General features: G+C 41.1%; 2 protein-coding genes across 5 annotated transcripts; both read right to left on the minus strand.

Moving 5' to 3' along the window:
* Positions 1-48242: 48242 nt before the first annotated feature.
* LOC134145480 (syntaxin-3-like) lies at positions 48243-49136 on the minus strand. The gene has a single exon (XM_062585027.1). The coding sequence runs from the start codon at positions 49134-49136 to the stop codon at positions 48243-48245; it is 894 nt and encodes a 297-aa protein (XP_062441011.1).
* A 10652-nt stretch (positions 49137-59788) lies between these two features.
* BRWD3 (bromodomain and WD repeat domain containing 3) lies at positions 59789-119198 on the minus strand. 4 transcript variants are annotated; one of them, XM_062584992.1, is made up of 40 exons: positions 118990-119198; positions 118808-118866; positions 118600-118629; positions 118166-118225; positions 108918-109068; positions 106357-106455; positions 99361-99521; positions 97115-97336; positions 95554-95654; positions 94773-94843; positions 93255-93355; positions 91754-91794; positions 88662-88766; positions 86952-87105; positions 86284-86418; positions 85317-85445; positions 84660-84885; positions 83802-83972; positions 81658-81841; positions 81308-81401; positions 80515-80664; positions 79598-79674; positions 78528-78705; positions 77846-77962; positions 77318-77425; positions 75661-75785; positions 75318-75400; positions 74482-74593; positions 73997-74058; positions 73749-73904; positions 72891-73011; positions 72166-72291; positions 71993-72074; positions 69419-69475; positions 68762-68902; positions 68329-68481; positions 65665-65828; positions 65028-65125; positions 64306-64452; positions 59789-63201 (listed from the first exon to the last, which is right to left on the minus strand). In XM_062584992.1, exons 1-40 carry the CDS (start codon positions 119024-119026, stop codon positions 62417-62419), a joined length of 5373 nt encoding a protein of 1790 aa, XP_062440976.1. In that variant the 5' UTR covers positions 119027-119198; the 3' UTR covers positions 59789-62416. The 4 variants fall into 4 exon arrangements, with proteins under 4 accessions (XP_062440976.1, XP_062440975.1, XP_062440974.1 ...); XM_062584991.1 differs by having other exon boundaries at positions 64306-64458; XM_062584990.1 differs by having other exon boundaries at positions 64306-64464.
* Positions 119199-121896: the final 2698 nt, after the last annotated feature.

Consider the following 121896-nt stretch of genomic DNA (forward strand, 5'->3'; position numbering starts at 1 on the left):
GATTTGATACCATTGAAGCTGCTGGTTTTAACTGCTGTTTCAGTGTCAGAAAGATCAAAATTTAACAAATGTACAAGCCTCTACCCAAGCATCTGCATTTTCTAAGTCACTTGATACTTCTCATTTTAAATTACTTCAATAAATGTGGCTTGCTGGCCAATTTAGTAATATAAGTGCTTCTGATGAGCTCTCAGCGCAAGACAAATAAACAGGTTTCAGCAATATGACTCAATATTTCATAGAAATTATTAAAAAATCATAAGCGAGTGTTACTTCCCACTAATTGCCAGTTTACAGTCATGTTCGTAGTGTTTTCTTGAAAGAGTTTTACCATTCAGACCGTTAAAAAATATACAAGGAACTTAGAGAAGACTGATTGGATGTAGACATCTATAAAAAAGAATATGAGAAAACAGAAGCAATATCTCTGTTTCTTGCAGTTTTATGGGCAGTAGAAGACTGAGCTGCTATCATTACTGAAATACGCTGCCTGTAGGCAAAGGTTTCCATTACCAGAGTATCAGTCACATGAACAGAGAACAAGATAAAAAATTGTTCCTTTGTACAATGTTCAGCAGAGGTAATTAATTGGGGATCGATTCAAAAGTACTCTAACTCCTTTTAGGTTTACTGTGATAAAAGCATGATGGATGGTACGAAGAACGAGAAATTCCAGTCCACTAGGGCATGAAATGAATTCTGTATGTAGAAGAAGCCAGCCTGTCTTGAGACTTTCGCCCAGTATTTGCAAATGCTGGTATCACAGTAATTTTTGTTTAAATGTAGGTGGTGGCACCCCTATTTCCATTTAGGTTGTACAGCCCGCTTATGTATTGCTGTTCTCCCAGTAACCGTTGCAGCTAACAGCTGTGAAGGACTGAGGATAGAAAGTCCTATCTCTGCACCTCATTCTTCTGAGAAAAACAAGACTATTTAAAACATTTACCTCTGGCTGTTATTTATAAGCCGTATTTATAAGCTGCATCTTTTTTTCCATCTACAGTTTTAACTGTCACACAAGGACAATCCAGCTTCCTGCTCCGAGCTCGAGCAGCCGCTCTCCCAGCCGCTCTCCTAGACAGTCCTGTCCCTAACCCTGATCCTTACAGAAAAATCAGTGCCATCTACTGTTTTTTCTGAGGATCACAATCCTGACTGCGGGGACAGGGAGAATTATTTCTCTGTTTGCTTCCGAGCAGTTTTGGCTGCGGGGCGAGCCGAGGACGGCCCGCGGCACTTTTGGGGCCATGCCAGGGCTGAGCGCTCGACGCTTGGGCAGGGGCGGCTTTGCTCGCCCGTGGGGCATCCTCAGCTGCCGCTCAGTAGCGACCAAGAGGCTTCAATAGCAAGCTCCTAATTTTTGAGTGCTCGATTTCTGAATACATCTGTGACTGCAGGAGTGGTGGCATTTGCACATACAAAGCTTTGGCCAGAAGCAGTCATGGGTCAGCTAATATCCAGATCCTTGCAGGCTGTTCCGAATTTGCCTTGGAGGTGACAGGGGTGTATCTGCGTCCTACCCAGCACAGACTCATTCGCTCCCGCTTCTCGGGCTCAGTCTCTGGACAGTCTCCAATAATGTGACACTGATTTGGCCTTTCAACACAGCAGCTCAAGACCAACAAGTTACGTGGTGGCAGATCAGAACCACCAGAGCACACTGCTATTTAGTAACGCACTAAAAGACACAAAAGAAAAGGAGACTGATGAAGGTCTCAACAGTATTTCCTTTCATCTGAACACAAATCTTTTCCTTCTGAGACAGGTTTGATTAGCACCGTGCACAGTTATCCCCATGCTGGGGCTAAGCCCCAGCTCCGCAGTTTCACCACTCTCTGGTCTATGGTTTCAGCTGGTTTCTTCTCCTTCCTCTTTGCCAGGCGGCCTTCAGGCCACTCCACTTCCCTAACCCTGAGGTCTGTAATTGGCAATTCCTCAATTAACAGCCTCTTTGTTACTTCTCTCAAGCCGCTCTGATGCATGATTTTGCCATTCTAAAATGTTTCTTCTACCATCCCTTTTTAATCTAGTCCTACAGCAAGTAACGACAAACAGAGAAGCACCCACTATGACGGTAATAAATGGAGCAGATACTTTCCACTTCATTGCAGACATCAGCTGGATGTCTGCAGGTCAGATGCACGCTGTTTGTCTCCAGAAAAAAGACAAATGAGAAGATCTGCATGCAGTTTTTAAACTTGGGCATCGAAAGCAGATTAAAACCAGGCAATAAGCTCTTGTTTCAGAATTTCATATTCCAACTGTCAGTCTTTAAAGGCGTTACTACAAAACAATACTTTTTATTCTGTTATTCTGTAATAAAGAATGATCAAAAAAGACAAGGAATTCCATGAAGATCCACAACAGAATGACAGCTCTGCTCCCTGTAGCTGTTGTTATGCTATGAGCAGACTACAGAATATAGGGTTTCAAAATACAGTGGTTGCTCACTAGGCATTAGCATGTATATGCTTGGCTTCTGAAAGAAATATATTTCTTGTGCAGTAAAATAAAAAAATGAATTAAGTTTCTTGTCAACTCCTAGGGGAAACAGTGATGGAAATAATGCATTCGTGTATACTATTAGTGTGCTGTAAAATAGCAAAACAGCGAAGCAAAGGAAGTTGTCAATGCGATAACTCTGCAGCAACTCTTTTCTATGCTTTTATGTGAAAACTTCCTGACTCCCTGAACACTCTGGACACCAATAATTATATTAGAAAAAGTAATCTCAACTTTTATATTTTGTCCAATTGATTTTCCTTGTTTATGTTCTCACAAATGTTTGCTCTGTCTTGGTGCTATTCTTCTATAATGCATGATAAATCAAATTCTAATGGAGTAGTAAATGTAGCTTAAGTTTTAACAGGACAAAGAACCATGATGTACAGATAAAGCAAAATCCTTTTAAAATGCAGTCCTTGTCATGTCTTGAGAAAAACATATTAACTGAAAGCAGACATTCCTCATTTACAATGGCTACTGCACTGCAGCAACAGTTCAGGCACTATTTTTTTAACATAACTTTACATTGACGAGACCTTTTGCCCACCAGCTATAAAACGGAAAACCTCTGGATTCCAGCATATACGCAGGCCAGGTTGTGCAAGGGCCCAAGTCCTTCACTGACTTTAAAAGGATTCGTGGCTGCTTGATAAGAGATCAGCTCCTGCAGGACTGTTACATTGTCCCTGGTGAGGAAGTTTGCTTTTATGCTATGCAAGGAAATACAATCTTTTCTAGTTTTGAGGTGTATTTCTGCATTTCAAATTGTACAGGAAAACCTGTCTTGAAAATAATTGCAATACTCCACCATATGCTACTAAACTGTAGCTATTTTTGTGAGCATGCGAGTGTTTTGCAGCTATATGTAATAAAAATGCATCAGACAGAGCTAACTGCCTCTCTCCAGAGGCGATGAAGTCATTATAACCCTCTAAGTTTTTATACTCTTATTTTCATTAGATTTTATTTTATTTAAAGAGAGAATGAAATCCAAGTATTTTGGTGGTCTAGCTTGCTAACAGATACAGAAGCAAAACTCCAGGAAAGAAGAGTCATTTTAAGGATGAAGATAGTTTCATTTTGCAGAGTTACTGGTACAAAAGATTATTCCTCTGTCCTCTCCAGTCTTCCCCCCAATCTCTTCAGAATTATAAATTCTCATTGCTGCGATGGCAGAAGATAAATGCCAATATATTATATACATAATTCATTATAATTCATAATCCAAGATACACAGATTACCTGCCTAACAGGCACCTGGTTGAAGTATGTGTAATGTGAGCACACATGGTAGAATAAGGCAGTTTTCAGTCTATAAAGACTGTAATTGCTCTTACAATGCTCTCCTGCTTGCTAGATACTACTCTCTATAGCTATTGCTCTTGGTTTCCTTTATGTAGCAATGGACACGAAGGGACAGAGACTCAGCCCTTGTAAGTTATTCAGTGATTGAAACCACCTAGTGATTTCTGTGCTTCCTGGGGTGAGGTTTTGATCCATTTTAACTTACAGAAAGTTGTGCCATTGACCTCACCAAGTTCAGCGCATTGTTTCAGCTCCCGTATGCCAAATAACGATAGCTCTCTGCAGTTTGCCCACATTCTCCGGGAGTCCCTGGCACAGCTGGCTGATCCAGATGAGACCTTTGGTTCAATTCTTGGAATACAGCCCTGGCAGGTGTCATGTTTATTTTATATGCATCTCAGGTATTGCTAGAAGAATGACATCGGTTGGAAGGAAGAGCATCTGTAATCTGACAATGTCAGTGTACTGTAAGAGACCTCACGAATCATAGCTTGACCTTGGACCCTAGGACCTTGATTACTTGATAAGGGGTGAACAAAACTGATGAGTGTGGAGGAGTACCAAGGCTATTTGTAGCAAAAAGTATCATTTGTGCACCCTGAGTCTGCCTCTACTCTCGTTTAGTGGACGGCAAGAGTAATTCCACTGGAGCAATGGAGTTACATCAGTGTGAAGGGAAGGTGAGAGCAGAATCAAACCTATTGTCTTTCTCCCAGTGCTAGTAAGAGAAGATAAACATTTAATATATTTTCATACATGTTACTGCTCTATCAAATACAAAATACTTTCTAATTTAACAGGTTGGAGAGAATCCCTTCCGCTGTGATTCTAAAGAAGGAAGATAAAAAGATGTTTTTGAAGAAAGAATAAGCTTCATTTGATCTATTAATACAAACTGAATAATGAAGTTTTAACCTGTTGATTCAGAGAACAGCATAATGTGTTGGAATGATACATTTTACTGCACTCAGATTGTGTGCTGAATTAAAAAAAAATTATTGTTTTTGTACTGAGTATCTAATAACTGTACCTTTTCTTTCAAAGACAAGTTCTTTAGTTATTGTATGAATTGTTTCATTACTAGCAAACTGTCTGAATAAAATGATTTCCAACATGGAAGTTATTTGCCATTTTATGAATAACATTATTTTTTTGTATTCAGTTATGTATTTCAGAAAAAGTACATTTCCTCCAGTTTTCATGTTTCTCGGTTTTCCTATTTTCGGTACACTTTCAGGATGCTAGATCACATCTTGTCTTCTTAATAAACAAACAGGAATACATTGGACATGGTTTAAATTCCAATTCAACCCCTGCTCTAGATTTGTTTTGTTCAAAAGTGTAACCACAAGTCCTGGAGACCCCAGGCTGTCCAGAAACCAGGGCATGACACTAGACAGCTTTTTGTGGAAATTCTCCTATGGCTTTTTACAAGCCTATCACAAAGCTATTTTCCAAAGAAAGTATGTTCAGCTGGGAAATGCTTGCACAGTTTTACTTCTACCGTTGTGCATTGACGGTGTGGCATCTGTCTTGGGACCCATGCTTAGTTGGTCCCAAGGTTTGGCTATTAAATTTATTTGTCACAAGAAAGCACATATAAGATGGACATGTACCATGATAAAGCACGTATAACATGGATACCTCCCAACTCCACACTGTTGAGTTTTGCTTTCACTAATGCACCAAAGTGCCAGCATCACGATCTGCCAAATAGACTATAAACTCCCCAGAGTGAAATACAGGTCTCAGACCAAGCAGCTGAGATTAGGGACCGAGCCTGGGCAGTGCCAGCAATGTGGATTTTTCTCTCCTCACCTTGGGTAGCATATGGTCCCACTGATGGGCTGCCTCATGAACACTGGTGAGCTCTGGCCCCAGCCATCACTGAGCGGCTGGAACTCCCGTGCCACGGGCTGCGGCAAATGTCAAGGCGGGAAGCAAAACAGCCATGTGATAACAGCTGCCTGCTTTAATGGAATAATTAGACAATTAGTCCACTGTATCTACTATTGTCAGTGACCTGCTTCTTAAGAGCATGAAAGAGCATCTGACACCAAAGGGGAACTCTCTTTTCTTTTGCTTTCCTAAAGCTCAGTGATTCCTAAATCACTTTAACATAAAGTTCTGGAGGAAAAAAATATTCCAAAGCAAGAATTTAGAACATCACAATTCTGAATAAATTTTTATGAGTGAGTTATAAACTGCTTGTCATGGAAATGCTGACAATCCCTTAGCCACAGTGGTCCCAGCTGGCCACTCTGATAATAAATTACATGAACTGAAGAGTAAACAGAACTGTCTGATTCAACAAGGCTATGTGCAAGAGTGGTAAAAGCAAGTTGGTTTTCAAGCGCTGTCTGATTTTTTTCCCAGCTTCTATTTTGACCCAAAGGCTGGAATGTTTTAAATTAGTGTTGTGTGTGTGTGTGTGTGTGTGTGTGTTAAGATTTTATACAGTGAATATTTCAACATATATGAATCTTTAATATGCTGCTGCTCAGCTTAGCTCAGGAAATTTGAAAATTATCTGTGTAGTGACTATATAGCTTTCATAAAAACATTGTTATACGATGTACCAGCAAAATAACAAGCTTAAATTTGTCATAGTACTGACTGCATGCTATCAATCAATTTAGCTTTGTACAAATGCAAAAATGTTCCCCTTGGGAATGTGCTAGATGTCAGATTTTTCCAGTGCCTATGGAATGCTATAAAGGGATCAAAAGTGACTCAAAACAACATGCATATGTATGTTTTACAGTGCAGGCTATTAAAATGTTCCCAATTTAAAATACCTCTGGCCAAAAAAGTAAAAGTCCTTCAGTACCCTCAGCACAAACTGGTAAAAAATATGGGAGCTGTCTGGTCTCAGCTCACCTGCCTCCAGGGTTAGGGCTGGGTAAGCTGCAGGGAAGACAGCTGAAAAAGCCTTTCCAAAATCTACTAGCAGTACTTGTCTGCTGCAGACCCTACCATAAGCATATGAACCTCATTAACTTCACTGGGACTTGAATGGTTCAAATCCTGCAGAGAGGCTTGAAAATTGTGGCTCTTGCAAAAGTGCTCATAGATGAAAAAGAACAGAAAGAGTTTTGTTACCAAAAAAAAATGGTCTTTTCTCTCCTTGGAAGTGGCTTCTGCCTTTCCCTTCCACAGTGTTAACTTTCTTGCAACTTTGGCTTTCAGGCAAAACAGTCAACTTAGAATTTCTCAGTACATAGAAGTATTTATTGGCCTCCTCTCTCTGGAGTTTGTCCAGGCAACCCAAGCAGGTGGTGACATTACAGGGTGACATGCTGGAAGCATGAGCTTGGTCTTACTTCTGCACTCAGGGAAGGAGCACGAGCTTCCGCCTGATTTTTGAAGGAGGCAGGAATAGAGCCCTGGAGGGAATTTTTGTCAAAAAGATTTAGGGAAGTTTGGATTGGCCTAAAATTTTATTCCAAGCTGAAGAAAGTGCAATGAATAAGAATCGGGCTTCAGAAGTAAGAAGGAAGCTACTCAGCAGAAAATGAGAGTAACAGCGAAAGGAAGAAGTTTCAGGACTGCAAGGACACATCAACTCCACTTCCTATGAAGATACCAAGGAGGCTGTTGTTCAGCAGTGGCTTGGCCAACCCACTCTCAGCCCTGCCTTCCTCTCCTGGTCGGCTGAGGAAGGCACTGGAGGCTGCGGGATGGCACTGCCCTAGTCGGACCACCTGCCCCCTCACCTCTGCTACTTGCTCCCTCAGCACATATCCATGGAAGCCGGTCAAGATGCAGCTCTGACTAAATTGTTTAGCCGCATGGTTAGCTTTAATGGCACCAAGGGGGCTGACCTCCTGCATAGCGTTAAGGCTGTATTGAAGTACCTTGGTCTGCAGAAGCCATGTTCAGTATCTTGAAGGATGAAGCCTTTAAAAGTTATAAATTTGCAGGTTAGCAGGGTAGAGTACAGCACTGCCAGGGACAGACTTCATGGGTGCAAAACAAGCTGCAAGCATCTCAGCTGAACAGCATATGCTAATGAGTTTCATTATTTAATAATAAACAGCAACATTTAATTAGTGCAACCATTACTATGCATAAAATACTTTAATTATACTGAAGGCTTGTGGAAATAAGCCAGTTTGGGGTGAAGTTGATTGGGAGGCTCAGCTTTCATCTGTGCACTGAAACGTGGCCATTATCAGACAAACAGAGACTCAGGGTTTGTGCCTTTTGTACTCTAACTCGCGGGTTATTTATAAACTGAAATTGCTTTGGATTGTTTTTCTCAGGGTTTTAATGGTTGGAACGTGGTCGTTTCTCATTTCCTCTGAATAGCCTCCATGGCACAGGGAGCTCGTCACTGCTGTTTGACGAGGAAGCGTGGCAATCCTTGTCCTCCGCTGGCTCCAGCTGTGCTGGAGAAGTGGAAGCACCTTGGCTGGCTCCTAACTGTGCCCATCCCATGGCTGTTAGTGAGTGCTCCCTAATCCATCTCAATCACAAGAACTGAGCTAGCAAGAGCCTCTTAATTTGAATACTTAGACTAACCAGTCTCCTTTTGATGGTAACAAATCAGGGGGCTTTCAGATGAACGATTCAGATGGCAGACCTTGAGGATAGAAATCTCCATCTGAAAACAATATTGAGGGTGGGAAAAGGGCTGTGGTTTAGTGATAAATGGTTTCAAACAGCCCTGCTGCCTGTACCAACATGCCAGCTCTGCCTACCAGAAGTGAAGCTTTAAGGCATCCCTCTTCCCACAATGCACATCACTGAATGTAAGCAGCCCCTTTCTCTGTCTCTATCTGATATTGCTGGGACATCTGGGAAGAAGATGATGAAATATTCTCATATTCTATATAGTGAATTATTTGAAGATTTGTTTTATAAACTTATTCCTCAAGGCATTTGCAGATAGGATGAGTTTTGACAAAAGAAGAAGAATAAGAGGGGAAAAAAGGGGAAATATTTCTATCCACCCAACATGTTCAAAATTTAAAATGAAAGGTTTTTATTAATGCTAAACTAACTTCTTATTATACAAAAGTTGAGAATAGTATTTCACCTAAACTCAGAATAGGAAAACTTTCAAGATATCAAAAATTTCCCCTGAGGCTTCAGAAGGCTTCCTTTCCTACTCTAGATTAAATTGTCCAGGTAATTAGGAAGAGAGCATGCAAAAAAAAGTAGAAATAGTTCCCATTGTAATTGCTAACTGCCAGTAGATCCTAACTGTATAAAAATTACAGTTAAGAAAAGAAATGCAGCTTTCTGGAGAGTTGGGTAGTGTAGACTGACTTGCAATGTCAGTCATGAGGGCATTAAGTTCAATGAATCACTGCAGGAGGAGGTTATGCCTGATTGAAGGGAACCTGCTATAGAAGTTGATTCCAGACACTGCTATCTGCTTGAGATGGTAGGCGTGCAAAGTGATGGTGAAGGCAGAGCAGATTTTGGCCTTTGCTTTTTCATCTTGATTTCCTCTATATTTTTCCTCTTCCTTCCTGCTCAGTCTTGACTTCGTTCTTTTTTCTATTCCACATCTTCTTTTACAACCTCCGTAACTCTGTCATGACCTGGGTTTCTATCCCTTGCACACCAAGCTACCTTAGCTCTCCAGTCTTTGCTCTTTGCTGAAAACCTGGACACATCTAAGTCTACTGCAGAACTGTCAATGAATTTGTGAGTCAGAATTTCAACTCATTTAACCCCTCACTTGCTGCATGCTAGACCACACAGCCTCCCTACAAATTATCCACATTACCCTTGCTTCTTGGGACTACCTTCCTCTGTATTGGTGCCTTTTCTTTCCCAAATGCATCTTCAGACCTGCCCTTCAGACACATTTTCCTTGCCATCTGCTCTTGCTCCAAGTAACTCCAAAGATTCAGAAATAAACCAAATCTGTCCAAGCTGAGTATGCAGCTTGAAGAAACAAATCACCAAGTGCGAGTTCTTTTATTTGATCTTTGTCCATCTGCATTATTTCCTGTATTTTTTAGCTGAGACCCAACATCCTTGAATGCAGCTGAAGGAGGAGAGCTGTGCTGTATGCTTGCATGGGACTTGCTTAAGTCCCTAGGACCCCGGAGCCAGGAGGAGTCATGTCTCCAGACTTCTTCCTTTCACAAGCCACTGGCCCAAATAATCATCTCCATCCTCCCCAGGAAACCAAGCAGTAGCTTGGTTTTCCCGGTGTGCCAGGAAGGAGCTCATGTGCCACTCGGACACGTGTGCCCACTGCTGGAGTCTTTGCCATAAGCAATGGCTTCTTTTTGTTATGTAAATCACTGCAGATCTTAAGGGAATTGTATTAATAACAATCCACATCATCTCTTGCTACATAGATGTAGACAATGATTTTAATTTATTTTTGTAGCAATGTGACATTTATGATCTCTTCCCTCCCTAATTGATTCATTTGCTTCACTTAACATATCACTTGGGTACTTTGGGCTATTCATTCATCAGTTGCTGAGGTAATTACATCCAGGCATTACAAAGTGCCCAGGAGAATAAATATGGCACAAGATTTCCCAGGCTTAGTAGCTGCATCAGTGGAAGCAGCCCTTCCTCTCAGACGGTGCCTAAGTGAAGAATTTATAGTTTTCCCGAACGGTCCATCTGTTGTGGTTATTCCAGAAGGAACACGTGTGAATTCATACATAAATCTTACCTTACTACCTCACTGCTTGTGTAATTGCCAGGCAAGGTATTAATTCTTGGTTATCTGTATGGCAGATGGGCTGGAGAAGTCTGAAGTTGCCTAGTAGCTAAGTGGTTGCATGTGTTGTAACTACATAGGAGCATAATTTTGGTACACTGCATGTCGCTTGCTGAAAAAGCAATAAAACAATTGAATTCAAGTGAAATTACAACTAACATCTTATTCCAGACCAGATAAATTTAAACAGAATGTGCATCTTGCGAAGGAGCCCATTCCAGAAACCACCACTCAGGTTTTCCTTTGCTGTTAAGTCTATGCTTATATGTCTAGCCCCCAAACCAATGCCACCTCCAGAAAGCTTGTATAGACAAGAACGAAAAGTACCTTGAAATCCAGACACTTGATTTATCTTGCTGCAACTGTTCTTTGCCAATACTAGATTTGCTCAGGAATTTTTCAACCTTTTTTTTTATATAAATAATCAAAGCCACAATTTTTCACAGTACATTTGTTTTCATGACATTTGTTTTTTTTCAAAACAGCATTCTGAAATTGCTGGAACCCTTTATTTTAGCCTTTTCTAAATGAAAAGTAGCCATTTACAGTGGAAAAATAAACAAAAACACATTCACCAATAACAGATACCTGAAATATTAGATTATGATGAAACTATTTAAAACAAATTGGATTTTTTTTGTATTTCATGATGGGGGACAGGGACATTTCATAATCCTGAAAATGTCCCTAGAACAAGAAAACTAGCTAATCCCCTACTCCACTTACGTTGCCAATGTCACACAAAATTCATATCCAGTCTTCTGCCACTAACTTATTCACTCTCAAATTTCCAAGGCTGCTATGGGAGTCTGGAAGGGGAACCAAGAAGTGACGAGACTTCCATTGCTTTAAGCTAGAAATTTAGATTACAGATAGGAAATATTTTTTACAGCCCAGGCTCAAAGTATCAGATCTAACCAGAACATCTGGCTGAGCACTACAGAACAGCACTAATACTGAGGCCCATTGTGGCAATTTAGGGAGCTCTCTAGCATGTTTGGGAATCCATAGCTTTGTTGAGGTATAAGAGAAGCAGCTGGACCTGCTATTCTCATTTCCACCTGGATGCAGAGTAGGGATGAGAAAATACAGATCACTCATCATTGCTGCATAGCCATTAACTATTAAAAGCTTTCAGTGTTCAAGTTCCACTTCACATAATGCAAAGATGTTCTAGGCCAAACGATTTCATGAAGTCAGCCCGCTCTGCTGGAGTGGAGCGGTGGTGGGAGGCCATGCCGGAGACAGACCTGAGCTGTGGCAACACTCAGATTTACTTTTTACAGACAACGGAGTGGCAAGGAGGAGAGGGGAAAACTGCCGTTAAAACCATGCTGGTATTACAGAAATGGAAATTCTTTAGGGTTTTTTTTCTGTTGTTAATTAGATAAATGAATTAATTAGAATATTTTAACACCAAGATGATTTGAAGTGTTTCATGGTAACTTAGATTTATGGAAAAAATAATAAACACAAAAAAATATGGAGTCCCATATTTAGACTATCACCTCTTGCAAAGTTGTAATATTGCCGTTTTGGGAACATTTCAAAAGCCCGAGCCACGGACACTTGCCGCACCTGCCCTCGGGCTGACGCCTGCCCGAGCTGCACGCCGTGCTCGGCTGTTCTGTCAATCCCGTACCACGAGATTTACATGACGGACGAGAACTCCGAGCGGTTTCCAGATTCCAAACCAACTTTCTGTCAAACTCATGCTCGTGTCCCCTGGGGAGCTTGACTGCACAAAGCAAAAGGAGTAGAAATAGCTTTACCTTTCCTCAACCAAGCGTATCCTCTAAGGGCAAACAACAGGAGCTTGCACAGTTATTATCACAGAGGTGCCGGTGGGTCTCAGACATCAGGTCTTAGTGTAACATTTAGATAAGGAAATAATTTTTCCAGTAGTTTTTAGCTGATCAAGTCAATTGATAACTAGGTATAAATCGTACTGTAAGAATGATCTAGCCTTTCCCTATATTTTAATTGGTTGTTAATTGACACATAAGTTACAAGAATATTAGAATAAATTATAAATGTCTGAATTTAAAACAAATTCATATTTTGCAAGTTTGAAAACTTTAGTTTTGTATGGAAGTCATTTTCTTCCTGGAAATGTGTACTTCTGCCTTTATTCATCAAAAGTATTTTAGTCTTAATTTAACATTATTCTATTGATGCTTTATGGACCAGAAACATATTGCTCTTTCCCCTGCTTGCATCTGCCATGAAAACAAAAAGAGGATATTCTGCACCTGTCACTGCTTCACAACCAGCTGAAATGAAATTTGATTCAACAATCGCTGAACAACATGCAAGCAATGACTCAATATGGAAATAAGACTTATTTCTTTTTAACGCTATTATGTGATAGCACAAGAAAGCAAGACTGCTTTCTTGTATGACGGTATATATATGGTGTCCTTAATTCAAAAAGTCTTCCAGTATTTTTTCAACAAAAAAAAGAAAAACATACTGTGTGTATTTCTCTCTTGCACATTATATTGATGCAAATCTGCTGTATTTCCTATTTACATTTTTTAGACTTTAACTAAGCATGGTTAAAATATACTGGAACAAAAATAAAGTAAGTGTGTTGAGTCCCAGGCTACAGCTGGCCTTCTCTTGCATTTTCACAGTATCCACCAAACTTTTAATAGAAAAAAATAGATACGCTTCCTCTCAAAAGCCACCTCATAATGCTTCGATCACACTTCAGCAATTTATTATCTGTAAAATTAACAGAAGAAAAATACTAAGGGTATTTTTGCTGTCTGTTAAAGCAGTAATTGGAAACAGAGGGAGAGTTGTTCCTTCTTCCTGTGAATTTTAAGCACTGCTTTACAGGCCAAGAGTGGTTCAGAGCCCACCAAAAAAAAAAAAAAAAAAAAAAAAAAAAAAAAGACTTTCTAAAGAATTCAAGTCTATGTCCCATTTTACTTTTCAACTCAGGGAAAAAATGACATGAAAAGGAAAAGAAGACATATTTTGACCTCAGCAGAAACAATCTGGGCATTTTACTGGTGTCTGTGTGTGGCTAAAGAGCATGCTACAGCTGGCTCCCAGACCCAGCCCAGGAGTAAGCAAGCAGCTGTAGCCGGGAAGACACTGCTGTGCAGGGTATCGTCAAGGCACTCAAGCCAGCGAGGAGCTCCCCGAGATCGCCTTGTCCTTCCAGTTACTGGGACAGGTCACTTCAGCCCTGGGGCAGAAGGCGCTCTCTGCCCAGGCTTGCAGCGAGGCATGGTGCTGTGACGGACGTGATATAAAGGTGCAGCTGAGGATGTTCACACTGGACATTACAAAAATCTCCTCCGTAAAGAGAGTAGTGTACCGCTGAAGCAGGCTCCCCATCGAGGCTGCACAGTGTCTATCCTCGCAGGTTTTCGAGACTTGGTTAAAGAAAACCACAGCTGGCCTGATCTGGTGTTGGCAATAGCTGGGTGCCAAGAAGGACGCTGGACGAGATGATCCCCATAGCTCCCTTCCAATCAGCTTCTTCTACAATTTTGAGAGGTCGGAGAAAACCTTCCTATTATTGCCACTAATAATAAGTTTGAATCAAAACTTTTGCTAAAACTGTGAGTTATAAATACCATTCTTTGTAATCTGCTGATGGCTGTAATCCACTGTACTCCATCTGCATAGCAGATGTGGCACACTGAAGTGCCTATCTGTTTAATTATAGGCTAAAGCTTTAGGCTTTAGAAAACCAAGGTTAATTTACTTATGATGACCAGACGATGATGTTGCCTATTATTATCTGTGTTATAAGGATATGCCAATGGTCCATTCAAAATTGGGAGTCTGATGAGAAGGGTACTTTCCAGACACATGGTCTAAGCTTCTGCATAAGAACATTTACAGGAAAAAGAACCCTGAAACTATTCCTTCCCTTCAATAAAAGACAGATGAAGAGTGGAGGAAGTTGGCAAGCATGCAGGTCAAAGAAAGGCATGGTATAAGATGCATTCATGCTTCTGCATTTTCATTTGTCTCTGTTTTAAGGTTTCTTTTGTAATAACCCCCCCCCCAAATTTAGAAAAAAAATGTCAGTGAGGGAGATGTTATTGGAAAAGGAGTTGATTGTGAGTCAAGATAGAAAGAGATGCAGTCAGGGAAGGCAGTGAGGATTTTCAATGACCTAGAGGTGAAACACCACTCTGAACTTTCAGTCCTGTTCTGATTAACTTCAATCATATGTCAGGCCACTTTTAATATCTGCATCTTTGCCTTAGCGATTTATATCTTCTCCTTCATCTTAGTCGTTAGTCTCACAGGGGAATTTTCTCAGATGCAGTTTGGGAGGTCAAAGTGCTGTATTATGCATATTGAGTTCATATAATTATAGTAGGAAATTTATCTGTATGTAAAACACGTCCACTACCTGTGAAATGAAGCTACAGCCACTATTTGGAAACATACTTCTGGAAATATTTTGTCTTTGAAGATTCTGGGACAGGAATTACGGAAACTTTAACACAAATGAGAAGCATCTTGTGTTTAAAATTGTAAAACTCTTCTGTTTTGCCTAATCTAATAACTACTATCTATTATTAAGAATTGGAGACTCTATCACTTACGTAGAAAACTTCTTAGTATCTGCTGTGCATGTTAACCAACCTATTTTCACTCTTTGGTCAGGTGTTTATATTCACTAACATTCAACCAAAGTTTAGATTTAGCGTCTTTTATCTGTTCCCAGTCTTAAACAAAATCCATTTTGTTATAGTGAATAAACCTAATACATTTCCAACTGCAGTAAGCACAGCAATTTTTTTTGATTGCATAATATAGCTTTTTAAAAAGTGTTAATTGCTTCTTTTTGAGAATGTGCCTGAATGTTCCCATTTCAGCACAGAACAAGCAGCGTATGTACTGTGCTATCAAGAATGTTTATCTTCCCTGCCCCTCTATTCTTAATATTCTCCACTTCAGCTATTCTTCCTGGCAGGCTCCATATAAAAAAATGGGCAAATGATTTTAAAAGTGCCCCTTTTAGAGTTGAACTAAGCATAAAATAGCTAGCAAAACAGTCTTTTTGCTGTACGATTACTCCAGTCCACTGTGAAAGGTTACTGAAAGCCTTCCAGCTTGCTACCCTCACTAAAGGGGCGCACGGCCTCTCACTGCCAGCTTCAGCTAACACATCATCTTCATCCCTCAGAGAGACTGACACTATTATTTCTCTTCCTTTAACACTGCACCAGACTAAACACAGAAATACCCATCCTTTGAACAACATACACTGGAGGAAGAATGGCAATGGAGATCTAGGAAGCTGGTTGTGCTAAGTGCTAGCGTGCCACCGCCCAGCCCTCCCCTTCCGGCAACGTTGTGGTGATGCCACGGTGTGCATTGCGGTGCACATACTCCTTAGATGGCCAGGAGTGGGGCACTGAGGAAGGTTCGTGTTCATAACGCATCACCACATCTCTTTAACAACACATATTGCCTAACTTTACGTTAGGAGTGATACGGTGATGGTTAATCTGCTGTCCCCATTCTTGTCCCCTGATCACTGGCTGCTAGATGCTGCATAGAAGAGCAGCAGCCCTTAGGCTTGACATATCATCTTTAGTAAAATTACCTCACTTGACTCAGTAGAGTATTAGTTCATCCTGCAATTAAAAAGAATTTGTATAAGCTCTTCCTTACCAGGAAGATCACATAACACAAATCCCCAGTAAGGCCAACTAGTGCCCTAATTTTTAAACAGATCTTCTCATCGATATCCATGAGAACTGTTACTCAAGCTAAAGGTGTGACATCTCAGAATACATCATGCAAGCACACAAGAGAATAGAAATAAGAGTGCTTTTGGAATCCACTCTGAATTTTCCAACTTCATGTTTGATTCATACCTCATAAGCTCTTAACTGCCTGTTAAAAATTAAATACAAGTAAAAAGTGTTCTTTGCAGCACACAGTATGATATAATAATCATACTTTATTATATTTATTGTGGCCTTTTTTGTTAAATTTTGCCCACAATTTCATCTAAAGGCATTAACAAAAGCTCATTAGCCATTGTGCAGGGCCTCTGGAGCTTTTTACAGGTTACATGTTTACTGCTCTCCTAACACTTTGGAAATAGGATCCTTTATTAAGAACTATAGGGGAAATCATTGCACTTGTTTGCCTTACTTTTGTGAAGGATAAAAATGCCGGGACTTTTCCAGAGAATAGAGATGCTACTTCTTTTTTCTATAAAATGCAGATGCAGGTACTGTACCTTTCGGAGACAGACTGATCCAATTCAAACAGTACATTTCTGAGCTGTAAAATAATTATCACCTTGCCTCTCATTACAAATGGGTCTGCAGCATTACAAATGGGAGGTCAAAATCATTCTTAAATTCATTTGTTACAATATAATTCAATTTTAAGTGAAAATGAAGAAATCGGAATGGCGCTAGGATTTTCAATGGGGAGAACCAAGAAAAGCTCTTCAACACCTTTCAGCACAAACACACACGTACCGTGAAGCAGCTTTTTGAACAAACCAGGGAGTCGCAATGAGACATTCTCCTGGGATGTGCCTAACCCAGACACCAGTGAATCTGCAAGAGTGTGGATGAAGTTTTCACATGCTACAAAGAATGAAACTGCTAAAATGCAAAAACCCAGATTCATGATTTCCCAATCAGTGGTTTAAATCAGGAGCAATCACTCACACATAAACACACACACGTACAGTTACTGTGTTTCTGTGTACAGTGCAGGGTGCTTGCTGTTTCTGTGCTCACATTCAAGCAAGGCTGTTTTTAAGAGTGAGTTAAAAATAGGCAAAAATAGAAAAGAGAAAATGGACAAACTCTAGAGGTTACATCACAAAAGGTGAATTTTCTTTACCTTTTATGAAAACTAGTAAAAAGGAAATTCCAGCAGCTACAATAGCTGTCATTTCAGCTCCATGTTTAGAGCAAGAAAGTCTGTTTCAGAAGGATGTGAACACATCTGCTAGGCACATCTGAAGACCATTTGAAATGCGCATGTTGAGCTAAACTCTACCTGTCCCCTACCCACACAATGAAGTCAATGGAGCAATACATGAGATGAATTTGGTCTATTATGCTTAATAAAGGAAGTAGAGACTGTACCCACTTGAGGGAGCACATGCTGCCTCCATCACCGAGCATGTTACTATTGTATCACTCTCGCAAACAGGACATGCAGGTATGAGTCAGAATGAATCAACTTTTACTGGCAACAAGGGACAACTTGCACTGATTATAAACACACTGGGAACTGGCCAAAGGAAAGGCAGACTGACAGGCATGTTTCACTGGAGGTAGTGTTATCAAATCATATTAAATCAGCCATTACCTCCAATAAAGACAGCTTTGGGTAGAAATATTTTGAAAAATAAGAAGTGTTAATGTCATAAATGTCCCACTGGGAAACAGTTCTTTAAAAGTCAGTGTATTCCTTTTAAATTCTTTTCTTTGGGACCCCAAGAGGAATCACTTAAGAATGCTCCTGCCACGCATGTTTTGCTTTTTGCATCAGCAGAAAAATAAATCTCAGGAGAAACTCTTTCCATTTCCTGTCCTGGTCTCCCAGAGTATGAGCAGCAGCGCTGTGGCTGTCTCTTGCCCAGGGAGCCCAGACCGCAAGACAGAAGAAGATACTGAAGTCTTCTCCTCACGCAGGCATCCTGCCATCATGTAAACCCCTTTCACCCATTCCCTCCACACCTTGACACCTATTTGTGTGGTTTTTTACCCAGTTTTTCTCACGTCTCCTAGCATTGTGCTGTTGCTGAGCCCCAAATCCCACAGCAGGGCGTTCCTGAACTTTCCCACTGCTGTACAGATAGGCACTCGCCGTTGATGAAGTCCCATGTGACAGCAGCTTACAAATTTTTCTTTGATTTTTCCATTATCTTTTCTAAGTCTCTGTAATTGCCAAGCTCTGAAGAGATGCTGTTACCAATATGCTTTAGAGCAAGGGTCTGCATAAAGCTGTGTAGGATTGTGGTTGATTCACTAAGGCACGTTTAAAGTAATAATTTCCTCTGAGAAAGGCTTTTCATCTCCTCCTTCATGTTTAGCATTTGCGAATATTGGAGCTTAAGCCTCTACAAGGTACAGCACTCATTCATCGTGACACTTCCTACACAGTTTTCTGCCAGAGTAAGAACATACATATTTTTAAGATATGATCCTGATGGAGCCCTGGAAGAAATCCTGTGCCGACGCACGGCAAGCGCGGCTGCAGTCACACAGTTGTGCTTTGAAGTTGGGCTGTTTGTCAGGCCGCAGGCACCGCAACCAGGACTTCTGCTGCCGTTTGCTTGAGAAATATGAAGGCTGTCATGTGTGCCCCCATTCCCACTTTGAGAGTCATTTGCTTCTTTAGGTATTGCTAACATCTCACAAAATTAACACAAGGGTCTTTAGCTTTCCGTGAATCCGAAGAGATGCCGGGGGCACCACCGTGTTCCCTCCATATCAAAACAGTCCCAGACAAATTTATAAAATCTTCATGTGCCTTCACCTGGGAGTATTTCCCTCTGTGGCAGGAGAGCAATGCTACTGGGACCATGCCTCGAGGATAAGCAAAAGCAGTGCATGCACCTTGCTGCAATGCCTGCTCCCGCTTGGCTAAAGCCACTGTCTTCGCCCTGTCTTATACCACTGCCTGCCTCTGGCAGCTGCAGAGATATACACACACATATATAAATATAATAAGAAGTGCTCATTCCAATGGCAAATGTTGACGGATAAAATAGAACTGTCTGTTAAACTTCGAGCAAATTTGCACTTTTAGGTTACTAAAATAATAATTAAAATGACAACAAAGATAAAGGAAGAGAAACAAAAAGCCTGAGATTTCAAGATCTAGCAGGATCTTTTAACAGATGTGTTTTGACAATGAATGCTAATGTGAACATCTGCAAAAGCAAAAATACATCTCTAATAATATCTCTAATAATTAAAAAAAAAAAAAGAGGAGTAATTGTGAGGAAGAGCAGATTAATTTCCCTGTTGTTCCCAAGTACAAACTGCAATATCCTGGTCACTGTTTGATTGTTCCAGGGATAAACAAAATGTGTTACTCTAAATATAAATTTTCTGTCAAATTAATTTTGTATATTCTAATCAATTTTTAAAGGCCTGACCATTCTGCTTTCAAAAACGACACATGCAATCTTGCCTCTTTAGTGTATTTCTTAACATCAAGTACAAATAGCTTATATTTATTCTTATGTGTAATGAGTTTACCTGTGACTTAGGCTGAAACCTATACTGAAATGTTGCACGGATGCCCATATTCACACTCAGCGTGCTGTATGCAACGAATCTTTAGAAGATGTCATTTGATGAGCAGGGAGCCAGAAGCTGTGCGCCTACGGTAGTTTTAAGTAAGCGATAAAAAGGAAGAATTCTGTATGAACGTTAATGCAGTGTTATATCCTCTGCTTCTATTAACGTGCACTGTTCCTTCCAAAGTCTGACTTTTTCCTTTGCCGAGATGGAATGTCAATGTCCTTGTCCACAGCCTGAGCACTACCATTGGCATTAGCCATTTTCTCTAACTGCAGTTTTAGGGGGAAGGCTAAAATTAAAGAAAAAAAATCTTTGTCAGTGTAACTCAAGTCTTCTGGATCGTTCGACACCCATTTGCACTGGGTGCAATGAAGCTTAGCAATGCCTGCTCACCAGCATAAACCTTATGTCCCCCGTTTATAGCCTGATAACTTCCACCCAATAACTCTAAGAGTCCAAGCTGTTGTAACATGCTAAGCCAGAAAAGCAATGTACCAAAATATCTGCATGCATCAAGGTACCAAAAAAACTTGCTAATGCTCCAGCCATATTTTCTCATATATATTACACAGCTGTAGAGCTCAATGTATCTCGGAAGTAAGAACAAATCATTTACATGGGGCGCGAGTTAGAATTATGGAACAAGGCTCTTCCCTGCAAGATGGTTGGTTTTTGACATGTCAAAACTCCAAGGCCCCCTGGACTGACACAGCCTGCTCAGAGAGACTCACTCCGTAATAAAATGAGGGCTCATTTGGCAAAGACTCCTTTGCAATCACAGCTGCTAGAAGTGAGGGTATCAGCATGATTTATGTATGCTTGCTGGATCACTTTGCTCTAATTTAAGCTGAAGAACCAGGCAGTTTTCAGGACCAGAAGACCACAGAAGGACTACAAGCCGTGGGCTTCCAGCATCTGCCGACCACGCTACGGCTGTGTGCCAGAGCCACGTGCTACCTCAGCACACCTCAAAATATTTGTATTTTACATGCCAAGAGAACAAATATTGCATATTTGCACCATGACTCAGATGACATTTATAGTCTACATTTTCAGTGAGGAATTTTAAAAAATATTTGTGATAGTTCTGAAGTAATATACATAGTAAAGAAGGTAATAGAGCTGCGTTGTTTTACTTTCAGTGAAGATCTGAAAATATTATTGGAAAACTTTAAGTATATATGTATCAATTATCTTTCCAAAGAAATGCATATTTTTAAAAGCAGAGTAACTAAGTAAAGTGACAATAATTGAAAAAAAGATGGAAAATTTTCCAATATTTAGTAGAAATAGAAAATTTCCAATACCAGGTAGTTTTCACTATCACATAGGCTAATAACTGTTCTTCTCAAGCCCAATGGATGAAATGACTCATACACTAGCTTGACTCTATTTTAAGGCACTAGAATATTCAGTCTCTGTCTGAGATCAGAAACATTTGCTGTAATGTATATCATTTGTATCTGTCAGTTCCAGTTGGTTTCCTGTTTACTCCTACTTGTAAAACAATAACGTCATGAGGCATGTTGTTCTGGTACGGGTATTTCAATATATACACTCAATGAGGAGACACATTTGGAACTTTCTAATTCAGACTTTTGCCTGTTCTATTTCTGTTGTACCTTGTTAGTCTCTCCCTCTTAAATAAAATTTACTTTTAAAGCTTACTGGTGATCTTTTACAGTGAAAACTTCTATGTTACTTAATGTTGTCTTTCAGCATCTACCACCTTTATGTCTTCTAACCATACTATTATGTACCTGTTTTCCCATAAATTATATAAAAAGTATTTTTCATTATAAAATGATACAGAAATATACATATTAAATGTACAAAAGTCTTTAAAAATTAGTTTTAAGCCATTCATGGAACTTCAGTGCTTCAAAAAAAAAAAAAGTTTGAATAGAAAGCAGCTCTGATCCTTCAATTAAACTCAAAAAGTAGTTGATGCAATGTAGCTCAAAACCAAACATTCAGTGCTGTAGAAGCACAAGGAGTCATCCTCAACACCAAGCCCCTTTCTCCTCTTACCACCTCAGTAAACAGTAACCACTGCATACATAACACAAAACAGCCTCCTCACTCTTTCAGCTGGGTAAATGAACTGCAGTATATGGTGAATAAATAGTAATTGCATTCTGGAGCTCAAACAGTGGGATGAATACAACTCCAAGATTGCGGAGTGCCAGCTGCCAACTCATTCAAAACTCCTCTCCTGCTGCAACGGTTCCCGGGAACAGACTCACCCCCTAGCCGCATCCAAGTCTGGAAGATCCTAAAAACAAAGCTGCATTCGTAGTGTGTCTGTTTTCTATTCTGTTGAAAGATTTTTCTCTTTTCTTTTCAACAACATTTTGCAATGAGTTATAATGGCAAATCACTGGGGATTTAGCTAAGAACCATACCATTTACTCTGCTTTGTCTGCATTTAATTTAGCTGCATCAAAGACAAAAAACAAAATGTATACAAATAGTGACGAGCAAATCTGAGAAAGGTTTCAAGTAGAAATAAGCCAGAGCAAAGTACTGAATCTAAATCCCTTCAGTTTATGACAGACAAAGAACCCTGAGAGAAATGGTGAAATGTTTTATGAAGGACAATTTCCAGAAGCCTGAAAGCCAGTTGGGTTGCATGGATCCCACAGAAAGCAGCAGGAGTGAAAATCACTTCTAAAAGCCCTAATGTTTAGTTAGATAACAAAGTTGTCTGTGAAAACCTTAAAAAAAAAATAGAGAGAGAGAGAAAACAATGAAACAAACGTGAAACAAATGTCGTGAAATGAGGTCATTCCCAGAGGAACAGGAAAGTCCAGGTGATGAGCATTTGTCCCATCAAAAAGGGAGCTGTGAGATGACAATACGAAGTCCAAAAGCAGAAAACTGATTTGCTAACAAGCACAGGTGTGCGTGAGACATGCAGATCTTTGTCCAATTTACTTTTTCTCTCTGTTACTTTGTTCTGGTGAGCAGCAGGTGAACACGCACAGTATACATGGACTTAAAATTACCTTTTCAGAATGCTTATGCAATGAATCATCAAATGTCAGAGAACGGGAACACAATTTTCTAAAGCAAATTCATATTCAATTTTTTTTCTCTCTCTCTCACTATTAATCCAAACTGAAAAATATCCACACATATTCAGAGTGAATGAAAGGTTTTATTTAAAACTTCCATTATTACTGGAAATTTTGTAGACTGTATATTGATTGACAAAACTATTAAAGCAAAAACAATGTCCAGAGACAAATAATTAATCCAAATTATAAAGCGTGGAGGGTAGGGTTTTCTTCAATGAAAAACTGCGTGAAAATTACATGTAAAGTTAGGATTGCACCAAAACTTTAGTTCAGAAGTCATTTAAAACCCTATTTAATATTTCAGGTGCTCTCCATTGGCAAGAAAGGAACCTCTGCTTCCCACTTTAAGGGGAAGCCATAAGATGTCCCTGCCTGAGTGTCACGCTGCTGCAGCTGTCCAGCCTTCATGTGTGACTCAGCCGACAATCTAAGAGCGCTTTAATAATGCAGATTGTTGCTGACAATATCAAATTGTTCTCTAGATTGGTCTTAAAGTTTTAGAAATAGAATTTAAAAAGTAAATCATCCCTGGAGAAACTATTATCTACTCATCTCATAATTTGACGCTAATATGAGATTCTGACAGACTGCAAAGCAGATCAGTCATTTTCATTCAGAACTTGCAATGATATGATAAATGCTACTGTAATGAATTCATTTTCTGTCTTTCCCTTCTCCTATCACGAGTACTTTCTTCTCCACTATTCCTTTTTCTTACTAGCAGAGATCACAGACCATAAATCAGCCCTTCTAAAAACCTTAATTTGTCTCTGCTAAGCAAAACAAAGATTTATATAAATAAAAATTCACAAGGAAAGCCTCTTAAAACAGTAAATAGGCCAACAAGAATTTCCAGTCTGAGCTGTATACACTCTAACTCTGTCTGAATAACAGTTTGATGCATTTTAATCTAAGCAGGATGCCTCAAGACTATGCTATTATAAACTACTCTGAAGCGGACGCTACATGATTGAAAGAAGCCATAAAAGCCCTTTGGGGTTGGAGCTCCTCTAGCGTTACGAGTACTGCAATATCGCATTCCTGCCGACCCTTTGCCGTGGGCCTTCCCAGCTCTGCCTGCCCGTCTCTCTGCAGGTCTGTCTCCAGCAGTTTCACATCTGGTTAGGGTCAGTAAAACCCAACCCAGCCCCAGTAAAACCCAAAATGACATTTTAACAAGCAAAGCTACAGCAGCTGGATTTAGCTAGCTAGAGGTTTTTCTAAAGCTGCCGACAAAAACTTTTCATTCCTTCCTAGTTTTATATAGTGTCCCCATCATTGCATGGCCTGCTCTAAACTGTGGACTTGATTTGTTCCCCCGATTTTGCAAAGAAGCAGAAGGATGTGAACAGGCTGTTACAATGCAAATTTATGACTTGCATTATGACCTGTGTGATTGGCCTTTCTGTAACATATGCATGGCATTTTCTCAGATGAAGAAGAGCAGAACACAGAACTTTAAACTTATACGTTCTTACAAGAAGTATGGATTAAGTAATTTGAGCAGAAATTACTGCCCTCAGTATAAAAAAAAATCCAGTCAGTCTACTTATGATAAGTGCTTTTAATATGGGATTTGAGAGTTTCACCTTGCATAAAACTGGAAATAAGTCTTGCCATAAATTTAAGACTTGCTTTTCCTCTTAAAATCAATTGGAAACATGACTATTTTAAGACATTATAAGAAATTGAGCAAAAAACATGAGCTCATTAATGATCAGTTTGATGGAATTCAACTGATTGTACTTTGGTGAAATTATGGGGATATTTTTCCCTAAGAACTATAAAATAGGTATTCTTCCCATTATCTTCCTCAAGAAAATGATTTTTAAAGTGTGCTTTGCATGCCAAAATCAACACAAAAAATGAAGGGATATATTCAACAAAGTAGTAAACAAGAGTAAAGAAAAATAATCCTTACAATTTTGTAATAGGTAATAAATGGATTTCATTTGAGGACCTCATAAAGCAAGAAGCTTTTACCTTAGGAAAAACCTGTTTCAAGCCATGGACATTGGCACATTTAGACTACTAAAGCACAGGACCATGGAAAAACAGAGCTGGAAGGGAGAGACCTCAGGAAATCACCCGGTCCGCTGCTCTGGATCAAGGCAGGCTCAGCCCTTCTGAGTCATTCCTGACAGAGGTTGTTCTGACCTGCTATGAAAGATTTCCCACAGTGGAAAATCAACAACTTCTCCAGGCAATCTATCCTAATGCTTCATATTCTTTAAATTTTTAAAGACTTTTCATAGTCTCTAACCTGGACCTTGCCTGCTGCATATAAAAGCCATCAGTTTTTCCATCACCTCCATTATCTATTCCCTTACTCTCTCAGCATCTTGGTAGGTACCTGAAGACATGTGCTCCTCCTCTTCCTCCCTGATAAATAAGCCCAATTACTTCAGTCATTCTTCAGAGGCTTTTTTTCCCCCAACCAGTCTGTGTAGAATGCAATTACACCAGAGGTTTAATGCTAGGCAGACCACCAAAAATACTGCAGGTCATTACTGGGTTTTCAGAATTGCCCTACCACGTTTGCTGTCTAGCTTCCATACTTACTGAGCCAATTAAATGCTTGGACAGCTTTTCATATCTACATATAAGTGTCATGGCTAACGTACTTTACATTTCCTAGTAGATGCTTATTAAAACAAGCACTTAAACAAACAATTTGAATTCCCTTTCTCATCATTCTCTAAGGTATGGTGCTTCATTACTCTCCTTGCATTTTATGCATTCTCACTGTGACAAGCAGAGAAAAGATAGCCATTTACCAGTGAGGTCACAGTAAAATGTAACAGTTTCCAAAAACGATGTGAATATAGTGAACTGGCCCAAAATACTCTTATGCTTGTTCTGTTCCTGGCTCTAGAGAAAATTAAACCTGCACTGCACTATACAGCAGGATGCAGACACTAAACTCTTAGAGGTAGTAAGATAAAATTCTCCATTAGGGCTTGATGTAGCTTTGTCTGCACTTTGTATCACATCTCCAGATGACCCCAAAGAAAGAAGGACTTACCTGTTAGCTATTCATTGGAGCTCTTGGAAATAAATGCTTAAAACAGAAGGTGTTTTCTCATAGGTTAATTTTACCTCCGTGTACATAGCACAAAGGTAAAGTTAGATTTTGTTTGATGGAAGAGGTCTGCTAAGTATCATATTGCTTTGTCATTACCAAAGTTTAACTTTGTAGAAGTTTCATATGATGGTTAAAGCCCCAAAAGATTTCGGTAATCAAGTGGTATTTAGTGAGGTAACATGCCATGATCAGATCAGCTCCATACGCCTAAAAGACTGATTGCTGTAACACATCGCAGAGCTTCGCAGAGCTTCGCAGAGCGTGCTTACAAAGGCTTGGCAATTAGGCAGCGTAGCAAGATGTCATTCTGTTAAATAATCAGTAAGAATCAAAAGCACTGTCACATCTAATCAGATACCAGTTTCACAGCTAAAAGCTGCTATGAAGTCTAAAATGTATGTTCATTATTTATTGCTGGAATATAAGAGAATGTACGTTTCTATCAAGACAGTGTAATCCTCCCGAACTTAATGTGGTCTGTATTATAAGGGGTGAATATAGCTCTATGATTTATCCTAATATTAACCATTTTCTTAATTTTAATAGAAAAAAACAAGCAGGATGCATAAAGACATAATCTTCAGCTTCAGCTTCACATAGTTCTTGAAAACTCTGAATAGAAATCACCAAAGTAATCTTGATAAATCTAAAGAAGTAAAAAAGATAACTTAAGTTTTTCAACATAAAGCATGAAAACCACCAAATCCATAATAGCCTAAACTGTTGCAACATATCGGTGGAAACATAGTCAAATTTAAGGAACAAAGAAGCGTAAGACATTGCATGAATAATGAGGAATGTGATTAAATATGATAAAGAAAAATAATTACAATATGAATATTAGAAGTAACAGAAGAGAAATAAAGACTAAAAATAATCAGAAAGATGCGTGCTTTGGTGGAAAAGAAATAGCCAGCCCAGGCGGTGCCTCTTGGTGTTACCTCCATATTACACCAATTGAGTTCATCTGCTGTTTATTTCCCCAGCTATATTTAATGCAAACGGTTAGCTTTCCACACGTTTCAGAGTTTGTGTAGGTGCCTCATGCTCCTCTCAATCCTATAAAACTATTCGCTATTTGCTGTAGCACACAAAAGGGAAGCCAAACCAGCTATGGCTTTAACCCGTATTTGTAATTGATTTAATATGAATGGTAAATCAGATAGACTAGAGAAGCATTAAAAATTAGGCATCTCCAGCACTGGTGACAGTGCCTTCTTGCAAAGTGCTGTTTTCTCCTCAGTCAAAACGAACAGTGCGGCCAGCCTAACCCTGCGGCGGAGCGCTGCACTTCTGCAACTCACGAGTTCGGGTGGATCCGACAATGAATGGGCAGTGAATGCTAGGAATATAACAAGAGAAAAAGAAAACATACATTTACTGTGAATTATCAAGAGCTGTATGGTGCAAGACTTGATCCTCATTCCCAGAAAAATAAGGTAAAGCTACCATTTGTGCTAACAGTATCATGTCTTTGCGACATTTCCCATTCTTTAAACTTAGCTTTCTGCAAACAGCCAATAGCTTTGATAAAATTTCTGTGCAAATATCAACCTAGCAATGCAAATGAGGGATAAATTATACCAAAAATGGGAATGCTGAAGGGCAGAGATTTGCTTATATTGACATATAAATAAAAATCTTGCTATTCCACTGGATGTCTTTAGTGACAGGACAGATTTGAAAGGTTTCGAGGCACTTGGAGACTGACACATCCTGGGACATCAGAAATTCCTGGGTGCCAGTTTGTATGTAGCCACCTAGTGATACACTACTGAGTTTAATTTTTTTATTTTAGGGCCTTCCCACAGCATTTTATCCTACTGAACAACAACATTCTGTTTTGCACCAAGAGCAAGGAAGGAATCTAGATGTGTGGAACCAGAGTTACTAAAGGCTGGGCCTCCTTCTCTCTGAAGAGTGCGCTTCAGACATGGTTGAGTGAACAGAGAGGTGAGAAAGAAATAAGTATTTCAGTACAGAAATAAAATTCCAAAGTTTCCCTCAAATCCCCCAGATCTCAATAGAGATTTCTGTGCTCCCAGAGCATCCAGCACCTGATACGGTAGCCCAGGCTACACTGCTGACCCTGGTCACTGCTACATCCCTGCCACATTTAGTTCTAATAAAGACATTAAAAGTACAGGAAGAATAGTGCTCCTTGGAGCAGTGTTGATTTTTTAATAGATTTCAGTGATGAAATACATTCAGCTTCCAGATAATCATATCACAGGAAGCTTGTCCCCCACAGACATACAGGATCTCATTCCCAGCTCTCCGAAGTACGATGGGGCGTGAAGGCATGGCTTACTGCCATCTGTGCCGTGAGATAGATCACACACACACCGCTATATTTTCTCATGTAAAAGTGCAGAGATTAAAATTGTTGGAAACAAACTGCCAAATCTTGGCTGTCAACAAACAATACCACATAGAAAAGTTTCTCTGGTATATGCCATTGCCATTCAATACTTTTGTTATTTATGTGGAATGATTGAAACACTTCCCTGATGTTCGCTGCTACCACGGGAAAACCAAGTAGCTCAAAATGAACTTCAGCTAGCTGCGTTTCTGTATAACCACCACCATGACTTCCTACCTTTTTTTTCCCCCCTTCTCTTCTCTTGTCTTTTTTTTTTTTTTTTAATATATTTGAGAAGTACTTGCAGGGAGAAAGGAATGCTAATTCATTACTGACCCATGATTCCCACTGCAGCCCCCAGCAGACCTGTATGGCTGGCAGGACGTGGCTGCACGCCGCACACTGCCATGGGGCAGGTCCCTGCAAGCCACCAGCAGACTGCGACTTTCAGAAGTCTGGACACATCACTGGACTCCCTATCATCACTAATTAGCTCCCATTTTTAAAGGAAGAGTATTTTTTAGGTTGACCATAAGGTATAGGATTGACACCTGTGTTAATAGACTGCTTCCAGTCAGATCTTACTTTTGCCCTGTCCCTCCCTTTTAACTCATATGGTTACCACAGAAAGCATCCAGCACAAGGGGTATTTGCACCAGAAGTTCTTGAAAATAAAGCTCATTTGAAGGAAATGGAGAAAAGTACAAGCAGTCTTACCAGAATCTGTTTTGTCCTATTTGCTTTAGATCTTTTGCAGATGATTACATAAACTCATCAACTGGGCATAAAATCAGCTCCCAGAAAGCTAGAAATTATTTTAACCTCAAATTTCCTGGAAATAGTATGCCAATGCATCATTAAATAATCACTTACCTGCTCAGTAATCCCAAATTAAGATTTAAATATTACTTTTCCTAGTCTCAGTGTTATTAAAAATTATTATCAAAAGAATGTCTAATAAAATGTAGACTGGAATTAATTTCTTAAGGTTTTTAATTTCTTCTGAAATTAATTAGGACTATACATAGCCCTCAGATCTGAGTTTAGCACTCAGTACAGTTTGCTACTGTAATCAGGGACATGTAGTAAGTATCTGAGGGACAGAGAAGTTCGGTGTACTCTGTAGTAAAATCCATACTACATTTCAGTTTAACTAGTCTTAAAGTCAAAATTCCCTCCCCTCTGCTTCCAACCTTTTGAAAATGGCTTCAATTTATTGTATTTGTACAGAATCATTTTATTCAGATGCATAAACTTGAGTCCCTATCCAAAGGCCACTAAAATGGAGTTCTTGACAATGATTCAATGAGAGCAGCGTAAAACCTGTAAGACATACTCACTCACTTGCTAATATGAGTGTCTTCTGCATCCAGAAGACACTAGTGTTATAACTTCATGTTATTACTCCAGGCAATATTAGGCTTACATAATGTAAGCTTCGTGGGGCGTCCCAATATGTGCCAAAATTATTAATTCCTTCTTGAAAAATAATTTCACAGGATAACAGTGTTATTGGCAATTGCCTCCAGACATCCATTACGACAACCCCCAGGACAGTGCCCAGTCTTCTATCCACAGCTACTCCTTGTTTCTCAGAAGGGGTGAACATAACTCAGCGTGCTACCACGTGCTGCTCAGCTTGCAGACTTATATACTGAGTCACTATGCTGAATTTATGGGAGGGCATTAAGATAAACAATTATGAGAAAGGCTGTGACTTCTTCCTGAAGAACCTCTTCACATCCACCTAAGTGTCAGAGATATCAAGTTTGCCACGATCTTTGGGAATAAGCAATAGGAAAGAAAAATAATAGAGAAGTAATTAACTTGGTTGCAATAGGAGGACAGGCCTACCTGAGGCCAGCGCTGAACAGGTCCAGTTCGCGGTCTAAATCTGCACAAGACTGTCATTCAACCTGCTACATATGGTGATAACAAAGGCTGCTCTTACAAAGCAGGGTGAAAGCTATAGCAGGTTTAAAGGCTTAATTGCATTGTACCAAAGACATAGGAGGACTTACTTTCTCTCATGTGCCTGCTTTTTCTGACCTGATGCCTGAATTTGCCCGTCACTAAGAAATTATTATTACAGTATTGCTCTCTCAACAGCTCTTACTCATTGCATATCTTTTTGTGCAAAACTGTCCAGGCTTCTGACAGGACAATTTTAGCAAGTGAATGGGAAAAGATTCATTGCTAATAAAAATGCTGAAAAGGCACTGAATATGAAGAAAAAACACAAAAAAGATGATCTCTTTCGACAACAGACTCATCTTTTTTGACAAGAGACTCATCAGTGCAGAGCCAGAGGCATGCATACCTCACCCTCCTACAGTCACTATCATCATCACCATTAACTCTGCGACCCGTCAGGGAATGGCTGCGATCCCAGCAACACAGGATCTCGGTCTGGGTTAGTACAGTGGTCTGTCTTTTGCTTTATAACCAGGGCTTGGATGTGTCTGGGGCTGAGGAACAGCAGAGTTCCCCACTGTTCTACGGCATGGGCTGGGAGCAGATGGTGACAGCTCATTCTCTCCCCACAGCCACAGGCTGTGCCAGCAGCAGGACATCCCCATGAAGGCGTGAGCTGTGGTGCAGACTCCGTGGAGGATTCCTCAGTTTCTCACGCATGGAGGGATGGAGCGAGGCAGGCTGTTTCACCCCTCCTTTTCACTTGGGGGTTGCCTTCAGCCCTAAGAAGCTGGAATGGGATTGTGCAGAGAGCTCTGTTTGGAGTGGACTGCACAAGGAGACAAGCCTCATGGGGAGCGTTCATCCAGAACATGTGTCTGCACAGCATACTTCTGGAGCATCTTAGAACTATCTTTGATTTTGAGGACGCACTCCTATTCAAATACATTTTGCCTCCAGATAGAGCATCTGCTGCTCTTTTCTATTTTTGATGGAGTCAAAACAAGCATGTATGCAGAAACACAGAGATGCACACAGGAAAAAGTACCAAGTTTGTTTACTCAGGCACTCTTGGGGATATGACAGTAGTGTTTCAGCTGTCATCCTTTAGATTGCCTACAGCAAATGATTACAGTACTAAAAAAAACAAGGCTGCAGACATACTACTTACAAAACAAACTGCTAGCTAACATGCTCTTGGCATCCTCCTGGTATACAAGACACAACCATCAAAACAAACAGTTTGCCCAAATCCTTCTAAAGAAGCTACTAAGTAGACCAGTTTGTCACTGTCTCTTCTCTAGCAGAAAGCATCTAAGGCCCCAACCTTCCATATACTTGATGTAAAAAGCACATTATGGAGCACATATTTTTTAGGTTACTGAGGTACAGAGAAATACTTAATGGGCTTTTCAGAAGCAATTTGTGCTCCCTATTCCAAGGGATTTCACTCTGAGTTCAGCCCTCTGTAAGTCCAGGTAAGTTAATTGCTCTTGATGAGCAGATCCAGCTGCATTAAGATGGAAGGTGAGACAGTTTCACACATACCAAAGTCTGTATCTTTTTGTGAACATTAGGTGGCCTCATTGTGACTGTATTGCATCCAGAGCCTTTACCTTACTAACTGGTTAACAGGCATATTTTGAACACGAACATAACAAAGAATTCTCAGAACATAACAAATAATTAGGAAAAAACAGAGTGCAGCTACTTTGAGGGTCTGTTGAAATCCTAATCATTGCTGTCAATATGACACATAATGCTACTACTAGAAAGTTAAAGAAAAGCAGGATTCTCACAAATAGGTTTGTGTTTCATTTTATATATGTCTAGACACTGTCCAGCTCTAGCATTTAAGTAATAAAGTTGAGGCAGTTTTCTTAAATCCCTATAAAACCTCCCTAGCATCCATCTGAAGAATGAGCAAGGAGAATTTCTTGCATGCTCACTGTTACTACAATGGTTCAAAATGTTTCTGTGGTAATCTTGGCCATTACTACTAGATCAGAGGAAGTAAGATATTGATGTTGGCCTTTGCAAACATATATTGCAGATGGAGACAGCGGAGGAGGCTGCTGCAAGGGCACTGTTTGACTGCCAGAGCACCCAAGGTAAAAAGAAGCTGGCAGAGAGTTGGGGGAAGGAGGGAGGGAGGGAGGGAGGAAGAGATCCCTGCCTCGATCCGCGTTCCTGGTGGCGGGCCATCTGAACAAAAAAAAAAAAAAAAAAAAAAAAAAAAAAGTCACCTCAGCATCTCACCTGGATGGTCTGGATCCTCCCATTCCCAAGAAGAGGGAAGCTGGGCTACGGATCTCAGCTCTAAACTAGGGTCTCTTACCTCAGCTCTAAACCAGAGGCTTGACAGAGACCAATCCAGCCTGGCTTGACCTTCTTCTGGTCCAGCAGGCCTAAAATTTGCAGGTGACCCTCAGGCAAGCTTCAAAAACAGGATGTCCCTGAGTGTCTGGCCAGAACTACAGATCTGTGTCTGCGTGACACGCTGCTGAATTGAAATTTCAAAGGGCTTATATAAGCCTGCAATTAAAGAGTTGATGACTCAACATCTTCAGTGATGCAAGAACAAATCTGTCAAAACCCTGTTGAGTAAGAGGCAGTGATATAGTATTTGAAGCACACTTTGACTGAAACTTTCCATCTTCCTTGAATATTACCTAAAGGTTCTTTGATCTTGTTCAAACCTGAGACCAAGTTGCCTGTTGGGAGACAAAGGGATGTTCTTCCTGTCATCTCTTTTGCCTCCCTTACTTTGACCATCTGAAAGGTATTCTTGTGGAATACATCATGCACCATGCAGCTCTTACTCATATTTCAGAATACAGACAGGGCTTTTACCTCCAAATCGAAGCAAGAATAAACCACATTTTAATGAAAGAATAAACTAAACAGGAACTTACTGTTTCTGCAATAGGATGCTGATAGTTTATCCCTGAGGCTAGACAGTCATTCATTACAAAATTCAGATGCTGGAAGGGCTCCCTTCATTCCTTGACTGCAACAGAAACGTAATGAGAATCACAAATTAAACAATAAAACAGACGTTCTGCACACATCAGACAAAACCTGCTTCCTATTCCTCATTTATGCTCAGATTTTCATCCAAGCAAAGTGACAAGCGTATCAACTTAAATATATTGCATCATTTTCCATTTCAAGACAAAAACAACCCTTTTCCTGCATTTCATTTATAAACTTGAGTATAAATTATTCTCCTGGAGCCCTGGGACACAGGGCAGAGGAGAAGGGTACAAGAAGCCTTCCCCAAGCTACCATGCCTGCTCCAAAGCCAGCCACAACTACACACGAGACTGAATGCCACTGCAGCACCGTAGCATTGCTCCCTACGATCATGTCCTCAAGGCCGCACCAGGGTCCTGGCTGGCAACAGCAATTCCCCAGGGAACTTCATCCTGCCCCACACATCACTGTAACTCCCTGGCCCACAAGCAACGACTGCGGAACAGCTGCAATAACCTGAAAGGAGACATTTCCAGTGTTAATGCTTTCAGGGCACTCTCCAGGAGTTTTTTTCTACCTCGGTTTGTATCTTTAGAAGAAATGGGAATTGCACTTAATTTCAGCTGGGTTTCTCACTTTATGGTTGTCACAGGCATAGATGCAACACAGCACATATTGCCCTAGGTAAGATGATCTGTGTTCTATTTCCACCTGCAAAGTATTTATTATTCAAGGCTTTGCAGAATTCTCCATTTCCCCCACAAACCCCATTTAAAATTCCACCTTTTGTGCAAAATCCCACAGCTGGAATATCTTAACAAAAGTTACTGTCTGTTATTTATTTTTACTTCCCCTATTTCTCAGCAAGGATGTAGCTCTCAGTCAGACACTACCTAGGCAGGTATTTGGTATCTCCCTTCCCTTCTCTTTTTAAATTTGTTCTTAACTATGAGAAGCCTACTTGTTGTATTCGCTCTGTTAAACTCTGGCTCTTTGATGAATCAAAGCAACTTTGGGCAAGACCCGGCTTACTCCCCACAAAGCCTAGATCTGAAATGCTGGCACGCACAGTACTCCCCACACCAGCCTTTCTCTCCTATCAAAGACACTTCAGCAACAGTTCTATGGTGATTCACTAGAAAGCAGTGTAGGAAAAAATTTCCTATGCACATTTTATTCCAAAAGTCACCAGTAACAAGCCTAATTAATGGATTTTATAAGATAGAGACCCCTGTAATAAACAGGAATTGCTTCGTCGTACATATATATATATATATATATATATATATATGTATGTATGTATATTTTGATTTTCATTCATTCACCGTACAAAGAGATGTGGAGATCAAACTTTGTCATGATCAGGGAAATGTAACAGAAATGTTTTAACACTGGCAAATACAATTTATTTCATGCCTTTTGGAGAAAGGCCCTAAAAAGGATCCAAAATGGAGATGTCACAAGGTTACAAACTTACGAGTAGGCACAGCAGAGCATCCCGCAGCACAGAGTATTCCAACATCTGCATTCCCATCTCAGCTCTACTCGTTATATTTCAATCTGGAGGAGGGGACAAGGGGCTGTTTTCTGCAGAAAGTGCCAGCAGCCTCTCATGTTACTAAAGAAGCTTTTTTTAATTCCCTTTGCCATACTGAGTAAGTCCAGACTTTCAGAGTTGAATGATGCATTCATTTTGTTCAACTGGGACAAAGCACACCGCTCTGTCTCACTGCGATGATTAACACATCACTATTTCCTGAAAGTATTAAAGCAGCACTTCCACTTGTGGAATGAAAGTTTTGGGATGGCCACCTGCACACACGATATGTACACATGGGAAATAAGAGTAGGCATCATTTCTATAACCAGCATTTATGCTGGCATTCACAAATACAGCATTACTTAAGGAAAGGAAGGAACCAGAATGTCCTAAAATTAAGGTTTTTGGAATATCAATAATTAGCTATGCAGAACAGTCAGTCTAGATAGCCTGCACCAGTGTATGCCAGTACATTTGACCTGATAAAGTAAAAAATGAAAGCCAAATCAGGAGCTAAAGGAAAAGTTGAAGTGAAGAGCTAAAATGGAAAGCATTCTGCTGAAGAATTTGTGAAAACATGTGACAATTTTATTAATGATGATGCAAAAGCATGTCACCCTGATTTTGAACCACCAGAACAAACACAGATCCAGAATGAAGTCACAAAAGAACAAGGTAGGGTCTGCAGAGAAAAATACATTGATTAGAATAGCTGCTACAGTGAGGAGAATTGGTGAGCTTTGGACACTTCTTAAAGTCCTCTCAGCAAACTGAAACAGCAAACTTCTTCAAGACTGGATGGAAGTTGAAAACTATTGTTCCAAGTTCAACTAAGGACATTAATTTGTTAAAACAATCTGAGAGAAAATAAAATTGATACTTGTGGAGTAGAAAGAGGTGTTACTAAGGAGAGAGTGGACAAAAATACAATAAAAGAATATTTCCTCTGAGTTCAGGATTTTAAAAATACTGACAAATTATGAATTTTTGTTCCCAGGCCAGTCTGAAATCTGTTTCATAGCTTCCATTTAAATATCAATGCTCAGAGGCCATGGACAGAGCGGCTGTAAGAAGTATTTCCTCACTAGTAACTAGATGTATTTCTGCCTTTAGTAACACAGCTGATACGCTCTAGCCGATTACAGGCAGGGCAGTGCAAAAGCAGAATCTGGTGGTTCTGCATTGGGGTTCATAAAACAGCTGCTTAAATTGTGCGAAATGTACCCAAGGAGAGACGCCCACCAGCATGCTATGTAGTGCCACTCCGAGATGCCGAAGAACCGGAGCTGCCCACTACTAGTTCCAGATAGGGCTGGGAGGCAGCTGCAGTCTTTCTCCACCTTGTGCTCATTTAGTGCTTTTAAAAACACAAGTGTCAGAAAGGAAAAAAAGCAGCTTGTCACTGAGCAGTGGCGTTTACTAGGCAGACCAAATCCAACAGCCGCTGGAGTTTCCGCCCTGTGCTCGGAGGGAACATACGGACATGGCCAGGGCAAGGAGACAGAGCAGGAGCACGAGCTGGGCTGAGCTGTCATTTTTTTCTGGGCAGATGGAGCAAACGCTTTCTGCTGGAGGAAAAATGTCACTTTGTCAAACCACCCAGGCACAGCAGTGGGTGTCAGCCCAAGGGTTTCACACCCCTATTCTGCTCCAGGTACTGTGCAGAATAACCTGTTCCCATGCCTCCAACTTTCTTTCCAGTACTCACAGCAGCATCTACTGGCAGCACAATTTGATTGCCTCCTTCCTGACACGCTGATCCAGCATGGGCTAAAGTCTTCTGGAAATAACTCTCCTCTTCTAATATTTATTTGTAGAGGATTTTCTGCTTTATCAAACACAACTGAATTCACAGAGTGTATTTCTCTGAAGAGTGAAAACTGATTATTAAAATCAGTTTCCTAGTAGTAGGGGGAATTTTGGTGCTTCTGAAGTGCAAAGGAGAGAGCTGCCTGGAGCTAAACCCTGGGATCTCGCACCCTCCTTGGGCTCCCTCTTCTTTCCTCTGGTCACAGTTTCACTACGACAAAAATCAAGGGTTTCGCCCCCCGCTCCAATGGGAGCAAACACCAAAACAACCCTGGAGTTAGCTCAGTTTGGCAGTAGTCCTCGAAACAAGGATAGAGTTTTCAACCTATTAAAAAGGAAAAAAGTGATCCCTAATTTTTAAAGAAAGACTTGTAATTCCAAATTTCTCAAATAGGCAAAGATATTAGATGAGCTCTATAAATAAACTAAGCTTTTAGTTCCTGGATGGCAAAAATCAACAAATACAGAGAAAATCGGGAAAAAGAATCAAGCCAATTTAAACTGATGACAAACCTTTTTTTGTGTTCATGATCTAAAATATAAAATATGTTTTGAAGCATCACAGTAATATCTTAGGCCAAACAAAAGAATAAATTTATTACTTGATTTTAAATATATTCAGAATAAAAACAATACCAAGTGTAATTTGTTGATAAAAAGTCTCTTGGATAGAATTTTTTGTAAGATTTCTAGAAATTGAAATTTTGGGAGATGGTTTCAATGTAAACAGTTTGAGGAAAATGAAGATAAATTCATAAAATTTCTTATCTTGAATTAAAAGAAGTATGCATTTCGAATTGAAAATTTTGCCTTGCTGTAGCACCAGGATACAGTAGATAAAAGAGGGCTACTGCAGGTGAGCAAAGTGGAATTACAATTCTAAGTATTGATGCAAAATTCCCTTCCAATTTTGCCTAAAAGTGTGCATGTCTGGATATTTGACCAAACAGATACTGTAAACTGAAAAAAACCCTCAAGTAACTTAGTTTCTACGCACTGTTCAAGAGGCTTTTAGAAAGCTGCATTTTCAATAAATTATTCCGTTAAAGGGAGTCTGGATTTTTTCGTGTCATAACCAGTAATGTAGAAAGGATGAAAAATTCAGTATTTGAATTGGAACGCACCGATTTTCCTGGGGGTCTCCAAGAGGAACTAGAAACTGTTTAGCTGCAGTAACCTACTTTTCTTTTTTTAAAAAAATCCTATAGAGCAGTTAAATTGTGGAATTACTTACTTGTCTAAATGTCAGGAAAATATTTCATAATCTTCAAATAAATTGTTTTCTCCATGACAGTTCTCCAACTGAAAAGACTTCATAAACGAAGAACAGTTCATGCTGCCAGTGGAGTTTTTAAATTCGTACTTTTAACGTGATTTCCCAAAAGGTTCCCCTTCTAACGAGCTGCTTTTCGAGCCCCCGCTTGCAGCCGAGCAGCTTTGCAGCGAGCGCGCAGGCCCCTCCGCCGCGAGTCCCGCTCCGCTGCCGGCGCTGCGGGGGAGAAGAAGGATCGAGGCAGCGTTCCCCCTTCACGCAGAAAAAGACAAGATAAATGCCTGATTTCGGAGTACTAACAGAGCCTTTACGTACCAGGGTTTTGGAGCGTGGCACCAGCACGGCCACAAGCGTTTCCTGCTCCGTGAAGTGGCTGCATGCAGCCCCCATCATTAATTTAGGGGGAGAAAATATTAATCTGATGCTGCCAGCTCCAACAGCTCCGAAATGTAATTAAGAATATGCTCCAAACCTGAAAAATGAAGAAATAAAACCACCGCACAGCTGAAAGGCTCGCTGCCATTTTCCTCATAGCAGTGACAGGAACGCCGCGTTTCCTTACCGGCTCGTGGCAGAGAGACGCAGGGGTAAAATCCCCCGAAGCTCTCACAAAAGTTAGCAGCAGTGGAACATTTCTAGGCATTAGTCACCTGTGTGTTCAAAAACCGTATGTTGAAAGGCCGCGGATTCACAGGGTGTAACAACTTCCCTGCCGTTAGGAAATTCCCTTTTATACTATTCGAGCTTCTTTTCAGTTAAAAAAAAAAAAGGGATGAAACGTATCTTAAACACAAAAAGCTTTTACAGTACAGCTGGTTTAATATCCCTGAGAAAGGCAGTGCTGGCGAGACTATAAAACAGCGTCAACATCTAAAGCCTCGTGCACCCTGGCAGCATTTTGGAAGGGAAGCAGCTTTTCTTCCAAACACAGTTTTAAAATTATTCCTTTGGGAAAGGCCAGGCCTCGTGGGCAGCGACGCTGCCCGGGCAGTGGCTGGAGGAGATGTTTGCGCTGAGAAAGCTCCCGGCTGAGGGTGGTGGTTGGTGCGTGAATTCGGCTGAGTTTCATTAGAGGCGACGTGAGGCAACACGAGGTGACGCGAGGTGACGCGGCACGACGTGAGGCGATGTGAGGTGCGGGGAGGTGACGCCAGGTGACGTGACGCAAGACGATGCCGCACGAGGCGAGGTGACATGATGTGAGGCGATGCGAGGGGAGGCGACATGGCGCCAGGCGATGCCAGGTGAGACGAGGCGACGCGAGGTGATGCGAGGTGACGCGAGGCGACGTGGCGCCAGGCGATGCCAGGTGAGACGAGGCGACGCGAGGCGACGCGAGGTGATGCGAGGTGACGCGAGGTGACGTGGCGCCAGGCGATGCCAGGTGAGACACGGCGACGTGAGGCGACGCGAGGCGACGTGGCGCCAGGCGATGCCAGGTGAGACACGGCGACGTGAGGCGACGTGGCGCCAGGCGATGCCAGGTGAGACACGGCGACGCGAGGCGACATGGCGCCAGGCGATGCCAGGTGAGACACGGCGACGTGAGGCGAGGCGAGGCGACGTGGCGCCAGGCGATGCCAGGTGAGACACAGCGACATGAGGCGAGGCGAAGCCAGGTCTCCCCCTGCGCCGGGCTGCTCCCCTCATGGCAGGCCCAGCTCTCGCCCGCTGAAAGCTTGCCCGCCAGACGCCTCGTACCACGGCGTGGTTAGCGGCCCAGGGCACCATGCCTGCCCGTAGGGCAGTCCCCTTTCCCGCCTCAGACCTTTCCATAAATCCTCTTGCTTTGAAAGCTCCCCGCCAAACCGTTCGCTCGCTGCCCGGCCGCCGGCGAGCCCCCAGCCGCAGCTCGCGGGTGATCCCAGCCCCTTCGCGCCCGCTCGCACAGTAAATCCAGTTGCTCTGGCTCAGAGGGAAGCACCCGACCTGATCGCAAATCCCTGGCCCAGCCTGCGGAGCACCCCGGCGCCGGGGGCGGCCTCCCCGCCGGCGGGCGAGCCGCCTTATCCCGGAGGAAGCCCTCGCCGGGACGGTGTCCATCAGCTGCGCGGGCCGGGGAGCTGCCCACGGCGCCGTGCGGCGGCTCCGACACCTTTGCCTGTTGTCAGGGCCTCCACCCCGAGGAGATTTTTTTACAAGAGGTGATTTACAAAGTAAGAGCAGATGCGTGCACCTGGCACTGAAGCATTCATGGGAGCAACCTCACTTGTTAGACGTGAGAGGGATTTTTGTAATCAGGTTTCACAGCGGGAGCAAAACCCACCTGGCACTCGCTGGGCCAGCTCAGACCGCAAACCGAGGTGGCCACGATAAAGCAGCCTGAATTTTTCCGTACCAGAAAGGTCCCCAGGCAAATCTCCATATGAACAGTCTTTAAAATGCAAAGCGTGTGGTCTTTTCCCACTTGTAAAGCTGGGTTTATCTTTTGTAGCTTTTTATTGTTTAAAAAGCTAAAAGTGGAAAGTGAAACGCAAGGGTTTTTTTGCGCATCGCACTGCATTTTTGCCATGCTGCTGTCATTGCAAGGCTGCATTATGCACCGCTTCTGGAAAGATCTCCGTTCTTGCAATGCATATTCAATATAGAGCAGCACTGGTATTTGAACTTAACTCGAGACCCCCCCAAAAAGTCACATTTTTAATGACATCTCATCATAAATATTATTCGAACAAACTGTCTGCTCTTCTCTCTTATGATATTGCTGGTGACCCTGGTAGCACGGCAAGTAGGAACTCAAGGTAGGGCTCGGCATCCCCTTCCCAGATCTGCGCCTGACTTGCTCCCCATTGCCTCCCACCTTAGTTAATGATATCTAGACAGAAAGAACAGCAAAACCAGCATAATCTAATCTGCAGTGCAAAACATTAAAATGTCTCAAGCATAGCTGTAGTCTTTGCACGACATTATGACAGCATAGAGCTAAGGTTTTTGAGTAGCCTAATTTTAACTTAACATTTGGCTGTCTCTTAGTTTTCCCCTTAAATATGAATTCCTGAATTTATGATGCTCATCTGAGAAATAATTAAAACAGCTTTTTCATCTATATGCTCTGTATCATTAAAGTAGGTCCTCCACCTTAACTGCATCATGACTGAGAATATTCATAAAGTTAGCATATTCCAAATGAAATCGCAGCCTTCACTCAGAAGAGAAAGGGAACTTTTGTATCTTGTCAAATGTTCATACCTACATTACAATATTAGTAACTTCATTGCATAATTATTTTGCCATACAATAACCAGTCTCCATCTGAGGCCAATATTTAATGAATGGCAACCAAGCGTCAGAAAAACGTGATGAATGCACCCCTGTCTCCAAAACAGCTGAAGTGATCATCAGGAAGATCTATTGCGAGATGCAGTTTCTCATTTTTTTTTTTTCTACTTCTCTAATTTGTAACATATCATTGTAACATAAATCAGTGATGTTCTCTTGTTAATGCTGGCACTTTCCTATTTAGAAGAAATAGCAGATGGCCCGTCCCACTCTGCCTAGTGTGCAGGATGTCCTCCCTGGAGATCATTTCGCCCTTCAGATGCCTGACCCACAGGCAGTTTAGACTTCATGGCAGAGCACAGTCCCTCCAAGCTTTTCAGTTGCCAGCCTGCCTTTTGGAAAGGAAACTCTAGCTACACTTCGAGGAAGCTCTGCAATGCTTTTGTCTTCCAAATCGTATTACCAAACGGGAGCAGGCCCTTGCCTCCCTTCCAGGCACGTTTGTGCTTGTGAAGAGTGAAGCTTTTGCTCACCACTGAAGGTTTGATGTTTCCATAAGTTAAAGAGCTTAACAGCAACCAGTTGTCAGTCCAGATGGTTTTGCCTTAGCACTTCCGGTGTGACTAGAACTGTGACGTTGTTGTTAAGGTGCTTGTTGCTGTGGTGCCCAGCAGCAAGCACCCTCTGAGCATCTGCTTCGCCCTTATGATGGTTTTGCACCATATTCCCACTTTCTGCAAGCAGATGGCAGAGTCCCACTGTCTGAATATCTTTTCATGACACTTAGTTGGACAGAAATGGTATTGGGATGATCTTTTCAAGTTACATTTTAAGGTTGCTCGATATGTTGTTCCCTCCACTGCTGAATTTTTCTCCATTGTACTTACCTCCAAGCTGCAAATGTAGCTCAGCCCCAGCTGAAAGAAAGCATAAGAGCTCAGGGCGTCATTTACCAGTGGCTGTGAACAGATCAGGGATCTTTCCTCTAGAGAGTTAGTTCATGAAGGGCAGTATACACTGCCTTAGGCTCTAGAGGCTCAAAGGAAGTTGTGCTGAAAGAAAATTCTCACAGACATGCCCTAGTTGAAACCATCTGTGATAATACAGATTTCTTCCTGTGCCTTATGAATAATTATTTACTGAGCAGTTCAACCAGTTCTTTAGTGAGATTTGCCTACCTGTAATAGATAATGCCCAGCAACCTGTAACTAGAGTTCAGCCAGATCTTTTCTAAGGTCAATGCTATTTCTGTAGAGAGGTTACATGTTCTGTGTAACGCTGAAGTTATATAAAATGTTTCTGAGTTATGCTGCAGATAGATTAACCCCCATCCCCACTTCTGTGCCCCTCCTCCCCAAACTGGCTTGTGCATAATTCAGGACAGTTTTAATAGATGTAACACTAATGTAGCATAATTCCGTATCTGGGGTGAGAAGCAGGACCAGAGCTTACACTAATACCTTTCTATTTACATCATTCACCTAGTGACTGATAGTGAGAAGGAAATACTGGAAAATGGAAACTGATAAGCAATATTTGCAAAACCACAGATAACTATTGAAGCAATTTGTTTTTTTACGTTTGTTTAGCTGAGGAGAAGTAGGCTTAAAGTCCTGGGAAAATGCTTGCCAAATGAAGATGGGATCAGCCCGTGCATGGCCTTGCACAGCTGCTGAACAGAAAGACAGCCCCGACCCATGCTAAACAGTTTTGATCATCCACTTGATTTCTACTTCAGGAAAGTCCTCTGAGGAGATTGGACAAATAGAAGAGGCAATGAAAACAAAAGAAAGGCAATCTCTTCATAAAGTTTTATTGACAAAACCCAACTGTTATTCCCATCTTCATCCACTCAAGCAGACAGAACTGAAATGAAATGTGGTGCTTCATGTTAGCCAAACCTCATTGTGCTGTCAGGGAACAGCTTTAGACTGCAAACACAATTACAGCAAGGGGACAACACAATGCTGTTCAGAAAGAAAAAAACAGAAATCACCCTCCTCTGCTGGCTAGAGACCAGGAGGAATAGCACAGCAAATGCAATGGGGTATGTGAGACAACTCCAGGCTGTTATGGGGCCAAAATCCCTCTCACCTAACCCTCCACCTCTGGCTATAAGGCAGGAGAGGGCGGAGGCTCTGCTTTGGTGTGGCAGATTTGGGGAACTGACAGCAGGAGCCCTGAATGCCAGGCCTTTCTCTCCCCAGCATCTGCTCTGCATGCAACCCTGCCTCCTGGGCATCCTTTGCTCAGGGGACACATCTCAGTTGCAGGGGGAAGCAGCAGAGCTCACCTCGATTCATTAATACCAAAGCACAGCAGCAGACTCAAGGGGAAGGCAGTGCTAGGGCTGTAATAGCAAATACTTCAGTGTTAAGCAAAGGAAGAGCAAAGACAGTCACTGTACCAAGAGCACTGGGGGGATCTGTTTTGCATAGCATGCTGGCTGCAGCGGGAAGGGAATTTAGCCATGCACACAGGCACAGCCACCACTACCAAAGCTGCTTGGCAGACAAAGACAAAGACCAAGTTAAAGGCCCTATCCTACCAAGGTTTCTCCATACGATTAACTGTTCATGTGAGTAGACTTTTTATGGGATGGTTTTTGCCCGAGTGGCATGTGACAGACACCAGAGTAAGCAGGAAATGTGCTCTTTCTCACCAGCTGTGGGCTAAAGATTTAGCCTGTGCATATTGCACACAGAATAAAATTGACAGTACTCTTTGGGATGCCAGGTCAAAATTCAGTAGTTGCAAAGTGGCACAATTAAGGTTATCTGCAGATGTTTAGTTTGCTCCCCTTATGTGTGCACATTATTATTTCATCTTTAATTACATGATTTCATTTCATTTTTAGCAACAAACTCAATCTTGGGCCTCATTCAGACCATCCACACTTCATAAACAACTACTCAACATTTTGTTTTCTTCACTTAATGTGTGGTCTCATTTCTCACTTACCGCATGCTATTCAAAGCATGCTCAGAAGATAATGTCATTAGTTTCCCCATAGACTTTTCTAAAGTACTCATCACTGTATCGAGTGCTTCACAAGCAGTAGAGTAATTTATCTGAATACCTCTGTGAAATGGAGTGTGTATTTTTCGCTTATGCTGATGAGGAATAAAGGCAGTGAGATTAAGTAAAAGGATTGATCATCTGTGAGTGCCAAATTTTCAAAGTCTAGACCTTACCTTTTCCAGGGTTTTTGCCTCTGTTTAGCACTTTACAGGGTCAAAGCACAGTTCACAGTAACTTTAGCTTGTGGTTATGGTGCTGAGCTATTGAGCAAATCACATCTCCAGTCTAAAAAAACAAGAAAAGAAGAAACAGAGATTATTACTCAACCATAAAATGCTACTTTTAGCAGCCTTCTTGGCACTGCCTAGGAACAACACATCAGGGAAAGGAGGATAATCCAGCACTCCAGAGCAGCGTTCCACTGCCTGGCAAGCATGAGCATCTCTTCTTTCCTGCAGCCCTTGCCTCATGTGTTGAACATGCTCCAGATCTTGCAGCAAGTTGGAGCAATCCTGCAGCCAGTGCTGCACCCCCAGGACATCCTGACCACAGCCTAGATGATCTCTGGAGGGCCCTTCCAACCCCAGCTATTCTGTGAGGTCTTTGTGACATTTCCAACCACTTGTCCCTGCTCCTCAGACCCCTTCTAGCACCAGCTGCCTGACTAGACATCTCTATTACCCCTCAAGCCTTCCCATCTCTTTCCTTGCCTCCATATTTTCCTGCTAATACTGTACCAGCCCATAAAAAACACTATCAAAATGCTTTTATACAAAAGCAAGTGTGTGTCTCAGTGTTTTGAAACAATTAAAAATTTTGTCCCTCAGTATTGTGAGATGAATATTTGGCTCATTTTGACTCATAAATATTTTGGCCCAGATGGTTTTTGGTATAATTTCACATATCTTATATGTAAAAATAACCCCAATAGTGACTTCTATATCATTTGGTACATATATAGGATTCAACTGTGTCCATCTTGCTCACAGATTTGGTTATGTTCTTCTCTTTCTGTGATCTTTATGCAATAGTGTGCTCCACTGCACACATTTTGTCCTGGCTGGAGCCTTTTCTACAATAGATGTGTGTCTGGTTGTCCCACAGCCATTGCTTTTTAGTAAAGTCGACATATATCATTTTTCTTCCTGCTTATTATTGGTATCTGCTGAAATACCCTTTTATCTGAAAAACAAAGAGTTCTAGGAAGAAAAAAAAAAGGAACATGATGGATGTGGATCCCTTTGCTTAGTGCATGGTAGAAATGTGCTCAGATCCTACAGAGGAAGGAGAGTAAGCTCTTTATCCTGAGTTACAGAGGACTAGAGTGCACAGGTGTACTCAGGTACACCATAAAAAGAAACACATAAACTGTTCTAAAGTTTATTTTTAGACAACTGTGTGATAGGAACTGGATGGCCAGTCTGTGCAACTGAGACAAAATGGCAACATCCAAAACAGGAATCAGATTAGTTTTATTTTATATGACCTTTTGGCATTAACAATCAAAACACCATTGCTGCAGTGAAAAAACTAAAAACTCAGTGGTTCTACACAACCACAAAGGCAGATGCAACTGTAGGTTTGAGGCATGAGGAAGGAAGCTCTGAGCAGGGTGACTGTTTTGTCCAAAACAGCCTGTGAGCTCCAGCCAGCACAAAGGAGCTTTGGAAAGTGCATCCCTTCCAGGCCACTCTGCTGCCACCAGAAAAGGGAAGCAAGCGCTGAATTGTCACAAGTGACAGCCTTGCCACAAAGCCTTTCAGTACAGCACCTGAAATAGGAGGCCATCACCTCTTGCCACAGTGCAAGAACCCAAGAGAGCTCACCTGAAAAAGTCAAGAGCAAAAATCACATCTCTGAGGCCCAGAGTATGCGTATCACATCAGCTGCAAACAGAGGTATTCCCCTTCAAGTGACTCTGCAGCCAAAATCGCCTCACTCTTATCAGCACTGAGCCCAGACCAGCTGGACTCCAGCCAGGCATTTGTCTTGCCTCAATGCCAGGAAATCCAGGGAATGGGAATGCCAGCTGAAAGAAGTGGAGCGTGTAAAGCCACGCATTACCAGCACACAGGTGGCTCTGCCCAAATGCCGCCCAGCCCTGCAGGGACGTCAGTCAGGGAGCTGTGGCGTGCTTTTATACAGCCATGCTACCACTTTGCTGCCCCCCAAAGCCCCAAGTGACGAGTATAACGCAACTATGACCATCTTACTGCTTCGTCAGCAATCTCTTCAGAAAGAAAACCACCCAGCCAACTGGAAAGTCCGCTCTGGGCTGACTGCGCTTACTGGTAAAGTAGATGAACAGCTTTTAACAACAGAAAGTATTTGCATGTGACAGAGGGACAAGTCAGACATACAAAGTGACAGATGATGTCCAAACCAAGCGGATTTCACAGAAAAAGAAATCACAAAAAGGGCTTTCGGGGCACCAAGCGGTGCCTGCTGAGGGCACCACCCATCCTCTCCCGTCCTTCCCCATGCACAGCTCAGATGGGGACACTGAATCTATTTGTCAGAAATTGAGCAGGAGCAGAGGTCGTTCAATCTGGCCATCACAGCGCAGCCAGTTCTCTCAGAGGATGAACATTCCTGACGCTGGGAGTTTTAGATCAACATTAATTATCCGTATAGTGAAAAGAGGTACACTTACCTGCATGAAAATTAAATTTTCTAGGTTCATAAAAACATAACCCAACAAACACACTAAGAATTCAGTTTCTTTTCTTTAACTTTGAGCTAACTGCTTCCAAGGAAATAATTCACCCATCTACAGTCAGAAAGGTATTTAAAAAAAGTTTTATTAAGGCTAAGACAAAAGATAAAAAAAAAAAAACCCAAATGGTGGCCAAGATAGGCAGGATATAACACAAACTCCCCAACACATGAATAGACCTTCTAAGCATTCCTGAGAATCTGAACAAGGCCCCCATTTTCTTGCTCTCTCCCTAATTTGAGAGTCTTTAGGAAATTCAGATTGTAATATGGTATGGTGACTATAGAAAACAGTCATAAAGAGTTTCAACTATCTGTGTAGTTTTAGGAGATTTGACAATGAAGTAAGAGACCCATAATTCTGTTATCTCCTTGCAAACTTCATTGATTCCCACCTGATATTATAGCATTAGGTTCCCATGCCTAGGAAAATGGCCCTAGATTAGTTCTCAAAAGAGAGTCTGGAGAATTTGCTGACGCACTCAAAGTCACCTTTGCAGTGTGCCAGATGGCGGATAACAGTGTGGGCGTATAACATTTGCATTTGAACTCCCACACTCTGGCCATTCACTTGGTCAGAACTAAGTGTCCACTTGCAAAACTACTGGGGACAATAATAAGTTGGTTAATGAGTCTCAAAAAAGAAACAAACTTTGCTAAAAGAATGAGCCTGACGAGTTCAGTGAGGGTTACTCCCTTTGGCTGCAAAAAGAAATTGGAAGGGATTAAAAACACTGCATTTAATCCTGTCATCTAAAAAATACACAGAGCAGAAAGGCAAGCCCAGAACTCTAACCAGAGTCAGACAGCAACACTTGTGTAAACTCGAGCACAGGGCCCCATCCCACAAACTTCCAGCCCTGGGGACAGTGAAATCCACAGTGGAAATCTAACCACGAAGCCTAAAAGCTAAACACTTGTTTACAATCCAACAGCAATGAAAATGCTACATTAACCCACATAAAAATTATCCAGGAAGTAGAAACTGGACAAAGTGCCGAGAACGAAGAATCAGTCCTGCTGGAGGAGCTTTTGCACTGCTGTGCGGATCGACTGCACTGGCAGGCTTCCTCGCATGCTTTGCAGCAACAAAAAATGCACCAAGCACTTTAGCAAGCTTTAAAAAGCAGTACAAAAATGTCTAACTATTGAAGTTGTTGAAGCTTTGTTTCATAATCTCGAAGTGCTTTTCTGCTGGCTGCTGCAGCACTCTTGGGGGATGTCCTGCAGCTGTGAGCGTGGTCCCAGCGCTGCCGTGCAAGGCAGCAAGCTCCACAGCCCAGCAGCACCTCTCAGTTGCCACCTGGCATGAGCAGGCAATGAAAATCAGTCCAGCACGTAAGAGTCCTGCCTGGGAGTACCCACAGGGCTGATATCCACGATGTTGTCCCAGGCATCAAGCTGCAGCTGTGTGCCACATAAGGTGGCCATGTCCATCCCACAGCCAGGGCTGTGCTCAGCCAGGCTCACCGGACCGTCCCCGTCAGGCACGACAGGCACGTGCAGCAGGCGCAGAGGCTCAGCACGGCTGCCAGCGCGGCTGAGAGCCGCGACTGCCGCTTGTACTGCAGGGCTTTCTTCACCTCCTCGCTGGACTGAGAGATGTAGTCTAGCGTGTGCAGCATGTAGTGCTCCACATTGTTGATAACTTCGTGCTGCTCCGACACTAGCACCTCCAGCTGCAAGAAGAGTGAGTGTAGCTCCGTGATTTGAGCCTCCAGGTCCAGCAGCTGCTGGTGGCGCACCTGAGCCATGGCCAGATGCTGCTTGGCCTTCAGCACCTCCAGGTCCCGGCCTACGATGCGGGGAGCAACAGGGCTCTCTACCAGCTCATCAACGTCTTTCTCTCCCAGGCTCAAGCCTGCCAGCTCTGCCTGCCTCGTGATCTGCTCTTTCAGTTTCCCGACATAGAGGGTCTCCTTGGTGTAATGCCTGTTCAAGACATCCCGGTACCGCCTGACCAGGAGGGAGAGCTGGTTCTGGCGGATGCGATGCCCTGCGCACCACGGCCTGCTGTCTCGGACCAGCTTGTCTTGAATGGCACTGAGCTGAGGCTGGATGACCTTAGCTTCGTTGGTGAAGGAGGCTTTCATATTGCTGAGCCCTTTCTTCTCCTCGTAGATGCTCTCCTCAGTGGTGCAGCAGAGCACTTTCTGCTGCTTCTTGTCAATACTATCAGATAACTCCTCTAGCTTGTCCAGGGCCAAAGAGAGGTTAGACCCCTCCTGGAAAACCTTGCTCATGGGACTGGCCTCCTCTTCACTGAAAACAGGATTATCAAAGGCAAGGATATCATCTATATCACAGGGGTCCCCCACTTCTTTAACTCGCATCCGCAGCTCCTCCAACCTGTCCTTCATCCTGGGCACCAACTGCTGGCAACATCTGTGACAGAGGGACAACAAAAGTACACATCAGCTTTGTGAAGGAATATGTGAGGTCAGCTCTTTTGCGTCAATGGAAGCTGTTAAAATCTTTCCTCCCTGAGCTTGAGCAAATATTGACTAAGGCAATAAGCTTCCCCCAGGTTTGCTCTGTGTCACGTGACTTTCTGGTACCAGCCAGGTTAGACTGCATGCCAAAACTGGGTGGCACACGTCCCACAGAGACAAGATTGCAATAAAGAGAGGGGTATTATAATGACTGTGGGGGAATAAGTAAAGAAAAAGAGATTTCACCAAAAAAAAGCAAAGTAATAAGAAGAGGACAAGCAAATGCACCCACACTGCTTGGACTACTTGCAAAAGCCATATCAAACAAGACCACAGCTGTAAACCCGACTTTCCGTGGGTATGTTTGAGTACAGGAAGAGATTGTGCTGGCTTAAAATCCTATTCTCCAGGTCTTAATACAAAGAACTTTTGTTTGCTATGAATCAAAAAAGCCCTGGAAGTCCAAGTCACGCCATTCAAGGGATCGCATTTAAAAGAGGCACGAAAGAAAGGGAAGAGGAGACTCACCTGGTGAAGTAAAGGGGAAAAAGTGCAGAGCAAAGCTGTGAGCAGCTACATCCCAGAGGGACAGAGCTGGAGAGGGACGCCCATGCCTTTGCGTGTCCGCGAGGGGAACTCGCAGCCTGCCAGCCTGCGTCTCTGCCTCTCATGCTCGCTGTTTAACTCAGCGCTTCGTGTGACCTCACTGCCTATTGACTTCTCCTGTTACATTCCCTTTCGCTGTGATGCTGTGCGACAGCAGTTAATTCCCTTATCCTGTAAATAGTCTTTAAACTGCACTTTACTTACCCCAGCTGAAGCACTTTGGCATACGTAATAGCACCAACAAGGAACAGTCATGCATTTCAAAGCTCACAGAAGCGCCGGTCCAGGAGGCGGGCGGCGTGCCAGTCCTCAGCCTGGGACGTGGCATGCCGAGGGCTTGTCCAGCGGACAAGGGGCTCTCTGCGCCTCTCCAACAGGCAGAGCAATGCTGTAAAGACCACTCCAGGTTTCAAAGAAGCAATAAACCTGCAGCGGTTGGATCCTTGGATCTCAACAGTAGGGTAACAGTTCACAAAATGGAAAATCACAGGAGCTCAACCCTCCCTTATTGCTTGTCAGCAGAGGCTTAGATCGCTTTGCTAATATTTGTCAGTTAAAGACCTAATCCAAAACCTACTGATTTCAGAAGTTTTGAATCAGACCATCACTGGCTTTTGACACACTTCTGTAGAGACAGGTAATCAGCATTGTGCTTTCTTTTTCGGGAAGGTAGATCGATGCTGCGGAGCTAACATCTTACAGAGGAAGTGCAGAAGAGCTGGCTCTGACCTCCCTTGCTTAACTGAAGGCAGCTGAGCCCTCCCGCTTTCCTGCTCCTGCCATCTCTGCTCACTCCCACCCCACACCCCTGAGTTTTACAGCTGTAGAAGTCTGATTTAACTTGATCAATAAATATTTTATGCTAGTGCAGCCAAGAACAGCATCTGACCTGCTATAAATCAAGCAGTCCAAAAGGGACAGTAAAACCAGACAACTTTTATCACTGGTCTGCACAGCTCCAGCTGCTTCCTAGGATCAGCATCATTGTTTCTTGCTCCACCAGGCCAAAATGGGCTGAAAGCTCCCTTTTTGCACATAGGGTTTGTATATTTTGAATTCATACTGAAAAGACCTCTATGCTTTCTGTAAAATGCCTCGGGATATCTAACGTAACTCCTATCTCATCTACCAAAATTGACTAGAAAGTAAGGAAAGAACTATTGAAACATCTGAAAGATATTGTGGTTATAAATAGTCAGGAAAAGGTATTAGTGAAGATAATAGTATGGATGTGCAGAGAGGAGGAAGCTGATCAAGCAGAATGTAACAGAGAGCTATTTCTAAATGACATTGATGCAAGCATATATTGCTGGCTATCTCAGAACTCAGTGTGCCTCTTAATAATGATATAATAATGGAAGGCCAAATTCTATTATTATTATTTATTATGCATTTTGAATTTAAAACATTGAGTGGAGTCAAAATGTTGGTACTTCCACCTCTGTGAAGGTCTGAAAGACTCAGAGAGCAGAAGCATGGATGATGACAGACTCGTTACTGGCAGTATCCGAGTGCAAGCAGGCAAAATGAAAACTCATCCATTAATAGCCAACACCTACAATGTGCTGTATATTTTAGTAGCAGCTGCTGATTTTAGTATGTGCTTGACTTCAAGCCTATGTTCAGCCCTACAATGGCGCTAATTTGGTTTATGACAAATCTGAAATCATTGGAAGTTACAGTGTCCCACCAAGCATTTGGCCGCCAGAAACTGGGCCTGCAAATGGCTTTTGCAAGTCCGGGCTGAGACTCCAAGTCAACCCACCAGCATTGGAGATTTCCCCAAATCAGACTATACCAGACATAAACTGAAGGAGGTGTCTGCAGAAGGGAAGTGTGGAGCAGTTGAAGTCCCACCTGGGGAGAAGCAAGCAGAGACATTTTCCCAGGTTTCAGCCTTGTGCACAGCACACTCACATATCAGCACTGCTTCCCCTGTATCCCTCCTTCTTCCCACTACTCCGCTTCTGTCTCCTCAGGCAGAGGTTTACCACCACAGAGGAGTGAAAACACCAGTTCTCCATGATAGCCGCCACGGGCCAGGGTAGTTCCCCTCCCCATGTCTGTGTGCTTCCTGCCTTCCAAGTGTTTCCAGGACTTTCTGCTTTGCCTCCACCTCCAAACTCTCACTCCAGCTTTCATTTTAGTTCATGTGGACTCAGCATATACCCTCTTCAATACTCCCAAAATTCAGGGGATAAAAGCCCATCCTGGCAGCTGGGAGCTGTATGAGATCGAGGAAGGTTTCTTCCTCTGGGTGTGTTTTGTACAAGCTTGTGAAACTCTAGTCCCAAGGACAGCTTGCCCAGGTCCACGGGGCACCTGTGTTCCCCAAACTCATCCTTACTCAAAGCACCCTCCTTTTCAGGCCCTGAATGAGACAAGTAGTATCTACACCCTTTTGAAGACTATTACTAAGCAGAGCACAAAGGCTCACAGCCATGTGAAGAGACCTACGAGGGTACTGAACTTCTCCTTGCGTTTCATTTGGGGTTGTCAATACGGGACACTACTGTTCAATATTAAAGCCGTTCCCACTGAGGATGCTTCCACAGTGCCCCCTTTGCATCTCCAACCTTCCTCATCACCTGCCCCAACAAACATTTCCTCCAAATCCTTTCCAAAATCAGCTTTTATAAGATTAACATAAGTAGACAAAACATGGGTTGATAGGAATGAGCAACAAAGGAAGATGCAGTTGCTCCCTGACCGCTTCCTTTTGGCGCTCCCACCTCCATGGTGTGGAGCAACATCTCACTGCCCTCTGACCCCATCTGGTACTTTGCTATGGCTTTTTGCTTCCTCCTTTATTTCACACCCCCATTAGGATCAGTGCAGGTGAGCTATAACCAGCTTCAACTCTCTTTGGATCAATACTTAGCTCCAACACCCCCAGCTGTTAACAACCAAAATGACTCACCCGCTTGAGGAACAGTATGAGCCCAGCCTGGCACCGAGGCCAACCACAGCACCGCCCTCTCTGCAGCCCTCAGATCCTGAACTTAACTTTTACTGCCTGTAAAGAGAAGCAAAAGGCTGGAGCTGCATTCCCTGTGAAGGCTTTTGCCAGCTTAATTAAGCCGCTGTTGAAGAGGGCAAAGGGGAGCCGCTGGGCAGACCCGTGTCAACACACGCCGCGCCGCGCAGCAGGATGCGCCCGCATCCATCTCGCTCGCAAAGCTGGAAGGAGAGACGAGGTCTCATCCCCGGCAGGCGAGCGCGCTCGCTCTCTGCCTCTGAGCGCCCTCAGCTGCGCACGTCCAAGGCACGGCGCCAGCCGCTGCAGGGCACGGCGCAGATTTCCTGCGGCAGCAGGCGCGAGGGCCTGCAAGCTGCTGTCACACGCAACCATGTCGTAAATGTACCAGGCTCCCTCGTAAAGCAGGCAGGATTTATTGCCTGGGCTGCACTTTCTTCCTAGAATTTCAGGTCTAGTGATTCCCTGAACTGCTCCATCCTTTCCCTCTTTTTTTTCTCATGGAAAATCACTATCTTTTTGCTCTAGGCTGAGGTACCTGAGCTGCACATGGAGGACAGGAGAAGACCTGCGGGGACATGGGGCTGCAGCTCCTGAAGCTCAGCAAGAGGCGCCACTGACCTGCGACGCTCCCCGCGCCATGGCCGGCAGGACCGCACAGGGCAAGCAGCAATAACAGAAAACAAAGTAGAAGAGTTTCGACCACAGATTTCAAGAAATGTTTATTCTGGGACTTTGCCATTGCATAATCCGCTGGCTCGTCCAGCTCTGCTGCGGTTCATCACCAGGTGGCTGCCGCGTTTGGGGCTTTCTCCGGCTAGTAGAAAACAGAGAATACGTCGCCCCTGCTCCTTCTGTGGAGCCGAAATCCAGCCGCTCCTGCCACTTACGTGCCGTCCAGAGACCCTATGCGGAGCATCTTGCCCTTCTGATGTGGTGAGAGCATCATTTTGGCCCCTAAAGAAAGCAGCTCAATTTTTGCAGTATGGAGAGCTGGTCCAAAGCCCCGCACCCGCTCTGGGCACGGGGCAGAGGGAAGGGGCTGCAGGGCCGGGGTGGCTGAGGCTGCGAGAGGAAGGAAACGCCTGGTTGCAGAAGAAACCACCCACGGACAGCGGCTGCGAAGGACGGCGCAGTGCTGCCAGGGCAGGGCAGGCGCAAAGCCATGGGGAGGCAGCAGCATGGCAACCGCGATTTGTGCCGCTGTTTGTTTTCAGAGCTAACAGCTAACTGAGGTCAGCGTGCTCGCGGAGAGCAAACACGGGCGCCCCGCGCGTCAGCCGAGGAGCTTTGCCGCGCGCTTGATGCCGCGCCGCTCGGCGATTCCGTCGCGTCTTTGGCCGGGTGCTTTGCACCTCACCCGCCTCGTAGCTCTGACGTGTCGGGAGCAGCCTGCAAAGGCTGCAGCCGGGCACAGAGCCTGCCGAGGGCGGCGAGCCCCGCGGCCGGCGGCCCTGGCCCCGCTGCTGCGGCCGTGCCCCCTCAGACGCTCAGCCCCGAGCTTTCCCTGCCGGCAGGGGAGCGGCGCTCTGCCTCGCTGAGGCCATTGCGTGGATGCACTTGGTGCAGGGCTGGGGTGCGGCGCACATGAAAAACGAGTTCAATTTTGTTCTTTGCCACCAGCGAGGACAAGAAAAAAGGTGCTCGTTTTTCTTGAGGCTCAGCTACAGGCGCCACCTTAAAAAGAAAACTTTCACTCCCATCCGAAAGGAGTTTCCATCTGGCTTCTTTCAGTCAGCATTCTCGCACAATAAAATAAAATGTCAAATAAGTCCTGAGATTAAATAGGGAAAAAGCCAAAGTGCTCTATCGTGAGAGCAGTATTTCACAGGATAGATTTATTTTGAGACAGATGAATGGCAAGCAAAATGTTAACCGCAGAGAGGCTTTTGTTACTTGAATAGCTTGCAGTATTTTTGAGTATTAAACCATCCATCTATCCTGATAGCATACAAGGGCTTTAAAGCCTTTCTACTTCAGGGAATGTGCTCAGGACGACCAGGTTTGTCCTTTGGCACTGGGGGTCCTGTGGGGCGAAGCCCGACCCGCGGTGCTGCCCAGCTGCGCCGAGGCACTGGCAGGGCTCTGCCTTTCCTCTTCCCCTTGCAGGACAGCAGCCAGGCGGTTTCACCCAGGACACGCGTTGGTTTTTGGTTTAAACGCTTGTTGCTTGCTGTTGAAGCTGGTGCAACAGGGCCCTCACGCCTCCAGACGAAAGCCACGACGAGTAAGGAACATCCCTTGCGCTCGGCTGTCCGCTCCTGCCTGCCGCCGCTGCTCCCTCGCGGCCCGTTGCCGTGGGAATTATCCGCTGGGGCTGGGGCTGCGGCTGCGGGGAAAGCCCTGCTCAAACAGCGCTACCACCGTGTTTGACGAGAGGGCCGGGAGGACCGGGGACAAGCGAGGACAGCGGCGTTTCCAGTGAAACGCGCTGGGCGCTGCCGGAGCGGCCCCGCTGGGGCGGAGAGGCGCCCGGGCTCCCTTTCGCTGGGTGTTTTGGAAATACGTGCACGTTCCCTGGCAAAACAAACACGGAAACGTCGGTATTTCAAATCCTCGCCAGGCGTGGCCCTCTGGGAGGCTAAGCCAGGCCGGGGCTCCTGCCTTGTGCCAGAGCCGAAAGCGGCGCTTGGTGCAAAGCGGCGCCGGGAGCCGGGACCTGGGGCCGCCGCCGTGCCGAGCCGCCTCCTCCCAAACCCACGCGCCCGGGTTGTGTCTCACAAAATTTCCCAAGAAAAGATGGGAAGTTTTCCTCCCTTGCAAGTTTTCCTCCTGCAAAAGGCAGAACAGGCCACGATTTGGGTGACAGACCTTCTTGCTGCTGCCTGAGGCGCCGGCGCGAGCTCTCCAGCGCCCGCTGCGGCCAGGCTGGCGCGGACCCGGGCAACGCGAGCGGCACCGGGGCCCGCGCTGGCCCTGCACCCACGCGGCGGCTCCGTCCCCGGGGTCTTTGTCCCACAACGGCCCAAAGACCACAGCTGCACGACAGTTTTCCACTGATCCAGCCGTCTGGGCTTCAAAAATTACCCAAATCATCAAGGTTATAAAAGTTCTTTTTTTTCTTTTTCTTTTTTTTTTTTTTTTTAAAGAAAAAACAAACACAAAACAATTCCATTAAATCAAAAAGCGAGTGTTTCTCTTTAAGTTGAAAGTTCATACCAGTTTTTGTCTTTTCAATGTAAGTAATGCTAAACCAGAGTTTATCTTTTTTTTTTTTTTTTTATTAAGACAATCCCACAGCTGGAAAATGAAACATCCTAAATTACATAAGTGACTTCAAAAAAAACTCTAGAAAAAAATCTTTACAAATTTACATTTGTACAATACAAAAACTAACAGCTCATTGCATATAAATATTACATTTGGTCTGCCAACAGGTGGCATCAAAAATCCCTGAAGTATTCATTTAAAGGGACCTGAGATAGCGGATGTGAAGATATGGGCATAAATATCACCTGAAAAAAAAATAATAATATAGAAAGTAGACATAATTCTAATCGGTTTTGTGCATTTTTTAAAGTATTTAAAATCATCTAGAACACGAACTGTAGAGTCTAGATCACACAACTTCCTTGCTCCAAGATCAACAGTAACAACTGGTATTTCTAAATTAAATCTGCTGTAATGACTTATGTAAAGAATTAATAGCCTATATTATTTTTCACTAGAAATAACATAATCAGCCTCCGATTTCTGAATACATTTGAGTACCCGCCGTTCTCGAGACGGCGTTTTTCGGAGCCAAGGTGAAGCATCTTTATCTTCCTTCTGCCTGTAAAGGCACGAGGAGCGGCGCCCCGGCGCCAGCCTCCCGCGAGCCCTCCGCTCCCCACGCGCTTAACAGACACCAAAATCGGGACGACACGCAGGGCTGGCCAGTTAAAAACCAAAACCAAAGCAAACATGGAAAAACTGCTCTGAATTGTCCACACGTTTAAATATTTTGCAAATATTTACGCATCTATAAATTCACAAACGTGACTGTACTTATTCAACAAAAGCATTGAGCCTCTTGCAAATGCAGCACCAAACCGCTCGGTTTTGCTTCAAATTCTCACAAACTCTTACCAGGTACCCACACCCATGCACATAAATGTATTTAAGCACCATTTTTGTAATACTAGAGTTAAGGCTGTGACAGCAATTCCACTGGAAATCTAATTTTTCAGGGATTCATAGCACAGTTGTGTAAGTCTGCTGTGGGCTGAAACATGACTTTAAAAATGTACAAGCTTCCAACAGGTCTTTGCATTTCTATTACTAAAAAAGACAACTTTTAGACTAAATTTTGCAGGCTGTTACTTATTGTACATAAAGGAGTTTTTTTTAAAATGTGTAAACTTCTGATACACTAATATTTGAAAATTATCTATCGCACATGCGCAGTAATTTTCTATAATACATACTTGTAAGAACACACTGAGAGCTCCCTACAATACTAGAGATTTATCCTTGGATTGTTAACTGCTCCTTCAGTCTATCTTGTAAATAATTAGCATTTTATAAAATTTCTGTGACGATTAAAACAAACGAACAAAAAAAAAAGAATCAAGAAATGTAAACACACAAATACATTTTTTAAACGTTAAATTTGTGATACAGACCAACGATAGCAGGACACCTGAAGCCAGGCTCAACAGGACACCCTTACACCTACAGCTATTGAGTTTTCCCTGTCATTGACCACCCAGATATTAAGGATGAAATATTAATCTTGAATTCTCATCAGAACTCATTTAAATTCATTTTCCCATTTTAAGGGGGTACGAGTTTGAATGGATGTCAGAAACATTCTCCAGACACTTTGTATGTTAAAGTTTGCCAAGATTCATCTTGCTTTTCACGGTCAGGAGCTCCTCGAAACATTGTCCAAAGCAACACGTTCTAGCTGGTCCTGCCATAGTTTAAATTACTGGGAGACTCCGTCCACTGTACAACACGATGCCAATTCTTTTCAGTGCTTAATGAACTATTCAGTCTTCATACATTTGTGTGGTAGAAGCAGCTAAGGTATACGTTTAAAACTAATTTTAAGGAAAAACTAAAATATGCAACAGGATACAAAATTTTAAGTAACCAACAATGATCCACAGATTATTTTCTAATGATCGTTTTGGGTGAAGCGGAGGTGTTGACCTCTGCTCGCTTTTACGTGTCGAAATTCTCCGGCTAGAAAGAGCAATCCCGACGGACTTGTCAAGGCTCCGCTACGAAAGCGCGCCAGACGCCCGCTCCGCCCCAGCCCTCCGCCGGCCACTCAGGAAGGTGAGCTCGAAACCCAAGAATTTACAGCTGACTCGCGACGAGATCTGAACGTATCTGGCGGAAAGGGTCGCTTCCTCCCGCAGCGCCCCGCGGGCCTCAACACCGCAACCGCTGCGCGACCGAGACACCCGCGGCCCTCGGCGCCCCGCCGCGCTCGGAGCGGACTGGGGAGGGAGACGACCCCGTGAAAGAAGCGGCAGCAGGAGGGACGCTGAACGCTTCGGTGGGGAGGCTCAGCACACGCTCGACAGTTACGACAGAGCTTAAAACGAGGTGTAAAGGAGCGATAAACCGCACGGGCCCAATTTGAGTTCAAGCACCCACGTGAAAGTTTCATGGGTTACTTCAAATGGAAACAGCCCGGGAGGCAGGAAACGCATGACTTGTAGAAGTTGTACATTAACTGAAATTCATATTGCAAGGGGGAAAAAAAGTAGCAATTCAGCGGACATAACGCACGTTTTAAGGGCTGTCAGGTGGAACCAAACGCTGCCGTTTCACGGCGCTGGGCACGCGGCAGCGCGCGCAGGCCGATCCGGCTGCCACGCCGCTTGCACAACCGCGGCGCGCAGGCGGCGGAGCCGCAAGCCCTCCGGCCTCCCACGCTGAACAAATCTGCCCCCAGCAAGCTGGGAACGCTGCTAACAAGCAAAGCAAGGCAGATAAAAATAATGCAAAATCATGGAAGAGTTGCTTTTCTAGACAAATAAAATGCAGAGAAAGCGTCAATCTTCTACTCTAATCATCTAGCTAAAACAAAATTCATCAAGATACCATAAATTTCCATAAGAGCATCATAAATAACTAAACAGCTATTCCCTGAGGAATAACTAGAAGAGAATCATGTTGTGCAAAAGCAGCATGGAGGAAAGGTACGGAGACGGGCAAGGAGAAATACAGGGAAGCTAAGGAAAAGAGGTGGAAGAGAATAAGAGGAAAACAAAGTGATAAGAGAAACTTAAAAACAGGCAAAGTCAGGGCTGAGCTGATGCAACAGCACGTCAGTACTGACGGATCAACTTGGTCATTCACGCCCTGGCGCAGGAAGAGAGCAAGCGCGCGCGCAGATTTGTAACCAGGACAAATCTGGAAATAAAGATGCACACAAGACCTTCAGCCCCACCTCCGGAGAGGACAAAGCATTCAGGGCTGAATCCGCCGCGAGCAAAATCACGCGGGAGGCGAGCCCGAACTTGGAGATGGCTCTGAACGGCCTCAAGTCCTCTGGCGCGCGGGAGGAGAAGCGGGCGACATTTCGCGTCTAGAGGAAACCTCGACGCAGCGACGCCTGCGAGCCAAGTCTGCCCGGGGAGAGGCGGCCCCGGGCTGCCCGGCCGCCGGGCCGCCCTCAGGACGCTCCGGGATCAGGCTCCCGGGCGGTGAGCCCGCCGCCAGCCGAGCCGCCGGGGGCCCCGGCGGAAGCGCGAACGTCGAGACCGGGCACCGGGGACCTCGGCAACTTCGCACGGCGCTGCCTGGGCTCTGGGTCACGGCTGAGACCGTTCTGCGATCCTGATGGCGCAAGGCTCAAATCATTTCGCTGCTTCTGCTGCGCCTTTTGGGCTGATACTAAGTTTTCTGTGGCTCCAAGTAGAGCATGGGATTTGAGAGACAGTGTCCAAGTTACTGCAAAATTACAAATAATCCACAGAAGGAGGCTATGAGAAATCAAAAGCCTAACTCGGAGAAAGAACCCAGATACAAAACCAAGTAAAAATAACATTTCTAAAAACAAGTTACTTCTTTTCATGCTTATAAAAAGGTTCTCATGCACAAAAAAACCCCCATTTTTTTAAAACAATAAGCAATAGCTCTGTTGTTCTAGCACACCCTGCTGTCTAGCTCCTAAATCATGTAACGCATTTGATTAATACTTACGCCACAGCAAAGTGATGCTTCACTGTTATCTTCACAGTACTTCATTACATAGAAAAGATACATTTAAGAACATATTTAATCTTATTCTAATTGTTGCTAAAATACACAAACTTATGATTTCTCTGGAACCCACATTTTATCTCCCCTCAAGCCCTACACAAAATAAATTAGTAAGTGGATCTTCTGCCAGTGAGAAATACCTGAAAAGCATTTCTTCTGCATTTCAAGATTTTCAGGCTTTAGAATAGAAACCATAGTGTTTATATTAGCTGAATAGAACTCACCTAGAAGGGGTATGATTCCGACTATGCATACATCCTTTTCCTGGTTACCCTATGCAAGAGGACCAATCATTCAAAGAAATAATAATTTCTTATAAATATATATATATATTTTATATATATAAGAGATGATAAGACAGGTGTTTATATTTTAAAGCCCAATACAGAACTAGGAGAGACTCTGATTTTTTTTCCATCAAAAACAAAACTGAATTAAGTCCAGAAATGGACTATAGCTAATCCGAAACAATTCTTATTAAAGGAAAAATGTATGATTTCTGTACTGTACCATAAGCTCATATTAATGCTCTTAACAATTTAGGATATACCCTCCTCCATCACAAAACTAAACCTCTGCATTTTTTCAAGTTATTTTGCATCTAACTAGAATTTTTGGAAAGCGAGATAAAATAGCTAGTGCTTAATATAGAAAGTCAAAAATTAAATTTCTTCTGCATCTGAGAATATACAGGGGTCACACTGCCTGAGGTTTTCCAGAATTATTGACCAAGCTGTGCACAGAAGAACAAAGTTAAGGATACTGGATGAAGGTTTTTAAAAACAAACAATAAATAAACACTCCATCAAAAACTTCTCTTTTTCATTTGTTCTCTCCGCATAACCTAACTCACTCTCTTCACCAAGATAGAAACGTCAGACACATTTAGATAGAGGGAGAAAAATTGAGCCCCATTTATATTCCAACCAGACCCTACGAAGAGGCTGCTAACCTCCAGCTCACCCCATGTGAAAACACATTTCTGTGCACAGAGATGGCCTGTCTTTCATCGAGGAGCACGACTACAAACTTCCCAGATACCATCACATTCTGTACCATTCCTACCAAAATGATTTCTGTTTTCAAGTCAGTATTTTTCAGTATAACAAAAGAGAAGCATACAGTGCAACATGAATTCTCTTCTGGAAGCTTGAGATACAAGAGTCTTTCTGCAGGATGTGAAGAGAATCTTACTGGTACTGCCATAAAGTAAGAGGAGCCACCAGAGATACTACAGCTCCGTCCGGCTTCCTCAGAAGCATCAAGGGACAAATTAAAATAAACACAAATTTGCACTGAGTAAGTGGTAGCAGAAATGCGTGGGAGACAGTTGGCCTATCTGCACAAACAAATTACCACCGGCTGAAAGCATTATGCTTCTGAAAACTGATAATTATTTAGATTTGTTTTCACTGTGTCAATATAATGAAGATATAGTTACTTTACAGCTTAGCAAGCATTTCCATCCCTCTATGCTCCTCCTTGCCTCTTCTTCAACACATACTGAACAATAGCATCTATTTTCTTTTAAGTTTCCAGTAGTTGTAAATAGAGGTAGCTGAGCTACTATTACGAATCATGTTATGCTTTGAAGAGGAGGAACCTTTCAAATGTTGAAGTTACCCCTTAGCTGCACAATCTCTATTAATACTATAAAAATATGAGAGGACAAAAAGAAAATAGATGCAAGTAACTTTTGCATTTGGCACCTTTTGTCTAGATATTCATACTTCTCAAGTATTCTCTTTTTAATAAAGTTAATGCACACATAGGACACACCACATCAAAGGTTTGCTACATATTTACAAGGCACCAACCCTTTGTCACTTTTTACATGAATAAAGAACCGAGAGAAAGCACATCAGGACCCCCGTAACTGTAGTATAGATATACTTCAGTTCAGCACAATTCATGAATGTTTGGCCTGGGAAGATTAAAATAATCCAGATCCTTCTTACAATATAGAAACTGTAAACATTTTATAGCTGCCTTTAGGATTGGTGTATTGTGCAAAAGTTATAATTATTACTGTGTATAAGGATTTATGGCAGAAACCACATAAAAACTCTGTAAGAAGGTGCTATTTCTATAATACAGAAACAAAACAAGGGAAGAAATTCATAAGCATGATTCAAAATGTCATGTTCTTATCGAGAAGCTGGAAGCCTCTTTAATGTGATGAGCTTGTAGTGCGTGGGGAAGAATTTCTGCAATTTAAGGCCTAATGAATAAGGCTTATTTTGACCAATGAAGTGTGGCGATCTGAAGTTTTAAAACAAATGCATACTGACATAATGGAAAAGCACCACTGTGAAAAGTGAGTGGAGTCCCCGCACAACTTGCTTGGTAGATTTTCTGGTAAAATCCCTGCAGTAGAAGGCCATTGAAGTTCTTTTAGAATTGTTCCAAAGTTTTTCATCTGTCAATAATTCCATCCCATGAGATGGCTCACCCTGGCTTTTTCTGTCATTTTACGCACCCTGCCTGACCTGGAAGTACCAAGGTTCAAAGGATCCTCGGTGTGCACAAAATTGTCATTATCCGAATCATCGTTATACAAGACAGTTCTCCTGCCCTCATTCCTTGTTTTGATTCGAGGTGGCCTGCTGAATCGCCCTCCAAACATATTTTCACCAAATTGTCCTCCAAAGAGATTTTCAAACTCATCATCTGTAATGCGGGCACGTTTGGCTCTGGTGGCTCCTCGTGAGGCTCCTCTACCACCTCGGCCTCTTCTTCCTCCCCTGCCACCACCTCTTCCTCTGCCACAGCCTCTTCCACCTCTTCCGCCTCTTCCCCCTCTACTCCATCTCCCCCACCTCCCCCATCTACCTCTCCTCCCTGTCCCTCTGCCCTGCCAATTTCTTTTGCCACTGGCAATTTTTCTTTTGATTTTTCTTTTGGGTTTTTTGGATTGCACAACTTTGCTGTAGTCGTGGTCTCCATCAATGTAATCCTGATCTGTTCTAGATGTTGATTCAGAGTCTGAATCAGAGCCACTTCTGCTTTCAGAACTTGAACTCGATCCTGATTCCCCACTTTCTGATGAAGATAAACCAGATTTTTCTTTTAATTCTCTCTTCTTTTCCTCTTCCTCTGCCTCCTCTAGATGCTCATCATCTTCTGATGCACTTACTAGCTTCCTCTTGACTCCTATTCGAAGTTCTCTGCCATCACCATTTGTAAGTGGTCCATCAGGAGAGTGATCTAAGCAAACACAAAATAATCCAATCAGTTATAATCATCATGACTGAGCCAAATCAGGTCAAAGAAATAGGATTCATCTCATCTGCTTGTGGGGCGCATCCAGGAGAGATCTAACTGAGCTCATTGCAGTAAATGACTTCTATATTCCATGGAGAGGAACAGCTATGCTCTAAGGGGGAAATTTATCAGACTAAATTTAAACACAGTTCATCTTACCCTACAGCAAGCACCACAAACTCTGTTGACTAAGTATCTACTGAAAATTCAGTCAAGAAAATGAGCCGAGAGTGACTAGCTCAGACACAAACATCTAAATTTACTCACATGAAAGGTATTTTTGCCTAAGTTATCTAGGTTAAAAAAAAAATCAAATTCATTTAAAACCTCATAATACACATTAATATAATACTCCGCAAGCAGTATTTATTTGCTCTCAAATACATGTCCTGAAAACCTTAGTCCAGGGTATATTTCACACACAGTTTCAAGACGGTAAGTAATTTTAAAAAGCTCAATGGAATTGCTGAACACCTTAAGTTAAAAATATAGTAAAGTGCTTTGCTGGTTTAGGTCCTAAAACAGTGCATTCTTCAGAGCTGCAAATCTGACCACGGAGGTTAAAAATCTTCTCTAACATGCGAAGCCAAAAGCTTTCCTATAGCAAACAGCATTGTTACAACACAGGAGCAGGAACTTGCACTAAGTTTTAGTTATGACCAAAGTACTTCAAAATTTATAACTTTTCTTTCTCTTCGGTTTCAACTTGATTAATAAAAGGAAAAGGTCTGGAGAGGGGATTGTGTTGATTTAGTTTGCTTATTTGTATCTGTGGGGATCTTAATTGAGAATTTAAGTTTTTCCATCTGGAGAAGTTTTAAAAGTCTTCACTGTAGGGTGTGTGGTATCGTGTGTGCGCTGCAGCTCAGAGAACAGACCTCAGAACTGTAAAAAGTAAGTTAACTTAATTCCTTTGTAGCATAGTTCAGGGCTATAACAATGTTAGACTCAGGAAAAATGATCAAAATCATCAGACAGAAGCAATATCTTTTGTTTCTAGGGAAAACAGTCACTCAGAGAACAATACTACTTTTTTTTTCCCCCCACCTTGTTTTACTGGCGTTGATTTACTTCTGATCGGTCTACTTTTCCCTGGATCAACGGTATTTCCACTTCGGTTCTGTGTATTTGAGCCTGATGAAGATGGCTGGCCTTCCATCTCCTCACCAGTGGCTGAACCCAAAGGTTCCTCTGCTGTATCTGAAACTTAAGACAGGTCACCACCAACTCAACAGTGCACCGTCTATCCTCTGTTTACAGGGCTGAAATGCAAAGGCATTTTGGGCAGATTTTGCCTTACCCAGGGTAGCTGCCTATGTCAGGAGATTAGCCTCCCCGGGTTCTTTCTCCGGTCACGAGGAGATGTACATTCCTCCAAGCAGTAACTCAAATTTAACTAACTTAATGTGTTTGAAATTGCTGCAGAGACGCCCATGTACAGAAAGCCTAGGCTCTTGTCACGTTAATTAATTCTTACCAAGAAGAGATCAAGTTTCCCAATTCCCTGACACTTTCCAGTACCTTACTAACAGATGGAGGGTCACGTTTAGCTAACACAGTCTACAGATAACACATTTACATGCTCTTGCTACTTGCTCATCCAACAGGTGGGTTACACACGTGTCTCATGAATTTAAGATTTAAACTGAGTATTAAGCACCTATCAGTTTTTTCATCACTCTGCAAATAAAAATTGTTACAAAGGACAGCATACATTTTAGACGCTATTTATCTTAAAATTTCTCAAAAAAAAAGAAGTTTCAACCCACCATGAGATGAAACTGAAGAACTAGTCCTAGTCAAAGGCAGTGAGGTATTCTGGTTGCTTTTAGGCTGCATCTTCATTTGCTTCTGTTTCCCCTTTGGGCTGACGACACAAAACATCCCAGAGAAATGAAACTGTTAACAGGGAACTAAAACGAAAAACAATCCCCCCACCTCAAAGTGTCTTTCTTTTGCAGCATATATATAATATAAATGATTTCCATTTCCCAGAATTTGCATATCTCTAGTAACAGTAAAAAAAGTGACAATGTCATTCTGTTTGATATACATGTGGTTTTGCAAAAACTACATTTAGTTTACTTTGATTACGCGTCATATAGAAGCCTGTGAAGTGTTATACAGATCTTTCTTGATAGTTGCCAAGGGGAGGCAGAAAGAAACTTTTTTTCCATTGTACCCAGAAGGAATACTACTAATCACCTAGCCTTTCGCTTACCAGAATTATGTACAAACTACAAAGCGAACATAAGATTAGACCTCATGATTTGATCACCTGAGAGAGCAACTGTACCAGGAAATGAGCAATACTGCTGTCGACTGGTTATTCACAAAGGTCTGTCTGCCACCAACATCAAATCTCTCAAATGATTCTGATAGCAAGTGTCACTGTCATGAAGTTACCTGGACGCTCTGCTAGTTGAGGGTGAACTGCTACTGCTTCTTAGTCGTTTTCGGTACCGTGGCCTTCTCCTCTTCCGACACTGCATTGCTGACTTGTATTCAGAGATGATGTTTTTCATATGATTTTCAAATAAGGCAGAGAGTCGAAGTGTCATGCTGTAAATCTGGAGGAAGAAGTCATAGCTATATTTATTGAAAGTTTACTAACTGGAAGATTAGTTAAAAAAAAAAAAAAAAAAATCACAGACACCCAGACTTCATTCTTAACAGTCCAAAAGAAAAAGTCATGCCGTCACTCAACTACAAGGATCTCCACAGACAATTTCCATTAATGGTACATGGTTATTCTCACAAGAGGAAGCGTTTTCATAAAGTATTTACAGTACAAAATATTTACAAGATTAAAGAAAAACAGATACCTGCAACATAGAAGCACTGCCTCCTGTTCGGATGTCTTTTTAGTTATGACAGACTAATAGTTAAATTCAGCATAAATAAAACAAAGCTCTTAATTGCCTCCTCATACCTATACCTCTCTGCTACACCTACTTTTCTGAAAACTGCACAAAAACCATCAAGGACTTCACCTTGGAATCAGAACTCTTCCCATTTCTTGCGGTCTCTCTGAATAAAACCTCTTTGATACAGGCTTTCCTTTCCATTTCACAGAATTTAATTCTCCTCCGGACCCTTACTTTACGGCAACATCCCTCTCTCTAGCTCCAGTTGACGGTGTCTTGCCCCACTTGCCTCCATTCAGGATGCTGTTGCAAGGACGGGCTACGAAAAACTCAGGATGTTGACACACATTTGGCAGCAGGTGAACCCGCAGTGGCAGAAGGCCGCGCTGTGCACCCCAGCTCTCCCACAAAGATCACCTCACGGTATTTAAGCATAGGGATATTGATGGACCACTAAATTATTTGTTGATTCACAAGTTGTTCAGTTATCAATGCACGAGACTGGAAATTCCCAGGGAGCACGCAGCAGTCAGTCAGTCACCAAATTTCATCTGGTATTAAGCGCACAGAATACCCTCAGACAGAACATCTGTCTTTTTACAATCCTTTACTGACTTCTTTTCCATTAAAGCAAGCAAAAGTTACCGGTCTTCAGAGCTCACCCCCAGCCTGTCCTTCAGCCCGTATCCAATTCCGAGTGTTCAGTCCACCTTCAGTTAGGGAAACGTTTGTGCTTTCTCTCCTGCTGACCAGCACCCAGGAGGAGTCGCCCCACCCCACACCACCACCCTGCGACAAGCTGTCTCTCACCACCCTGCCTATACAACACACAGCGGTTGCCAGTGCACGGATGAGCCAAGACCAGCACTCTTCAGCCGACTAGTAACGCCGCACTGCTTCCTGCTCCCTCCCGTTTAGCAGCACCTGTGCTTGGACTGAAAGTTCTCCACAGCACGCTCTCCTCTTTCCTCTGCTTCACAGCGTAATAAAATCTTGCTTAACCACACATTAGGCACCCCATATAAATTTTTCAGATTAAATTCTGTGTCTTATTGTGCCCTAAACAATCATAGCTCTGTCTAGTCCCAGGCAGCACGTGTTTTATTCTTAATTTATAAATGCTCCTATTCCTTTTAGAAATATTAGTACTGTAACAAATATTCTTCTCCAATATGCTAAGTGATGTGTGTGGGAGATGTCATTTTGTCAGAACTTAAGCATTTTATTTAATATGCAGCTTTTCCTTACAATGATAAGGTCATAAAAACACCAGTTCTGCTTAATGTCTGGAAATATAATAAAAATTCTTTCTACCTTTATATTATGAAGACATCAGCAAGATGAATTTTCTATTTCACATCAGCAGTGGTAATAACTGCATCTGTGTCCTCCTGCCAGCTTGTGATATTATGAGTGTAAGTGATACATTACTAGAGCATTTGAAAACCTGTAGAACAGTTTGATCGTTCAGCAGCTTAGGATAAGCTGAGAGGCGATGGACGGCAGAGAAAGCATAGCTATGTTCACCTGGTCAGTCCATTACACTTACTCATTTCATCTAGCTCAAATAAAACATACCCACGTTCTAACATTTCAATCTACCCTCTCCCTCTCGCCATATTCTGTTTAGGGCTCCAGTCCAGCACATTTTTTCTGCCTATGTAGATTCTTATTCCTGCATGGAGAAAATTGCACACTTAGCACTGACAGACAACCAAGGCAATACCATGCAGAAGCACTGCAAAGTATATGAAGTAAACTAGAAAAAATTAAGTATCACGCTTCTCATTTCTTCCAGTAATAGAAAAATTGCATAATACTTGCATTAACAGTATATTTTAAAATATTGTGCTATACATATACTGCTACGAAACTGATAACCTCTATTCCAGGAATAAATCACTGAAAAAATAAAAGAAACTGGTGATCAGTTTTCTGCTACAAATGTTCAAAGAAATGACAGCAACAGTAACCATAGAATTTCTCAGAAGCTTTAAGTTCAGAAAATTCAGATAAAAATGCATTCAGGTCAAAAGTGATTCTAGTGAGCAAAACAAAGCAAATTTATAAACACAGGTCCCAGTGACATGGACTCCTCATTTTTATTTTAAAATGCTGTAGTTTGCTCTCCAGATACAAACTATATTTCATGGACTGTATTCATGTAAGGCAGGATCTTGTAGAGAAGGCATTTATTACTTACTCGAGACTTTTTATTAGGAGTGTAAGCTTTAGAGTTGCAGAATATTAAACGAATATCTTTGTAGAATTCCAAGGGACTGGTATAGTTTCCTGCTTCCAAGGTTTCTTTCACAGTGCTGAAGTCCATAGGAGTGTCTACAATGTCTCGATAATCCTGTAAGAACACACAAGTAAATAATAAAGGTGAACAAAAGTGAATTCTATGTCAATAAAAACACCTAGGTATTTACCCACAATTATTACCTCAAATAATTATTACCACTTAGAAAAGAGATTTTAGAGTTACTGTAGATAATTCTCTGAAAACACCAGCGCACAGAACATGAGCCATTCCAACTCGGAAAGGCAGAGCTTCGCAATATGCCCAGCATAGAACTTTGCCAAAAGGATGAACATCAGGTTTTTTTCATTTTGAATACAAAAGTCGTACTTACGGGATAGGAAAAGAGATCCACCGGCTGTCTGAAAGGCTCGGAGTCCTCTCTTTCATAAATCAGATTTAATAACTGCTTGCATTGCTCTTTCCAAGCATCAGGGCTTGCTTTCACAGGCTGTCTTTTTACTGGTCGTCTTACCTGCAGGGAACCAGATATACTCTATCATTTTTGCGAGTACGCAGATTCTTCACACCTTAGATTCCTATTAATTTACTAGAGATCTGATTCAGAGCAGAAGTCTACAACTGAAAACAGAATTGCATTAAGATTAACACACATTTACATTCATAGCATAACAATATGCAATTTATAGAAATATTTTTTTTCATCAGTACATGAATATTCAAATCCAGGAGAGGTATGCAATATTTCAGATCCAAACTTGCTATTTTTTGTCAGTTTTCACTCAAATTGGACTGAAAATGGACCTTGTTCTAGATCAAATAAAAAACGATTCTTCAGCATTTGAATCAATTTTCCTATAAACTAACATCCTTCGCTGCCAGCACTCACATACGCTTGGCTAATTAGCACAGTTAGTCCTATAGACTATAGCCTATGACAAATTTAAGCTATTCCAGACTTAAATGGATGCGATTCTGTACCCAGTCTTTCTCCCTTCACAACCTAGCCCCACCAGAAGAGTTTACTCACTCGTCTTTTTCCAGAGGATGTTCCTGGAGCATCTGAATCTACATCTACTTCTGCCACCTAAAGAAAAAGGTAACGATTACACACATGAACGCTTCTATGCAGACACAATAAGGAAAACAAACAGGGCTAAAACTCCAAAAGTGAGCAACAGACTGTTTTAAAGTACTCAAGTGCAATGAATGAATCAGACTCGAGAAGAAAGAAGCATAAATAGAAGAGGAGAAAGCCCACATTTCTCACTTAATAGTTCAAAAGGGAGGGAGAAAAAACAACAACAAAAAAACAAACAAACAAACAAAAAAACCAAGCACATTGGATCCCCAAATGAGCATCGAATCTGCACATGTCCATCCAAAATCCAGACATCAGGTTATACAGGCTTATAGCCAGGAGCTGCTCTGCTCCCTAAATCATCACAAACCATTTGCAGTGCTTTCTACACAAGTCTTAAATGTGCTACAAAGTAAGAACTGCAACTACAACATATCCCAGAAAGAGAGCAGAAGACGCTGAAGGCACTGCTAATAGGTCTGCATGTTTGCATACTTAGTAACTAAACCTCCCCATCACAGACAAATGAGGCTTCTTACTACGGAAGAAAAGAATTTTTCAGTAGTCTCAGCCAACCTGACTGGGGTGACAATTTCCTCTTGATCCCAAACGTTGTGGTCAGTGTGCAGCACGTAACTTACCCGTGAACATCTAAGCAATGCATCTTTTACCCTGGGATTTCTAAGTGAAGTCAAACCTAATGCACTAAGGGCTCATATGTTTTTTTTTTTGTTTGTTTGTTTTTTTTTTCTATAAAGAAGTCAGAACAAGAAGGATCAAGAAGTAAAAAGCTCCATGATGATTCCCTGTAGCAAGCCACTTTCAACACGGTGAGAAGAAAGGATTGCTCTCCAAAGGAAGAAGTTTGGAGTCAGCAACGTGCAGCACACGTACCAGGGAGGGCACAGGTCTGAGTGGGACACAGTAAGAAAAACACCAGAACCCAAGGAGAGCAGGCACCACTGGAAAAGATTATCTTTTCTTTGGGCCAGAAAGCAATCCCATTCCCCCGAGCCACTACCCCTTCTTCACACGGGGCCCAGCAATGCTGAACACAACAGCAGACCGGCGTGCTAGCGGCACAGGCAGCCTCTCTGGGGAACAGACTCACTCTGTGGCACCTTACTCGGGACAGGCTACTGGACCTACCAACTTCATCTGCTCCGTGGCACCTACAGTTCAAAAAGACTGTGCAGAGCAGCGGGGATCAGACCCGCTGTGGCTGCTCTGGCCCTCTGACCAGGGGCTCAGCCAAGCCTCAGATGCATCGGGGATACACCTAAAGAGAGCTTTACTGAAGAGAAGGCTCCATGGGAACGATAACATATTTCTGCTCTGGCTCAACTCTGCGGTGCCAAGGAAGAGACTGGCGATCTGGGGATTATGGCTTCTCAAAAACCAAGACATGGTCTTTGAAGGGCCAGGGAGAAAGGAAGGAGAGTTAGTAAGAACGTTGGACACTTGTGATCACTGTTTGATATGGAACAGGTCAGATTCACAACAACAAAGTACAGTCCTCCCAAGTATGTGGAGATAGGAAAGGAGGATCTGCTATTTTAGGTCATGGGAACCCTTATTTTTCTTCAAAATACTCTTGAAAGAGTCTGTGAAAATAACTGCATTTATTATATGTTTATTTTTATAAAAGTAATTAAAAAATTGCATTGTAGTATACATTTTAAGTTTCATATACAAATCTAAGGCAATAGCACTTCTAAATCTGTAACTTACAGATTTAGTGAATCTGTAGCAAAGATGACAAAAGTAACAATTATCTGCTGTCCTTGTTCCACAGTAGTTTATTACAAAGAATTACAAATGACACAAGGTTTCTGCGACAGCCACAAGCATATAGAGGTTATACCAGCAACCAAGTTTAGGTTAAATAATTGCAAATCACAACTGAGATAACTTCACAACTGCATTTCACTCAGACTAGCTCATGTATTAGTAACCTACACCAAAGTAGTAAAACAAAAACAAGTGATTTAGTTTTCAAGAGGTCACAGCTTTAAAATGTAAAGTACAGCATTTCAAAATATGTACAAACTGCATTTAAGGGGAGAAGGTAGAAGAAGAGAGAGAAAGGTAAAGGAAGTGATATCTAAACTGGTTTCTATCTGTCATTCCCTTCACTGTATGACTGACAAGAAAGGACAAAGAATTACAAAGGAAAACCAGTTCTGCTGCTTCCTGCCAATGAAAGAGCTTCTGTCCATCTGGTTCTCCAGAGAGAAAAACAACCCTAATTCATATTCCCCCTGCTTACTAATATTTCTTTGGACAACAAAACATTGTGCACTTAGAGAACATTAAGACACACAGTTCCATGAATCCATTTTACAAACTGGAAGGAGCTTATCGTCCCAGGTGAGCTACACAAATGGCCTAAATAGGCTTATCTCAAAAACTTACAGTAACTACCCATAAAACAAAGGCTCTACAAAAATTCTTGCTCAAACTTCTTCCAGATACTGAATTTAAAAAGGCAAAAATTCTGATGATCGTACTTAATGCTCTTACCTCTTCCTCTTCATCAGTGCTGCTTAGGTCTTCTGCTTTCACCTTGTTATATATTTCTAAAATATCGGTACAACTCTGATCTCTGCAGGGCAATAACAGAAGTCAAAATACATAACAAAATACCTCAGAAATCTAAGATGCCAGTTCTGTCAAGTAAAAAGAAACACGCCTACCCAATGAAGCGAAGTAAGACATCTGTTACGATTTTGGCTGCCTTAACTATAGGACTGTCCGGCTCATTGAAAGTCCTGGCATTATGTTCAATGTAACGTACCTCCCACATCAGTGCTGAGATTCTCCTAAAGGGAAAGGAAAAAGAGAAAAGAGATTATGTATGTTATTTCCCTCCTTAGTTCAGAAGATGTTCTTGTTTTTTTTAAAAAAAAAAAAAAAAAAAAAAAAAAAAAAAAAAAACAAGGGGGGGGGGAATTGGGTAATCCAGGTCCATGGGAAACAGGTTGCCAGACACCAAGGTACATGTCTTTGTTCCCACAGTTTTGATTGCTTCAAACTAACTGGAAATGCTGAGACTTCTAGTTTATAGCACTTTTTAGCTCATTTCTGGCAACTGCACTACAAGCAAAGCATCTGGCTCAAAGGCAGTAGAGATACAGGCAGAGCATATTTGCTTCATCTACAATGTGTACAGAGAATAAGATTCAGTATTTTAAACAAAGACACCCCAGATCCAGACATCAGCTTTTGTCTTAATGACGTGGCCAAACAAAAATATTATCTAAATTTGCTTTGTAAAAGATCAAATAGAACTGGATCTTAGGCTGCTGGCTCACCAAAAAAAACAGACTACCAAAGTGGCATTACATGGTATTCAGCTACACACACAATTCTAGGTTAGGCTATAGAAAACGTAGGTTAAGAACAAATAAATCAAACTGACCTATAAAATCTGTTTTCAAGTCTCCTCCTGATTGTGGTGAGGTCAGTTGGATAAGCAACTACAGTGCAATACATGGGATAGGCACTAAGGTCCACTGGAACGGCAAAGGGATTAGAAATGTCTAAAAGACAAAAGATCAGAATAATTTAGATGCCACAAAAGATATCAGAAGGGAAGTAATACAGTAACTACATTCCTTTAAACAGTTTCTGGGTATTTTTTTCTTTAATAATTCAGCAAAAGCAGTAGAGATCTACAGCTGGACAAGTCACTACCCAAAGGACAGGATGCCTCCTCTTGTATGATCTGTTAATTACATTTGAATAAGCATTTTTTGTTTAATTAACACATTTCTGATTTCCAGGCAGCAGCCAATTGCATTGCTGAAAAGCAACATGGTATACACACTTACAACAGCACTAATGCAAGAAGTGACATAAATGAAGAATATAGAAGTGTTCTGTGTACAAATATAGGGCAGAATTTTAAAAATATCATGCTATCAAACAGTTGCATTATGAAAGTATTTCCAAGGTCCTTGTTGGTGAGGATGTTTGGTGAGGATTTGTTAGTTGGTTTTGGGCGGGTGAGGGTTTAAGTCAATGTTTTGCTCATTTGTGTTTGGATACAAGCCACTAAAAATCCTCATTAACTTGAAAGGAAACAGGTCAAGCCTCACAAACAGGGAAGTATAACTGAGAAGGGCACTGCTTGAAATTAAAAAGGCTTTTTTCACTGATTTAGTTAAGCACATTTCAGATACTCCATTCCAACTCCCAACAATTCATCCAGTCTGCCCTACAGTTAGGTGCCATCACACTCCTACGCTTAATCCTTCTGCCCCCTCTCCAAACATACCAAGGGAAAGAAGTTGTTCAATCCCCCGAATTACTCGTTCACATTCTTCATCTCTGGAATGGGCCCCCCATTCTCCTTCCTGGGGTTTGTACAAAAGAGCTGTCAGTTCATCCGGAGTCACAGGAACTCCGGCACCAACCTCCTCCGGATAAGCAGCTAAACATGAAGAATTCAACAACGGTAAGTACTAGTATTAGTGTCACAAAGCTATATAATGATACCTGGACATGAATTCAAAACATACTTACTTCCTTCTGGGATTGGTTCCATGTCCCATGGACTCATCCTCTCTCTTTCATTATTGTCCCAGCTATTGGAGGAAAAAAAAAAAAAAAAAACACAAGGGAAAGAAAAAGAAAAAATTACATTCAAATGCATAAATTAAAGCATTTGATTTTTCATCTGGCAGAATATAATGAGATGCCTTTTCTCGAACAGACTTAGAAGAAATGGTCATGTCTATTAGAAATGGGCCTGTGTCACTAGCTAGACTTGCCCCCTTGTTTTTCCCTTGTATCTCCTATACATTCACTGCACTGCTGTCCATACTGATAGTGTTGTTTTAGCAGTAAGTTTGTAAATACATCAATAAACACAAAGTAGCTGATTATTTATTTAAATGGAAAAAGAGATCCTTGTCCTCAGAGGTACACATTTAAGTTATATGTAAACACCTAAGAGACCCAGAAGTGTGTAAACATCTCTGATATATTACAACCATGTAAGTCCTTACTGGACACAGTAGCACTGGAAGGAACTATCAGGATATTCTGTCTGGAAAGGCTGCTGACTCTCCACAGTTCCAAACCACCAAGCATCATCTATTATACTGCGAAATCTATCCCCTAGAAGGAAAAAAAAAAATCTGAATTTAGCTAAAGAACAATGCAAGTAACTGCTAAATACTTCTTTTAGAGAATCAGCTTTATCTTTCTTAAATGCACTACTTGGATTCCTACATTTTGCACCACAGGGATCAAGTCCTCCCTCCAAAGGGAAAACTTCTACATTTCTCTTACTTAACCACAGATACCTCCACACTTCGAACCACAATACGACAGTTGATTCTTCTGCTATAATAGACTTATTAACAGTTTCTCTCATTTTTTTCTTTTACTACAGCAACTGTAGCAAGCATGAAGTAAAGTTTCCAACATTTGACATATCATCATATGTGGTAGAGTCCTTTGTATCACACGTTAGAGATGCTGCACGCCGTCTGACGAACAAACCACCACAAATCACAAACACACAGTCTGACTCTGAAAAGTCACAGGAGTACTCTGCAGCAGTGTTGTAGAAACCTCAGACAGTAAGCAAACACAGTAAGATTCTCAAGCTGAATACAAAATAAGAAGAAATGTATACTCTTCTAGGTTCTTTATCATAACATAAACAATGTAGTATAAAATCTGTATACTTAATATGTTGACATTTGTTGCAAACACCACTTTCAAGTCTAAAATACACAGGAGTTACTCAATCTCAAAAAAAAAAAAAAAAATTATCCTATCAAATAACTTGTGAAAAACGTTGCCAAACACATGTAAGTGGTAAAACAGTAGTTACCTATCTGCCAGTTCCTTTCTTTGGCTTCATTATAAAACTGATGCAGCACAAGGAAGTCAATAACATCTGGCATATCGTGGTACCTTTATGAAAAACAAACAAACAAAAACCAAAAAACCACTATTTTCCAAAGCACAGATCTACATGTACAATACAGACAAGCTTTTCAGTCTCCAAACACAAAATTTCATGCATTTTATTTTCAGATTTGGTGTTGTAACAAACAAATACCATCACTATGCCTTTAAAGGACAAAAAAGAGGGAGGTGGGGAGGGGAAGGGAGAAGGCTTTAAATTATAAGAAAATTTCTCGAAGAAAGTCGGCAGCATTTCAGTTACTCACTTTATGGAAAATGATTCTCCTGTCATTTTGCCTGTAATTGGGTCAAGGAATGCAAGCTTCAAGCAGCAGAGCGTAGGAGGCCCGACTTCATATTTAATTCCTACAGTCTTCACAAATTCTTGTTCCTATTTATCAATAAGCATGGAATAGTATTATTTTAACTTGTTGAAAACAGAAACATATCCAAGTTAAAGTACCAAATGTATACAAATAAAAAAGAAATTTGTTTCCACTCTAAGCCCAAGTAATTTCACCCATATTTCATTACCAAAAACTAAAAATCAAAACACAGCCTCCTTCAAAAGGAGGATGAAAAAGACAAACAACGCTCATTCCCATGCTATATTTATGAACAAGGTACCCATATTTTATTTAACTATTGTAGGAAGTTTCTAAGGAACGTACCATTTTTTGGTTTTAACCACAGTGACAGCACCAAAGTTTATACTTGACAAAACCCAAGGCCTCTCCTCACCTTTGCATAGCAACGTACAGGGAAAATTCAAAGGAAATACTTCCTTTAGAAGAGGACACAACAGCCTGGTGTGATCATATCCTGTCAAACATCAGAAGGTGGCAAGATTCCTTTCCTATGTGAAACACCATTTCCTTTTCCTTACTACCCTGTGATGCCTTTGAGGATGTACTGTGTGTCACTACTTACACTACAGCTGGAATTACTGAATACCTAAGATAAGTAACTAGCTATTTTTCCACTAACGCAATTATTTTCATCAACAGAACCACATATACGAATACAAATATTAGCATATATAACATTCAGTTCTACATTTTTCTCTTGATATGAATTCTGAGTAAAGCAGAAATAAAATAAAATAACACTATGGATTAAATATTAGGGGACTCCTTATATTGATTCAAAGCAAAAAATCTGACAAAACTATACAAGTCTAGCATCTACCAATCAATCCATAATATAAAAAGCAAGAGCAAGTTACTGTCTTGCTCTTTCAAGAGAAAAGCATGCACAATTACACACCTAAGTAGATGCATAGAGCCTGTGCATACATTTAGATCTTCTCATGATGATACCTCACTTATTACCCTTACACTGAGATTAGTAAATAGTATCTAAACTTTTCGGTCATTGCGGAGAATCAATAGAAATATAAAAAGTTGTGGGTTCTGTACATCAAGGAGGGGGAGAAACCACAGAGTCGTAAAATAACGTAGGTTGGAAAGGGACCTCTGGCAGGTATCTTGTCCACCATCCTGCTCATAGCAGGGCTAACATCTAAGTTAGGTCAAGTTAACTCAGGGCCTTGTCCTGTCGAGTTCTGAAAATCTTCAAGGAGATTCCACTGTCTCTCCAGGCAACCATTTCCAGTGCTTAATTGCTCTCATTTTGAACTTTCTTTCCTTTAATATTCTAAATATTTCACATCTAATGGAAAAGAATACCATGCTAGGTAAGTTTTCACTTTCTTTAGTATCTTTTTGGCATCCTATTATTAGAACCGAGGAGGTGTAAAGGTTGTGTGTTAATAAAAATATCCATTTTAAAATGTTAGTACCAAAATTAAAATAAACCTTAAAATAACGTTTTCATCATACTTTTCATATTGTTTTTTAATGTCAATTTTACATTACAGAGACATACTGATGTTCAGCTCTTTGAAGTAACTATTTAACTTACCCTGAGTTCCATTTTGTTCCATGGTTGTTTTTGCATGTTAATACTGTAAATTTTGGCTTTCCTTACTGCCCGCACATAGGCCTCATGGCCTTGCCTGAAGTATATGATCTTAAAAAGAAATAAGAAAAAAAATAATTGTATTCCTGTTTATTCAAAAACTTCTACAAACACCTCAGGCACCATTCTTTTTAAAACCAGCTGCACGTTCCCTTATTTTGTTCCAAAGCACTTTTCTCCCTAAAAACATTTATCTCAGCCACCAAAGTAGCAACTAGTACAAGCCTCCAAAATGGGGATCATTAAGAAGCATATGGTTGTTTGAAGATGCACAACAAATTCTCACTGCTATTAATAAGAGTTATGTGTGTGCAAGAAGAGACATAGAAAAGCCAACTGCAAACAACTGGCTCTCTGAAAACTCAGACTACTTTGAGCATGATTCATTGAAAACATTCCTTGATTTAATAGCCATGACTGAAACAAGCTCATCAGCCTAGACGGGAGTTTCAAGATTGCTACACTCGTTACCTCATCTCCCATTTGTGGGACAAAAGGTGAGCGACGCGGTATGGTATCCAAGATCCACTGTGGAGCAAGCCATTCTTCACTTGGTTCACCTTCCATCGAAAGCAGTCCACTCGGTTTCTTAAATATATTACATTAAATTTGAAGTGCAAGTTGTAATTGCTATGGCAGAGTATATGAACAACTGATTATATAGCTAAATACAAGGGCTGAGCAACGCTGAAATGCCAGCCTTCCAAAAATCCTGTCTTTAGATGGCAAGAAATGTTCTTTAACAATATAATAGAAGATTAAGATGTTCATAAATAATCACATTTCTTTCCTTAGAAATATTCTAAATGTCAGCTTCAAAACAGGAAAAGGAAAAAAAAAAAAGAAAAAGAAAAGAAAAGAAAATTTAGATGTCATACAGATGCATCTAACTGGAGCAAAGAATGTAAATCTGGGAGTAAACCTCCCACCAGTAACAGAAAGCTGCCTGCATGAGAAGGGAAGCACATTTACGCCTCATAGCACAACAGATCAGACCACTCTGATACTAGCATTATTGTGTTCTCTGTAGGATTTTTCTTACTGTATACTTGCTTTTCAGAAATTTTACTTTGAAAACACAACTACTTATGGGGTGGGGGGGGGAACTATATCCATAGAGCCAAAAAGGCCTTCAAAATTTAAAATTATTAACCTTTTTTCTAGGTTGTTTAAGTTTCCTTCTTTTTTCCTCCAGTCCTTTTGTTCCCTTCACATTTTCATCTTCGGAACTACTACAGATTTTCCGAGCTGCTTGTCTGGTTTGTCTCTTTGGAGGTTGGAGATTAATTCCAGCATCTGCTGTCCAGTCAGAATATTCACTCGATGAATCACTGTAGATAATATTAAGTTTTAAGAAATAAAACAGCACTTCAGTTTTCACACAATGGAGTGAGAGGCCCAATCCTTCAACGTGCTCTACTCGTGATGAGGAGCAGATGGCAGGATTAGAGCAAAATTTTATTCTCATGTGAATTTAAAGAAAACCTGAGCGCTACCAAATTTGTGTGTTTCATGAGATTATTTCATCAGTTGCAAACTCATGTAGAACTGGAGTTATAGCTTATACCTATTCTTATACTATTTATCTCACCAAATCACAGATGGTTACAAGCACTGACTGAACTACATAGAATGCATGAAAAATTTAGATAACAACGGCATATTCTTTTGAAAATACTTTGCTGGCTTATGTAACATCTAAATAACTCACATACTGTATTTACATTAGCTCATGTTGCTTCTAGTCATAAAAGGACAGCATTAAGAATGAGACTGTAGAACTTGTACAAAAATACGTCTTGACAACAGAACAAATTAGGACATATTAAAGTATGAATGGAAGAACTCTATGTACTTCTGTCAACATTTCTGGTAGAAACAACAAACTGGCACCTGTTTTGCAAAAACCCAACCAACCAAAACAGTTTCCTACAGAATTGCAAAAAAAATTAGTCTTCAATATTAAGAGTTTTTCCACTCTGTTTTTCACAGTAAAGTACTGTTATAAAAACTTCTGCAATTGCATTGGTGTCTTAACACATGCAAGTATTCACCTGCTTCAATCTTTCATAAGGTGCGATGAATTTGTGTGATTTTGTAATGAATTTCTATGGTTTATGAGATCGGGCAGTAATACTTCTCCCTGAATTTGTAGTCATATTATTATTACAATATCAATTGGTCTTACTTTAAATATAATAATCAGGAGACTAATAAAGCTACCTGGAACTGCTTTCACTTTGCCATGCTGCCACAGGATCATCCAAAGATGCATCACTTGTACCAGCTGTCTCATCTTCCTGTATTAAAAACAAAAGGTTTCACTTTTGGTCGAGTTTAAAAATGTCTCATCTTTATTTGCAAACAAGTTGTATGACTTGTCTCACCTTAGGAAAGTTCTGTATTTAACAACTGTTTTAGCTTTAATTAAGTCCACAGTTTCTTTCTCTATCCTAATTAATATTAAACTACAGGCTTATATAATTCCTATAGCAAGAGAAGCGTGAATTTTAATGGTATTAGAACCATAGTAAGAGACCTTGTTTCAGTATTTGATTAACGTATTTTAGTGTGAATTTTCCATCTATTCTGTCTATTCACAGCATTTACAAAGTGACGATGTTCAGTCTTTTTACTTTGCATGCTTCCTCAATGACAGCAAGTTATATTTGAGCTGGGATATTTTAAGTTCTTCCATTGCCAATATCAGTGATTAATACCAATACTCAATCTCTTTCAACAATTGTCTACAGATGTAGACAAAATCAAAGTGCTGAATGTGACCCCTAATACACGTGCAGTATGAAATCTGTTATGTGTGAATGCTCGAAACAGCAAGTGGTTTAACAAAAAATAGTTAAATTTACTTGAAAATGTTTCAGATTTCCAAAAATACACAACCTTGTTCCAAGCTAGTTTTGAATCTGTACTGGCAATGAGATAAGTGATCCTTCTCTCTCCAAGATCAACATACTACAGTAAAAGCACAAATCTAAGAGACTCAATGAGTTGAGTGTTCCTTTCCAGACAGAGAAAGGAATATGGAGTCTTAACGTCAACAGTACTCTGAGCACATCTGCTGTCAACCATGCTATTTGTGAATAGAGAACATATTGAAAGAATCACTTGCTGTATCAGACCTCAGAGGAGCTGTCTGATTCTTCCCGTGCACGTGCATTTTGACTTGCTCCTTGCTGATTGTGTTCTATCGTGGAGCGCGTTTGGTAGGCATGCTGGCGTTTGCGTTGGTTTCTTCTCAAAGACCTTCCGCTACCTGGTTGATAATCATTCTTTCGTCACAGGACAGGAGGGGCAAAAAGAAAAAGATTAGATATCTAATAGTGAGCCATGTTGCGTAAAAGTTGCCTCATTAGAATGACTGGACATTATATCCCATTTATAGATGACAACCAGGAAATCCAGAATCAGAATTGAAAAGACATCATTTCTACACTTGTGAGTGTTTGTATGGGTGCATGCACATTTTTTTTTTTGGTTCAATTTTTGGTTCAATATTTGCTCTACTTATTTAAAAGCTGCAGTCCCTCTTGGAAACTGGAATTGTGAAGAAATCCCTTTTTTTTTTTTAACAAACACCTGCAGCCTCTGGATAAGATAAAAACTAATCACTTAAAGTAGTGTGACACCTCTAATATTTTTCCTAGTTTCCACAAATTGAATATCCACTGTGGCTTTGCCTTCCCTGTTCCCCAGCATTTCCCCACTACTGAAGCCTGAGGGATAGTGATTTATCACTGCTAATTGCATATTACAGTAAAAATACAGAAAAATTACAACTACAGATAAAAGTTAGAGAGATGGAGTAACAGTACTATTTATCTTCTAAAACATTTCTTAACGTTGGATTTTGTTGTTGTTGTGTGCTCAGTATTGCTTCACACCCAAGTTTCCTCTTCAGCTGAATTAACTCACCCGTTGTAAGGTGTGGGATGGCTTTCTCTTCTTTTCAACAGTGTATAAATTAATTTCTATTTCACCTTTGGCAGCTCGACATTCTTCCTGGACCCTAATTACACATAGGAAACATCCATTTTATTCACATTAATTGAGAGCCTTATTAAAATACACATTAAAATACTGCTTGTTGCCTTGTTACAGAAACCTGTGGAAAAGTAGTCCTAGAAGCATTCACACATACTTCACCCCTAGAATCACATCTACAGTTAAATGAACAAATCTGTTAGTTGAGGTATATGAAAGAAATATTAAAACATAACACAGTTTAATCTTTTTTTTCCTAGCACACGTAGGTAGCATCTTACTTGCTGACACCTGGAGAGAGCTCGTTCACCACAACTCTTCTGCTCCATGCCATGAGATCTCTCTCGGTCGCCATTTGACTTCGGGGAGCGTTGTGATGCATTTGCCGGACCCCTTCAATCTGACCGCTTCTCCGGAGACCAACATTTGGTGGAGACGTTACATCCAAACTTGGACTTCGGAGAGCTACAAAAGAAAAAGATTTTTCTTTACTTCCGCGAGCCATCAATAAAATTTAGGATTTAAGGCTTAAGCGTTGCGCAGAGCTTCCTTTGGTACCAAAGAACAAAGTTCAGCTCCCTTTTCCTAGGGAAAGCATCCACCGATCATTATAAAAGAGCACAACCTCCTATATCATCTGATCTATTGGATGCACAAAACTGACTGTTTTAACTGTTTTTGCATTTACTTCTGACAAAGGAGATTTTTATATATTGGTATTTGGACTATTGGAGCTATTTGGACTACGACGCGCATACTGTAACATCACATACCACTTCACATGGTCATAAATACTGTGATGCGCTGTTAGCTTTGAGATATCTGATGCAAGCAAAGAATATAATTTGTGAGGAAAGTTTTAAGAGCATTTAAGTGGCCAACAAACCAAAGTCCTGTTGATTGTTAAGAATCCTGACTTCAGAGCCTTTAAAATACTATGCTACAACAAACGGCAAGACTGCTACCAAAAGCAATAGACTGCTGCAAGTTTTCACATTTCTGTAGTATCGCAATTTGTTCTGTATTTGTAATGAGCCAGAGGCATTGCTCCTTCTCTAGACTTTTCCTCAGGTAGCACCATAACATGATGCTACATACTCAGGAGAAATCACAGAGACTGAGTCTAGGTAACAAAGTGAGACAAAAAGGTTGATAAATATTAGGACGGGGGCAACTGTTGCCCTAAATTATCTTGTCATTTGGGAATACAGCAACACAATTTTACATGCTTATATTACATTCTCAGTAATGCAAACAGATATAAAATATTTAGCTATTAAAATGTCGATTAGACTACGTATTAAGGACCTAATTCACATAAACAAATGTAGTTTATACGGTAAAGCCACTGATTAAAGCCGGTTCTGGACCATAACAGCACATCAATCTCTATACCACTCGCATTTAAAATTGCTCTTTCACAAATATATTCTAACTGAAGGTTGAGATTGAGCAACAGATAAACCTATCACAAGAAGCAGAAAAGATTTCCTGCAAGCTGACACTGGCTGCTAGACCACCTTCATGACACTACCAATTTAGATCAAAGCAAAAGCGTGGTTTTGGATTTTTCACTAATATTTTACCGTTTTCTTCTTCACTCTAAAGGTAAGCAACTCCAAATCTAGTAATCCTAATAAGCTTTACCATAGAGATTGAATTCAGATGTGTATAATCAGTCATTTAACCTAGAACTAACTTATTAGCACATGTAAATTTTTTAAAAGCTCAGGATAACTTGCAGTGCAAGTCCGTAGCATCTGCTCTGTTACATGAAGTGCAGACAGTCAGCTGCTTCACAGTCAGCTGCTCACATCTGAGTTTATTTTTAATTTTTAATAAGGGTGTACATTAAAGTCACAATAGCAGAACGCTAACAGCAGAATAATGTCAAGTTTCATAAGGAAACACTAAGATGGAGCAGCCGTTTATTTTATAAACACTGATGCTCAGCTTCAGCATTTATGCTGCAACAGGAAGCCATCAGTCTGTCACAACATTTTATTCCATTGACATTCTCTGATTATCAGAGATTAAACATGATAATGATTCACATGATTAAATGGAAAGCAACATCCCTGCAGTGATTAAGTGACATCAAGATAATATAGTAAAATTCATACTTGTTTTTATAAAAGGCTTACAATGGAATTAATTATACTCTAACAGTTCTAAGTAACAAGATAATGTCTAGTTAAGACCACTGCATGTCCTCAGCTGCAACTTAAACTTTAATTTCCTCTGTTGGCATTAGCAGAATGCTCAAGTGCTCCACACAGGTCAACAACATTTATATGAACAAGAGAAAAAACTATCCTTAAAGACATAGTCCTGAAACATGCAGCAAGTTTAACATACTTTGATTAGTACTTTACCATGCTTTAGTAAAAGAAACAGCTAATAGAGGTAAAGAAGGTCCACTTACCTCCATTAACAGAGTGGGATCTGTTGAGTGGAGGGTTTGGAAGAGTTTCTCCCTCATTAATTAGCCTTAGATCTTGTTCCCTCTGTAGCTCTCTAATCATTCCATCAAGAATACTTTCATCCTGGTCATTAGTTTGCTGCCCAATGACTTGTTCAACTACTTCACCATCACCTTAATAAGAACAAAGCCATAACTGCTTACAAAATTATTAATTTCTGTTTTACTAAACACCATAGAAACAAATTCAAAATTGTGCACAATTTGTCTATCTGATCTGAACAGTATCTGACCAGCAGCTATCCTTCTGCTCTCATGGAATAAATGGAGCCAAAAACCTGCCTTTAAAAGAGAAGTCATGTTAAAAACCTAAAATTACAGACTATGTATAAAAAAAACACAAATACGATTCCTCATAAAGAGAAACGCTGCTTTGGTAGGTATTAATGGAAGACATCTTACGGAGATCAGCATGTTGCAAATTTATATCCACAGGAAAAACAAAGCCTGTTTTAAAGGACAAAAAGTGTTTCTTCAATGTCTTGCCTTCCTTCTTCCTTAATTGCATGTATTGCTACACTGAGGTTAACAGGACAATTCTTTGAGCCTGTCACTGTATACCTGACAGAAGCCTACAGATACTGGAATACTGCTCTCTCCTCATTGTAACTCCAGGGAAGCTGATTCCAAACATCTTCTCTATGCCATAAAGCCACCCCATCTCCTCTTCTACTCTACACCAAATTTAAACCACTATTTTCAGAAGAACTTAATTAAGCAGATCCTTATAGTAACAGCCTACTGAACTGGTACTCAGTACGGTGCAATATATGTATTACACACGGATTTCAGATAGCATACCATTAGCCACATATCCCAGTTGAGGAATAAGTTGTTCATCCTTGCAATTTTCTCTCCCTGGTACTAGCCGCTGATATCTTGTGGGATGAGGATTTCCATCAACATCCACCAGGAATGGAGGAGGCATAAGATGTGGAGCCTGTTGAGTCTGTTCATCCAGAACATAGTTATTTGCATCACGGATCAGCGGTCGGTAATCTGTATGGAAGAACATCTGATCTGGAATCTGCAAGAAAATTTAATAAATATATAAATATAAAATATATAAATACAAAATGGCTATTTGCAGCTGTCTCGCTGCTTTGGAATGGCTCCTATACCCACATGCCCCAACTCCTACACTTAAGATCAGCAGAAGAAATGTTATCACAGAGAACAGACTCGTACTACAAACGTGTTCTATTACCTGAGCTTGACGCAAAGATCAGAATTCAAGAGTAGAAGACACCAAGGGAGATGAAGACAGAAATTAATGCTTTGTTTCTCTGATTAAAGATTCCCTTATCTGAATCTTTTTGACTTTAGTATAACGGCAACTGTTCCATGATCTAACCACTATTTAGTCTGGGGCAGCGGGAGGGAATAAACGGTAACACAAATACTTCTAACATAAAATCAGGTCAAGACACAGACGAGTTTAAACTTCATTCAACCCACCTTTTCATAATATTTATTGCATCCAAAACCAAATAGTAGCAGATGTCCATGAGAGTCTGTGCAGGCAAAATGCTGTCCATCTGGTGAGAACTTGCAATCAAATACAGCTCCATGGCCTTGGCCCTCAATCTGTATCCAAGTACACAGTATCCCTTTTAAAATCATACAATCTCTAAACAAGTATTAGCAAGAAAATTTCACCTGTCCTCCCTCAAATATTGAACTCTAATTCAGTGTAAATTGTCACCTTGCCGAAGACTGATTTGCATTTTTATTTTTTCCACTTTAATAATAAAGCTTAACTGAACAACAAGAATTAATATCTTGCACTTTCTCATTTCCTGAAGTTTCAGTGCAACTGTCAAGGTAAGTTCTGAAACAACCACTGAAAAGTGTCCATTTTGTGTTACTAGAAGATACAGGGCAATCCCACACCAGAAGAGACATAAGAGACATGTTAGCTCCACAAAAGCAGGTTTCACAAACACAAGCGCTAGCAAGTTCAGGTAAGAAAACCCCAGCTACCTCAGGTCGAGAAGCAGTGCAGCTGCATTTGCTCAATACTAGGATCAAAGCAACAAATCTGACACTGGGCATATTAAGATAGCTGCAGCACAAAGCCAACCATACTATTTTCCAGATCACAGCCACGTGTTAAAACATACAGACTTACTGGTTTACTTTGCTTCATTTTTTGCATGATATAAACATACCAATACACATGAATAATTTTCATATGTAATATACTTTCATAAAAGATCTATTATTACATTTACAAGATGCAAAAACATACTTTGGCATTGCTTAATGAACAGTACAGGATTTTCTCTTTTAATATGCAAGATTAATATCCTTTAATATCCTGTTGTAACATGGTCACCGTGGGTATATAATGAAACCTGCTTGTGCCTTGTGTCCAGTTCTGCACAAATGTGAAAAAAAGAAATACTTCCTTGATCACTCTTACCATGTTGAAATAATTGCGAATTTTTGTTCCTTTGTCTATATCCCATACGAAAATATTTCCATCATGACCTGCTGAAAGTATGATCCTTTGGTCAAACGGATGAGCTTCCAGAACAAAAACTTCATCATCATGACCCTGCAATAAAAGCAGGGTGAAAAATAAAGTATGTTTCTTCATGTAATATCTCCAAACATGCCAGTATTTAGTGTGAGGACATCTCAGCACAGGTAGACTTCTACAGCAGCTCAATTTCCTAGATATTAGACTGCACCCAAGTCTGTACTCAGGCCACTTCTCCATCAGGGGATTGGCCTCATTACTGCCCACTTTACAAATACCTCAGACCGTAGCTCAGCACAGTCAAGATGGAGCGGGAGGGGGAGGAAGGAGAAATCAGCAGGGAGGACAGCTGCAGCCCTCTAATCTGGGCACAGGCAGTGGCCTCCGAAGGTCTCCCTTGTCAGCCAGCAATCATCAGGGTCTAGCAGCACTTTAGCTATCAGCTCCTTTCCCCATGGGACATTACTCCTCCCGATATGCAGGAGGCAGCTGGCGTACTTCAGGACAAAACTTTCCTCACCAAGAGGTACGACAATGCAGTTCAACCTCAAAACATTTTCAGAGATGAATTATAACAATTCGGTATTATTTACTGGAATTTTACTCACAGATAAGCTATGAAGAAGCTGTCCTGTGGATGAGTTCCACACTTTCAGAAGGAAATTGTTGACTGCAGTGATGACGGTGGCATCATGTCTATCCCAGGCCACCATAGTAACCTTCAGTTTAGAAACCTTGTCCTCCCCAGATGCTACGTTGTTTCTAAGGAAATGTATTATTTAGGAAATAAATCAGCACCTCTGTACACAGTAACATTTAACAGCAGTAATTCAGTTTGAAAATAGCAAAATTATGGTTGCCACCACTGTGACTACTGGCCAACGAAGGAGAATGATGCATGGGTACTGCAGTGATAAAAACAGGTACAGTAAATATTCTGTGCACTAAGACACACGTAGAGAGTTTTATTCCCTTGAGCAGTTAGAAAATCGCTCAAGGAAAACTTTAGAGCAGCTTTTTTCCTCTAAACTTAGAGCATTTAAACTTTTTAAATGACCTTCTTGGTCTACCCAACTTTCAAACTAGTCAGTTCTATTGTCTTTTTCCTAAGGGCATTTTTCTTGTCAGTCATCAAAACAACCTCCTAAAGTAAACTCTGTAACAAGTCCAAACTTGCTAAATAAATCCAAATCACACCTTGCCAGCTAGCTTATTAGAAATGTAACCACATGAAATATAAAGAATTCTGCAAAAGTGTAGAGTGAAATGGACAAAACCTTTCTAATGCATTTCTCCAGCTCTGCTTTTTGTGACTGCGCATATTCAGTTACAAGCCCACTAACCGAAGCCACTTGAGGATCACAGAAAGAAAAGCTCAAAGCCAAAACCCTAACTGAACTGAGAACTGAATGAACATATCCCATCTCGTATCTGAAAAATTAAGTAAAAATACAATGCTAAAAACATTCTGGATATATATTTACAAGAAATTCTGCCAAGCAAACCAGACCTTGGAATGAAATAAGAAATCCAAAATGTATTTTAGAAGGAATACTGCCAGAGAAAGGAATCAATTTCACACCTCTCAGTAACTTTTGGGTTACTGTCATTTGTCTTCGGGATGTGTAAAATAATCTTTAATGGGCAATATAAGAGCTTTTTTACTAAACTTACTTACTGAAACAGTCAGTCTCGTCTATGATTTCAGTTACTATTACCTACACCAGTGACCATGTGACTCTTTAGAAACTCTTGAATTTGTTCATTTTTGCATTCATATCGTGTATTTTGCTCACGATCTTTCTCTATTTTAATTTTATTATTCACTATAATTTTAACTGTATTCCATACTACAAAAAACAATATAGCACAGCATATTTTATAAAATAAAAGAAAGAAATACTAATAACCTGAAGAGACTGATTCTGGCAGTCGCTACTATAATCTTGCAGAGAGATGACATAAAATGACAATTGTTTCAGACATTTGAAAAAACGTGCAGGTCAGTATACGATCAATGAGTCTCTACTATAGCTTCTCAGTGATATGAACTCTGTTTGACATTTTTACTTCTTATGTAAAAAAAAAAAAATCAAGTATTCACCAACCATTAGAGTACAGACATATTGAGGTATTAATGTTTGCCTGTCAAGCCTAATTAATTATATCACTGAACACACAGACACAGAATTTTCGCAAAAAATAGGCACTAATATTCACTCAAAATGGAAATAAATAAATAGGCTTAAATATGATGAAAGATTTTGTTTCACATATAAGTGATGCTACAAGCTGTCTTATGTTTTGGTTTGCTTTACCCTGTCACTTTAGTAGCCATATCCAGGACTATGCTCTTCCACTCCTGCTGCTCATACTGCCATATTCTTGCTGTTCCATCTCTGCTTCCACTGACAAATCTTAAGCTATGAGGGGGGAAAAAAAAAAAGTTATCTAACTCTGAAGGATAAATTATCGCTGCTTTTGGTCAAACACCATATGTCTAACTTATGATCTTATTTTCTCATTATTCAGTAGATTCCTTATGCAGTTTTCCATCCTCAGCAAGAATGTCTGACATTGAGACATGCTCAATCCTATGGCAAGAATATTTTGGAGCCTGGCAGAGGACCATCAGTCATCTCTCAGCTCTCTGCAAGCTCTTTTATGTCATTCCGCAGCAAACAAACATACACACACGTGCATGCATAAGTATGTATATACACTCGTAAATGCATACTTGTATACTTGCATATGTGCATACGCGCACACACACACGTGTAAATACACTTGTTTTACTCTATATGCCCAAACATAGGTGTATTTAACTAGTCATAAAACATCCATGAATTACTGTCACAGGGACCAGGCAGCTACAAAATTTTGGTGAGCCAAGAGCAAATCCATTTGAAACAGTACAGCAGCTAGAAAATATTTAATCTTTTTTCAACACTTATTCTTTACATTGTTTGCGCATCTCTGATCCGGAGTGTAATTCAAAGACAGTGAGGTTACAATTTTCATATCAGACATGGTACAGTACAAAGCAGTTGATATCTCACAACATTAATTATGTTTGGTTACAGCTAACAGATGGCCTTGGAATGACTTCAATGTTGTAATTCATACAAGCTGCACATTCCCTTTCTAATGACATCAGCAAATCCCTTGAGAAGTTCATAGTGGCAGGAAAGAAAAGGAAAATACATGCCAGAAGTCTAGCATAAATTATAATACATTAACTTAGGGAGAGGGTGAAGAGAGAAAAGGAAAATACCCAAGTGCAACAAAAGTAAATAGCCCTGTATGTGAAGTTGAATACAATTATTTTTCTTTTAAAAGTCCCTCCTATTTAAGAAATTAAGTATCTAGTGAATACTTTTAATTAAGTCAAAGCAGTTTGATGATGTTACAGAAGTCATTTTTTGTTGACAATATACAAAAAAAGTTTCTCAAGTTAAATGCTTTCACAGGACAGCCATCCCTTTAAAAACATATTACATTTATTTATAAACATTACATGCAAAAATGCAAGTCTACACAATTTTATATTAATAAGCGATTGCTTCACCTTTTCAGTTTCCCTGATCTGAACTTTTCCACTATGATGAAGTGTTTTTTAAAAAAAAAAGAAAAAGCTTGTAACAAGTTCCTGTTTTACTTTCAACTCTTTCTTTCATTATATTAAAATAAACAGGAAGTTGTCACTTTTCCATTAAAAGCAGGATAGTAGCAGATGAGTATAATATCCAGCAACTATATGAATTAAAACTTTCAGTGCAGCTTGTGCTATCACATCATCTGGAAGGAACCGTTAGCATAATTATATCACTAAGCTCTAGTTTACTCCCATATAATTTCACATGACAAAGAAGTCTCACTACTGGTGCAGCTATACTGAGCTATAACTGAGCTACAGTTTTGCTTGGATTGCCAAGCAAAGTAAGGAATACAAGGGAAAGCTGGCAGAGTTACGCCTATGCGATGATGCCGATCACTGCACAGTGTTGATCACCGCCTGTAACTTGCCCTACTACTAACACAGGTGTGTCGACACACACACCTGCCGATAGGCACCTATATAAATTTCATCATGAACACCCTGATTTTAATCCTTATGATGAGCACTACTGTCTAGTCTTAACATGAATAAAGCAAATCAACAAAATGAACATCAAAACCCAAAGGCCTTAAGATTATGGGAAGAACACACGTGAAGGAAAGTTTTAATGTATCTAACACTGACCTGTTAAACAAGGAAGTTTTATTTGCTAACTAGGCTAGATCCAAATTTGGGATGTGACAATCAACTGCACTTTTAAATCCCACTGAAGAGAGTTGTTCTGGGATTACTCCCCTGTGGGAATAAATCTTGCAGGTTTTTTAAAATTATTTTAGAGTTAAAAATACAAGAAGAGGGCCTGGCTGCTCCTTGTCAGGTTTCTCTCTACAGAGCCTCACAAAAGCTGAGCTCTTAAGAATTAACAGTCTGTTCATTAAAAAACAAAAAGCCTTCCTTTTTTCCCCATATTTCTCAGAACTCTGAGCATTAGGAAAGACAACTTTCTTACTCAAACCGTTGCTCAAAGAAGGCCTGACAGAAGAAATCAATCACCAAGGATTTGGATCAAAGTCGTGAACGAGCTTGTTTTTCAGCAATGTATCCACAGTCATATATTGTTAGGAAAATATTCTAAAATTATGCCAATCACTGGTTGCTTTCTAGTCCCCTACTAGTATAAATGGTACTGAAAGCAAATGCAGCAGAACGCAGGGGAAATGGAGGGCAAACAGATGCACGGTGCAGTCACCACGCACGTGAACACCCCGAAGTCACTAACTAATACGAGAGCCACACAGATAAATCACAGGCAAATAAATATATATTTACAGTTATTTTTCATCTTGCTCTAACTGGACTGAAATCATAAAGCTGACCAGCTCTCTTCCGTTTTAACTAGATGACATACTAGTTAAAAATAATATTTGGGGAAAAAAAAAAAAAAGCACGAACACCTTGCAAGAGATGCTCCACTAGCGAAAAACAGACCACAGCTCCTTGTAGGCGATTGCTCTCCAGATCATGAAGCACACTCTTCCGTCTGGCTAACTGGTCTAATTTTTGCTCACAACTGTATTTATTATAATGCTCACTTGTGTCACACAGCCTCTTACTCCAGAAGTAGCCCGCTCTGTACTCCACAGCCAGTCTTGTTAAGTGAGACACTTACAGAGAAAGGCTACAGAATCTAGTTTGCAATTTGCTCAATCTTAAAATAAAATTAAAAAAAAAAAAGTCAAGATAAATGCACAGTCATAGAACACTTATTGTTACACCAGATTTTCTCTGAAAAGTTATTTGGAAAAATAAATACCATACTTCACATGGGAAAATCCCAGGACGCCCACTTACCTGTCTCCGTTGTTACAGAACTGGACTGCAACTACTTTGTCCTAAATGAGGGGAAAAAAAACAGCAAGTGTTTTGTAAGCTAAAAAGCTCATCCAGAAAGATCTTAATGATGAACTTCGAACAATCAAATTGCATCTTCCTACACATCTCTTACAACACACTGTCCTACAAATTTGTAATTAGAAAAGTCAAATTTGAAGTCAGAATTTCCCCAGTCATATGGTGATGGTCATTAAAACAGAAAATCCAGAGAGGTAGAGAACTTCTGTTGCTCCAGTAGTCCCTAGCAGTACAAGGGATTTCTGTGTCAGCCATCGCACCATATGCGACTCAGTGTAAGCTCTGCCCGGGAAACCTCGAACCTTCCACACGCCACGCAGTTAACAGGAATAAGAAACAGTCTAAGCCAGCAAGAGTACCTCGTGGGTACAAGATTCAGTAAGAGAGAAAACAGGTGACAAGTGAAAAGGATCACAAGGGGTTTGCAACCTTTAAACCTATCACAAAATGACTTTGAAATATTTTGTTGGAAAAAAAAAAGTAAACTTTGGCTTTATTTCCACATTTAACATGTCAGAAACAAATATTAAGTCTTAGATATGGTTTTGTTGTTTGCATTTTTTTTTTCTGCAGAATTGTGTTGGCCACATGCATTTGCTGTTCTTTACTACTGCTGACATTTCTAGCTTCTGAAAACTAAGGATCCAAATTTGAATTTCTTTCAGGGGTGGGCTGACACCAGTCTGTGACATTAGGAAGGTTAGACTTTCAAAAATTAAAGGAATTTTTGGAGGAATAAAGGAGGAAACTAAGAAATGAAGAAATATTTGATACTATGTTAGTGACACTTTCTTATTATCAGGCTGTATTAAGTTATTTTGAGACATTCAGCAGTTTTAACAAAAACTATCAAGATTCAGAAACCTAACAACTAATATTTAAGGTCATCATATATATGTATTTAAAATAGAATTTTACAAGAATCCTTCTACGTTCCATTCAAAAGGATATTTTTAACTTTTTTCCCCCCAAAAAACTCTCATGTTCCAAATATGACTGCATATTCTAAAATCAGATCTACTTCGTTTATTCTCATTACAAAGATTTTCGGTCGAGACTGTTAAATACTCAACAGTAAATTTAACAGGAAAAATAATATCTTGCATGAAAACTGCTAAAGTAGAAGACCTACTTTAATCCCTTCTTGCATCACATACTTCAAGAATATAAGAAAATCACTTAGCCCTGTGACCTCCTGGTCACATATAGAGGTTTTTTCTGGGAGGATAAACTACATAAGACACACACTTTGCAGACATTCTGCAAAAAGAATTTTAAAATAAATATACAATTTCAGGTTGTTTAAATATCACAGTGTTGACAGCCAACTGAATTCTAAAGACAGAAAACAAGTTGACTATGATGTACAAATCCAACTTAACTTCCTGAAATAAGGTAAATTGGGGTGGGAGAAAGGTTTGCTTTCTGATTCTTCTCTTACCGTATGAGACTCTAACTCAGCAATTTTCTCTGGAGATTCTGAGCCCAAATAATATATTCTTATCACATGGTCGGTACTACCTGTTGCAATGAACATGCCACCTAAGAAAGACAGTGTTTTCCGTGAGAAGAAAAGCCACCCAAGGAACTACAAATTTTAACCACTGCATTATTATCAAGGCAGCACATTACAGTCTGAAAGAAAAAATTTCAATAAAGAAATATGATCTGAAAGAAGTTAACATAAACAATTTGTATTTGATCTGCACTTTCTCAGAACATATGAACTTTAAAATAACTACGAGCTCTACGGTATTTTCCAATCATAAACATTTATGGCCAAAGAAAGATAATATTCCAAGTCACAACATTCATCCAATGAATTATTCTGTTTTTCCTCAAACTGCAGTGCTTTCAGCCTATGTAAAAAGTAGACAGAAAATAGTTTAAAATCCTCATTGGTCAATATTAGGCAAGATATTTACGTAAGTTTTCAATACTTACTTGAAGTGCATAATAAAAAAATATTGCTGAATTAGGAGTCAGAAATCAAACTATTTTCTTTTAATGTTAATTTGTTTTCTATTTATAATATTGCACAAAATATTATTTGTAGTAATAATTGCTATTACTGGGCACTATTGTGTAGTTTATGGCACTCATACAGTTTTAGCAAGATCAGAAATACCGTTTTTAAGAAAAGGAATATGGGTAAGGATCATACGGCTGTAGAACAGCTCCCAATTTCAGAAATCATGTAATTTTGCTCTGTAATATCACTGTTTTTGAGAATTGAAAGCTGGAACAAAGGACCTCAGTGAAAAATGGTATTTTCAAAAACATCCAATTCACAGTAAGAACTTGGGCCATTTAATGATCATTCAATAGACTGCTTCACAGTCTGTTGCTCAGTGTAAAGAAAAAGCATTAAATAGATCACTGAATAACTGTTCACTAATGAGATAACCCAGTCTTGCCCCTATACTCCCAGGCTGGTACAAACTTGATTATTCTGTCAAGAAGCTCCATGTGTAGCTTGGTTAGCAGAAGGAGAGACCGAGACTCCTCAGTGGGAAACACTGGGAATTACTGAAGGCCAAAGACGTCAAAGGAGAATTGATCCTCCTAGAATTTAGCCAAATTCTGGAAGATTAGCAGAAGTGTAATCTTTTAAGCAGAGGCCAGCTGTCTGCCAGATTTCAAGAACTTTTCAAGAGACTAGAACTTCACAAAGAGAAAACTAATAGGCTAAAGATTGAAGGCTTTAGCCTTTCTCTGAAATGGTCAAGACATTTTAGCTTAAATTAAAAAAATAAAAAAAAAAATTTAAAAGGAAAAAGGAAAAAAAAAACAGCATGAAGCAGATACTTAGCATAAAAAATTGCATTACAAACAATCACAATTTGACAGTGTTGTAATTAACTGAAGACGGGTTTAACACTATTTGTATTTAAAATGACCTGAAAGTCTTGCCACCTAAGGATAAAATACTTTCCCCCACTTTATAACGTGTACATACCAGAACTGAAAGATGAACAAGATATCTGAACACCAGGCCTGGACCTTTCCGCAAATTTTACAGGGCGATCCCTATTTGCAAAAACACAACATTTTTTTTTTAAACTAGTTTAATTCAATGCCATACAACAAGAACAGTGCATAGCAACTTAGTTGGTAAGATCAGCATGTCCATCCTAAAATCCTCTATTTCAGAATTCATATCCAAGTTCACTGTTGCTTATTTTTAATTTATTAAACAAGAAAACTACCATTTTCTAAATCGAAGAGACTGTTTTAACATATTTGTCATTACGCTCACCAACTCAAATATATTTAACACAGAAATTAGGGAGTTACTGTTCTACTAAAATTGACTCCCTAATGTCTGTGGGTTTGATGACACCTGCAGATGGGCGTTCTTCTGATTAAAAGCACTGAAACTTCTTTGCCTACACATTTTAGAGAAGAATGTGGTCCTAAACATAAAAGCTGAACATTCTTCCACAACACTGGTTTGCAAAGGACAGAAATAATAGCTCAGACCTCTGTCTCTCTTCTGGGTCGTAATAGTACGGACTTGCAACACACGAGAGTAGACCCCTCTCTGTCTCCCACACTGGTATGGCAATCATGCCAGAGTGGTCCACCAGCACATTTATAGGAGAATACATCCTCAGGAAACTTGCTGAAAGTTGTTGAAAAGGAACACATCTTTATTTAACTGTCCTAGTACTCCTCTGCGCTCTAAAACTCCAAATAAGTTGTCCCTTTATTTAAAATAATTATCTAAACAAGCTTACTTAAATTTCACGGTGTTAGCATGCCACTGCCAGAAACAGATTGTTCCGTCAGCACCAGTAGAAGTGAGGTATCGTGTTGTTCCTTTTCTTGCTGGAGAGAACTAAAAATAAAATTGTAACAGTTAAATCAGCTAACTTCCTTCTTCCCTTCACGATGGAAGCTTGTAAATGGACTTAACAAGAGATTCACGTTTCATGATAAACATATTAGCTTTTCCTCTGGGAGCGGAGACCTGTATCACAAATAACCGCAGAATCTGAACTCTCATAAAAATAAAGTTGAGAAAATGGAGAATATCTCCGTTTTGATGAGCAAGTCTTTGTTTTTACTGCACAAAACTTAGTAAATTGAAGAAATGAAACATTGAAGTCTACATCCCCTTATTTAAGCAATAAACTGAGAGATTACTTCTTTCTAGGAGCAAAACTGGATCAAATACAGTAACACAGACAAAAATAATTCCTATATCCAAGCCCTACAAAGACCAGCAGCATCACCAGATGCCTGTTCCCACCTTCTTCCAGAAACTTTTCTCTGCCTTCCTCCGGAGTAGAAAAACTTTTCATTCTGAAGCTAAAGGCTTTCACTTTTTGAAATCAGATAGAAAATCTTATACAATTTTCTATTGCATCAGAATTCTATAAAAGTGTAGGGAGGCTATATAAATAAAAAATGTACAAAATGCAAAACTAGGCTGTAAAATACAAGCCTCCAGAAAATCACCTTAAAGTAACTAACCTGCAGGTTAGTTAAATCAGACAAAATTGGAAATGCAGGCAAGAAAAAGAGAAGCCACAGGGACTACAGGCACGTTGAGTAAGACTGACGAATCAAAAGCAGCAAGGCTACCAAGGAGGGATTCCGAGACAAACATGTCTGTACATTTTCCTCTTATGTGCACAGCCTGTCAAATTGTAGAGATTAGACTACAGAAGCAAATACTGGCAGTTTAATCATTTTTTACTGCTCTGCTACTGCTCACTGGGCAGTTGTTACATGGGCAGTTGCCATGTAACAACTGAAACTGCACAGGCACAAGTGCAGATTCTCGACAAACCCTGATCTGTGCTGTACTGTGGCAGCTGCAACGTCTTTGTATGCTGCAATATCCAGGACAGTTCCTTAAAAAACAGACTAAGATACATTCCAAGCAAAGAAGCAACATGGATTGAGGATTTTTAGCAGGCAGTATTTCTCTGAAAAATAAACTTTCTGTAGCAATGCAGGAATGTTCATTAAGTCTCTGTGCAAGGACTACCAGCAAAGACATGAGCCTTTTTTCACTGGATCGACTAGCTGATCTGACATGCTTGGTGGCTGTGCATTTGCCAGACCTGACAAGAAGGAAGCAGTGGGATCACGCAGTTAAACGTAGCTGGCAGAAGTAAGATCATTCATTCAGGCAGCGGTTGGCCGCTGCAGAGATCACTGGGAAGCAACACCCTCAAGCTGGGGCAAATCTACCCTGCCAAACCCAGACAGAAAGTTCAGCCCCTACTGCTAATCCACATCCCTTAGCATCATTTTAAATCAATGATTTAGGAAAGTGTTATTGCTTACCTGTATGGAAGTAATGGAAGCTGAGTGTCCCTGCAGCACTGCAAGTGGGGCACAGGTTCGAAGACACCAGACTCTGACGACTTTATCACAGCTGCCCGCAGCAAGCAGCGTGTTCTCGTAGTTAACAGCCATGTCAGAAATTTCAGCCGAGTGTCCTCGCAACGTTGAGAGCAGGCGCCCATCATCTGTAGCCCAGATTTTGACCAAACAGTCATCTGATCCCTAATGCCACACAAAAATTTCCAAAGATTATATAAAATAACATAGAGATGTTCTGTGTGCAAAATACACTGTGTAGACATCTAAGCAGCTAAAGCACCACTGGGCCACGGACCCGTCAGAAGGACAATGTCCGTGGGATCCCAGACAGGCACAACTACCTGTATTTAGGGATCATTTTATGGAGGCCAGGGTTTAGATATTCACATAACAGAGACCACTGTTTTATATTTCACGCTAAGATATGATTACTGCTGCTAACATAAGTCGTCCCAGTATGGTTCACTAACGAGTAAGGCAAATTTAAGAAGATAAAAAGTTTCATTACACACTATAAGCAGACACATTTATCTGTGTAAGTAATCGCCACTCAGTAGTAAAATCAGACTGATCATAAGACTTAAGCTCTAAGCCAAAAGAGCATTTAATCATCAGGCATCTCAGTGCCTCAGCCGTGATTCAGAGCTATAAGTCAGCTGTACTGCATGGTTCAATTTTTGTTAATGGAAGGATATTGAGCCACTCAAAGAGAGAAATTAATAAATACCATGTGCAACTGAAATGATATGTCAAAAAGAATGCAGTTAGGGAGTGGACACAATCCAAGAGTATAATCAACACAGATTATTGCAAACTACTTCTGCCTGCATTAGCAGCTACATAACTTTGTACTCAATCTGGTCAATAGCTACAGAAATTTTTAAAGCATTCACCATCCCTTATACTATTCAGATACCACAAAACCCACCGATTTTGCCCCTAATTTCTGAGAAAAAAAAATCCTTGAGCTGGAAAAAGAATCCTGATGCATCAGAGTGCTAGATTGAGTCTCTGTCTCCATTTCTCCAGTGTGCTGCTAGGATTCCATTATATGTGCAGGGACATAATAGAGTAAAATTAAACATAATGTCAACATCATTTGATTTTAAATTACTTGATTAAAGATTTACAGATTAGGCTATATCATTTTGACTTTAAATTTATAGACAAATCACTTAACTGTGATTCACAGAACTGCAGATTTTCTGTGGTATAAACAAAAATAGAAAGGCCTCGCTATGATCTAGTATAATTATCATAGTAACATCCCTATTTACCCAATTTATAGTAAGCAGAGAAGCTAGTAAGATAACACAAAGGCAACAATTAGCCTTCCAGGTTCTAAACAGCTATTGCTAATAGAGAGGGCTGGTGAGAAAAATAGAGCAAGGAAAAGACAAGACAAGAATTAACAGTTAAAAGATGCACTATTAATTTGAAAAATCCAGAATTAACAAATACACACAATGAAAAGCAAGGGTAGTATCACCAAAATGTATGTTAATATACTCTAAAGAAAAACTTAAAATAACATTCATTTATTCACTAACATATTACAAATTATAGCAGGTAAATTTTATAGAGTTGTAAATAACAGATGAAATAATGAAGCCTTTTATTTACCATCAAGTTTCTCCTGAAATGTTTGGGAAGAGTTGCCAGCATTTCCAAAGTTACCAAAAGGTAAAATTTAGTTTTTATTTTTATATATATATATATATATATATACATACACACACACACATATATACACACACACAAGTTATATATATATATTTTATATATATATAAAACATATAAAAATATATATAACTTAGCAAGCAAGATAATTCCAAATTCTCAAATATCAGAGCTGCCATTCAACAAGAAAATAAATAAATAAATATAGAAAAATGAGCACACATTTCAAGCGAAGGTTACAGGCTCTGTATTGAATCAACCTTTTTGTAAGGTTCTAAATGCAGAAGGAAATAGCTGGCTAAAATTCAGCTTACTGGAGTTACAAGCATTTTTAAACAAAACAAGTCAAGTGAATGTTCATCCAGGAAGAGACAGTTTTTCCCAAATATTCCAAGATTTTTCTTCCCTTCTCTTCTAGAGGCTGTATCTGCATCTCCATCAGCAATTAAGAAGCTATTAAAGGACTCAGGAAAGAAATCAAACCAAGAAAAATAATCTTCCAAGAAAAGTACAATTTTTAAACTTACTGTAAAAATTCTTCTTCCGCTGCGATCAAAGGCTATACAGTAAACAGATGATAGATGCCCCAAAATCCGCTTGTGCATCTTCATGTGTTGGTAGGTGGATGTCGGGAACAAGTGGCTGAAACGTCCACATCCAGTTAATTGCCTGGCAGAAATGATATTTACTGCCAAAACAAAATGAAAAAGAAAATCTTGATTTTCTCCAGAATTTAAAGTAAATTAAAATTAAATCAAACATAATATTTGATAATGTCAGCTTTATTATTTTAATTCATAAATCTGAACCTCCTTAATCATCTTAGACCACTTCGTACATGCTCTTGTAAAAAGGAAGTCCAATCCCGATGATCAAAAACCAAAAAAGCTACTTAAAAAAAAAAAACACAATAGGAATAATAGGCAAAAATAGTCACAACTAAAAGTTAATGCCAAGTGCTCAATTCAGGAGTAGAATGAGTAATACTAAAGATAAAAGTCCTCAAAACTCACATAAAAGAAGATTTTTCAACTTTAACTTTTACATATATGTATATATATACATATGCACACAGACAGTTAAGATAAAATTTTACTATTGTCATTCAAAAATAAAATTAAGTGCTTTTTCTATTATGATAAAAATCTTTCTTCAGAGTGGGTTCCAGATCATATGGGAGGGTCAATGGCCCTCTATATACGTTCCCCACAAAGCCTCTAGCACTGTAAGCAGTAGCTTCAAGATCATTTCATTTTTATGACAGTGTAACTGAGAAATAAGAAGCATGTGGTATCAGTGAAGAGAGCCCTGATCAGAAGAGTGGCAGTCACAAAACAAAACTGCAAAAAAACCAAAAACTACTTCAAATTGCTACACTTAAAATCCCTTACAAAACAGTCTCTAACATCAATGCACAAAAATATCAAGGAAAAAAGCACTATGTAGTAGATTCAATGAAGATAACTATGAATCTCATTTCCTTGTCTAGTAGAAAGATTCATATCCTAATTCTAATCTTTAATTTGATGCATAATTTCATAATTTCTTTAGGTATTTAATTTTATATATTCTAATTTATAGCTCTTGAACATTGGATTTCAAATTTCTGAGAATTTTTTTTAATAATGCTTCAAGACCTAACATCAGCATTTAAGTGGGTTTTCTCAAGTACCGGCAATAACAGGCTTCCTGAAGAAATGCCTTTTCTGGGCTTCACAGGGGCTGCTATTAAACTCCTTAGCACCTTGCAATCCTTCTGTTTAATACCATAATGACCAATCTGACCCATTTTCCAAATTGTATCATCATATCATTGCCTACCTAAACAAAAGATATTACAGAAGATAAAAGATCGTTCCAAAAGGTTTCTAACTGGCAAGACACTTCTGTATCATTTATAAAATTGAAGCATTTATATACAAGTAGACAGACAAATGAGAAATAAAAATTCATTGTTTCCAGATTTGCAGAAAGTGTTTGTTTTGGTTCTCAGCTCTATGCTCTGAAATTTAGTCTATTTTTGATCACTCAGGGAAATAAAAATGCTACACACCAGAAAAGAAAAAAATGTTGCATAAAAAGCGCACGTTTGCAAAAATCATCAAGCTTACACCATGACCTTATCTTCAGTCAATATTTGTTTTTTCACATAAAGATATATATTCAGCAGCACTAAAGAAGCAAAATGCACTGAACTCAATTTACTATCTATCTGCTATTCAACTGATAGCTGTTAAATCAAAATTGTCTCCCCTAGCAAAACAAAAATGAAACCTTTAACCCTTTTTTCCAACTGTCACAGGAGGCCACAGAGATCCTGCTGCATTAGATGCAGTACAAAGGTACCTCCCTGTTAGCTGATGAATTATTTTTGTTCTGCTTTAACTCTGTCAGTTTAGACACCAGCTTCCTAAAAATATTACACCTCCCTTTCCTCATATTGTGGATACTGTTACGCCAACACAAGAGATGTTGTCATTGAAAAATATGGTAATTCTGCTGCTTTAATGCTTAAATCATTTAAGTACATAATAACAATGTATCTAACTTTAAACAATTTCAAATGGCTTTCAATCTTTTAACTATGCAAAGAGTTACCTGAACCAGAAAGGTACATTCACATTTCAAAACAGTCTCAATAACAACAGTACCTCCCCCATACTACTGTGTTCCTATGTCCTTTCTCAAGCTCACTATTATTTAGAAAATATATATATATATATTTTCTAAATATATATATATATAAATATATATATATATATTTTTTTGAAGACTGTTTGAGCTCGATTGAGCCTCAGAGAGAGTGAAAGCCATTTCCATTTTTTCTGCATCTATTTCCCCATTTGTACAACAGGGGCAAAACTCCTCTGTCTCCAACGCAGAATCAGAAAATGAAGTACCCTGCTTGCGAAACGCTTCAGTCAAGAGGTTCAGAGAAAACCAGGACTCCCGTGGCGCCGTAGGGAGCATCGTCTTTACCACAGCAATAGCATCTTTGAACAAACAGCACGGATTCAACACCTCAGATTCTCACTGCAAAAATGCTTAGGGTTTACCAAACACACCTGCCTCTCGCACGCAGGGTTCTCTGTCGCTTTTTGCCTTCTCACACTTCAGAAAATATCAATGTCTTCAAAACAAAAAGAACCCCATGCAATTCCAGGTTCTGTATCTTTTGGTAGAAAATTAATACACATAATATCAAAAAGGGAATTACATACACAAGATAAAAAGCCATGTGAAGTTTGCTTTCTTTAGTACAATGATGTTACTGTACTCACAAAGCCTAAAAACCTTTTAAAAACCCTGATCCCACCCAGAGAATTAGCAACATAGTAGCCCTAAAAACTTCTAGCAACCTCATTTGTTGCTCTGCTTCATACAAAGCACAAAAGCTTCCAAGTCCACTCTCCTCACTATTTTCTAAGAAAACCTTTTCACAACTGTACTGATGTTGTTTTATCCAGAAAGAGATCATATCCAGTCTCCTTAAAAGTAAGTTTTGTCTGTAAACAGAAGGGTCTTCTCAGATTAGGAGTTCTTCTGGCTGCTTAAATGATTGCTACCTAGGTGCAGAGATGCCACTGAACCTTGTTACTCTTAAGAGCCTTTACTAGCCAAGACACGCTTTACTCCCTAAGCCTCACTGTCTCCAAAATACCAGCTAGCACGCCGGCATGCTGAAGAAACCCCAGCTCACGTTAACACCTCCTCAAGCTACCAAGCTGTAGTACTAACTTTGGGTGACGAGGTAAAATACGTTCATTTTTGGTTTCTTTCTCAAAGCTCTTGGTCCTTGAACATATACACCTTCAAAAAAAATTACAGTTTGTAGCACAACTACATGTGTGGTTGCAGAGGGAAGCTGCATACACTGTTCAGCAGTAATTCTTACATTGACACCTATGCTGCTAAAGGTAACTTCCACGTAACAACTCCTTAGAAGGACACTGATGTAGGAAAAACAGAAAAAAAAAATCCCACAGGAAAAATAAAAAGTATCCCAAATCAGATAGTAGGCATTTCAAGGTTAAGTTACAACTTTAAAAAGAATTAAAACATTTCAGTGTGCAAAAGTCACTTAGCCACAGCCGTTTTCAGACTGCTTTAATCTGCCTCCCTCAACCTTTGCCTTGCTCAATTTTTTGCAAGCAAAAATTGGAAAAAAAAAATCAGTACAAATATTTGTTTCAAAAATATCTTCCCCAATATTACGGGTAATGACCTCACATCATACTATTTTACCTTTTCAAATAAGCACTATAACTTCATAATGCAAATATAACATTTTACATAGACATGACCTGCGGAGAGTATGCTGCCACCTCACCACAGGGCCTGGTCTAGCATGGAGATGTGCTACCTCTCACAGCAGGCAGAGGAAACATCACAAGTCTGGATTTCATACCAAGACCAGGAAATAAACACAGTGAGCTCAAACTTTTGCAAAATACCTTTTTGGAGAGAGGGCGTGTGGGTGTGCGGCCACAAAGACAACCAGACTTGGTAAAAGCACAGAAAGAACAAAGTGTTCTCGCTTTCATAGCTGCTGACTTCACAGACTCCTTTAGAGGACAGAAACATCACTGATTTTCTGATCTCACCAGACCACTGCTATTTGGCAGAACTAAGGTAGCTGGATTACCTTCACTATAAATTTTCATAAAGCTTAATTTCTTGGGCACTGGGAGTATGCTGTGAATTTTCTGGTTCACAAATTCAGGAACGTTGCTTTCCCTAGTTTCCCACGTAAGGATTTTCATACTCGGGTTAAAATAGTTCTAGTAATCCCCTAAAGAGGGAAAAAAATCTTTTTTCTAAACCAATTTATGTAGCCTGCAATAAAAATAAAATAAAAGTTATCTGGCAAAAACTTTAGTAGTATTCAAAATCATGTTTACCCCACATGAGCACATCACGTTGCTGAGAAGACTTTTTCCGACCAAACTTTCCGTTTCCTGATCGAAGAGTACAAAGGGAATGCTAAACACACTGCCTACTGCCAAAGCTGCAAAGACACAAGCTAACGGACCATCCGCGCAGATACCCAGCGTGTTATCCTGTTAGCAGCAGAAAGTTATGACAGCTATGACAGCATTTCCCCTTTCCCCAACAGATCACAGCAGATCTGAGACTCAACATGCAAACAACATGTTCCTGCAAACGACTTCCATGGATTGGTGCTTTCCCAGAGACTCTCCCAGCCAAATGGTCCCTAACTCTGCCTAAGTACACTGGGAAAAGGGAACATTGGGTTTTTCGCTTCCAGTTCCACCGTGCACCACATTTTATTTTGGAGTACAGAGGAATACAGATCACCATTCTCAAAGTCCCATCCCATCCCCATGCAGACATAAATTCGGCTAATCCAGATGGAAAGGCAAGACTGCACCTATAGAGTCTTACAGCTGAGAGGGTAACCATACGCAGTCACATCTCAGAGCAGAAAAATACACATACGGAGGCAAGTTTAAATCATATCATTTCCCTTTCAATGATAATAAGGGCACTTTTACCTACTGTTCTTGCGCCTTATTTACCTGACTACACAGGCATTTATGTACTCATTTCACCCCACTCATGACCACAGGTTATTGTGGGTGTACAATACCTGAAACCAACTACTTCAGCAAGTTATTCCAGAAAACTCATGACTGTCTCAGCCTGACTAAGCCAGCACACTATGGCAATTTACAGTCATACTGGAATCTTAAGGAGATGGGGTGTATTTCTTCATTTTGGATTTTGAAATGAAACACGGTAGCATCTGCGGCTGTCACTACTCACCAGAAAAAGCACCAATTTTGCCTGTTGATAGAATTCAAGCGAAGTATGAAAGCCTGATACAAGCTTACCTCTTAAGCAGCAACACAAGTAACTAAGTCTCATGTAATAACAGATGCCCTCATTACAGTCCTGCACACTCAGATCTCACTTTACAGCTTTACCATTATCAAACATGTGCTTTAGCTTCATAACCTACTACATGTAACACAAACACGCAGAAAAGAATTTATGACTTCCAGATCAGGAACAACAGTTGGGAATTCCAAAAAGTTGAGTGTATGCAACAACTCTATAATCTAGCCTCTTAACAATCCATCAACACAACTGCTAATAATAAAGTTAGTTCAGCACCAGCCTAAAAGAATACACAGAAATAGTGAAACTAATATAAAGGAATCATTCTTTCTCTTTTAGTATTCACATCATAACTTAAAAACTGTCTGATAAAAAGAGGAAAATTACTAATCTGATCACTACCTACACACTAGTTCTATGCAAATATCCATTTCTTTTTCATAAAGACCTATATTAATATTGCTCTTCCATCATACTATTGCCACAGCACCGCAGCCCTTATGCAAAGTGGGCTACTATTTTCACTAGGCTTTGTCACTTGCATTTTTGGCAAAGATTAATTTTTAGTAATGCGCGAGAGAGCAAGAGCACAGAAATACAAATAATGGAATAGATATGGTAGAAATAGAAGATGGTCATCACAATCCTTGCATCTTCAAAGGAAGAACTCCAGGCAGGGAGGATGGAATTTACTTAAGAAGAGAAACTATTTCCAGAAATAAGGCAAGGATTGTAATCAGTAACAAAACTATCCTAATTATTTTCAATATTCCAATTTTTAATTTAAATTAATAATGATGGAGTTCAAGAAAAAGATTTCCCATTATATTTTGAAATCTTTCCACTAAATAGAGAAAAGAAACAACTGAAAGGATGCCCTAACAAAACAGGAAAACTCTATGCATTTGCCCAAACATTTATGGAGAGATTAAAGATAAAATATTCTAACAAAAAAACAAATCATGACAGACTGGACCTACATTTATTCCTTAAAGAATCAAATTTGCTTGCTGTAACAATGGCTAACAAAAGCTTAGACTTCACAAGGGAAACACTTCTCAGTTTAAGAAAAATGCAGAAGCTCTTAGACAGCTGAATGCTTACATATACATGCATTTTGCACAAGTTCTTTTTTTAACTGTGCAGACTACTGGAACAGACGTAATACAAATGCTGGGTTGCTGATTATTTCCTTTTTGCAAGCAGCCTGTTTTCTGTCATAAACCAAAATGAATTCTTCAGGCAAAACATTCTCTGGGAGCTAGACACTGTGTCTTGGGTAAGATTCTTCAATGAAAATACTGTCTACATGCTCCTGTAACCATTTCTACACAATTGTATGTGTCCATTACATGTAGATGTATCATAATATATATTTAGGCTTATTGCCCTGCAAACAGGAAGTTGACATGTAAAGCTTTTCAAAGTGGCCACAGAAGTTTAACATGTGCACACACACTATGGAAGTCTTAAGTCTGAACAATGCAAAAACCTGTTATTTTACTGCTAGTAAGAATTTTGATTAGTTCATGGTGAATTATACAAAAAAAAGAAGCCATTAATGAAAATCCATGGTAGTGTTTCAATCTGTAACTTTCAGCTTAAACATTGACAAAGGTACAGAGAAAAAGAAATATATTTTATTTAAGTTCAGAACTCACCCACATTTGGTGGTTTCCCATAATTTACGGGTAGTTCGGGAGGCCGGCCTCTGTGAAGAGCTGCAAAAGCAGATCCTTTCCATAGTGTATGCCTGAAGTCTGTATTGACAAGATTAACAACTGGTTAGTGAAGCAATCAGCCAAACTGGGTCCAGCTGACCTATTCGTCCCACAATACCATCAAGAACCATTCCCAACATCCTTCTGTGCCTCCAGGTGCAACTGTTCTCTTAGAAAATTAATATTTGACATTTTAAATAGTTTGTGGAAATTTAACGCTTAAAGGATGTTGATACTCTGCTTTCTAGTTCCTGTGCAATATGACTATAAATGTTTTCAGCTTATTTTTGCTTCACTTTTGGCAAGTAAGGAGTCTAAATATAATTGAAAGAAAAAAAGAATGAAAAAGGTAGGTGTGGTTAGCATTGAGGCAAAGCTGAACTTCGGTGTGGTTTTAGTCCTCCTGTAACCCCAATATATACAAGACCCTTCCTCAGGAACTGTACCTTTGGCAGTACACACACACACACACACACACACACACACACACACTTATACTTCACCCCCAAATGTGGAGAAGGGAATTTTTTTTTTCCAGTAAATCTGTTTTCCTGTAATTTGTGGCAATATGCCTTGCCTTTAGAGTCTCCTCTGCACCCCACGCCCCCCTAAAAAGAAACCATCTTTTTCAAAATTAAGACCAATTTCTTTAAAGGCTTTCCAGCTATCTGTTGCCAACTGGCCTCCATGAGCCTTCTTTCTAGAACAATAGTGATTTTTCTGAGACTGTGTAAAGTGCCTCAGAAATTAGACCTGGACTTCTTCCATTTCTGGCCATCTGGAAGGAGAGAAATGAGCTTCCAGGATGAACGAGAGCTGGAACAGAAGGACAGTGCCACAGATTGGTGGACCTGTGTATCACCATTTAGATCTGTGAACATGAAGTGCACAAGTTTCTGTGACTCAAAGACAGACTCTTGAGAGTGCCTTCTTACTAAAATCCAAGCTGTACCGAGTATTTTAATGAAACACATTAAAAACTGCATCCACGCTTTCTAAAATAGACCGAAATAGGTATAAATACTAACAGGAAATGGAAGCTTCACATTAAAGCACAGCTTCGGGAACGATTATCAACGTACATCAACACTGAAAAAGGTCTGCTACTCCACATTACTGAGAGTAGTTTACATACCAAATGGCACAAGGCCATCTTTTCCCGACGAAAAAAAAAAAATACCCATAAATCTAATAGAAATCTCTTTGCAGTAAATTTGCCACATGGCTTGTCAAGTGCTATACCTTTCAGTGACTCATCTAACCTCTGTCTTCTAATTCACCCAAGAAACTTTTATTTCTCTGCATAATCACATTTATTTTCTCTTTGCATTTTTGTTGTCATTTTCTTCTAAGATGGAAGTTGAGTGTAAAAGAAGAAAAGTCTGGAAGGTTGAGGTCTCCCTCCAAGCCTGAAATGTTCCACACAACTGCAACAAAGTACAGGCAAAACAAGACCAAGGCCCAAAACTATAGGTAAGGAAAAATGTTTGCAATCAGCACCTCCTTCATGTGACATCCAGTGGATCAACAGAATACTGCTGTCCTTTTTAGCATCAGCGTCACCTCACAGGATGCAGTAAATTAAGTGCTCTGCTGCCACTGAAACAGGAAAGTCCTGCCCCGATCCCTGCTCCGCTCTCAGAATGATGCTCCCGCTATTGGTGTAACCTCCCACACTCTGATACTCCCCTGAGCCAACCTAGTTCATTAAAACAGCAATAACAGATTTTTACAATAGTTTAGCTCTCTAAACCAGGATCAAATAAGCTCTAATTGCTACAGAGGAAGCGTGGCAAGGACACATAGCAAGGAGAGGTGAGCAATAGCAGATGGCCTTCAGATGTGTTTAGCTATAACACAAAAACTGTGCTTTCAAGCAGGGCAATTTTTCAAAAGGACTATAACTGCTCTTCTATTCATGAAAGGAACTGGGGGTGTCATCAACTTAACTTTTAAGCACGGAAGAGTAGGAATTACCACTGAAGCAGCAGTCCCACCTTCTCCCACCCTCCAAATACTACCCTGCTCTTCAAGCTGACAGATCTGTCTGCATGACCAGTGAATCAAATAATAGAATAGATCAGCCTGAAAAATAGCCCAGCAAAAAATATACACTGCTGGGTTATTTTAGACACACACATGTACACATATTTTTCACATACATGAAAAAAACAGCTATTTTTCTGCTGGCTCAGATCTCTAATCCAGTTCATCACATACAGCTCTCTCAATTACCAATCCAACATACTGGGCAGTGGGGGAATAAGTAGCAAGATCAGGAAGACCAGAGCTGCTTAAGATCACACTTCTAACAAAAGAAATATATATGTAACAGGGTCAACAGCAGCTGTATTTTAGCAAGACTACAACAAGAAAGCAGGAGCTGACAGCATGTGAGATAAACCAGGTTTCAATGAAAACCAAAGCAAATAAAAATTTTGCTCATTAAAATAACATGCAATCACACTGAAAATAATGAAATAGTATATTGAAAATCTTACCTTTTGCTGCCCTTAATAGAGACTGTCGCCCAACCCCTAACAATGTCTGCACACCAAGAACACTCTGTGGGATTTCCTTGTCTAAAAGGGGTCCAAGTCTCTCACAGATCCTAAGAAGATAATCCGGAGGGATGTGTGCATTGACAGCCACCTAAACATACAAAGAACACACGTGTTCAAAAATTGTCTTATTCTTGCTTCCGCTGGTATTTATTTGTTCAGGTCATATAAAAATAGCACAGTTCAACGAAGTTACTGAAGTAAAGTATAAAATGAAGGTGGAGAAAAAACCCTCAAAATTAATTATATCCAAGATGTCTTTTTAAGTGTCATAGAGCACTGAAAGAGCCAGACCAGCAATTAAAAGGCTGCAATAGCTGTAATTGTAGCAGGCTACACTTCAATAACAACCAAACCCCCTCCAAAACCTAGAGTTCTCAGTGCAATATTCTGAGCAAACTAAGTACTGCCTGGGGACCTTTTTCAGTAATCTGTTTTACCCTTCAATTCATTCTTTTAACATACAGCATTTTTTTGCTTAGCTGGAACACCCGGGCCAGACCTTCACATTACTGTAAGAAGCACATGTGCAAAAACCTAAAAAAATCTAAATAGTATCCTAAGAGTAGAACCAAGTGTCCAGTGTTTAGCTACTGGAAATAGGTACTTTTTAAGACTCACACGTGTAGGGTACTAATTTGTCATCCCAAGAAAATATTCTTTCTTTTCCTCTCTAGACAGAGATCATTTGTTTTCTACTGAGAGACTTAGAGCTTTTCCATAAGTCTGTTCAAACTGCAATTAAGTTTTGTCTGGTTATGCAGAATATCCTGCACCTGCCTGACTTCTAATGTATCTACTACCTGGCAGCAGAAACTCCACATCAGACATTTAGCTTAAACAGATCCTTCAACGCAGAGCATATGGCCACATTCATCTGCCTTTTAAAGACCAACAACACAGGTCATTCTGCTCTTATGTATCTGGGACAAACAATAGAAAAATCCCTTGTATTAGAACTATTTACAACTATTGTATCTATCCGTTGTGAAATTATGAAAAAACAGATGATCATAAAACAGTTTTTGCTTTACCAAGCTATAAACTAACATCAGATAATACTAAATCTGATTCGCAAGGGTCAGAACTGCATTCATTGTAAGTAAATAAGTGCAGGCTTGTGCCAATGCACACCCCTCTCTCCTATATAACCACTTCAAATGAGTCACACCAATACAACCGACAGGGCTGAAAGTGCTTACCACCTGTCAGAGCAGTATCAGTTTTTGGGTGGCTGCAGCAAGCCAGACAGATTGCCCAATCTGCCTAAAAACACAACTAAATTCCCCTCTGCATCAGCCCTGGTGTTCATCTACTGCGGCGCGAGCCATTCAGCTCCCCTGTCCAGTAGGGCACTAACCCGACAAAAAGAGGAAAAGGGTTTCTGCTAGGTTTAGCAAAGCTAACCATGTATTCAGAGAACCGTCAGAGCTGGTAGGAAGGAAGGAACAGGACCATTTCCTTTACCAGCACAGTGCCACCAGATTGGCCCAGCTATATTATCTACCTAGACTCACAGTGACACATCCAGTTCTTGCACAAGCACATCTAAGGGAGCAGCACAGAGCTGGGAGGAAGGGAAGCAGCAGGAAGGAAGAGAAGGTATCTGCTTCGTCCAGAAGTGCTGCCAAAAAATTGTTCATTGAACTATGTCATCAAACAGATTATTACAGTATGTCATTGAGAAATCATTCATTCCAGTTGGGCAATAGCAGTGGTGCTACTGTGGCTTAACACAGTGAGTCATGTTTTATAATATACCAACCTGCATCACAAGCATGATCAACACTGTTCCAAAATCCACAAATATGATTTTAACTGAAGAAAACACAGGTTTTTCTAATGACACACACGAGTTATCAGGTAACTAAAAGCAACCAAAACTCTTCCAAGCAAATGGAAACTAGAGAGGAGAGTTAGGATTCTCTGCCCTACCTCTCGGTCTCTACGTGTTAAAGGTATATAAAGGTAAATAAATAACAGCAAACCACATGAGTGCTGAGCTCTTCCAAAGTCCCGGGCTTTTGATGGAAATGGAAGAATTGTACCTTTGCAGGCAAGGTAAGTGTGCCGACTGCACTACCACACCGCCCCATTCCACAGATTTTCATACTGTGAGCACAAAGGAAAGACCAACCCTGCCTAATGAATGCTCCCTTCTGCTGCCGACTGGCTTCTACAGCTGGAACAGGTACCATTCTTCTAACTGACCTTTTTCAAAAACTCACAGTTCTACACTTACATTAGTACCTTCCCAGCTGTACAGTCAGTTAAGATCGGTGTGCAAAAGTATGATTTTTCTTTAATTGTAAATTATAAGATATAACAGATATCAAAATGAGATAAAAGGTTTATGTGAACTTTCATAGTTGCCTGTCTTTCTTACCTCATTCGTGAAATATCATAAATGTGTTAACACCACAACATATTTTGTTATCCTGTGCTAGACACTTTTCATTACATAAGGAGGATCTGAAACAAAGATGATTCTAAAGAGAGAATCTGCAATGATTAATAAAAATCAGACTATGAAATTCTCTTTTACTGCTCTGATAATTAGTAACATGCTTCTCAGTCAATTGCCAGTTCTAGCAATTTGCTAAGCTTAAAATTAAAAGATTACACAGTTGCTGGATTGGCTATTCTTTTTAATTTCCCATTTTACTCTTAGTGGGGAAAAAAACTTACGCTCTCTCTAGAAATACAAAACTTCGCAGAAAAACAAAATTTTTCTTCTACTATAATGCAATAAAACACTTCCCTTTTCAATCAGGAACTTGTTGCTTTTTCAGTATCACCACTATTCTAATGTCCAAAGAGAGGTGCTGAATTTAGCCTGGCAGCAAGCATCCTACTGTGCAGACGGGGCCCAGGTCAGCTTGCACAAAAACACAAGCTACTCAAAAAAAGAGTCCTCAATACTTTAATTCCGTACATTATTCTGACACAGGACGGTACCTTGTGGCATACGCATTTGTGGGTTACGCCACAGTTTTATACAGAACAGTAAAGGGAGCAAACATCTACACATATGCAGACCTGGCAACATTCAGAGATCAAAGTGGGATGTGTCAGACTCGCTGAGCATGTGACGGTGATCTATACATGCCTGGCGGTGATTTGTCTGGGATATTTGGCCATTAAGAAGCTCAGGATACCAGACATCTGGTCAGTCACTGCCCAGACCAGTAAAACTGGCAAATCCATCATGCAGCCAAAGGTAAATCAGCGTAAGTGAGCTACTGAAGCATCTAGATTTTAGTGCTCAGTTTTACCAGAATACATATAAATTTTTCTAAATGACATTTAAGATGGAGCATCCTGCACAGACTAGGCTCATATCAAAGTGACCATTTACTTTATTAATATACCTACTCATCCAATTGGCCACCTGCTGTTAGGACTGCATCACACTGAAGAAAAGTTGTATGATTAGTCTTTCCCTGTATACTTACATGTTTCTACAAGCCAAAACAGCCCAAATAAGTGGCCTTTAATCTAAATATTAACCTTCTTATTACCAAACAGCTGCATAAGCAGACAGCAATAGAAGCAAATTCTCCTAGAGATTTTTTCCATAAAAACTTCCAGATAAATTACTTAAAGCAAAGCCCAGAGCAAAACAAATAAGCTTGTCTTTTCAGATTCCCAACAGAACTTAAAATACCTTTGGAAAGTGCATTCTCTTCCAGAAATTCCTTATTAAGCGTATTTTGAGCCTGTGTTATCATTTTCATGTTTGAAACATGTTTTCATGTTATCATGTTTGAGGTGATGGTAATATCCCTGCTGTTGTTTAGTTTTGCAGTAAGGGATTTGGACCAAAACAGAGTAAATGATGTGGTTGTAACTATGATGGTTACATGAGTTACAAAGGCTTTGCCTTTTTCTTCTGTCCTTCTTTTAAAGAAAATTAGGTTCGTGAGACTCTGTTGTCCTTGGCTTTCTGTTTGTAGCTTCATGTTTTGGAGAGTTTTTTTTTTGTTTCAAGAGAACTTGAAACAAAAATCATTCCTTTCAAATTTGTATGACACAGCTGTATACGTTTTTTTAAGTACCTCTCCAAAACATGAAGCTACAAACAGAAAGCCAAGGACAACAGAGTCTCACGAACCTAATTTTCTTTAAAAGAAGGACAGAAGAAAAAGGCAAAGCCTTTGTAACTCATGTAACCATCATAGTTACAACCACATCATTTACTCTGTTTTGGTCCAAATCCCTTACTGCAAAACTAAACAACAGCAGGGATATTACCATCACCTCAAACATATTAGAAAATGATAACACAGGCTCAAAATACGCTTAATAAGGAATTTCTGGAAGAGAATGCAATTTCCAAAGGTATTTTAAGTTAACACAGATGAGCTGAAAACACACTCAGAGTAGGGTCCACATACTAGGATAAATTACAAAGAGAAAAACGTTCTTTTGCCTCAAGGTGTCAAAGACTCTGCAAAGTTTAAAAGTGTCAGAACACAAGAATCCCACAGTACCACAGAAGAGTCTTGTAACATAGAAAGTGCATAGAGCTTTGTGTATTTAAGAAAGATCAAGAATTGGGTAAAGTCAATCTATCTTTCAAAAAATCAACATACAGAACCATGTGTGAATGTAATACAACCATGCCTGTATTAACTAATATGCAAATAAGCTGCAACACTGATAAACAGCTGCAAGTAACAAGGGAACTGTTTCTGAAGTCAGTGCTAGGAGAAAGCTCTGCCCTCTAAACTTGTTCATGTTTCTGTTGTTGGAAGCATTACAATATAATTGGAAAGACTACTAAACCAAGGGGTCATCACTATACAGCTAAGACAAGCAAGATGTTTGCTGATCCCTGTAACAAAACAAACAAACCTCTCTGGTATTATTGTTGACAAACTCTCCTCCAAAGAATGTTTCAATAAACAGGAAACAGGGAAAAAAAAAGTCTCTTTGTGATTATTACTTATCATAAGAAGACGTCTGTCTTCCCAGGGATTAGAATCAGATAGATCTGAAACATCTTTTGGGAAAGCCAGTCAAACCTTCCTGCAGAGCATAGACAGAATTTGCCGCAATGAAAGTAATGCAGACAGCAGCAGGGATTTTCAAGGGATCCTTCACCCCAAGTTCTCCGCAGGCAGGCAGTTAGCTGTGCATCAGCAGGAGATTTCTGACCTCAAGGCAGCCGTATGACGTGCCTTCAGTTGCCAAAACAGCAATCAATTGACAACTGTATCAAAAAGCAACAGAGAAGACCAAGAGGCCCAAAAGAGCTGAGTAAGCAGGAAGTTACTCAAGACCTTAAATACAGAATCTCAGCACAAAGGGAAGCCCAAATATTAGACTTGCACAACACATCAGTGATTTGCAAAAATACAAGACACCATTATTCACTCAATTTCACCTGAGTTGAATCTACCATACCACCAGATGACATTTTCCCGAGGTGACAAAACTGTATTATCTTTCTGCTGCTAATACTGGGATTGGCAATATCTATAAATAACAGCATCTCAGCCTCGTAGCTAGTTTTAAATCAATGCAAATGGACAGGGCAGAAACTCAAAGCCAAATCCTATAATCTGTTCCATACTAGCACAGCCGCTCACGGATACAAATTCTTGACTTGAATACACTGAGGATCACTGTTCAACAACAGCTGACACACTGTTTTTTCTGAAATTACATGTAATTTCAGCACAAAGACCAAAACGGAGTTAGCCAAAAAAGACAGCCCATCAAAAAGTCAGAAATTAGCTGTGTTTATTCCTGATAAAAATGACTGGCTGTAGTCTGGTTTTCAAGAACAACACTCCACTGAAGACTGTTCTGATACTGTAAATTCAGTCTGACTTGTCCATGCAACAGTTGACTCTACATTAGACTGCTAAGGCTAAACAAAAACAGAATTACTAATTGAGTGCAAGTTTTACTGAAGACCTTCAAGAGGACCCTCCCTTTTTCAAATATGTTTCACATCTCAAGACCACCAGCAACCAATTAACAAAGTAAAAAACACTTCAAGAATACAGATCACTAGAATATATCTGCATATTAAACCAATATTCTCTATGTGGTTTTGCTCACTAGATAAAATTCTTTTTAGGGTATCTTAAAGTACTTCTATGCCTTGTGGTACCTGACATCTAAAAGAAAAGAACAAGCTCAAATAAAAAAGAAATCTCAATGGACAGATGTCAGATTTTGACTCTAAGTCTGAGTAAAGTATGAGTAAACATCACCTGACAAAAGCAGATTTGTAGGCAAATATGCTATTAGATCTTTATGTTTCCAAATGCCCCAAGAGCAATAACAATATACTCAGTAGCAAGAGTATCAGCATCTTTTCTGAAAAATGTAAACATTAACCTAAACAGTCACATTTAGAATAGAAAAAAAAAGTTGAAACTTCAACAATTAGAACAAGAAATATTTAGTCAGATTTGCAGGAGCAGAATACTGGGCAAAGAAACAAAAAAAATCTGACTTCTCTGAATTTGCGAATTCCTGCTTAGTTCAATTATCTGAGGCCTGTCTGACCAATGCAGTTGCAAAACTTGGCAAAGGTTTTGACTGTATTTGTTTGTCTGCCTTTAAGTGGTCAAAAAGGAGGACTATGTAGGAAAAACTTCATCTCCAATTACTAGCATCTGTAACTATTTTTGCTTTATTAAGTGACTGAGTTAATTACAAACAAGTTATTTGTGTACTTCCCAGCCCTAGCTTTGGTCTAAACATTATATTCAAATATCTGGCCAGTTCTCGCTAGCATCTGAAATCAAATAATAGTCCAGGTAATATACAGTCATATGAATTTAAAGGTCCAAATTTTAATTACATCAAAACCTGAGCAATGTCAGGAAAAAAAGTCTTTTCTTCAAGATGCTCAACAACGAAAACATTGTTTTGAGGATTAATAGAAAAAAGCTCACTTCATCCCATTCAGCGTCAACCTATCTTACCGTAACGATTCAGTTACAGTCCTGTTCCTTACTATAAATCATATTAAGCAACAATAAGCAAAAGAAAATCTAAAAGGTCTGATTATTCAGGACAGGAAAAAATAATCTTATAATTAAGGTTGATAATTTTATAAACCAAGAGCAATTTCCAGCTAACTCCAAGCGTCACTTTGCACCAGTTGTTTCTTGTTTCTGAGCTTTTAAAGAAAAGTACACAGCTTCGATAGTGCCACCTAACATTCAAGAATGTTTTAATGCTTTTCTGTCATGCTTGATAGTATGAAAGAAAAATGCAGACATTAATGTGACAGATAAAGCAAAAATTTTTTGTCTGAAATCAGACTCCATTATTCCCACTGTTAACATTCCTCTCAGGTACCAGGTGCAGTCACAAGACAAACCAGAAACAGCTCATAGTTAGATTTCAGGTTCTCTAAGAAAAACACACAGCATTCAAATTTATTGAATGCTGTACTTACTCCATTCCTGTCCATTCAACATACAGTCTGGGAATTATCCAGAAAAGGAGGGACGAAGCAGTGTTCAATTCTTAATACCCTCCGGAAAGAGTTACAAACATCTCATTGGCTACAGATGTCTCAACTCAACGCAAGCAGCTCTCATGTCTGCATCTGAACTTCTCAAATACCACTGAAGTGGAAAACGAACTATTGAGTAAGCTACAAAGAAGTCTGAGCAACAGGCATGTCAAAATCCCACGTTACCATTTCACCATGAGATGGGAGAGGAAAAAGAGAGGTATTTTCAATTACTTCCAGGCAAGGAGATGGTGATGATCACACATATACAGTATATCAGTATTGTAAAAAGTCTTAGTGAGCTTACAGCATTCCTAGCGTCCTATCAGTGTCCTACGTTATTACTCATGGCTTCTAGTAATAAAAACAATTTGTATCCTTCAGAAACAATGAAAATCGCTTTGTAGTTTCGCTGCTTCCATGCAGAGGTCATTATGAATAAGTGCATCTCACAGCCGTGGGGGCTGATTTTCCTAGCAGAAATGGAAAACGACTACCTCAAAAAATAACACAGGCAGGATCCGGAGTTCTCCTGGTTGTACATTGCTTCAGTGCAGCAAACGACTGACCTTTCTTAATGACAGATAACCGTTTAAATCTAGCAAAAGCAGTCTCCATATACTTCATAGCCTTTTAACTGTTTTAACATTAAATTTTAAAAATCCTCTTTTTAAATCCCCCCCTTAAAGAGCAGGCCAGCGTGGTACGATGGATTCAGCACAGACTGCGAGGGCAAGCCAGGAATTCCTGAATCATACCGCCCGCATCGCCCGCCCGCCCGGCGACTTGCCGGGTGGCACGTAAACGCTTCGCCTTCTGCGGCCAGGGCACGGGGCCGCCACGCGTCCCGCGGACAACCCCAGGAGCGGCTGGGGAGGCAGTTAAAGAGGGGGGAAAAAAAAAAACAGGCAAAAACCCCAAAACACGACTCCCCACACGCTGAACTGCTTCCTTTGGTCTACTAATGCCTAAGGACGGCTGCGCTCGGGCGATGCTGACATTTCCTCTCGGCGGGAGGGCAGGAAACGCAGAGCCTGGGCCGGCGGCGGCGGGGACAGAGGGGGCATTTCCACGGGGGACACGACACTTCCACGGGGGTGGGGGGGGGTGAGATGCACTTCCACGCCCCCCCCCTTCGCTGAGCGCCCGCCGAAGCGCTGTCAACCCCCCCCCCCGCCCCGCCCCGCCCCAGCCCCGGGAGAGCCGCCGCCGCCAGCTTCGCCGAGCAGCGGCCGCCGCCGCCGCCCCCCGCGGCCGCCTCGGCCCGGGGCTGGGGGCGCCGCGGCCGCGCCGCGCCGGCAGTTCCTGCGCCGCAGCGGCAGCCAATCAGGCGGCGGCTTCCATCGGCGCCCGCCGCGCTGCCGCTTGTTAGGCGCGGCGCCATTCGCCGGGGCTCCGGCCCCCGGTACGTGCCCTCAGATAACCCTCCCGCTCCCCCACAATAGGCGCGGCGCAGCCGGCACCGAGCGGCCCCCGCGGCGGCGGCCCCGTTACCTTCCCCCGGCCCCACCGCACCCCCGTCCGGCCCCGTTACCCCCCCCCCACCAGGCCCTGCCCTCCCGGGCCCGTTTCCCCCCCCCCCCCCCATACACACACCCCGGCGGCGGCCGCGGCCTCGGCGGGGCGCAGCCCTCGCCCCTGTGAGGGAAAAGGGGGCGGCGGGGACGGGGCTGGGGGAAGCGGGCACCGAGACTGGGCTCACCAGGTCCTCGAAGCTCCGGCGGTGCTCCTTGCCCTGCCAGTCCAGGCGCCGGGGGATCAGCTGCGGGAAGCAGACGGGGGGAGGAACCGGGGGGTTGGAGACGGCGCTCAGACCCCGGCCGGCCCCGCACGCACCGAGCGCGGTGTGTGTGTGTGTGTGGAGGGGACGGGGAGGGGGGGGCCCGGCCCGCTCTCCCCCTCCCCGGGCAGCGCCCGGCCCAGGGGCCCCGAGCCGAGCCGCGCCGCCGGCCGGCCGCTCCCGCCCGCCCCCCGCGGGGTCTCCCGCGGAGCCGCGGACCCCGCGGCGGGATGGGCTGGGTCAGACGGGGCAGGGCGATCCCCCCCCCCCGCCACCACCACCACCACCACCCCCTCCCCTCGGCTCGCCGCCACCCCAGCTCCCCTGTCCCAGCCCTGCCCGGGCAGGCGCCTTACCTGGTGCTCCTCCAGCTCCTCCACCAGCACCTGGGGAGAGAGGCACAGCGCAGACACACACACACACACAAAGGACGTGAGTCCGGCACCCGCAGCGCAGCTGTCTCCTTCCCCCACCCTCCGCCGTCCTGCCCCGTCCCTTCCCCGCCTGCCTGCCTGCCGGCTCGCCCCGGCGGCGGCGGCGGCCCGGCCGCAGCCCCCGGCTCACCTGGGCGGATTTCTTGCACGGTCCGGACTGCAGGAACCTGGCGATCAGGTAGTAGAGCTCTGCGGGGAGGGCAGCGGGCAGAAGGGGACACGGTTACAATAAGGGCGGCCCGGGAGGGAGGGAGGGAAGAAGGGAGGGGGGGGCGAGGGAGGGGGGCAGCCCCCGCCGCCAGCCATACCCACCGGCTTCGAGCTGGGTCGGGGCGGCCGCTGTCGCCATCCTCCTCAGGAGGCCCGAGGGGGAGGGGAGGTGGCGGATGGCGCCCCGGGGGGAAGCCGCCCTTACTGCGGCCGAGCCCCCCTGGAGCCGCCGCCGCCGCGGTGCGTGTGCGCGGCGCTCGCCCGGCTCCGCCGCCCGCCCGGGTTCATGGCATCGCCGTTCGCCCCATAGATATCCCGGCCCGAGAGGCAGGAGCCGAGCGGGCTGCAGGGCGCGCCGCCCGCCGCGCGGGGGCGATGCGCGCGCTGCCGCCGGGGGAAGCGGCGCCGCCGCCGCCGAGGGACGGAAGCGCCGGAGCGGAAGGAAAGGAAGGTGACGCAGCGGGCAGCGGCGACGCTCTAGCGCGCGCGTTGCCGCTTCCGGCCGGGAGCTCGGTGGTGCGGTGGCGGCGGGCGCCTCGCGCCCTTCCCGCCGCGGCCCGGCCGGCGCCGCCATTACGCGGAGCGGCGGCCGCCAAGCCCCAGACTCGCTCCGGCGACGGTTTCGTCTCTCGGGACGGTTGCTGCGGAGCAGGATCTGCGGGGCCCGCCCGGGATGCCACGGCGAGGGGGGAGCCCTGCTTGCGCCCCCCCCCTCCCGCCGCCGGGACGCGGCTGCGGGAGGCCCTGAGAAGCCGCGGCCTTGAGGAGCGGTTCGGGTTGGGGTTGCTCTAGCGTTGTCGGCGCTGTTCAGCCGCTTGGTCTGCCCTGCCCTGAAGGGGACTCGGCTCCAACGGTGGAGAAGGCCGCAGTGCCTGCCTGGTCTTGCGGTGCTGCTTTTCTGCCAGGGCTGGTAACCAGCAGAGCCCTGAAGTAGCTTCGTATCTCACAGCTGTGTTCAGAAATTAAAGTTGATTGCAGACGTTCAAGCCAAGCATTTGTTTTTCTAAGAAACTGCAAGAATTTGAGAATCTTCCAATTCATTTCAAATACGACAAAGATGTAAAAACACATTAAGTTCTCGTGCATTTTCTGAAAGTAGACAGATAATAGAACTGAGTGAATCCTGATGGAAAGCTGAATTTAGATACCTGCCAACCTGTGCTGACTTCTGTTAAGAAAAACCTTACCATAAGAAAAGGCCAGAGCAAGCATTTTATTAGGTACAGAGTGTTTGTATAGTGATCCAAGAAAAGGTTCAGGAAAATAATGTTCTTGAGTTCTGATTGCGAAACTTTTATCAGAAAAAGAATCTTTTTAATACCCTGGAAATGTAGGTGAAGGTACTAAAGGCAAAATATCAGAATATGTACGCTTGGTGTTTGCAAACTTAAAAAAGTGTCTTGCTACTTAGAGGTACTAAGCATCCGCACCTCACATTAAAATAAATGGAACTGTCAGGGCTAAATAATCAATACGTGATGCCTGTTGTTATCAGTGTGTGTCATTGCCCCAGCATATAAAAGTCAATGATACACCCCAAAGGGCATAGTCCTGTTGAGGCTCCAGAATGTAGGACGTAGGATGGCTTTAGGAGCCAAATTAAATTTGTTTGCCCCCAGTTTCTGGGAAATAAAAAATATGATTGATGTTGCACCTGTTTCCCTTCAAAGAAAAAGGGTGCAATATTAATCACTATTGACACTCTTAAGGGTAACACATAATTTTTCCACAGGAAACATCTAGTTGGAGCACAAGAAATTTATTTTACTTTAGCAATAAGTTGTAAAAATGTGTTAAGTGAGTTGACAGTTCTTTAAGGTAAAACTATATTTTGCCACCATAAGTATCTGTCATTCCATATTAGAACTTCTTGAACAGTGTTGTGAGAGTTGACCTTGGCAGTGTAGCAATTGCTGTCATAACTGGAAAATAAGACAACTCATCTTTGTGCTTTGAATTCCAAAAGCTGAATCATAGTAAATTGATGCAGTTAAAACATTAAAGTTCATTTTTAGCACAGATTTATAGCATGTATGTATGACTTTTTGTGCAGTGCATTTTCAGAGTTCTTCCTGCTATTACTGTCAGGATATTAGTCCTTGCTACTGTCACCTGTTTTCAGGATCCTAAGACCAAGTTTAATTAGCTCTCTTGAGGAGGAGTCAGATATATGACATTCAGTTGATGTGCATAATTCACCTATATTTTAATATAGGTGTAGAAGAAGTTTGTTTTGCAGCAGGAGCATGGATTTGCTGGCTGCTAGATCTTGCATCTTTGTCCTCTCAAGTTCTTGCTCTACTAATGAGAATTTAAATAGCCGAAAAGCAACTTACCATCATGCTCTCAATCTTTTTTTAAGACTAGGTCTTCTATCAAGCGAGATGCAAGGTGCCACCTTGCCAAGGTGTAAGCCTCAGCTCTAGTTGCTTTCCAATTGTAATAACGCTTCTGCCTTCAGAGCAGGAGCCTTTGGAGTTACAGCACTGGCGCTTCCTGTGAGAGATCCAGTGCAAATTTGAAGTTCTGAAAACAAATTAGCAGTTAGTAAAAGAATGCTGTGATATTCTCTATCCTTATTGAGATGCTGTTTCTCCCTCTGGTCCTCAGCACTGATAATTGCAAGCTCATTTTTTCATGCATACCGGGAATACAAACAAAAAACATAGGTGATATTTTATAAAATGCCTCAAAAGTACATGTCAGTCTTTCTGAGATAAATATATTTCTGTGTCAGGTAGAAACACTGCACAATAAATATTACATAGCACCATATTTTGGTGTTGTCCTAAGGTAACAGTTACCTGATATATTTCTGCTTAATATGACATGTTGGTGTCTCATTGTATGTCTCTGCTCCTGACTTTAAGTGAGCTTGAAGGTGGCACCATAGGAGGCTCTACCACCTCAAGAGACAGGATTATTCTTCTGCAGCCCATAAAGAGCCAATAGGAATTTCTACAGTAATTTCAGTGGGCTCTCAAATTGAAAGCCTGAGATAGATGAGTT

This window comes from Rhea pennata, chromosome 11 (genome assembly GCF_028389875.1).
Source record: "Rhea pennata isolate bPtePen1 chromosome 11, bPtePen1.pri, whole genome shotgun sequence".
Taxonomy (NCBI): Eukaryota; Metazoa; Chordata; class Aves; order Rheiformes; family Rheidae; genus Rhea; species Rhea pennata.

Bases quoted from the DNA above. Each gene is read 5' to 3' on its own strand.
- BRWD3 (XM_062584990.1), bottom strand. From the start codon at position 119,026: ATGGCGACAGCGGCCGCCCCGACCCAGCTCGAAGCCG. The intron at 84,886-85,316 runs GTGGGTTGAATG...ATTTTCTTGCAG, and splicing joins GCAATAAATATTATGAAAAG to ATTCCAGATCAGATGTTCTT. The intron at 64,465-65,027 runs GTGGGTTGAAAC...ACCTGTCTTAAG, and splicing joins TTCTTCAGTTTCATCTCATG to TTTCAGATACAGCAGAGGAA.
- LOC134145480 (XM_062585027.1), bottom strand. From the start codon at position 49,136: ATGAAGGACAGGTTGGAGGAGCTGCGGATGCGAGTTAAAGAAGTGGGG.